This window comes from Salvelinus alpinus, chromosome 8 (assembly GCF_045679555.1).
Source record: "Salvelinus alpinus chromosome 8, SLU_Salpinus.1, whole genome shotgun sequence".
Lineage (NCBI taxonomy): Eukaryota > Metazoa > Chordata > Actinopteri > Salmoniformes > Salmonidae > Salvelinus > Salvelinus alpinus.
Window position 1 is genome coordinate 45,625,457 of NC_092093.1, and position 140,000 is coordinate 45,765,456.

The 140,000-nt window shown below is 43.8% G+C and overlaps 4 protein-coding genes across 6 annotated transcripts in view; 1 reads left to right on the forward strand and 3 right to left on the reverse strand.

The window, feature by feature from the left end:
• The window catches only part of LOC139582301 (solute carrier family 22 member 14-like), a 107,736-nt gene extending 98,025 nt beyond the window's left edge, over positions 1-9,711 (reverse strand). Inside the window, exon 1 of the mRNA XM_071412297.1 lies at positions 8,996-9,711. Within this exon, the coding sequence (XP_071268398.1) occupies positions 8,996-9,376 (381 nt within the window). The 5' untranslated portion in view covers positions 9,377-9,711. The remainder of the gene's footprint in view (positions 1-8,995) is intronic.
• Positions 9,712-21,274: 11,563 nt separating this feature from the next.
• Positions 21,275-86,056, reverse strand: cry-dash (cryptochrome DASH). 2 transcript variants are annotated; one of them, XM_071414050.1, is made up of 13 exons: positions 85,854-86,056; positions 79,155-79,327; positions 55,316-55,409; positions 53,095-53,225; positions 50,278-50,521; positions 47,614-47,687; positions 33,984-34,073; positions 31,919-31,998; positions 31,774-31,833; positions 31,417-31,574; positions 29,958-30,077; positions 23,376-23,552; positions 21,275-22,066 (listed from the first exon to the last, which is right to left on the reverse strand). In XM_071414050.1, exons 1-13 carry the CDS (start codon positions 85,914-85,916, stop codon positions 21,959-21,961), a joined length of 1,572 nt encoding a protein of 523 aa, XP_071270151.1. In that variant the 5' UTR covers positions 85,917-86,056; the 3' UTR covers positions 21,275-21,958. The 2 variants fall into 2 exon arrangements, with proteins under 2 accessions (XP_071270151.1, XP_071270152.1); XM_071414051.1 differs by lacking the exon at positions 23,376-23,552 and having other exon boundaries at positions 85,854-86,023.
• A 10,824-nt stretch (positions 86,057-96,880) lies between these two features.
• On the forward strand, positions 96,881-118,043 carry acaa1 (acetyl-CoA acyltransferase 1). 2 transcript variants are annotated; one of them, XM_071414052.1, is made up of 12 exons: positions 96,881-97,275; positions 105,234-105,327; positions 105,429-105,486; positions 105,573-105,652; positions 105,802-105,844; positions 106,307-106,405; positions 107,553-107,633; positions 109,436-109,626; positions 109,753-109,932; positions 111,214-111,269; positions 116,619-116,764; positions 116,896-118,043. In XM_071414052.1, exons 1-12 carry the CDS (start codon positions 97,099-97,101, stop codon positions 116,969-116,971), a joined length of 1,281 nt encoding a protein of 426 aa, XP_071270153.1. In that variant the 5' UTR covers positions 96,881-97,098; the 3' UTR covers positions 116,972-118,043. The 2 variants fall into 2 exon arrangements, 1 of the variants encoding a protein (XP_071270153.1); XR_011676510.1 differs by lacking the exon at positions 111,214-111,269 and having other exon boundaries at positions 96,936-97,275; positions 116,896-117,035.
• A 1,936-nt stretch (positions 118,044-119,979) lies between these two features.
• The window catches only part of dlec1 (DLEC1 cilia and flagella associated protein), a 93,833-nt gene continuing 73,812 nt past the window's right edge, over positions 119,980-140,000 (reverse strand). The window contains exons 31-38 of the mRNA XM_071414053.1: positions 136,091-136,213; positions 135,915-136,009; positions 133,778-133,865; positions 133,274-133,483; positions 129,497-129,658; positions 129,198-129,351; positions 120,706-120,826; positions 119,980-120,406 (exon numbers count right to left, since the gene is read on the reverse strand). Of these exons, the coding sequence (XP_071270154.1) occupies positions 120,280-120,406; positions 120,706-120,826; positions 129,198-129,351; positions 129,497-129,658; positions 133,274-133,483; positions 133,778-133,865; positions 135,915-136,009; positions 136,091-136,213 (1,080 nt within the window). The 3' untranslated portion in view covers positions 119,980-120,279. The remainder of the gene's footprint in view (positions 120,407-120,705; positions 120,827-129,197; positions 129,352-129,496; positions 129,659-133,273; positions 133,484-133,777; positions 133,866-135,914; positions 136,010-136,090; positions 136,214-140,000) is intronic.

Sequence of the window (140,000 nt, forward strand, 5' to 3'; positions counted from 1 at the left end):
TGGAAACAGCTGCCAAGTCTAACATCATTATTTGAACAGCTGCCAAGTCTAACATCATTATGGAAACAGCTGCCAAGTCTAATATCATTATGGAAACACCTGCCAAGTCTTACATCATTATGGAAACAGCTGCCAAGTCTTACATCATTATGGAAACAGCTGCCAAGTCTAATATCATTATGGAAACAGCTGCCAAAGTCTAATATCATTATGGAAACAGCTGCCAAGTCTAATATCATTATGGAAACAGCTGCCAAGTCTAATATCATTATGGAAACAGCTGCCAAGTCTAACATCATTATGGAAACAGCTGCCAAGTCTAACATAATTATTTGAACAGCTGCCAAGACTTACATCATTAAGGAAACAGCTGCCAAGTCTAATATCATTATGAAAACAGCTGCCAAGTCTAATATCATTATGGAAACAGCTGCCGAAGTCTTACATCACTATGGAAACAGCTGCCAAGTCTAATATCATTATGGAAACAGCTGCCAAGTCTATCATTATGGAAACAGCTGCCAAGTCTAACATCATTATGGAAACAGCTGCCAAGTCTTACATCATTATGGAAACAGCTGCCAAGTCTAATATCATTATGGAAACAGCTGCCAAGTCTAATATCATTATGGAAACAGCTGCCAAGTCTAATATCATTATGGAAACAGCTGCCAAGTCTAATATCATTATGGAAACAGCTGCCAAGTCTTACATCACTATAGAAACAGCTGCCAAGTCTAATATCATTATGGAAACAGCTGCCAAGTCTTACATCATTATGGAAACAGCTGCCAAGTCTAACATCATTAAGGAAACAGCTGCCAAGTCTAATATCATTATGGAAACAGCTGCCAAGTCTAATATCATTATGGAAACAGCTGCCAAGTCTAATATCATTATGGAAACAGCTGCCAAGTCTTACATCATTATGGAAACAGCTGCCAAGTCTAACATCATTAAGGAAACAGCTGCCAAGTCTAATATCATTATGGAAACAGCTGCCAAGTCTAATATCATTATGGAAACAGCTGCCAAGTCTAATATCATTATGGAAACAGCTGCCAAGTCTAACATCATTATGGAAACAGCTGCCAAGTCTAATATAATTATGGAAACAGCTGCCAAGTCTAACATCATTATTTGAACAGCTGCCAAGTATAACATCATTATGGAAACAGCTGCCAAGTCTAATATCATTATGGAAACACCTGCCAAGTCTTACATCATTATGGAAACAGCTGCCAAGTCTTACATCATTATGGAAACAACTGCCAAGTCTAATATCATTATGGAAACAGCTGCCAAGTCTAATATCATTATGGAAACAGCTGCCAAGTCTAATATCATTATGGAAACAGCTGCCAAGTCTAACATCATTATGGAAACAGATGCCAAGTCTAACATCATTATGGAAACAGCTGCCAAGTCTAATATCATTATGGAAACAGCTGCCAAGTCTTACATCGTTATGGAAACAGCTGCCAAGTCTAACATCATTAAGGAAACAGCTGCCAAGTCTAATATCATTATGGAAACAGCTGCCAAGTCTAATATCATTAAGGAAACAGCTGCCAAGTCTAATATCATTATGGAAACAGCTGCCAAGTCTAACATCATTATGGAAACAGCTGCCAAGTCTAATATAATTATGGAAACAGCTGCCAAGTCTTACATCATTATGGAAACAGCTGCCAAGTCTTACATCATTATGGAAACAACTGCCAAGTCTAATATCATTATGGAAACAGCTGCCAAGTCTAATATCATTATGGAAACAGCTGCCAAGTCTAATATCATTATGGAAACAGCTGCCAAGTCTAACATCATTATGGAAACAGATGCCAAGTCTAACATCATTATGGAAACAGCTGCCAAGTCTAATATCATTATGGAAACAGCTGCCAAGTCTTACATCGTTATGGAAACAGCTGCCAAGTCTAACATCATTAAGGAAACAGCTGCCAAGTCTAATATCATTATGGAAACAGCTGCCAAGTCTAATATCATTATGGAAACAGCTGCCAAGTCTAACATCATTATGGAAACAGCTGCCAAGTCTAATATAATTATGGAAACAGCTGCCAAGTCTAACATCATTATTTGAACAGCTGCCAAGTCTAACATCATTATGGAAACAGCTGCCAAGTCTATCATTATGGAAACACCTGCCAAGTCTTACATCATTATGGAAACAGCTGCCAAGTCTTACATCATTATGGAAACAGCTGCCAAGTCTAATATCATTATGGAAACAGCTGCCAAGTCTAATATCATTATGGAAACAGCTGCCAAGTCTAATATCATTATGGAAACAGCTGCCAAGTCTACTATCATTATGGAAACAGATGCCAAGTCTAACATCATTATGGAAACAGCTGCCAAGTCTAATATCATTATGGAAACAGCTGCCAAGTCTAATATCATTATGGAAACAGCTGCCAAGTCTAATATCATTATGGAAACAGCTGCCAAGTCTAATATCATTATGGAAACAGCTGCCAAGTCTAATATCATTATGGAAACAGCTGCCAAGTCTAATATCATTATGGAAACAGCTGCCAAGTCTAATATCATTATGGAAACAGCTGCCAAGTCTAACATCATTATGGAAACAGCTGCCAAGTCTAATATCATTATGGAAACAGCTGCCAAGTCTAACATCATTATGGAAACAGCTGCCAAGTCTAACATCATTATGGAAACAGCTGCCAAGTCTAATATCATTATGGAAACAGCTGCCAATTCTAATATCATTATGGAAACAGCTGCCAAGTCTAATATCATTATGAAAACAGCTGCCAAGTCTAATATCATTATGAAAACAGCTGCCAAGTCTAATATCATTATGGAAACAGCTGCCAAGTCTAATATCATTATGGAAACAGCTGCCAAGTCTAATATCATTATGGAAACAGCTGCCAAGTCTAACATCATTATGGAAACAGCTGCCAAGTCTAATATAATTATGGAAACAGCTGCAAAGTCTAACATCATTATTTGAACAGCTGCCAAGTCTAACATCATTATGGAAACAGCTGCCAAGTCTAATATCATTATGGAAACACCTGCCAAGTCTTACATCATTATGGAAACAGCTGCCAAGTCTAATATCATTATGGAAACAGCTGCCAAGTCTAATATCATTATGGAAACAGCTGCCAAGTCTAACATCATTATGGAAACAGCTGCCAAGTCTTACATCATTATGGAAACAGCTGCCAAGTCTAATATCATTATGGAAACAGCTGCCAAGTCTAATATCATTATGGAAACAGCTGCCAAGTCTAACATCATTAAGGAAACAGCTGCCAAGTCTAATATCATTATGGAAACAGCTGCCAAGTCTAATATCATTATGGAAACAGCTGCCAAGTCTAATATCATTATGGAAACAGCTGCCAAGTCTAATATCATTATGGAAACAGCTGCCAATTCTAATATCATTATGGAAACAGCTGCCAAGTCTAATATCATTATGGAAACAGCTGCCAAGTCTTACATCACTATAGAAACAGCTGCCAAGTCTAATATCATTATGGAAACAGCTGCCAAGTCTTACATCATTATGGAAACAGCTGCCAAGTCTAACATCATTAAGGAAACAGCTGCCAAGTCTAATATCATTATGGAAACAGCTGCCAAGTCTAATATCATTATGGAAACAGCTGCCAAGTCTAATATCATTATGGAAACAGCTGCCAAGTCTAACATCATTATGGAAACAGCTGCCAAGTCTAATATAATTATGGAAACAGCTGCCAAGTCTAACATCATTATTTGAACAGCTGCCAAGTCTAATATCATTATGGAAACACCTGCCAAGTCTTACATCATTATGGAAACAGCTGCCAAGTCTTACATCATTATGGAAACAACTGCCAAGTCTAATATCATTATGGAAACAGCTGCCAAGTCTAATATCATTATGGAAACAGCTGCCAAGTCTAATATCATTATGGAAACAGCTGCCAAGTCTACTATCATTATGGAAACAGATGCCAAGTCTAACATCATTATGGAAACAGCTGCCAAGTCTAATATCATTATGGAAACAGCTGCCAAGTCTTACATCATTATGGAAACAGCTGCCAAGTCTAACATCATTATGGAAACAGCTGCCAAGTCTAATATCATTATGGAAACAGCTGCCAAGTCTAATATCATTATGGAAACAGCTGCCAAGTCTAATATCATTATGGAAACAGCTGCCAAGTCTAATATCATTATGGAAACAGCTGCCAAGTCTAATATCATTATGGAAACAGCTGCCAAGTCTAATATCATTATGGAAACAGCTGCCAAGTCTTACATCATTATGGAAACAGCTGCCAAGTCTAATATCATTATGGAAACAGCTGCCAAGTCTAATATCATTATGGAAACAGCTGCCAAGTCTAACATCATTATGGAAACAGCTGCCAAGTCTAATATAATTATGGAAACAGCTGCCAAGTCTAACATCATTATTTGAACAGCTGCCAAGTCTAACATCATTATGGAAACAGCTGCCAAGTCTATCATTATGGAAACACCTGCCAAGTCTTACATCATTATGGAAACAGCTGCCAAGTCTTACATCATTATGGAAACAGCTGCCAAGTCTAATATCATTATGGAAACAGCTGCCAAGTCTAATATCATTATGGAAACAGCTGCCAAGTCTAATATCATTATGGAAACAGCTGCCAAGTCTACTATCATTATGGAAACAGATGCCAAGTCTAACATCATTATGGAAACAGCTGCCAAGTCTAATATCATTATGGAAACAGCTGCCAAGTCTAATATCATTATGGAAACAGCTGCCAAGTCTAATATCATTATGGAAACAGCTGCCAAGTCTAATATCATTATGGAAACAGCTGCCAAGTCTAATATCATTATGGAAACAGCTGCCAAGTCTAATATCATTATGGAAACAGCTGCCAAGTCTAACATCATTATGGAAACAGCTGCCAAGTCTAACATCATTATGGAAACAGCTGCCAAGTCTAATATCATTATGGAAACAGCTGCCAAGTCTAATATCATTATGGAAACAGCTGCCAAGTCTAATATCATTATGGAAACAGCTGCCAAGTCTAATATCATTATGGAAACAGCTGCCAAGTCTAATAGCTTTATGGAAACAGATGCCAAGTCTAATATCATTATTTAAACAGCTGCCAAGTCTAATATCATTATGGAAACAGCTGCCAAGTCTTACATCATTATGAAAACAGCTGCCAAGTCTAACATCATTATGGAAACAGCTGCCAAGTCTAATATCATTATGGAAACAGCTGCCAAGTCTAATATCATTATGGAAACAGCTGCCAAGTCTAATATCATTATGAAAACAGCTGCCAAGTCTAATATCATTATGGAAACAGCTGCCAAGTCTTACATCATTATGGAAACAGCTGCCAAGTCTAATATCATTATGGAAACAGCTGCCAAGTCTTACATCATTATGGAAACAGCTGCCAAGTCTAATATCATTATGGAAACAGCTGCCAAGTCTACTATCATTATGGAAACAGATGCCAAGTCTAATATCATTATGGAAACAGCTGCCAAGTCTAATATCACTATGGAAACAGCTGCCAAGTCTAATATCATTATGGAAACAGCTGCCAAGTCTAATATCATTATGGAAACAGCTGCCAAGTCTAACATCATTATGGAAACAGCTGCCAAGTCTAATATCATTATGGAAACAGCTGCCAAGTCTAATATCATTATTTAAACAGCTGCCAAGTCTAATATCATTATGGAAACAGCTGCCAAGTCTAATATCATTATGGAAACAGCTGCCAAGTCTAATATCATTATGGAAACAGCTGCCAAGTCTAATATCATTATGGAAACAGCTGCCAAGTCTAATATCATTATGGAAACAGCTGCCAAGTCTTACATCATTATGGAAACAGCTGCCAAGTCTAATATCATTATGGAAACAGCTGCCAAGTCTAATATCATTATGGAAACAGCTGCCAAGTCTAATATCATTATGGAAACAGCTGCCAAGTCTAATATCATTATGGAAACAGCTGCCAAGTCTAATATCATTATGGAAACAGCTGCCAAGTCTAATATCATTATGGAAACAGCTGCCAAGTCTAATATCATTATGGAAACAGTGGCCAAGTCTAACATCGTTATGGAAACAGCCCATTGAGTCCAGTGCTGCCTGTCTGTCACTCTGTCTGTCACTCTGTCTGTCACTCTGTCTGTCTGTCTGTCACTCTGTCTGTCTGTCTGTCTGTCACTCTGTCTGTCTGTCACTCTGTCTGTCTGTCTGTCTGTCTGTCTGTCTGTCTGATTGAATAAGAGAGGTGGTGTAGCATCACCAGATCCCTGATAGTGGAATAAGAGAGGTGGTGTGGCATCACCAGATCGCTGATAGTGGAATAAGAGAGGTGGTATAACATCACCAGATCCCTGATAGTGGAATAAGAGAGGTGGTGTGGCATCACCAGATCCCTGATAGTGGAATAAGAGAGGTGGTGTGGCATCACCAGATCCCTGATAGTGGAATAAGAGAGGCGGTGTGGCATCACCAGATCCCTGATAGTGGAATAAAAGAGGTGGTGTGGCATCACCAGATCCCTGATAGTGGAATAAGAGAGGTGGTGTAGCATCACCAGATCCCTGATAGTGGAATAAGAGAGGTGGTGTGGCATCACCAGATCCCTGATAGTGGAATAAGAGAGGTGGTGTAGCATCAACAGATCCCTGATAGTGGAATAAGAGAGGTGGTGTGACATCACCAGATCCCTGATAGTGGAATAAGAGAGGTGGTGTGGCATCACCAGATCCCTGATAGTGGAATAAGAGAGGTGGTGTGGCATCACCAGATCCCTGATAGTGGAATAAGAGAGATGGTGTGGCATCACCAGATCCCTGATAGTGGAATAAGAGAGGAGGTGTGGCATCACCAGATCCCTAATAGTGGAATAAGAGAGGTGGTGTGGCATCACCAGATCCCTGATAGTGGAATAAGAGAGGTGGTGTGGCACCACCAGATCCCTGATAGTGGAATAAGAGAGGAGGTGTGGCATCACCAGATCCCTGATAGTGGAATAAGAGAGGTGGTATAACATCACCAGATCCCTGATAGTGGAATAAGAGAGGTGGTGTGGCATCACCAGATCCCTGATAGTGGAATAAGAGAGGTGGTGTGGCATCACCAGATCCCTGATAGTGGAATAAGAGAGGTGGTATAACATCACCAGATCCCTGATAGTGGAATAAGAGAGATGGTGTGGCATCACCAGATCCCTGATAGTGGAATAAGAGAGGTGGTGTGGCATCACCAGATCCCTGATAGTGGAATAAGAGAGGCGGTGTGGCATAACCAGATCCCTGATAGTGGAATAAAAGAGGTGGTGTGGCATCACCAGATCCCTGATAGTGGAATAAGAGAGGTGGTGTAGCATCACCAGATCCCTGATAGTGGAATAAGAGAGGTGGTGTGGCATCACCAGATCCCTGATAGTGGAATAAGAGAGGTGGTGTAGCATCAACAGATCCCTGATAGTGGAATAAGAGAGGTGGTGTGGCATCACCAGATCCCTGATAGTGGAATAAGAGAGGTGGTGTGGCATCACCAGATCCCTGATAGTGGAATAAGAGAGATGGTGTGGCATCACCAGATCCCTGATAGTGGAATAAGAGAGGAGGTGTGGCATCACCAGATCCCTAATAGTGGAATAAGAGAGGTGGTGTGGCATCACCAGATCCCTGATAGTGGAATAAGAGAGGTGGTGTGGCACCACCAGATCCCTGATAGTGGAATAAGAGAGGAGGTGTGGCATCACCAGATCCCTGATAGTGGAATAAGAGAGGTGGTGTAGCATCACCAGATCCCTGATAGTGGAATAAGAGAGGTGGTGTGGCATCACCAGATCCCTGATAGTGGAATAAGAGAGGTGGTGTGACATCACCAGATCCCTGATAGTGGAATAAGAGAGGTGGTGTAGCATCACCAGATCCCTGATAGTGGAATAAGAGAGGTGGTGTGGCACCACCAGATCCCTGATAGTGGAATAAGAGAGGAGGTGTGGCATCACCAGATCCCTGATAGTGGAATAAGAGAGGTGGTATAACATCACCAGATCCCTGATAGTGGAATAAGAGAGATGGTGTGGCATCACCAGATCCCTGATAGTGGAATAAGAGAGGTGGTGTGGCATCACCAGATCCCTGATAGTGGAATAAGAGAGGTGGTGTGACATCACCAGATCCCTGATAGTGGAATAAGAGAGGTGGTGTAGCATCACCAGATCCCTGATAGTGGAATAAGAGATGTGGTGTGGCACCACCAGATCCCTGATAGTGGAATAAGAGAGGAGGTGTGGCATCACCAGATCCCTGATAGTGGAATAAGAGAGGTGGTATAACATCACCAGATCCCTGATAGTGGAATAAGAGAGGTGGTGTGGCATCACCAGATCCCTGATAGTGGAATAAGAGAGGTGGTATAACATCACCAGATCCCTGATAGTGGAATAAGAGAGGTGGTATAACATCACCAGATCCCTGATAGTGGAATAAGAGAGGTGGTGTGGCATCACCAGATCCCTGATAGTGGAATAAGAGAGGTGGTGTGGCATCATTTGATTTACTCAAACTAGGGCATCAGGCTGCAGGCTCAACAGATATTTAGTATCTGCATTGACTCATTGTCTGCCCCAACTACCCTATGTTGCTACCCTATGTTCCTACCCTATGCGTCTACCCTATGGTCCTACCCTATGATCCTACCCTATGACCCTACCCTATGCTCCTACCCTATGACCCTACCCTATGCTCCTACCCTATGATCCTACCCTATGGTCCTACCCTATGATCCTACCCTATGCTCCTACCCTATGATCCTACCCTATGCTTCTATCCTATGCAGCTACCCTATGATCCTACCCTATGCTCCTACCCTATGATCCTACCCTATGCTCCTACATTATGATCCTACCCTATGCTCCTAACCTATGATCCTACCCTATGATCCTACCTCAGTCACCAGGCTGGTGGTCCCCTGGGGAGCCTCATACTTCCATCCATCTCTGCAGGAGATGGTACTGTTTATCCCATACTCTTCAATAGTCTCCAAGTCCAGATCCACCGGAGTGTACATCTTACAGGATTGGAACCCAGGGCCATCTTCCAGCGGTGGAAGGGTGAGGTTCAACAGCCTATCGTTGGTCAGGTTGGGTCCCTGCGTCCTGATCCAGTCGGTGTTACAGTGATGAGGGAAGTTCATTCCCGTAAACACCTGACAGAACATGTGGAACCCGTTGAAGATGTTCGGGAAGCATATCGCAGCCAACATTTGCTTCTGGAATGTTCCGAACTCCCCGACCGCTGTCAGTACCTGTCCGAACCCGGAGCTCATCTTCAGTCACAGGTGTTGGTGCAACACACAGGCTGGAAGTGTTCGATAGGAGATTGTTTGTCAAGTGTAGGTTTAACACCTTTCCATTGACAGGAGGGCATTTGTGAGCAGAAAAATTAATGTTTAATCTGTCACAACACACTCACAGGAGTGTTATCAGGTGTCACCTGGTCATCCGCGTACGTAAAATAACTCCTTACTCTACAAACCTTTAGAAAATTAATAACTTTCAAAGCCACAACAAAATACTTCATTAGTTAAAGTTAATTGATCATCTAGTGCCTTTACAGTCTATTTCATTCATTCAGCGCATTTTTAGATGTGTCCCTCGTGCTTGTTTTTGATTCCTTCAGCAGTCAGTGGGACTTTGTACCAAACGGAGACACGTGCCAAATGGAACTTTAGACCTACAGCAGATGTGTAGCCTGTTGCTCTGAGCTGGGAACCATGAGGACAAACATCTGGAACTGGGCTGTTCTAGGACTGGGCTGTTCTAGGACTGGGCGGGACAGGAACCATGAGGACAAACATCTAGGACTGGGCTGTTCTAGGACTGGGCTGTTCTAGGACTGGGCGGGACAGGAACCATGAGGACAAACATCTAGGACTGGGCTGTTGTAGGACTGGGCTGTTCTAGGACTGGGCGGGACAGGAAACATGAGGACAAACATCTAGAACTGGACAGTTCTAGGACTGGGCTGTTCTAGGCCTGCTCTTCTAGAACTGTGCAGTTCTAGGTCTGGGCTGTTCTAGGTCTGGGCTCTTCTAGGTCTGGGCTCTTCTAGGTCTGGGCTGTTCTAGGTCTGGTTTGTTCTAGGACTGGGCTGTTCTAGGACTGGGCTGTTCTAGGACTGGACTGTTCTAGGACCGGGCTGTTCTAGGACCGGGCTGTTCTAGGACGGGGCTGTTCTAGGACTGGGCTGTTCTAGGACGGGGCTGTTCTAGGACTGGGCTGTTCTAGGACTGGGCTGTTCTAGGACTGGACTGTTCTAGGACTGGGCTGTTCTAGGACCGGGCTGTTCTAGGACCGGGCTGTTCTAGGACGGGGCTGTTCTAGGACTGGGCTGTTCTAGGCCTGGGCAGAATGGGAACCATGAGAACAAACATATAGAACTGGGCTGTTCTAGGACTGGGCTGTTCTAGTCCTGGGCTGTTGTAGGACTGGGCTGTTCTAGTACTGGGCTGTTCTAGGACTGGGCTGTTCTAGGACTGGGCTGTTCTAGGACTGGGCAGAATGGTAACCATGAGGACAAACATATAGAACTGGGCTGTTCTAGGACTGGGCTGTTCTAGTCCTGGGCTGTTCTAGGACTGGGCTGTTCTAGGACTGGGCGGGACAGGACCCATGAGGACAAACATCTAGGAATGGGCTGTTCTAGGACTGGGCTGTTCTAGGACTGGGCAGTACAGGAACCACGAGGACAAACATCTAGGACTGGGCTGTTCTAGGACTGGGCGGAACAGGAACCATGAGGACATACATCTAGGACTGGGCTGTTCTAGGACTGGGCTGTTCTAGGACTGGGCGGGACAGGAACCATGAGGACAAACATCTAGGACTGGGCTGTTGTAGGACTGGGCTGTTCTAGGACTGGGCGGGACAGGAAACATGAGGGCAAACATCTAGAACTGGACAGTTCTAGGACTGGGCGGGACAGGAACCATGAGGACAAACATCTAGGACTGGGCTGTTGTAGGACTGGGCTGTTCTAGGACTGGGCGGGACAGGAAACATGAGGGCAAACATCTAGAACTGGACAGTTCTAGGACTGGGCTGTTCTAGGCCTGCTCTTCTAGAACTGTGCAGTTCTAGGTCTGGGCTGTTCTAGGTCTGGGCTCTTCTAGGTCTGGGCTCTTCTAGGTCTGGGCTGTTCTAGGTCTGGTTTGTTCTAGGACTGGGCTGTTCTAGGACTGGTTTGTTCTAGGACCGGGCTGTTCTAGGACTGGGCTGTTCTAGGACTGGGCTGTTCTAGGACTGGACTGTTCTAGGACCGGGCTGTTCTAGGACCGGGCTGTTCTAGGACGGGGCTGTTCTAGGACTGGGCTGTTCTAGGACGGGGCTGTTCTAGGACTGGGCTGTTCTAGGACTGGGCTGTTCTAGGACTGGACTGTTCTAGGACTGGGCTGTTCTAGGACCGGGCTGTTCTAGGACCGGGCTGTTCTAGGACTGGGCTGTTCTAGGCCTGGGCAGAATGGGAACCATGAGAACAAACATATAGAACTGGGCTGTTCTAGGACTGGGCTGTTCTAGTCCTGGGCTGTTGTAGGACTGGGCTGTTCTAGGACTGGGCTGTTCTAGGACTGGGCTGTTCTAGGACTGGACTGTTCTAGGACCGGGCTGTTCTAGGACCGGGCTGTTCTAGGACGGGGCTGTTCTAGGACTGGGCTGTTCTAGGACTGGGCTGTTCTAGGACTGGGCAGAATGGTAACCATGAGGACAAACATATAGAACTGGGCTGTTCTAGGACTGGGCTGTTCTAGTCCTGGGCTGTTCTAGGACTGGGCTGTTCTAGGACTGGGCGGGACAGGACCCATGAGGACAAACATCTAGGAATGGGCTGTTCTAGGACTGGGCTGTTCTAGGACTGGGCAGTACAGGAACCATGAGGACAAACATCTAGGACTGGGCTGTTCTAGGACTGGGCGGGACAGGAACCATGAGGACAAACATCTAGGACTGGGCTGTTGTAGGACTGGGCTGTTCTAGGACTGGGCGGGACAGGAAACATGAGGGCAAACATCTAGAACTGGACAGTTCTAGGACTGGGCGGGACAGGAACCATGAGGACAAACATCTAGGACTGGGCTGTTGTAGGACTGGGCTGTTCTAGGACTGGGCGGGACAGGAAACATGAGGGCAAACATCTAGAACTGGACAGTTCTAGGACTGGGCTGTTCTAGGCCTGCTCTTCTAGAACTGTGCAGTTCTAGGTCTGGGCTGTTCTAGGTCTGGGCTCTTCTAGGTCTGGGCTCTTCTAGGTCTGGGCTGTTCTAGGTCTGGTTTGTTCTAGGACTGGGCTGTTCTAGGACTGGTTTGTTCTAGGACCGGGCTGTTCTAGGACTGGGCTGTTCTAGGACTGGGCTGTTCTAGGACTGGACTGTTCTAGGACCGGGCTGTTCTAGGACCGGGCTGTTCTAGGACGGGGCTGTTCTAGGACTGGGCTGTTCTAGGACGGGGCTGTTCTAGGACTGGTCTGTTCTAGGATCAAATCAAATCAAATTTTATTTGTCACATACACATGGTTAGCAGATGTTAATGCGAGTGTAGCGAAATGCTTGTGCTTCTAGTTCCGACAATGCAGTAATAACCAACAAGTAATCTAACCTAACAATTCCACAACTACTACCTTATACACACAAGTGTAAAGGGATAAAGAATATGTACATAAAGATATATGAATGAGTGATGGTACAGAACGGCATAGGCAAGATGCAGTAGATGGTATAGAGTACAGTATATACATATGAGATGAGTAATTTAGGGTATGTAAACATAAAGTGGCATAGTTTAAAGTGGCTAGTGATACATGTATTACATAAAGATGGCAAGATGCAGTAGATGATATAGAGTACAGTATATACATATACATATGAGATGAGTAATGTAGGGTATGTAAACATTATATTAAGTGGCATTGTTTAAAGTGGCTAGTGGTACATTTTTACATAATTTCCATCAATTCCCATTATTAAAGTGGCTGGAGTTGAGTCAGTATGTTGGCAGCGGCCACTAAATGTTAGTGGTGGCTGTTTAACAGTCTGATGGCCTTGAGATAGAAGCTGTTTTTCAGTCTCTCGGTCCCTGCTTTGATGCACCTGTACTGACCTCGCCTTCTGGATGATAGCGGGGTGAACAGGCAGTGGCTTGGGTGGTTGTTGTCCTTGATGATCTTTATGGCCTTCCTGTGACATCGGGTGGTGTAGGTGTCCTGGAGGGCAGGTAGTTTGCCCCCGGTGATGCGTTGTGCAGACCTCACTACCCTCTGGAGAGCCTTACGGTTGTGGGCGGAGCAGTTGCCGTACCAGGCAGTGATACAGCCCGACAGGATGCTCTCGATTGTGCATCTGTAGAAGATTGTGAGTGCTTTTGGTGACAAGCCGAATTTCTTCAGCCTCCTGAGGTTGAAGAGGCGCTGCTGCGCCTTCTTCACAACGCTGTCTGTGTGGGTGGACCAATTCAGTTTGTCCGTGATGTGTACACCGAGGAACTTAAAACTTTCCACCTTCTCCACTACTGTCCCGTCGATGTGGATAGGGGAGTGCTCCCTCTGCTGTTTCCTGAAGTCCACAATCATCTCCTTTGTTTTGTTGACGTTGAGTGTGAGGTTATTTTCCTGACACCACACTCCGAGGGCCCTCACCTCCTCCCTGTAGGCCGTCTCGTCGTTGTTGGTAATCAAGCCTACCACTGTAGTGTCGTCCGCAAACTTGATGATTGAGTTGGAGGCGTGCATGGCCACGCAGTCGTGGGTGAACAGGGAGTACAGGAGAGGGCTCAGAACGCACCCTTGTGGGGCCCCAGTGTTGAGGATCAGCGGGGTGGAGATGTTGTTACCTACCCTCACCACCTGGGGGCGGCCCGTCAGGAAGTCCAGGACCCAGTTGCACAGGGCGGGGTCGAGACCCAGGGGCTCGAGCTTGGTGACGAGTTTGGAGGGTACTATGGTGTTAAATGCTGAGCTGTAGTCGATGAACAGCATTCTCACATAGGTATTCCTCTTGTCCAGATGGGTTAGGGCAGTGTGCAGTGTGGTTGCGATTGCGTCGTCTGTGGACCTATTGGGTCGGTAAGCAAATTGGAGTGGGTCTAGGGTGTCAGGTAGGGTGGAGGTGATATGGTCCTTGACTAGTCTCTCAAAGCACTTCATGATGACGGAAGTGAGTGCTACGGGGCGGTAGTCGTTTAGCTCAGATACCTTAGCTTTCTTGGGAACAGGAACAATGGTGGCCCTCTTGAAGCATGTGGGAACAGCAGACTGGGATAAGGATTGATTGAATATGTCGGTAAACACACCAGCCAGCTGGTCTGCGCATGCTCTGAGGACGCGACTGGGAATGCCGTCTGGGCCTGCAGCCTTGCGAGGGTTAACACGTTTAAATGTTTTACTCACCTCGGCTGCAGTGAAGGAGAGCCCGCAGGTTTTGGTAGCGGGCCGTGGCACTGTATTGTCCTCAAAGCGAGCAAAAAAGTTATTTAGCCTGTCTGGGAGCAAGACATCCTGGTCCGCGACGGGGCTGGTTTTCTTTTTGTAATCCGTGATTGACTGTAGACCCTGCCACATACCTCTTGTGTCTGAGCTGTTGAATTGCGACTCTATTTTGTCTCTGTACTAGGACTTAGCTTGTTTGATTGCCTTGCGGAGAGAATAGCTACACTGTTTGTATTCGGTCATGTTTCCGGTCACCTTGCCCTGGTTAAAAGCAGTGGTTCGCGCTTTCAGTTTCACGCGAATGCTGCCATCAATCCACGGTTTCTGGTTTGGGAATGTTTTAATCGTTGCTGTGGGTACGACATCGTCAATGCACTTTCTAATGAACTCGCTCACCGAATCAGCGTATTCGTCAATGTTGTTGTTGGACGCAATGCGGAACATATCCCAATCCACGTGATCGAAGCAGTCTTGAAGCGTGGAATCAGATTGGTCGGACCAGCGTTGAACAGACCTGAGCGAGGGAGCTTGTTGTTTTAGTGTCTGTTTGTAGGCTGGAAGCAACAAAATGGAGTCGTGGTCAGCTTTTCCGAAAGGAGGGCGGGGGAGGGCCTTATATGCGTCGCGGAAGTTAGTATAACAATGATCCAAGGTTTTACCAGCCCTGGTAGCACAATCGATATGCTGATAGAATTTAGGGAGTTTTGTTTTCAGATTAGCCTTGTTAAAATCCCCAGCTACGATGAATGCAGCCTCAGGGTGTGGTTTCCAGTTAACAAAGAGTCAGATAAAGTTCGTTGAGGGCCATCGATGTGTCTGCTTGGGGGGGAATATATACGGCTGTGATTATAATCGAAGAGAATTCCCTTGGTAGATAATGCGGTCGACATTTGATTGTGAGGAATTCTAGATCAGGTGAACAGAATGACTTGAGTTCCTGTATGTTGTCATGATCACACCACGTCTCGTTAATCATAAGGCATACACCCCCGCCCCTCTTCTTACCAGAAAGATGTTTGTTTCTGTCGGCGCGATGCGTGAAGAAACCAGCTGGCTGCACCGACTCCGTTAGCGTCTCTCGAGTGAGCCATGTTTCCGTGAAGCAAAGAACGTTACAATCTCTGATGTCTCTCTGGAATGTTACCCTTGCTCGGATTTCATCAACCTTATTGTCAAGAGACTGGACATTGGCGAGTAGTATGCTAGGGAGTGGAGCGCGATGTGCCCGTCTCCGAAGCATGACCAGGAGACCGCTTCGTTTGCCCCTTTTACGGCGTCGCTTAGGGTCGCCGGCTGGGATCAGATCCATTGTATTGGGTGGAAGGCAAAACACTGGATCCGCTTCGGGAAAGTCATATACCTGGTTGTAACGATGGTGAGTTGACGTTGCTCTTATATTCAGTAGTTCCTCCCGACTGTATGTAATGAAACCTAAGATTACCTGGGGTACCAATGTAAGAAATAATACGTAAAAAAACAAAATACTGCATATCTTCCTAGGAACGCGAAGCGAGGCGGCCATCTCGGTCGGAGCCGGAAGTTGTAGAGTGGACTGGGCTGTTCTAGGACTGGGCGGGACAGGAACCACGAGGACATACATCTAGGACTGGGCTGTTCTAGGACTGGGCTGTTCTAGGACTGGGCGGAACAGGAACCATGAGGACATACATCTAGGACTGGGCTGTTCTAGGACTGGGCTGTTCTAGGACTGGGCGGAACAGGAACCATGAGGACATAAATCTAGGTTTGGGCTGTTCTAGGACTGGGCTGTTCTAGGACTGTTCTAGGACTAGACTGTTCTAGGTCTGGGCTGTTCTAGGACTGGGAGGAGGGGGAATATGAGCACTGTTATAGGCTGAATCTTTTACCCTAAATTCATGATGTGTAGATAATTCTCCATACATAATGATGTGTAGATAATTCTCCACATAACGATGTGTAGATAAATCTCCATACATAGTGATGTGTAGATAATTCTCCATACATAGTGATGTGTAGATGATTCCCCATACATAGTGATGTGTAGATGATTCCCCATACATAGTGATGTGTAGATAATTCCCCATACATAGTGATGTGTAGATAATTCTCCATACATAATGATATGTAGGTAATTCTCCATACATAATGATATGTAGATAATATATAACTTTTGTTTTGTAAGGTATTTTTAGTGAGCATTTTGTAAGGTTTGTAAGTGAGTAATTTGTAAGGTTTGTTAGTGAGTAGTCTGTAAGGTTTGTAAGTGAGTAATTTGTAGGGTTTGTTAGTGAGTAATTTGTAAGGTTTCTTAGTGAGTAATTTGTAAGGTTTGTTAGTGAGTAATTTGTAAGGTTTGTTAGTGAGTAATTTGTAAGGTATTTTTTGTGAGTAATTTGTAAGGTTTTTAGTGAGTAATTTGGAAGGAGTTTTGAGTCTAAGCTGTAGTGTAGGCAAGGCTTATCTATGAAATAGCTTGGATAAAGTTCAAGGTTAACCACCATGGCATGGATGAGTTATATATCATTAACCCTTTATTTACCAGGTAGGCCTAGATTACACAGCCTCTTTTACTACAAAAAACTGTGGGAGAGTTGCAGGGGAGAGGAGACAGAATGAATGAGCCAATTGGAAGCCGGGGAAGGTGATCATAACCTAATGAACCAGGCATAAAAGAAACCCCTGACACTAATGCAGAGTTCATAACCAAGTGGGGAAGTGGTAATTACCAGTTGTTAAGTCATAAATACCAGTAGGGATACATTCACGTTTTGAACACATTGAGAAACACAGATTGGCTAATGGCCGACAAGCTGCATCAACCATAAACTAAAAGTACAGCTTGTAAACAAATAGTTTTTTTTACGTAATGTTTTGTTTTGCATATAACTTCCGAAAATGCTGCTTACGGTAATTTCAATAGTAAGTGGTATCAAAGTAGAGGCCTTGGACCCATTCCGAAATGGACCTGGGGCTTTCCCACCCGGACCTGATATGCCTAAATAAAATAAACCGAGGACAAGTAGACCCGTTCCATATAGACCTGGTCGGATTGTTCAATCCGAGTGAGGTAAGCAGCAGAAAGTCATTTTTTAAGCTACTTTATTATCCAGAGCTGATAAAGAGTAGGGAGAGAGAGGTGCCGCTCTAGCAGGAGGGGGAGGGAGCGAGTGACACAGGAGAGCAGGGAGGATCTTAGAATTCTCTCAACCAGCTTCATGAGGTAGTCACCTGCAATGCATTTAAATTAACAGGTGTGCCTTAATTTGTGGAAGGGGTGGTACACAGACAGCCCTATTTGGTAAAATACCAAGTCCATATTTTGGCAAGAACAGCTCAAATAAGCAAAGAGAAACGTCAGTCCATCGTTACTTTAAGACATGAAGGTCAGTCAATATGGAACATTTTAAGAAATTTGAACGTTTCTTCAAGTGCAGTCCCAAAAACCATCAAGTGCTATGATGAACCTGGCTCTCATGAGGAACACCACAGGAAAGGAAGACCCAGTTACCTCTGCTGCAGAGGATAAGTTCATTAGAGTTAACTGCACCTCAGACTGCAGCCCAAATAAATGCTTCAGAGTTCAAGTAACAGACACATCTCAACATCAACTGTTCAGAGGAGACTGCATGATTCAGGCCTTCATGGTTGAATTGCTGCAAAGAAACCAATAAGGACACCAATAAGAAGAAGAGACTTGCTTGGGCCAAGAAACACGAGCAATGGACATTGGACCAATGGAAATCTATCCTTTGGTCTGAGGAGTCCAAATTTGAGATGTTCGGTTCCAACCGCCGTGTCTTTGTGAGACACAGAGTAGGTGAACGGGTGATCTCTGCATGTGTGGTTCCAAACGTGAAGCACGGAGGAGCTGTGATGGTGCTTTTCTGGTGACACTGTCTGTGATTTATTTCAAATTCAAGGCACACTTAATCAGCATGGCTACTACAGCATTCTGCAGCGATATGCCATCCCATCTGGTTTGCGCTTAGAGGGACTGTCATTCGTTTTTTAACAGGACAATGACCCAAAACACACCTCCAGGCTGTGTAAGGGCTATTTGACCAAGAAGGAGAGTGATGGAGTGCTGCATCAGATTACCTGGCCTCCACAATCACCCAACCTCAACCATATTGAGATGGTTTGGGATGAGTTGGACCGTAGAGTGAAGTAAAAGCAGCAAACAAGTGATCAGCATATGTGGGAACTCTTACAAGACTGTTCGTCATTCCAGGTGAAGCTGGTTGAGAGAATGCCAAGCGTGTGCAAAGCTGTCATCAAGGTAAAGGGTGGCTACTTTGAAGAAGTATAAAATATATTTTGATTTGTTTAACACTTTTTTGGTTACTACATGATTCCATATGTGTCATTTCATAGTTTTGATGGCTTCAGTATTATTCTAAAATGTAGAAAATAGTAAAAATAAAGAACTCTTGAATTAGTAGGTGTGTCCAGAATTTTGACTGTTACTGCTTATCTAACGAGTCTCCAGCTTAACCAAAACATGGCCGCTTCTAGTCACCTTGTGTCACGATCGTGTGGAGGAGAGACGGACCAAAACGCAGCATGTGGAAAATAAGCCATCTTCCTTTTATTATAGAAGAAGGCAAAACGAAACAAAACACTTACAAACTAACAAAACAAATAAACGACCGTGAAGCTAATAAACGTAGTGCACACACACATGCTACAAACGTTCAGACATAGACAATTCCCCACAACAAACTAAAGCCTATGGCTACCCTAAATATGGCTCCCAATCAGAGACAACAGAAACCAGCTGTCTCTAATTGGGAACCCATTCAGGCAACCATAGACTTTCCTAGACAACTACACACAACATAGACACTGCTAGACAACTATACTAAACATAAACCCAACTACTCTAAATAAACCCCCTAAACCTTACAATCACCCTGGACACTACAAAACCCACATAAATACCCATGTCACACCCTGACCTAACTAAAATAATAAAGAAAACAAAGAATACTAAGGCCAGGGCGTGACACCTTGATTGAATCCACCTTTCTCACTGCTTTCTTCAGTCCTCGATATTACAAATGGATTTCCCAAATATATCATTATTGGACCGGTCCTCATCTTCTACTACAACTTTCACTCCTTTTGTTCCTTTCTTCATTATCACAATCTTCACTTGCCACACTTACAGATTCAAGAACAGTCGCTATTTCCCCCAGCTCAAGTTATCCTGCCTCTCTCCCGTCCTTAAAGGGTTCTCTGAATCCTGTGAAGCGTGAGATTTCCTCGACCTTCTCACCAGCTGTGATTTTCGGCAGCTCCATGGTAAGAAATGTGACTATTCCTGGTGCAAAAACAATGTATTATCCCGGAGCTCAAGTAAATGAAATTACTAAGCTGCTCCCGAATGAGTCCCATGAAGAGTAGCTGCTGCCTTGGCAGGAACTAATGGGGATCCATAATAAACCCCAGGAAGAGTAGCTGCTGCCTTGGCAGGAACTAATGGGGATCCATAATAAACCCCAGGAAGAGTAGCTGCTGCCTTGGCAGGAACTAATGGGGATCCATAATAAACCCCAGGAAGAGTAGCTGCTGCCTTGGCAGGAACGAATGGGGATCCATAATAAACCCCAGGAAGAGTAGCTGTGGCCTTGGCAGGAACTAATGGGGATCCATAATAAACCCCAGGAAGAGATGCTGCTGCCTTGGCAGGAACTAATGGGGATCCATAATAAACCCCAGGAAGAGTAGCTGCTGCCTTGGCAGGAACTAATGGGGATCCATAATAAACCCCAGGAAGAGTAGCTGCTGCCTTGACAGGAACTAATGGGGATCCATAATAAACCCCAGGAAGAGTAGCTGCTGCCTTGACAGGAACTAATGGGGATCCATAATAAACCCCAGGAAGAGTAGCTGCTGCCTTGGCAGGAACTAATGGGGATCCATAATAAACCACAGGAAGAGTAGCTGCTGCATTGGCAGGAACTAATGGGGATCCATAATAAACCACAGGAAGAGTAGCTGCTGCCTTGGCAGGAACTAATGGGGATCCATAATAAACCACAGGAAGAGTAGCTGCTGCATTGGCAGGAACTAATGGGGATCCATAATTATTTTATTTTTTTACCGTTATTTTACCAGGTAAGTTGACTGAGAACACGTTCTCATTTGCAGCAACGACCTGGGGAATAGTTACAGGGGAGAGGAGGGGGATGAATGAGCCAATTGTAAACTGGGGATTATTAGGTGACCGTGATGGTTGAGGGCCAGATTGGGAATTTAGCCAGGACACCGGGGTTAACACCCCTACTCTTACGATAAGTGCCATGGGATCTTTAATGACCTCAGAGAGTCAGGACACCCGTTTAACGTCCCATCCGAAAGACGGCACCCTACACAGAGCAGTGTCCCCAATCACTGCCCTGGGGCATTGGGATCTTTGTTTAGACCAGAGGAAAGAGTGCCTCCTACTGGCCCTCCAACACCACTTCCAGCAGCACCTGGTCTCCCATCCAGGGACTGACCAGGACCAACCCTGCTTAGCTTCAGAAGCAAGCCAGCAGTGGTATGCAGGGTGGTATGCTGCTGGCCATAATAATAAATAAACCCCAGGAAGAGTAGCTGCTGCCTTGGCAGGAACTAATGGGGATCCATAATAAACCCCAGGAAGAGTAGCTGCTGCCTTGGCAGGAACTAATGGGGATCCATAATAAACCCCAGGAAGAGTAGCTGCTGCCTTGGCAGGAACTAATGGGGATCCATAATAAATACAAATAGGAAACATTACGACCAGCATCAACATGTTTATTATGAACCATGATAAAGATATGGCTGCTTTTGTAGAGAGTAAAAAACAACCAATACAGGTACTACCTTAAATGGTTCTGTAACAAGTCGATAGAAATCGATAAAACATTATATGAAACATAAAACAGTGGCATTATAAAACAGAAACAAAAAAGTTGTTTGTATCACCCCACCCACTCAGCAGTACCTTCTCAAAACCATGTGCTCCACACCCATCCACCCATATAAAGCGGGGATGGGTCAAACCATCCACCCATATAAAGCGGGGCTGGGTCAAACCATCCACCCATATAAAGCGGGGATGGGTCAAACCATCCACCCATATAAAGCGGGGATGGGTCAAACCATCCACCCATATAAAGCGGGGATGGGTCAAACCATCCACCCATATAAAGCGGGGATGGGTCAAACCATCCACCCATATAAAGCGGGGATGGGTCAAACCATCCACCCATATAAAGCGGGGATGGGTCAAACCATCCACCCATATAAAGCGGGGATGGGTCAAACCATCCACCCATATAAAGCGGGGATGGGTCAAACCATCCACCCATATAAAGCGGGGATGGGTCAAACCATCCACTAATATAAAGCAGGAATGGGTCAAACCATTTCCTTGCGGAAGCCCAACAGTTATTTCAGTCTTTTCAGTCAGTCTGCTCCATCAGAAGTTCTTGCTCTTGGAGAAGTAGAAGTCTATTCCTCTGTCCTTGTGTTGTTTAGGGGTGTGGGACGGACCCGTCTTTCCTCTGGCCGAGGGCCCAGCACCAGTCTGCAGGAGAGATCACTTTACATTAAGAACCAACACTTTGAAATTGATGTGTCAAGATAATAGCCTTGAAGTACCTTTTATTGTAAGACAGGTTCACATAACAAAACAAATGTCTCAAGCGACAACGACTGTGAAGTGACGTATTTCTGGGACAGGTTGTTAGCACAAAAATTAATTAATCAAGTCAATTCTTAAATTATCCTTATGACCATTTGGGTCCTTTGAATGTTATATACAGGGCATTCGGAAAGTATTCAGACCCCTTGACTTTTTCCACATTTTGTTATGTTACAGCCTTATTCTCAAATGTATTAAATTAATTGTTTTCCTCATCAAGCTACACACAATACCCCATGATGACAAAGCAAAAACAGGTTTTTAGACATTTTGCCAATTTACTAAAAACTAAAAACTGGGGAAAAAGAAACTATATATATATATATATATAAAATAAATAAGGTTCTCCCATCTCCACAGAGGAACTCTGGAGCTCTTTCAGAGTGACCATCGGGTTCTTGGTCACCTCCCTGACCAAGGCCTTTCTCACCCGATTGTACATTAATAATAACCGGTAGAGCCATTCTAGAAACGTAGATCTACATACACCACTAAACATCTGATCATAACCGGTAGAGCCATTCTAGAAACGTAGATCTACATACACCACTAAACATCTGATCATAACCGGTAGAGCCATTCTAGAAACATAGCTCTACATACACCACTAAACATCTGATCATAACCGGTAGAGCCATTCTAGAAACGTAGCTCTACATACACCACTAAACATCTGATCATAACCGGTAGAGCCATTCTAGAAACATAGCTCTACATACACCACTAAACATCTGATCATAACCGGTAGAGCCATTCTAGAAACGTAGATCTACATACACCACTAAACATCTGATCATAACCAGTAGAGCCATTCTAGAAACATAGCTCTACATACATCACTAAACATCTGATCATAACCGGTAGAGCCATTCTAGAAACGTAGATCTACATACACCACTAAACATCTGATCATAACCGGTAGAGCCATTCTAGAAACGTAGATCTACATACACCACTAAACATCTGATCATAACTGGTAGAGCCATTCTAGAAACGTAGATCTACATACACAACTAAACATCTGATCATAACTGGTAGAGCCATTCTAGAAACGTAGATCTACATACACCACTAAACATCTGATCATAACCGGTAGAGCCATTCTAGAAACGTAGATCTACATACACCACTAAACAGTGTTGTTTCCTACACCACTTCCTCTTTCTATGAAATTCACATCTTTAACACCCACCGGCTTCTTGTTGGTGTGGCGACTCCATTCTGGCGCCATGACAACGGGGGAGGGGTATGTGTCGTTGAGGGACACCAGTGCGTGAGACAGGGAGGCGGAGCTAAGGGTCCAGGGGGTGTGGACCTCCCCCCCTCTGATCCCCTTGAGCTCTGGGACCCAGTGTCTAACATAGTCCCCCTGAAGAGGAGAGACAATCACTAGTTATTACAAACCTAGTGTCTAACATAGTCCCCCTTGAAGATGAGCGTGTGACGACATTTTCTGTTAAACCTTACTAATGCTTGTGTAGTAAAATATCCTTCTTTAAGCCTGGCATTGGTCTTGAGTTTGTTAAAGAAACTAACTCATATAAAGATAGAAAAGTGTGTGTGTATTAATAAGAGGTCTGTTCTAACTGCTCTGTGTGTGTATTAATAAGAGGTCTGTTCTAACTGCTCTGTGTGTGTATTAATAAGAGGTCTGTTCTAACTGCTCTGTGTGTGTATTAATAAGAGGTCTGTTCTAACTGCTCTGTGTGTGTATTAATAAGAGATCTGTTCTAACTGTTCTGTGTGTGTATTAATAAGAGGTCTGTTCTAACTGCTCTGTGTGTGTATTAATAAGAGGTCTGTTCTAACTGCTCTGTGTGTGTATTAATAAGAGGTCTGTTCTAACTGCTCTGTGTGTATTAATAAGAGGCCTGTTCTAACTGCTCTGTGTGTGTATTAATAAGAGGCCTGTTCTAACTGCTCTGTGTGTGTACAGTTGAAGTCGGAAGTTTACATACACCTTAGCCAAATATATTTAAATTCAGTTTTTCACAATTCCTGACATTTAATCCTAGTAAAAATTCCCTGTCTTAGGTCATTTAGGATCACCACTTTGTTTTAAGAAAGTGAAATGTCAGAATAATAGTAGAGAGAATGATTTATTTCAGTTTTTAATTCTTTCATCACATTCCCAGTGGGTCAGAAGTTTACATACACTCAATTATTATTTGGTAGCATTGCCTTAAAATTGTTTAACTTGGGTTAAACGTTTCGGGTAGCCTTCCACAAGCTTCCCACAATAAGTTGGGTGAATTTTGGCCCATTCCTCCTGACAGAGCTGGTGTAACTGAGTCAGGTTGGTAGGCCTCCTTGCACACACACGCTTTTTCAGATCTGCCCACAAATGTTCTGTAGGATTGAGGTCAGGGCTTTGTGATGGCCACTCCAATACCTTGACTTTGTTGTCCTTAAGCCATTTTGCCACAACTTTGGAAGTATGCTTGGGGTCATTGTCCATTTGGAAGACCCATTTGCGATCAAGCTTTAACTTCCTGACTGATGTCTAAAATATATCCACATAATTTTCCTCCCTCATGATGCAATCTATTTTGTGAAGTGCACCAGTCCCTCCTGCAGCAAAGCACCCCCACAACATGATGCTGCCACCCCCATGCTTCACAGTTGGGATGGTGTTTTTCGGCTTGCAAGCCTCCCCCTTTTTCCTCCAAACATAACGATGGTCATTATGGCCAAACAGTTCTATTTTTGTTTCATCAGACCAAAGGACATTTCTCCAAAAAGTACGATCTTTGTCCCCTTGTGCAGTTGCAAACCGTAGTCTGGCTTTTTTTAATGGCGGTTTTGGAGCAGTGGCTTCTTCCTTGCTGAGAGGCATTTCAGGTTATGTCGATATAGGACTAATTTTACTGTGGATATAATACTTTTGTACCTGTTTCCTCCAGCATCTTCACAAGGTCCTTTGCTGTTGTTCTGGGATTGATTTGCAATTTTCGCACCAAAGTACGTTCATCTCTAGGAGACAGAACGTGTCTCCTTCCTGAGCGGTATAATGGCTGCGTGGTCCCATGGTGTTTATACTTGCGTACTGTCATGACGTCGCCTGCTTGGGTATTGCAAACCTCACCACCCCCTCTCCCTGCCTCTTCAACCCATGCTGTGGTCACAGAGAGGTCGTAAATTCCTGAGAATCTCCTCATGGCCCAACAGTATTAGACAGAGGGTAAACTTTCAGGACAAAGGAATTTTCTCCCACCTCACAGAACTTGAGGTACGAACATATTTCATGTTCCTGCAAAAGTATAAAGGATCGGTGGAGAGTCCAGCTATGAACCGGTCCATTTGTCACCACGTGGGAAACTCATGTGAGACTGTGGGACTACATTACCATATCGCTGTTTATATAATAACCTCAGATATGAGGTTTACATCTGTTTGTTGTATAAAATGAATGAGTGAGTATGATACTGTTTGTATAATTGTGTAATATGATTTTGAACTGTTTAATGAAGAAAAATACAAATCCCTGTTGTATTTGAACTAAATCCAGGGACCGCCCTGAGCCAGTTGGGTCAGAGACCATGGGACAGCCCCTCTCTGCTATCCGAATAAAAGCCAACTCTAAGAAATTACCATTAGACCATGTTTATCCTCCATGAGGAGAACGAAGGTTAAGTACCATTGCTGAATCTTTAACCATACCACGTGGTTAAACTCTTAAGACGAATAAGAACAAGTCGTTGATATTGACTACTAGTCTGCAGCTAGGAATTCGGTATCATTGAACGCGAAGAAAGACAACCGCCGAAACATCCATTCTATAACGAATGTCACTCTGAGCTCTCCACAATAACTACGACAGAAGGAACTCCAACAAAAACGAACTTCTCTCCAACGATCAAGACGACACACACCGAGCGTAAATATATATATATATTGATTGCAATTGTTCCCGAATGAGTGAGCGTTCATGTGTAAAGGATTAGCATGTCAATTGTTATAATTATGGACTCTGTAGTGAATTCTTAGTCAAACGCAACTTTCCCTTTGTCTAACAAGCCGCAATGCCGGTTCAGCCCACTAGGGCATATTTCTCCCATCATTTCATGTAACTGTTTTAAGTTTGTTTGTTTGTTTATGCATTTCTGTGAATTAATTAGTTAGTAATAAATAAATGATTTAAGACAATTGATGTATGGATGACTCATAGTGAAGACTGGGTTCGTGCAGATAATCAACAATTTACGACGTTTGGAATGAGAATAACGTGAGGTAAAGTAAATAAATCATTAATTAGAGGACTATTGATCAGATATGAAAATATCTGAAAGGTTATATTGGGAAATTATAACTTTGTAATCTAATAACTTTCCCTGGTGCCCTCGAATTCATAGTTAATTAGTTACGTTATTACTCAAGTGATCGCGTAATCCCTAATTACAGGAATCTTTGATAAAAAGTCTTCAATTTAACGATAGCAAAGACACGACAGTACTATTGTTTGTACAGATGAACGTGGTACTTTCAGGCGTTTGGAAATTGCTCCCAAGGATGAACCAGACTTGTGGAGGTCTACAATTTTCTTTGAGGTCTTGGCTGATATCTTTTCATTTTCCCATGATGTCAAGCAAAGAGGCACTGAGTATGAAGGTAGGCCTTGAAATACATCCACAGGTACACCTCCAATTGACTCAAATTATGTCAATTAGCCTATCAGAAGCTTCTAAAGCAATGACATTTTCTGGAATTTTCCAAGATGTTTAAAGGCAGTCAACTTAGTGTGTGTAAACTTCTAACCCACTGGAATTGTGATAGTGAATTATAAGTGAAATAATCTGTCTGTAAACAATTGTTGGAAAAATTACTGGTGTCATGCACAAAGTAGATGTCCTAACCGACTTGCCAAAACTATAGTTTGTTAACAAGAAATTTGTGGAGTGGTTGAAAAACTAGTTTTAATGACTCCAACCTGAGTGTATGTAAACTTCAGACTTCAACTGTACAGTCATGGCCAAAAGTTTCGATAATGACACAAATATTAATTTCCACAAAGTTTGCTGCTTCAGTGTCTTTAGTTATTTTTGTCAGATGTTACTATGGAATACTTAAGTATAATTGCAAGCATTTCAAAGGTTTTTATTGACAATTGTTGTGTTGACCCTTCTTTTTCAAGACCTCTGCAATCCACCCTGGCACGCTGTCAATTAACTTCTGGGCTACATCCTGACTGATGGCAGCCCATTCTTGCATAATCAATGCATGGAGTTTGTCAGAATTTGTGGGTTTTTGTTTGTCCACCCGCCTCTTGAGGATTGACCACAAGTTCTCAATGGGATTAAGGTCTGGGGAGTTTCCTGGCCATGGACCCAAAATATCGATGTTTTGTTCCCCGAGCCACTTAGTTATCACTTTTGCCTTATGGCAAGGTGCTCCATCATGCTGGAAAAGGCATTGTTCGTCACCAAACTGTTCCTGGATGGTTGGGAGAAGTTGCTCTCGGAGGATGTGTTGGTACCATTCTTTATTCATAGCTGTGTTCTTAGGCAGAATTGTGAGTGAGCCCACTCCCTTGGCTAAGAGGCAACCGCACACACGAATGATCTCAGGATGCTTTACTGTTGGCATGACACAGGACTGATGGTAGCGCTCACCTTGTCTTCTCCGGACAAGTTCCGGATGCCCCAAACAATCGGAAAGGGGATTCATCAGAGGAAATGACTTTACCCAGTCCTCAGCAGTCCAATCCCTGTACCTTTTGCAGAATATCAATCTGTCCCTGATGTTTCTCCTGGAGAGAAGTGGCTTCTTTGCTGCCCTTCTTGACACCAGGCCATCCTCCAAAAGTCTTCACCTCACTGTGCATGCAGATGCACTCACACCTGCCTGCTGCCATGCCTGAGCAAGCTCTGTACTGGTGGTGCCCCGATCCCGCAGCTGAATCAACTTTAGGAGACGGTCCTGGCGCTTGCTGGACTTTCTTGGGCGCCCTGAAGCCTTCTTCACAACAATTGAACTGCTCTCCTTGAAGTTCTTGATGATCCGATAAATGGTTGATTTAGGTGCAATCTTACTGGCAGCAATATCCTTGCCTGTAAAGCCCTTTTTGTGTAAAGCAATGATGACGGAACGTGTTTCCTTGCAGGTAACCATGGTTGAAAGAGGAAGAACAATGATTCCAAGCACCACCCTCCTTTTGAAGCTTCCAGTCTGTTATTCGAACTCAATCAGCGAGACAGAGTGCTCTCCAGCCTTGTCCTCGTCAACACTCACACCTGTGTTAACGAGAGAATCACTGACATGATGTCAGCTGGTCCTTTTGTGGCAGGGCTGAAATGCAGTGGAAATGTTTTTTTGGGATCAGTTCATTTACATGGCAAATAGGGACTTTGCAATTAATTGCAATTCATCTGATCACTCTTCATAACATTCTGGAGTATATGCAAATTGCCATCATACAAACTGAGGCAGCAGACTTTGTGAAAATTAATATTTGTGTCATTCTCAAAACTTTTGGCCACGACTGTACATCATTTGGGCCGACAGTGAAAGGTGCTTGCTTGCCCAACTTGGGGGAACCGTTGAGCTACTGTTAGAGGAAGTATGTCTGGAGTGACTTCCTGTCACTTTGGCACCTATTGTCCTCACTCCGTTGCGACAGACTGAGACAACCTTTTCATTATAGTCTGTACCCCGTAACCCAGTTTTGTCTCTCCTTCTGTACACACACACACATACATAAGATCATGTGTTTGCATTAGATAGCTAGACTATATAAAGGCTTACGTACTGTTTGCACAGGAGGCTCTCACTCCATTTCACCTGCGTGGGTGGTGCGCCCTCCTCCTTATTATAATACGTTTCTAATAAAAGTAATACCTTGATTGATTATTGACTATGCCTCTTCTCATTATTAGTTAAAGGTAGAATTTCCACCACAACAGACAATCACTTATTACAAAACCAGTGTCTGACATCGTCTCCTATCCTCTTCAAGGGGACAATCACTAGTTATTACAAACACAGTATCTCAAAGTTGTCACAGCAGAAACGTTCTGGGTAATTTTATGGTATATTGCCATAGCGTTCTCCTCCCTTTACGTGTTAACCCCAAGGAAGCAGACATCATAACATCAGATAAGTAGTTATGAAGCAACTAGCTTTGGAGACTGGATGATCTAATCTGACATGCCAACGTTGCAGGTCTTTCACCTTCAGGTAAAGCTGTGGTAGTTCTACAGTGTTTATTGTCTTTCACCTTCAGGTAAAGCTGTGGTAGTTCTACAGTGTTTATTGTCTTTCACCTTCAGGTAAAGCTGTGGTAGTTCTACAGTGTTTATTGTCTTTCACCTTCAGGTAAAGCTGTGGTAGTTCTACAGTGTTTATTGTCTTTCACCTTCAGGTAAAGCTGTGGTAGTTCTACAGTGTTTATTGTCTTTCACCTTCAGGTAAAGCTGTGGTAGTTCTACAGTGTTTATTGTCTTTCACCTTCAGGTAAAGCTGTGGTAGTTCTACAGTGTTTATTGTCTTTCACCTTCAGGTAAAGCTGTGGTAGTTCTACAGTGTTTATTGTCTTTCACCTTCAGGTAAAGCTGTGGTAGTTCTACAGTGTTTATTGTCTTTCACCTTCAGGTAAAGCTGTGGTAGTTCTACAGTGTTTATTGTCTTTCACCTTCAGGTAAAGCTGTGGTAGTTCTACAGTGTTTATTGTCTTTCACCTTCAGGTAAAGCTGTGGTAGTTCTACAGTGTTTATTGTCTTTCACCTTCAGGTAAAGCTGTGGTAGTTCTACAGTGTTTATTGGTCAGACTGAAACATACGTTGTTGTCGTAGTCGAGTCCTTGTTTGATCATGTTGAACTTCCTGTTCTCCCTCGGGTCATTTCCTATCCCCGCGCTGTATAGCCAGTTACCATAGTTACTGCTCACGTCATGGTCCACCTGGAAGTAGAGAGATGGAACTGATTGGTCAGACCTCCGGTTACTGTCCACTACTGGTCTCCTAACCAGCCTGGTGTGACCTGAAACCATTCAATAGGTATACCCACAGTCACATATTTATCTAAATAAAGCCTTAAGATTTTAGTTCCATGTTGCCCTATCATAGGCTGGGTCGAGATCCCACCACCTTGGATACATCTGTCCTATCACAGGCTGGGTCGAGTTCCCACCACCTTGGATACATCCGTCCTATCACAGGCTGGGTCGAGTTCCCACCACCTTGGATCCATCTGTCCTATCACAGGCTGGGTCGAGTTCCCACCACCTTGGATCCATCTGTCCTATCACAGGCTGGGTCGAGATCCCACCACCTTGGATACATCTGTCCTATCATAGGTTGGGTCGAGTTCCCACCACCTTGGATACATCTGTCCTATCATAGGCTGGGTCGAGATCCCTCCACCTTGGATACATCTGTCCTATCATAGGCTGGGTCGAGATCCCACCACCTTGGATACATCTGTCCTATCATAGGCTGGGTCGAGATCCCACCACCTTGGATACATCTGTCCTATCCTTTCAGATCTAAGTGCAGAGGGAGACTAGGGGTCAAAGGTAGGGGCTAGGGGTTGATTTGGGCTTGGGAACCAGCCTCACCAGTAAGTAGTGGAACCACTCAGCCCCCATCCTCCAGTCTAGTCCTAGGTCCTAACCCCGACTTAGGTCCTAACCCTGGCCAGGAGCCTCACCAATAGCTAGTGTAACCACTCAGCCCCCATCCTCCAGTCTAGTCCCAGGTCCTAACCCCGACCTAGGTCCTAACCCTGGCCAGGAGCCTCACCAATAGGTAGTGGAACCACTCAGCCCCCATCCTCCAGTCTAGTCCCAGGTCCTAACCCTGGCCCAGGTCCTAACCCCGGCCAGGAGCCTCACCAATAGGTAGTGGAACCACTCGGCCCCCATCCTCCAGTCTAGTCCCAGGTCCTAACCCTGGCCAGGAGCCTCACCAATAGGTAGTGGAACCACTCAGCCCCCATCCTCCAGTCTAGTCCCAGGTCCTAACCCTGGCCCAGGTCCTAACCCCGGCCAGGAGCCTCACCAATAGGTAGTGGAACCACTCAGCCCCCATCCTCTAGTCTAGTCCCAGGTCCTAACCCTGGCCAGGAGCCTCACCAATAGGTAGTGGAACCACTCAGCCCCCATCCTCCAGTCTAGTCCCAGGTCCTAACCCTGGCCCAGGTCCTAACCCCGGCCAGGAGCCTCACCAATAGGTAGTGGAACCACTCAGCCCCCATCCTCTAGTCTAGTCCCAGGTCCTAACCCTGGCCAGGAGCCTCACCAATAGGTAGTGGAACCACTCGGCCCCCATCCTCCAGTCTAGTCCCAGGTCCTTGGTGAGGAAGCTGGCTACGTTTTGGCGACCCCTGTTAGACATGAACCCTGTCAGTGCCAGCTCTCGCATGTTGGCATCAACGAATGGCACCCCGGTACGACCCTCTAGGATAACGAGACAGAGGAGTTACATCAACTCAGTAGAATGAGAGATATCAGTTTCAACATTGTTACGGTATATTTACCACACTGCATCCCACAGACTTTCCCTTCCCTATACTTGCCTTATACAGCTCTGTGTAGTCACCTCGTAGATCAGAGTGGTATTGTAAAGAATACAGATTTGTAATGATTTCTCCCTAACCTTTCCATGCATTGAACAGATTCATGTCCTTCTTCCAAGGGATGGATTTGTCCTGAAGGCCTGATGAGAACACATAACAACCATGAGACAATGTGCAATAAGCTTCAGATGAAGACAACATATACAACTGGCTTTCCAACTTTACCTTTGATGTCAAACAGTCTGTCTCCGTATTTGGCTCCTACAAACTTGAAATAGTCTCTCCAGAGCAGCTCAAATACCACCCTGTTGGAAGACATGTACAGTCAGCCTTGCTTAATAAAACCCCACCTCTTCTTCTAGTCAGTTACCTGAACTAAGTACACTAAAAAGGTGCATCTCTACCCAGCCACCCTGCTAGCCTGGCTCATCACAGCTACAGTACCAGTTAAAAGTTTGGACACACCTACTCATTCCAGGGTTTTTCTTTATTGTTACTATTTTCTACATTGTAGAATAAGAGTGAAGACATCAAAACTATGAAAACACACATATGGAATCATATAGTGAGAAGAAAAAGTTTAATAAAAATATATTTTACATTTTAGATTCTTCAAAGTAGCCATCCTTTGCCTTGATGACAGCTTTGCACACTCTTGGCATTCTCTCAACCAGCTTCATGAGGTAGTCACCTGGAATACATTTCAATTAACAGGTGTGCCTTGTTAAAAGTTAATTTGGGGAATTTCGTTCCTTCTTAATGCGTTTGAGCCAATCAGTTCTGTTGTGACAAATTAGGGGTATTATACAGAAGATTGCCCTATATGGTGAAAGACCAAGTCCATATTATGGCAAGAACAGCTCAAATAAGCAAAGAGAAATGACAGTCCATCATTACTTTAAGACATGAAAGTCAGTCAGAGGAAAATTTCAAGAACTTTGAACGTTTCTTCAAGTGCAGTCGCAAAGACCATCAAGTGTTATGATGAAACTGTCTCTCATGAGGACCGCCACAGGAAAGGAAGACCCAGGTAGCCTAGTGGTTAGAGCAAGGTAAAGATCTGTCGTTCTGACCATGAACAAGGCAGTTAACCCAGTCTTCCCTAGGCGCTGAAGACGTGGATGTCAATTAAGGCAGCTCCCCAATTATTCTGATTCAGAGGGGTTGGGTTAAATGTAGAAAACACATTTCAGTTGAAGGCATTCAGTTGTACAACTGACTAGGTATCCCCCTTTCCCTTTCCCATTAGAGTTAACAGCCTCAGAAATTGCAGCCCAAATAAATGCTTCACAAAGTTCAATTACCAGACATCTCAACATCAACTATTCAGAGGAGACTGCGTGAATCAGGCCTTCATGGTCGAATCATGGTCAAATTGCTGCAAAGAAACCACTACTATAGGACACCAGTAAGAAGAAGAGACTTGCTTGGACCAAGAAACATGAGCAATGGACATTGGACCTGTGGAAATCTGTCCTTTGGTCTGATGAGTCCAAATTTGATATTTTTGGTTCCAACCGCCGTTTCTTTGTGAGACGCAGAGTAGGTGAACGGATGATCTCCGCATGTGTGGTTCCCATCGTGAAGCATGGAGGAGGAGGTGTGATGGTGTGGGGGAGCTTAGCTGGTGACACTGCGATTTATTTAGAATTCAAGGCACACTTAACCAGCATGGCTACCACAGCATTCTGCAGCGATATGCTGGTTTGCACTTAGTGGGACTGTCATTTGTTTTTCAACAGGACAATGACCCAAAACACACCTACAGGCTGTGTAAGGGCTATTTGACCAAGGAGAGTGATGAGTGCTGCATCAGATGACCTGGCCTCCACAATCACCTAACCTCAACCTAATAGAGATGGTTTGGGATGGAGTTGGACCGCAGAGTGAAGGAAAAGCAGCCAACAAGTGCTCAAAATATATGTGGGAACTCCTTCAAGACTGTTGGAAAAGCATTCCAGGTGAAGCTGGTTGAGAGAATGCCAAGAGTGTGCAAAGCTGTCATCAAGGCAAAGGGTGGCTACTTTGAAGAATCTCAAATATAAAATATATTTTGATTTGTTTAACACTTTTTTCCTTACTACTGATAACATGTGTGTTATTTCATAGTTTTGATGTCTTCACTATTATTCTACAATGTAGAAAATAGTACAAATAAAAACCCTGGAATGAGTAGGTGTTCTGGAACTTTTGACTGGTATTGTACATAACAGGAGATAAACATGGATTTAATGACTGATGTCATGTTCCTGAAAACAACAGGGATATGAGATAACAGGAAGGAACTCACCAGTATGTGCTCTGATTGGCTGTTCGTTCACTCTCATACTTCTTGATCTGTTGGTAGATATACCTGGGGGAGATACAGCCTATAGCCAACCTGTAGAATATAGATACAGCATATAGCCAACCTGTAGAATATAGATACAGCATATAGCCAACCTGTAGAATATAGATACAGCATATAGCCAACCTGTAGAATATAGATACAGCATATAGCCAACCTGTAGAATATAGATACAGCATATAGCCAACCTGTAGAATACAGATACAGCATATAGCCAACCTGTAGAATACAGATACAGCATATAGCCAACCTGTAGAATACAGATACAGCATATAGCCAACCTGTAGAATACAGATACAGCATATAGCCAACCTGTAGAATACAGATACAGCATATAGCCAACCTGTAGAATACAGATACAGCATATAGCCAACCTGTAGAATACAGATACAGCATATAGCCAACCTGTAGAATACAGATACAGCATATAGCCAACCTGTAGAATACAGATACAGCATATAGCCAACCTGTAGAATACAGATACAGCATATAGCCAACCTGTAGAATATAGATACAGCATATAGCCAACCTGTAGAATACAGATACAGCATATAGCCAACCTGTAGAATACAGATACAGCATATAGCCAACCTGTAGAATACAGATACAGCATATAGCCAACCTGTAGAATACAGATACAGCATATAGCCAACCTGTAGAATACAGATACAGCATATAGCCAACCTGTAGAATATAGATACAGCCTATAGCCAACCTGTAGAATATAGATACAGCCTATAGCCAACCTGTAGAATACAGATACAGCATATAGCCAACCTGTAGAATACAGATACAGCATATAGCCAACCTGTAGAATACAGATACAGCATATAGCCAACCTGTAGAATACAGATACAGCATATAGCCAACCTGTAGAATACAGATACAGCATATAGCCAACCTGTAGAATACAGATACAGCATATAGCCAACCTGTAGAATACAGATACAGCATATAGCCAACCTGTAGAATACAGATACAGCATATAGCCAACCTGTAGAATACAGATACAGCATATAGCCAACCTGTAGAATACAGATACAGCATATAGCCAACCTGTAGAATACAGATACAGCATATAGCCAACCTGTAGAATATAGATACAGCATATAGCCAACCTGTAGAATACAGATACAGCATATAGCCAACCTGTAGAATACAGATACAGCATATAGCCAACCTGTAGAATACAGATACAGCCTATAGCCAACCTGTAGAATATAGATACAGCCTATAGCCAACCTGTAGAATATAGATACAGCATATAGCCAACCTGTAGAATATAGATACAGCATATAGCCAACCTGTAGAATATAGATACAGCATATAGCCAACCTGTAGAATACAGATACAGCATATAGCCAACCTGTAGAATACAGATACAGCATATAGCCAACCTGTAGAATACAGATACAGCATATAGCCAACCTGTAGAATACAGATACAGCATATAGCCAACCTGTAGAATATAGATACAGCATATAGCCAACCTGTAGAATATAGATACAGCATATAGCCAACCTGTAGAATACAGATACAGCATATAGCCAACCTGTAGAATACAGATACAGCATATAGCCAACCTGTAGAATATAGATACAGCATATAGCCAACCTGTAGAATACAGATACAGCATATAGCCAACCTGTAGAATACAGATACAGCATATAGCCAACCTGTAGAATACAGATACAGCATATAGCCAACCTGTAGAATATAGATACAGCATATAGCCAACCTGTAGAATATAGATACAGCATATAGCCAACCTGTAGAATATAGATACAGCATATAGCCAACCTGTAGAATACAGATACAGCATATAGCCAACCTGTAGAATACAGATACAGCATATAGCCAACCTGTAGAATACAGATACAGCATATAGCCAACCTGTAGAATACAGATACAGCATATAGCCAACCTGTAGAATATAGATACAGCATATAGCCAACCTGTAGAATATAGATACAGCATATAGCCAACCTGTAGAATATAGATACAGCATATAGCCAACCTGTAGAATATAGATACAGCATATAGCCAACCTGTAGAATATAGATACAGCCTATAGCCAACCTGTAGAATACAGATACAGCCTATAGCCAACCTGTAGAATACAGATACAGCATATAGCCAACCTGTAGAATATAGATACAGCATATAGCCAACCTGTAGAATATAGATACAGCATATAGCCAACCTGTAGAATATAGATACAGCATATAGCCAACCTGTAGAATATAGATACAGCATATAGCCAACCTGTAGAATATAGATACAGCATATAGCCAACCTGTAGAATATAGATACAGCATATAGCCAACCTGTAGAATACAGATACAGCATATAGCCAACCTGTAGAATACAGATACAGCATATAGCCAACCTGTAGAATACAGATACAGTATATAGCCAACCTGTAGAATACAGTTATAGATAATAGAATACATAGCTACTTGTAGTAGATAGATACAGCATATAGCCAACCTGTAGAATATAGATACAGCATATAGCCAACCTGTAGAATATAGATACAGCATATAGCCAACCTGTAGAATATAGATACAGCATATAGCCAACCTGGAGACAAAGATACAGCCTATAGCCAACCTGTAGAATACAGATACAGCATATAGCCAACCTGTAGAATACAGATACAGCATATAGCCAACCTGTAGAATACAGATACAGCATATAGCCAACCTGTAGAATACAGATACAGCATATAGCCAACCTGTAGAATACAGATACAGCATATAGCCAACCTGTAGAATACAGATACAGCATATAGCCAACCTGTAGAATACAGATACAGCATATAGCCAACCTGTAGAATATAGATACAGCATATAGCCAACCTGTAGAATACAGATACAGCATATAGCCAACCTGTAGAATACAGATACAGCATATAGCCAACCTGTAGAATACAGATACAGCATATAGCCAACCTGTAGAATATAGATACAGCATATAGCCAACCTGTAGAATACAGATACAGCATATAGCCAACCTGTAGAATACAGATACAGCATATAGCCAACCTGTAGAATACAGATACAGCATATAGCCAACCTGTAGAATATAGATACAGCATATAGCCAACCTGTAGAATATAGATACAGCATATAGCCAACCTGTAGAATATAGATACAGCATATAGCCAACCTGTAGAATATAGATACAGCATATAGCCAACCTGTAGAATACAGATACAGCATATAGCCAACCTGTAGAATACAGATACAGCATATAGCCAACCTGTAGAATACAGATACAGCATATAGCCAACCTGTAGAATACAGATACAGCATATAGCCAACCTGTAGAATATAGATACAGCATATAGCCAACCTGTAGAATATAGATACAGCATATAGCCAACCTGTAGAATATAGATACAGCATATAGCCAACCTGTAGAATATAGATACAGCATATAGCCAACCTGTAGAATATAGATACAGCCTATAGCCAACCTGTAGAATACAGATACAGCCTATAGCCAACCTGTAGAATACAGATACAGCATATAGCCAACCTGTAGAATATAGATACAGCATATAGCCAACCTGTAGAATATAGATACAGCATATAGCCAACCTGTAGAATATAGATACAGCATATAGCCAACCTGTAGAATACAGATACAGCATATAGCCAACCTGTAGAATACAGATACAGCATATAGCCAACCTGTAGAATATAGATACAGCATATAGCCAACCTGTAGAATACAGATACAGCATATAGCATATAGCCAACCTGTAGAATACAGATACAGTATATAGCCAACCTGTAGAATACAGTTATAGATACAGCATATAGCCAACCTGTAGAATATAGTTATAGATACAGCATATAGCCAACCTGTAGAATATAGATACAGCATATAGCCAACCTGTAGAATATAGATACAGCATATAGCCAACCTGTAGAATATAGATACAGCATATAGCCAACCTGTAGAATATAGATACAGCATATAGCCAACCTGTAGAATATAGATACAGCATATAGCCAACCTGTAGAATATAGATACAGCATATAGCCAACCTGTAGAATATAGATACAGCATATAGCCAACCTGTAGAATATAGATACAGCATATAGCCAACCTGTAGAATACAGATACAGCATATAGCCAACCTGTAGAATACAGATACAGCATATAGCCAACCTGTAGAATACAGATACAGCATATAGCCAACCTGTAGAATACAGATACAGCATATAGCCAACCTGTAGAATACAGATACAGCATATAGCCAACCTGTAGAATACAGATACAGCATATAGCCAACCTGTAGAATACAGATACAGCATATAGCCAACCTGTAGAATACAGATACAGCATATAGCCAACCTGTAGAATACAGATACAGCATATAGCCAACCTGTAGAATATAGATACAGCATATAGCCAACCTGTAGAATACAGATACAGCATATAGCCAACCTGTAGAATACAGATACAGCATATAGCCAACCTGTAGAATATAGATACAGCATATAGCCAACCTGTAGAATACAGATACAGCATATAGCCAACCTGTAGAATACAGATACAGCATATAGCCAACCTGTAGAATACAGGTACAGCATATAGCCAACCTGTAGAATATAGATACAGCCTATAGCCAACCTGTAGAATATAGATACAGCCTATAGCCAACCTGTAGAATATAGATACAGCCTATAGCCAACATGTAGAATATAGATACAGCATATAGCCAACCTGTAGAATATAGATACAGCATATAGCCAACCTGTAGAATATAGATACAGCATATAGCCAACCTGTAGAATATAGATACAGCATATAGCCAACCTGTAGAATACAGATACAGCATATAGCCAACCTGTAGAATACAGATACAGCATATAGCCAACCTGTAGAATACAGATACAGCATATAGCCAACCTGTAGAATACAGATACAGCATATAGCCAACCTGTAGAATACAGATACAGCATATAGCCAACCTGTAGAATACAGATACAGCATATAGCCAACCTGTAGAATACAGATACAGCATATAGCCAACCTGTAGAATACAGATACAGCATATAGCCAACCTGTAGAATACAGATACAGCATATAGCCAACCTGTAGAATACAGATACAGCATATAGCCAACCTGTAGAATACAGATACAGCATATAGCCAACCTGTAGAATACAGATACAGCATATAGCCAACCTGTAGAATACAGATACAGCATATAGCCAACCTGTAGAATACAGATACAGCATATAGCCAACCTGTAGAATATAGATACAGCATATAGCCAACCTGTAGAATATAGATACAGCATATAGCCAACCTGTAGAATATAGATACAGCATATAGCCAACCTGTAGAATACAGATACAGCATATAGCCAACCTGTAGAATATAGATACAGCATATAGCCAACCTGTAGAATACAGATACAGCATATAGCCAACCTGTAGAATACAGATACAGCATATAGCCAACCTGTAGAATACAGATACAGCATATAGCCAACCTGTAGAATATAGATACAGCATATAGCCAACCTGTAGAATATAGATACAGCATATAGCCAACCTGTAGAATATAGATACAGCATATAGCCAACCTGTAGAATATAGATACAGCATATAGCCAACCTGTAGAATACAGATACAGCATATAGCCAACCTGTAGAATACAGATACAGCATATAGCCAACCTGTAGAATACAGATACAGCATATAGCCAACCTGTAGAATACAGATACAGCATATAGCCAACCTGTAGAATATAGATACAGCATATAGCCAACCTGTAGAATATAGATACAGCATATAGCAAACCTGTAGAATATAGATACAGCATATAGCCAACCTGTAGAATATAGATACAGCCTATAGCCAACCTGTAGAATATAGATACAGCCTATAGCCAACCTGTAGAATACAGATACAGCCTATAGCCAACCTGTAGAATACAGATACAGCATATAGCCAACCTGTAGAATATAGATACAGCATATAGCCAACCTGTAGAATATAGATACAGCATATAGCCAACCTGTAGAATATAGATACAGCATATAGCCAACCTGTAGAATATAGATACAGCATATAGCCAACCTGTAGAATATAGATACAGCATATAGCCAACCTGTAGAATATAGATACAGCATATAGCCAACCTGTAGAATACAGATACAGCATATAGCCAACCTGTAGAATACAGATACAGCATATAGCCAACCTGTAGAATACAGATACAGCATATAGCCAACCTGTAGAATACAGATACAGTATATAGCCAACCTGTAGAATACAGTTATAGATACAGCATATAGCCAACCTGTAGAATATAGTTATAGATACAGCATATAGCCAACCTGTAGAATATAGATACAGCATATAGCCAACCTGTAGAATACAGATACAGCATATAGCATATAGCCAACCTGTAGAATATAGATACAGCATATAGCCAACCTGTAGAATACAGATACAGCATATAGCCAACCTGTAGAATATAGATACAGCCTATAGCCAACCTGTAGAATACAGATACAGCCTATAGCCAACCTGTAGAATACAGATACAGCCTATAGCCAACCTGTAGAATACAGATACAGCCTATAGCCAACCTGTAGAATATAGATACAGCATATAGCCAACCTGTAGAATACAGATACAGCATATAGCCAACCTGTAGAATACAGATACAGCATATAGCCAACCTGTAGAATACAGATACAGCATATAGCCAACCTGTAGAATATAGATACAGCATATAGCCAACCTGTAGAATATAGATACAGCCTATAGCCAACCTGTAGAATATAGATACAGCCTATAGCCAACCTGTAGAATATAGATACAGCCTATAGCCAACCTGTAGAATACAGATACAGCCTATAGCCAACCTGTAGAATATAGATACAGCATATAGCCAACCTGTAGAATATAGATACAGCCTATAGCCAACCTGTAGAATATAGAAACAGCATATAGCCAACCTGTAGAATATAGATACAGCATATAGCCAACCTGTAGAATATAGATACAGCATATAGCCAACCTGTAGAATATAGATACAGCATATAGCCAACCTGTAGAATATAGATACAGCATATAACCAACCTGTAGAATATAGATACAGCATATAGCCAACCTGTAGAATATAGATACAGCATATAGCCAACCTGTAGAATACAGATACAGCATATAGCCAACCTGTAGAATACAGATACAGCATATAGCCAACCTGTAGAATATAGATACAGCATATAGCCAACCTGTAGAATATAGATACAGCATATAGCCAACCTGTAGAATACAGATACAGCATATAGCCAACCTGTAGAATATAGATACAGCATATAGCCAACCTGTAGAATACAGATACAGCATATAGCCAACCTGTAGAATACAGATACAGCATATAGCCAACCTGTAGAATACAGATACAGCATATAGCCAACCTGTAGAATACAGATACAGCATATAGCCAACCTGTAGAATACAGATACAGCATATAGCCAACCTGTAGAATACAGATACAGCATATAGCCAACCTGTAGAATACAGATACAGCATATAGCCAACCTGTAGAATACAGATACAGCATATAGCCAACCTGTAGAATACAGATACAGCATATAGCCAACCTGTAGAATATAGATACAGCCTATAGCCAACCTGTAGAATATAGATACAGCATATAGCCAACCTGTAGAATATAGATACAGCATATAGCCAACCTGTAGAATACAGATACAGCATATAGCCAACCTGTAGAATACAGATACAGCATATAGCCAACCTGTAGAATACAGATACAGCATATAGCCAACCTGTAGAATACAGATACAGCATATAGCCAACCTGTAGAATACAGATACAGCATATAGCCAACCTGTAGAATATAGATACAGCATATAGCCAACCTGTAGAATATAGATACAGCATATAGCCAACCTGTAGAATACAGATACAGCATATAGCCAACCTGTAGAATACAGATACAGCATATAGCCAACCTGTAGAATATAGATACAGCATATAGCCAACCTGTAGAATACAGATACAGCATATAGCCAACCTGTAGAATATAGATACAGCATATAGCCAACCTGTAGAATACAGATACAGCATATAGCCAACCTGTAGAATACAGATACAGCATATAGCCAACCTGTAGAATACAGATACAGCATATAGCCAACCTGTAGAATACAGATACAGCATATAGCCAACCTGTAGAATATAGATACAGCATATAGCCAACCTGTAGAATATAGATACAGCATATAGCCAACCTGTAGAATATAGATACAGCATATAGCCAACCTGTAGAATATAGATACAGCATATAGCCAACCTGTAGAATATAGATACAGCCTATAGCCAACCTGTAGAATACAGATACAGCCTATAGCCAACCTGTAGAATACAGATACAGCATATAGCCAACCTGTAGAATATAGATACAGCATATAGCCAACCTGTAGAATATAGATACAGCATATAGCCAACCTGTAGAATATAGATACAGCATATAGCCAACCTGTAGAATATAGATACAGCATATAGCCAACCTGTAGAATATAGATACAGCATATAGCCAACCTGTAGAATATAGATACAGCATATAGCCAACCTGTAGAATACAGATACAGCATATAGCCAACCTGTAGAATACAGATACAGCATATAGCCAACCTGTAGAATACAGATACAGCATATAGCCAACCTGTAGAATACAGATACAGTATATAGCCAACCTGTAGAATACAGTTATAGATACAGCATATAGCCAACCTGTAGAATATAGTTATAGATACAGCATATAGCCAACCTGTAGAATATAGATACAGCATATAGCCAACCTGTAGAATATAGATACAGCATATAGCCAACCTGTAGAATATAGATACAGCATATAGCCAACCTGTAGAATATAGATACAGCATATAGCCAACCTGTAGAATATAGATACAGCATATAGCCAACCTGTAGAATATAGATACAGCATATAGCCAACCTGTAGAATATAGATACAGCATATAGCCAACCTGTAGAATATAGATACAGCATATAGCCAACCTGTAGAATATAGATACAGCATATAGCCAACCTGTAGAATACAGATACAGCATATAGCCAACCTGTAGAATACAGATACAGCATATAGCCAACCTGTAGAATACAGATACAGCATATAGCCAACCTGTAGAATACAGATACAGCATATAGCCAACCTGTAGAATACAGATACAGCATATAGCCAACCTGTAGAATACAGATACAGCATATAGCCAACCTGTAGAATACAGATACAGCATATAGCCAACCTGTAGAATATAGATACAGCATATAGCCAACCTGTAGAATACAGATACAGCATATAGCCAACCTGTAGAATACAGATACAGCATATAGCCAACCTGTAGAATATAGATACAGCATATAGCCAACCTGTAGAATACAGATACAGCATATAGCCAACCTGTAGAATACAGATACAGCATATAGCCAACCTGTAGAATACAGGTACAGCATATAGCCAACCTGTAGAATATAGATACAGCCTATAGCCAACCTGTAGAATATAGATACAGCCTATAGCCAACATGTAGAATATAGATACAGCATATAGCCAACCTGTAGAATATAGATACAGCATATAGCCAACCTGTAGAATATAGATACAGCATATAGCCAACCTGTAGAATATAGATACAGCATATAGCCAACCTGTAGAATATAGATACAGCATATAGCCAACCTGTAGAATACAGATACAGCATATAGCCAACCTGTAGAATACAGATACAGCATATAGCCAACCTGTAGAATACAGATACAGCATATAGCCAACCTGTAGAATACAGATACAGCATATAGCCAACCTGTAGAATACAGATACAGCATATAGCCAACCTGTAGAATACAGATACAGCATATAGCCAACCTGTAGAATACAGATACAGCATATAGCCAACCTGTAGAATACAGATACAGCATATAGCCAACCTGTAGAATACAGATACAGCATATAGCCAACCTGTAGAATACAGATACAGCATATAGCCAACCTGTAGAATACAGATACAGCATATAGCCAACCTGTAGAATACAGATACAGCATATAGCCAACCTGTAGAATACAGATACAGCATATAGCCAACCTGTAGAATATAGATACAGCATATAGCCAACCTGTAGAATATAGATACAGCATATAGCCAACCTGTAGAATATAGATACAGCATATAGCCAACCTGTAGAATACAGATACAGCATATAGCCAACCTGTAGAATATAGATACAGCATATAGCCAACCTGTAGAATACAGATACAGCATATAGCCAACCTGTAGAATACAGATACAGCATATAGCCAACCTGTAGAATACAGATACAGCATATAGCCAACCTGTAGAATATAGATACAGCATATAGCCAACCTGTAGAATATAGATACAGCATATAGCCAACCTGTAGAATATAGATACAGCATATAGCCAACCTGTAGAATATAGATACAGCATATAGCCAACCTGTAGAATACAGATACAGCATATAGCCAACCTGTAGAATACAGATACAGCATATAGCCAACCTGTAGAATACAGATACAGCATATAGCCAACCTGTAGAATACAGATACAGCATATAGCCAACCTGTAGAATATAGATACAGCATATAGCCAACCTGTAGAATATAGATACAGCATATAGCAAACCTGTAGAATATAGATACAGCATATAGCCAACCTGTAGAATATAGATACAGCATATAGCCAACCTGTAGAATATAGATACAGCCTATAGCCAACCTGTAGAATACAGATACAGCCTATAGCCAACCTGTAGAATACAGATACAGCATATAGCCAACCTGTAGAATATAGATACAGCATATAGCCAACCTGTAGAATATAGATACAGCATATAGCCAACCTGTAGAATATAGATACAGCATATAGCCAACCTGTAGAATATAGATACAGCATATAGCCAACCTGTAGAATATAGATACAGCATATAGCCAACCTGTAGAATATAGATACAGCATATAGCCAACCTGTAGAATACAGATACAGCATATAGCCAACCTGTAGAATACAGATACAGCATATAGCCAACCTGTAGAATACAGATACAGCATATAGCCAACCTGTAGAATACAGATACAGTATATAGCCAACCTGTAGAATACAGTTATAGATACAGCATATAGCCAACCTGTAGAATATAGTTATAGATACAGCATATAGCCAACCTGTAGAATATAGATACAGCATATAGCCAACCTGTAGAATACAGATACAGCATATAGCATATAGCCAACCTGTAGAATATAGATACAGCATATAGCCAACCTGTAGAATACAGATACAGCATATAGCCAACCTGTAGAATATAGATACAGCCTATAGCCAACCTGTAGAATACAGATACAGCATATAGCCAACCTGTAGAATACAGATACAGCCTATAGCCAACCTGTAGAATACAGATACAGCCTATAGCCAACCTGTAGAATATAGATACAGCATATAGCCAACCTGTAGAATACAGATACAGCATATAGCCAACCTGTAGAATACAGATACAGCATATAGCCAACCTGTAGAATACAGATACAGCATATAGCCAACCTGTAGAATATAGATACAGCATATAGCCAACCTGTAGAATATAGATACAGCCTATAGCCAACCTGTAGAATATAGATACAGCCTATAGCCAACCTGTAGAATATAGATACAGCCTATAGCCAACCTGTAGAATATAGATACAGCATATAGCCAACCTGTAGAATATAGATACAGCCTATAGCCAACCTGTAGAATATAGAAACAGCATATAGCCAACCTGTAGAATATAGATACAGCATATAGCCAACCTGTAGAATATAGATACAGCATATAGCCAACCTGTAGAATATAGATACAGCATATAGCCAACCTGTAGAATATAGATACAGCATATAGCCAACCTGTAGAATATAGATACAGCATATAACCAACCTGTAGAATATAGATACAGCATATAGCCAACCTGTAGAATACAGATACAGCATATAGCCAACCTGTAGAATATAGATACAGCATATAGCCAACCTGTAGAATATAGATACAGCATATAGCCAACCTGTAGAATACAGATACAGCATATAGCCAACCTGTAGAATATAGATACAGCATATAGCCAACCTGTAGAATATAGATACAGCATATAGCCAACCTGTAGAATACAGATACAGCATATAGCCAACCTGTAGAATACAGATACAGCATATAGCCAACCTGTAGAATACAGATACAGCATATAGCCAACCTGTAGAATACAGATACAGCATATAGCCAACCTGTAGAATATAGATACAGCATATAGCCAACCTGTAGAATATAGATACAGCATATAGCCAACCTGTAGAATATAGATACAGCATATAGCCAACCTGTAGAATATAGATACAGCCTATAGCCAACCTGTAGAATATAGATACAGCCTATAGCCAACCTGTAGAATACAGATACAGCCTATAGCCAACCTGTAGAATATAGATACAGCATATAGCCAACCTGTAGAATATAGATACAGCCTATAGCCAACCTGTATAATATAGATACAGCATATAGCCAACCTGTAGAATATAGATACAGCATATAGCCAACCTGTAGAATATAGATACAGCATATAGCCAACCTGTAGAATATAGATACAGCATATAGCCAACCTGTAGAATATAGATACAGCATATAGCCAACCTGTAGAATATAGATACAGCATATAGCCAACCTGTAGAATATAGATACAGCATATAGCCAACCTGTAGAGATACAGCATATAGCCAACCTGTAGAATACAGATACAGCATATAGCCAACCTGTAGAATACAGATACAGCATATAGCCAACCTGTAGAATATAGATACAGCATATAGCCAACCTGTAGAATATAGATACAGCATATAGCCAACCTGTAGAATACAGATACAGCATATAGCCAACCTGTAGAATATAGATACAGCATATAGCCAACCTGTAGAATATAGATACAGCATATAGCCAACCTGTAGAATACAGATACAGCATATAGCCAACCTGTAGAATATAGATACAGCATATAGCCAACCTGTAGAATACAGATACAGCATATAGCCAACCTGTAGAATACAGATACAGCATATAGCCAACCTGTAGAATACAGATACAGCATATAGCCAACCTGTAGAATACAGATACAGCATATAGCCAACCTGTAGAATACAGATACAGCATATAGCCAACCTGTAGAATACAGATACAGCATATAGCCAACCTGTAGAATACAGATACAGCATATAGCCAACCTGTAGAATACAGTAATGTACATTTACATTATGTGGTTTGTAATGATGGTAAATAAATACTCAAAAAAAATTGTTGTTGTTTTCCATGTTATTGGATCAAGAAAAATATTTAATTTGATGTGGATGTTTTGTGTCTTTGCCCATAACTATGGACCTTTTGATGTAACTGTTTGAGGACAGGGTTTTGTTTTTTCTGGATTCCGCGGCTTCCCGTGGCTATGCTGGTACTTACCATGGGGAAAATTTGGTGGAATAGTCCAGTCCTATCAGGCCGTTACGAGTCTCCTTGTAGGTAGCCACAGCATCCTGCATGAGAGACATACCAGCTGTATCACAATATCCTACACAACAAACACATACAGTACCAGTCAAAAGTTTGGACACCAACTCATTCAAGGGTTTCTTTATTTTTTGTATTTTCTACGTTGTAGAATAATAGTGAAGACATCAACACTATGAAATAACACATATGGAATCATGTAGTAACCAAAAAAGTGTTACATCAAAATATATTTTATATTCTTCAAAGTGGCCACCCTTTGCCTTGATGACAGCTTTGCACATTCTTAACTCTCAAAAAACAAACGAGTTATGTTCATAGTGAACTGTCCTCAAACACTTGTCCCTGTGAGGTATGTCCACAGTGAACTGTCCTCAAACACTTGTCCCTGTAGTGGTGCTCTGTGAGGTATGTCCATAGTGAACTGTCCTCAAACACTTGTCCCTGTAGTGGTACCCTGTGAGGTATGGGTACATAATTGTACCCTTGCAGTTCGTACCCATACCCATTCTTTCCAGCACCAGCCCAACATCGACATATGTCAAAATGGTTCTCGTTTCTATGTTTGGTAGTAAACAGAGAGAGGAAGATATGTTTCCAATGACATAATCAACCAATTAGTAGGAAATTAGCAGGCAAGCCTCGTCATAATTGGGTAAAATCACATGATGCACACCGATGTCATTGGAAACACATATCTTCCTCTATATTATTTTTACCACCAGACCTAGAAATGTGCAATTAGCACATGCTGTGTGTTGATGTTGGGGTGGTGCTGGATGTTGACATGTTCCTTTAAAAAAGAGACAAAAAGGTACCTTGTGCCTTTTTAGAATAGCACCACAGTGACAATGAGTTTTGTTCCTTTTAAGTTGCAAAACTGTAGCCCCGACCAGCAACTGTCAAGGTCTCCCACTCGGGTCCAGGTCTCCCACTCGGGTCCAGGTCTCCCACTCGGGTCCAGGTCTCCCACTCGGGTCAAGGTCTCCCACTCGGGTCAAGGTCTCCCACTCGGGTCAAGGTCTCCCACTCGGGTCAAGGTCTCCCACTCGGGTCAAGGTCTCCCACTCGGGTCAAGGTCTCCCACTCGGGTCAAGGTCTCCCACTCGGGTCAAGGTCTCCCGGTCAGGTCAAGGTCTCCCACCCCAATGATTGTACCTTTATATTCAAATATATGTACTAGTTTATCCACACATGTACCTTAAGGCAGTGAACAGTACCAGGAGAGATTATTATACCGGACCCTAACCTACATTATAACAGAACAATACCGGACACTAATCTACATTATAACAGAACAATACCGGACCCTAACCTACATTATAACAGAACAATACCGGCCCCTAACCTACATTATAACAGAACAATAATGGACACTAATCTACATTATAACAGAACAATACCGGACCCTAACCTACATTATAACAGAACAATACCGGACCCTAACCTACATTATAACAGAACAATACCGGGCCCTAATCTACATTATAACAGAACAATACCGGGCCCTAATCTACATTATAACAGAACAATACCGGGCCCTAATCTACATTATAACAGAACAATACCGGGCCCTAATCTACATTATAACAGAACAATACCGGACCCTAACCTACATTATAACAGAACAATACCGGGCCCTAATCTACATTATAACAGAACAATACCGGGCCCTAATCTACATTATAACAGAACAATACCGGACCCTAACCTACATTATAACAGAACAATACCGGACCCTAACCTACATTATAACAGAACAATACCGGGCCCTAATCTACATTATAACAGAACAATACCGGGCCCTAATCTACATTATAACAGAACAATACCGGGCCCTAATCTACATTATAACAGAACAATACCGGGCCCTAATCTACATTATAACAGAACAATACCGGACCCTAACCTACATTATAACAGAACAATACCGGGCCCTAATCTACATTATAACAGAACAATACCGGGCCCTAATCTACATTATAACAGAACAATACCGGGCCCTAATCTACATTATAACAGAACAATACCGGACCCTAACCTACATTATAACAGAACAATACCGGGCCCTAATCTACATTATAACAGAACAATACTGGACCCTAACCTACATTATAACAGAACAATACCGGGCCCTAATCTACATTATAACAGAACAATACCGGGCCCTAATCTACATTATAACAGAACAATACTGGACCCTAACCTACATTATAACAGAACAATACCGGGCCCTAATCTACATTATAACAGAACAATACCGGACCCTAACCTACATTATAACAGAACAATACCGGACCCTAACCTACATTATAACAGAACAATACTGGACCCTAACCTACATTATAACAGAACAATACTGGACCCTAACCTACATTATGACAGAACAATACCGGACCCTAACCCACATTATAACAGAACAATACCGGGCCCTAACCTACATTATAACAGAACAATACCGGCCCTAACTGTACCCTTTTTTGTAGAATGTAGCTGCTTTATTGAGGAAAATGTTCTACTTGCTATGACGGAGAGAAGTGGTCGTCTCACCTAGCTATCTTAAGATGAATGCGCTAACTGTAAGTTGTTCTGGATACATGACTAAAATGTACTCACCGTGTCCCAGAAGTAGTGCTGTAGTCTGGCCAGGGCCTGAGTCTCTCCCCCGCTGCAGGGGAAGGCAGAGCGAGGGTCCCTAACAGTGTCTGTCTGCTCCAGGTCTTCTGGGGAGGGGATGGGGCCTTCATCCAGACCTGACCCAGGGGGGAGCGGCTTCAGCTGGTCTACGGTGGGCAAGACAGGCCTCACCCTGCCCTGGGTCTCCACTGCCTTCCTGAACTGGGTGTATACGTCAGGCAGCCTATCACAGGAGAGGATAGAGCAGGGTTACATGTCAGGCAGCCTATCACAGGAGAGGATAGAGCAGGGTAACATGTCAGGCAGCCTATCACAGGAGAGGATAGAGCAGGGTAACATGTCAGGTAACCTATCACAGGAGAGGATAGAGCAGGGTTACATGTCAGGCAGCCTATCACAGGAGAGGATAGAGCAGGGTTACATGTCAGGCAGCCTATCACAGGACAGGATAGAGCAGGGTCACATGTCAGGCAGCCTATCACAGGAGAGGATAGAGCAGGGTCTCATGTCAGGCAGCCTATCACAGGAGAGGATAGAGCAGGGTCTCATGTCAGGCAGCCTATCACAGGAGAGGATAGAACAGGGTTACATGTCAGGCAGCCTATCACAGGAGAGGATAGAGCAGGGTTACATGTCAGGCAGCCTATCACAGGAGAGGATAGAGCAGGGTAACATGTCAGGGAGCCTATCACAGGAGAGGATAGAGCAGGGTTACATGTCAGGCAGCCTATCACAGGAGAGGATAGAGCAGGGTAACATGTCAGGTAACCTATCACAGGAGAGGATAGAGCAGGGTTACATGTCAGGCAGCCTATCACAGGAGAGGATAGAGCAGGGTTACATGTCAGGCAGCCTATCACAGGACAGGATAGAGCAGGGTCACATGTCAGGCAGCCTATCACAGGAGAGGATAGAGCAGGGTCTCATGTCAGGCAGCCTATCACAGGAGAGGATAGAGCAGGGTCTCATGTCAGGTAACCTATCACAGGAGAGGATAGAGCAGGGTAACATGTCAGGCAGCCTATCACAGGAGAGGATAGAGCAGGGTTACATGTCAGGCAGCCTATCACAGGAGAGGATAGAGCAGGGTTACATGTCAGGCAGCCTATCACAGGAGAGGATAGAGCAGGGTCTCATGTCAGGCAGCCTATCACAGGAGAGGAAAGAGCAGGGTAACATGTCAGGTAACCTATCACAGGAGAGGATAGAGCAGGGTTACATGTCAGGTAACCTATCACAGGAGAGGATAGAGCAGGGTAACATGTCAGGTAACCTATCACAGGAGAGGATAGAGCAGGGTAACATGTCAGGTAACCTATCACAGAAGAGGATAGAGCAGGGTAACATGTCAGGCAACCTATCACAGGAGAGGATAGAGCAGGGTTACATGTCAGGCAGCCTATCACAGGAGAGGATAGAGCAGGGTTAAATGTCAGGTAACCTATCACAGGAGAGGATAGAGCAGGGTAACATGTCAGGTAACCTATCACAGGAGAGGATAGAGCAGGGTTACATGTCAGGCAGCCTATCACAGGAGAGGATAGAGCAGGGTAACATGTCAGGTAACCTATCACAGGAGAGCCTGACTTCACATTGTAGTGATTATCCAGACAGTGAGAGCCTGACTTCATATTGTAGTGATTATCCAGGCAGTGAGAGCCTGACTTCATAGTGTAGTGATTATCCAGGCAGTGAGAACCTGACTTCATATTGTAGTGATTATCCAGGCAGTGAGAGCCTGACTTCATAGTGTAGTGATTATCCAGGCAGTGAGAACCTGACTTCATATTGTAGTGATTATCCAGACAGTGAGAGCCAGACTTCATATTGTAGTGATTATCCAGACAGTGAGAGCCTGACTTCCTATTGTAGTGATTATCCAGACAGTGAGAGCCTGACTTCATATTGTAGTGATTATCCAGGCAGCGAGAACCTGACTTCATATTGTAGTGATTATCCAGGCAGCGAGAACCTGACTTCATATTGTAGTGATTATCCAGGCAGCGAGAGCCTGACTTCATATTGTAGTGATTATCCAGGCAGCGAGAGCCTGACTTCATAGTGTAGTGATTATCCAGGCAGCGAGAGCCTGACTTCATATTGTAGTGATTATCCAGGCAGTGAGAGCCTGACTTCATATTGTAGTGATTATCCAGACAGTGAGAGCCTGACTTCATATTGTAGTGATTATCCAGGCAGTGAGAGCGTGACTTCATAGTGTAGTGATTATCCAGGCAGTGAGAGGCTGACTTCATAGTGTAGTGATTATCCAGGCAGTGAGAGCCTGACTTCATAGTGTAGTGATTATCCAGACAGTGAGAGCCCTACTTCATATTGTAGTGATTATCCAGGCAGCGAGAGCCCTACTTCATATTGTAGTGATTATCCAGGCAGTGAGAGCCTGACTTCATAGTGTAGTGATTATCCAGACAGTGAGAGCCTTACTTCATATTGTAGTGATTATCCAGACAGTGAGAGCCTGACTTCATAGTGTAGTGATTATCCAGACAGTGAGAGCCTGACTTCATATTGTAGTGATTATCCAGACAGCGAGAGCCTGACTTCATAGTGTAGTGGTTATCCAGACAGTGAGAGCCTTACTTCATATTGTAGTGATTATCCAGACAGCGAGAGCCTGACTTCATAGTGTAGTGATTATCCAGACAGTGAGAGCCTGACTTCATAGTGTAGTGATTATCCAGACAGTGAGAGCAGCCCAATCTCAGAGGACTACTTTCTCTGTCACATGAATAAAATCAAATGAACTTGATCTTGACCCCTGTGTTCTTCTCTCACCTGGATAAGTGGTTGAAAGGGAGGTCGTCTCGGTGGTACAGTGTCGACCCCCAGCAGGTGTGAACTTTAACCTTCATCTGAGAACAAATATCCCTCACTCCTCTCTCCACCTGCTGGTCCTCTGGCACCACCTACAGGAGTGGATAACAAAACACAATGATGAGGGTGCATCGATGTGGACAGAAGGAGTGAGTTATGATTCTGAATGGTCGCTAGCAACAATGACATGAAACTGCCAGGTGAGGAATCGTAAGTGACGTAAGCTAATATAAGGACAGGACATGAGACGGGAGTAGAAATTAACGTGGGCATTGTTTAATGCGTTTCACAGGAAGAACATTCCAAGCATTTCAACGGGGGGTTACAGGTGCCCTAAAGGGACAAAACTAGAATATCAATACATCTTGTTCTTGATACCATGACTTGTTTTGAGGTGTTTTGACTAAGATCTATGCTAATATGGCAACAATTGTCTAGCTAGCAAACCAACAACCTTAATGATGAATGAGAGACAATAAGTACTCATTGTGCAAATGTGTTGGAGACTAAATTGAGTTCACATCTTGTCAACAATCTAAGCCAACCTTGTCTGTTTTGCCCCACAGTTGCGCACTCGTCAGATTTGTTGGTAAACTATCAACCCATGTATATACACTATCTGATTTAATTTAACCAGTTTAGTCTCATCGAGACAAAAATACACATTTTAAGGAGAGACCTGGACTACTAAGGTGGAGAGATATATAAATATATATAGGCTGATAGAGTGACGGGAGATATGGATAAAGCATGATAGAGATATAGAATGATGGGAGATATAGATAAAGGATGATAGAGATATAAACCAAAATTGTACACCTGCTCATTCAAGGGTTTTCCTTTATTTTTACTATTTTCTACATTGCAGAATAATAGTGAAGACATCACAACTATGAAATAACAAATCAAAATATATTTTATATTTGCGATTCTTCAAGTAGCCACCCTTTGCCTTGATGACAGCTTTGCAAACTCTTGGCATTCTCTCAACCAGCTTCATGCGATAGTTACTTGGAATGCATTTCAATTAACAGGTGTGCTTTCTTAAAGTTGATTTGTGGAATTTATTTTCTTAATGTGTTTGAGCCAATCAGTTGTGTTGTGACAAGGTAGGGTTGGTATATAGAAGATAAGTCCATATTATGGCAAGAACAGCTCAAATAAGTAAAGAGTAACGACAGTCCATCATTACTTTAAGACATGAGGGTCAGTCAATACGCAATATTTCGAGTGCAGAGCAATGGACATTAGACTGGTGGAAATCTGTCCTTTGGTCTGATGAGTCAGAATTTCAGATTTTTGGTTTCAACCTCCGTGTCTTTGTGAAACGCAGAGTAGGTGAACAGATGATCTCCACATGTGTGGTTCCCACCATGAAGCATGGAGGAGGAGGTGTGATGTTGTGGGGGAGCTTTGCTGGTGACACTGTCTGATTTATTTAGAATTCAAGGCACACTTAACCAGCATGGCTACCACAGCATTCTGCAGCGATATGCCATCCCATCTGGTTTGGGCTTAGTGGGACTATCGTTCGTTTTTCAACAGGACAATGACCCAAAACACCTCAAGGCTGTGTAAGGGCTATTTGACCAAGAAGGAGAGTGATGGAGTGCTGCATCAGATGACCTGGCCTCCACAATCACCTGACCTCTACCCAATTGAGATGGTTTGGGATGAGTTGGACTGCAGAGTGAAGTAGAAGCAGCCAACAAGTGCTCAGCATGTGGGAACTGCTTCAAGACTGTTGGAAAAGCATTCCAGGTGACTACCTCATGAAGCTGGTTGACAGAATGCCAAGACTGTGCAAAGCTGTCAAAGGGTGGCAACTTTGAAGAATCTCAAATATGTTTACCACATGATTCCATATGTGTTATTTCATAGTTTTGATAGTATAGCCCCCCCAGGTAGTATAGCCCCTGTCCTCTACACTAAAATGTAGAAAATAGTAAAAATAAAGAAAAACCCTTGAATGAGTAGGTGTGTCCAAACATTTGATTGGTACTGTATACAATGAACAAAAATATAAACGCAACAATTTCATTTCATATTAGGAAATCAGTCAATTTAAATAAATGTATTAGATACTGTATCTATAGTGGTGAGTAAGATACATATATTGATAGATATGATGTTGCTATAGCGTGATAAATAAGAGAGTTAAGTTGTGTACTAAGTTACTAACCTCTTCATGGAAGGCCACAGCGCTAACAGAACCTAGCTGCTTAATGAGGTCACCAACCACCTCCTCTGGCCTGCCCCGTCTCACCACCAGGGTGCTGGAAGAGGAAACAACAAAAAACACACAGTGGCCCCACTTTCAGAGCAAGCTGCATCCTGGGTAGTGGATTAGTCAACCCCCTCTCTCTCGTAGAAACAGAATGGGATGACGGCTCTGTTAATGTAAACAATAGTAACTTCATTTGTATAGCGCTTTTCAAAACAAGTAACAAAGTGCTTCACATCATAAAATAAATGCTAATTTGAAACCATACATTAAAATAATCTTTATAAAAAAAAATGTGTCTTCAACAGGGATATAAAAAGAAGCACTGAATCGGCGAGCCTGATCTCTGGCAGACCACTCCAAGGAAACCTGTAGAAACCCAAGTGTGTCCTGAACCAGCCATTGTTATTATCACTATATATAATAAAGAGCTGGAGAGCTTAGGACAGGGGCCATACTACCTGCTATAGGACAGGGGCTATACTACCTGCTATAGGACAGGGGCTATACTACCTGCTATAGGACAGGGGCTATACTACCTGCTATAGGACAGGGGCTATACTACCCGCTATAGGACAGGGGCTATACTACCCGCTATAGGACAGGGGCTATACAACCCGCTATAGGACAGGGGCTATACTACCTGCTATAGGTTAGGACAGGGGCTATACTACCTGCTATAGGACAGGGGCCATACTACCTGCTATAGGTTAGGACAGGGGCCATACTACCTGCTATAGGTTAGGACAGGGGCCATACTACCTGCTATAGGTTAGGACAGGGACTATACTACCTGCTATAGGTTAGGCCAGGGGATATACTACCTGCTATAGGTTAGGACAGGGGATATACTACCTGCTATAGGACAGGGGCCATACTACCTGCTATAGGACAGAGGCCATACTACCTGTTATAGGACAGGGGCTATACTACCTGCTATAGGACAGGGGCTATACTACCTGCTATAGGACAGGGGCTATACTACCTGCTATAGGACAGGGGCCATACTACCTGCTATAGGACAGGGGCCATACTACCTGCTATAGGTTAGGACAGGGCCTATACTACCTGCTATAGGACAGGGGCTATACTACCCGCTATAGGTTAGAACAGGGGCTATACTACCTGCTATAGGACAGGGGCTATACTACCTGCTATAGGACAGGGGATATACTACCTGCTATAGGACAGGGGCTATACTACCCGCTCTAGGTAGGAACAGGGGCTATACTACCCGCTATAGGACAGGGGCTATACTACCCGCTATAGGACAGGGGCTATACTACCCGCTATAGGACAGGGGCCATACTACCTGCTATAGGACAGGGGCCATACTACCTGCTATAGGTTAGGCCAGAGCTATACTACCTGCTATAGGTTAGGCCAGGGGCTATACTACCTGCTATAGGTTAGGCCAGGGGCTATACTACCTGCTATAGGTTAGGCCAGGGGCTATACTACCTGCTATAGGTTAGGCCAGGGGCTATACTACCTGCTATAGGTTAGGCCAGGGGCTATACTACCTGCTATAGGTTAGGCCAGGGGCTATACTACCTGCTATTGGTTAGGCCAGGGGCTATACTACCTGCTATAGGTTAGGCCAGGGGCTATACTACCTGCTATAGGTTAGGCCAGGGGCTATACTACCTGCTATAGGTTAGGCCAGGGGCTATACTACCTGCTATAGGTTAGGCCAGGGGCTATACTACCTGCTATAGGTTAGGCCAGGGGCTATACTACCTGCTATAGGTTAGGCCAGGGGCTATACTACCTGCTATAGGTTAGGCCAGGGGCTATACTACCTGCTATAGGTTAGAACAGGGGCTATACTACCTGCTATAGGTTAGGCCAGGGGATATACTACCTGCTATAGGTTAGGCCAGGAGCTATACTACCTGCTATAGACCAGGGGATATACTACCTGCTATAGGACAGGGGATATACTACCTGCTATAGGAAAGGGGCTATACTACCCGCTATAGGTTAGGACGGGGACTATACTACCCGCTATAGGTTAGGACGGGGTCTATACTACCTGCTATAGGACAGGGGCTATACTACCCGCTATAGGTTAGGACAGGGTCTATACTACCTGCTATAGGACAGGGGCTATACTACCTGCTATAGGACAGGGGATATACTACCTGCTATAGGACAGGGGATATACTACCTGCTATAGGACAGGGGCTATACTACCTGCTATAGGACAGGGGATATACTACCCGCTATAGGTTAGGACAGGGGCTATACTACCCGCTATAGGTTAGGACAGGGGCTATACTACCCGCTATAGGTTAGGACAGGGGCTATACTACCTGCTATAGGACAGGGGCTATACTACCTGCTATAGGACAGGGGCTATACTACCTGCTATAGGACAGGGGCTATACTACCTGCTATAGGACAGGGGCTATACTATCTGCTATAGGACAAGGGCTATACTACCCGCTATAGGTTAGGACAGGGGCTATACTACCCGCTATAGGTTAGGACAGGGGCTATACTACCTGCTATAGGACAGGGGCTATACTACCTGCTATAGGACAGGGGCTATACTACCTGCTATAGGCCAGGGGCTATACTACCTGCTATAGGTTAGAACAGGGGCTATACTACCTGCTATAGGCCAGGGGCTATACTACCTGCTATAGGTTAGGCCAGGGGCTATACTACCTGCTATAGGTTAGGCCAGGGGCTATACTACCTGCTATAGGTTAGGCCAGGGGCTATACTACCTGCTATAGGTTAGGCCAGGGGCTATACTACCTGCTATAGGTTAGGCCAGGGGCTATACTACCTGCTATAGGTTAGGCCAGGGGCTATACTACCTGCTATAGGTTAGGCCAGGGGCTATACTACCTGCTATAGGTTAGGCCAGGGGCTATACTACCTGCTATAGGTTAGGCCAGAGGCTATACTACCTGCTATAGGTTAGGCCAGGGGCTATACTACCTGCTATAGGTTAGGCCAGGGGCTATACTACCTGCTATAGGTTAGGCCAGGGGCTATACTACCTGCTATAGGTTAGGCCAGGGGCTATACTACCTGCTATAGGTTAGGCCAGGGGCTATACTACCTGCTATAGGTTAGGCCAGGGGCCATACTACCTGCTATAGGTTAGGCCAGGGGCTATACTACCTGCTATAGGTTAGGCCAGGAGCTATACTACATGCTATAGGACAGGGGCTATACTACCTGCTATAGGACAGGGGCTATACTACCCGCTATAGGACAGGGGCTATACTACCCGCTATAGGAAAGGGGCTATACTACCCGCTATAGGTTAGGACAGGGACTATACTACCCGCTATAGGTTAGGACGGGGACTATACTACCTGCTATAGGACAGGGGCTATACTACCCGCTATAGGTTAGGACAGGGTCTATACTACCTGCTATAGGCCAGGGGCTATACTACCTGCTATAGGTTAGGCCAGGGGCTATACTACCTGCTATAGGTTAGGCCAGGGGCTATACTACCTGCTATAGGTTAGGCCAGGGGCTATACTACCTGCTATAGGTTAGGCCAGGGGCTATACTACCTGCTATAGGTTAGAACAGGGGCTATACTACCTGCTATAGGTTAGGCCAGGGGATATACTACCTGCTATAGGTTAGGCCAGGAGCTATACTACCTGCTATAGACCAGGGGATATACTACCTGCTATAGGACAGGGGATATACTACCTGCTATAGGAAAGGGGCTATACTACCCGCTATAGGTTAGGACGGGGACTATACTACCCGCTATAGGTTAGGACGGGGTCTATACTACCTGCTATAGGACAGGGGCTATACTACCCGCTATAGGTTAGGACAGGGTCTATACTACCCGCTATAGGACAGGGGCTATACTACCTGCTATAGGACAGGGGATATACTACCTGCTATAGGACAGGGGATATACTACCTGCTATAGGACAGGGGCTATACTACCTGCTATAGGACAGGGGATATACTACCCGCTATAGGTTAGGACAGGGGCTATACTACCCGCTATAGGTTAGGACAGGGGCTATACTACCCGCTATAGGTTAGGACAGGGGCTATACTACCTGCTATAGGACAGGGGCTATACTACCTGCTATAGGACAGGGGCTATACTACCTGCTATAGGACAGGGGCTATACTACCTGCTATAGGACAGGGGCTATACTACCTGCTATAGGACAAGGGCTATACTACCCGCTATAGGTTAGGACAGGGGCTATACTACCCGCTATAGGTTAGGACAGGGGCTATACTACCTGCTATAGGACAGGGGCTATACTACCTGCTATAGGACAGGGGCTATACTACCTGCTATAGGCCAGGGGCTATACTACCTGCTATAGGTTAGAACAGGGGCTATACTACCTGCTATAGGCCAGGGGCTATACTACCTGCTATAGGTTAGGCCAGGGGCTATACTACCTGCTATAGGTTAGGCCAGGGGCTATACTACCTGCTATAGGTTAGGCCAGGGGCTATACTACCTGCTATAGGTTAGGCCAGGGGCTATACTACCTGCTATAGGTTAGGCCAGGGGCTATACTACCTGCTATAGGTTAGGCCAGGGGCTATACTACCTGCTATAGGTTAGGCCAGGGGCTATACTACCTGCTATAGGTTAGGCCAGGGGCTATACTACCTGCTATAGGTTAGGCCAGAGGCTATACTACCTGCTATAGGTTAGGCCAGGGGCTATACTACCTGCTATAGGTTAGGCCAGGGGCTATACTACCTGCTATAGGTTAGGCCAGGGGCTATACTACCTGCTATAGGTTAGGCCAGGGGCTATACTACCTGCTATAGGTTAGGCCAGGGGCTATACTACCTGCTATAGGTTAGGCCAGGGGCCATACTACCTGCTATAGGTTAGGCCAGGGGCTATACTACCTGCTATAGGTTAGGCCAGGAGCTATACTACATGCTATAGGACAGGGGCTATACTACCTGCTATAGGACAGGGGCTATACTACCTGCTATAGGACAGGGGCTATACTACCTGCTATAGGACAGGGGCTATACTACCCGCTATAGGTTAGGACAGGGTCTATACTACCCGCTATAGGTTAGAACAGGGTCTATACTACCTGCTATAGGTTAGAACAGGGGCTATACTACCTGCTATAGGTTAGGCCAGGGGCTATACTACCTGCTATAGGTTAGGCCAGGGGCTATACTACCTGCTATAGGACAGGGGCTATACTACCTGCTATAGGTTAGAACAGGGTCTATACTACCTGCTATAGGACAGAACAGGGTCTATACTACCTGCTATAGGAAAGGGGCAATACTACCCGCTATAGGTTAGGACGGGGACTATACTACCCGCTATAGGTTAGGACGGGGACTATACTACCCGCTATAGGTTAGGACGGGGTCTATACCACCCGCTATAGGTTAGGACGGGGTCTATACTACCCGCTATAGGTTAGGACGGGGTCTATACTACCCGCTATAGGTTAGGACGGGGTCTATACTACCCGCTATAGGTTAGGACGGGGTCTATACTACCCGCTATAGGTTAGAACGGGGTCTATACTACCCGCTATAGGTTAGAACGGGGTCTATACTACCCGCTATAGGTTAGAACAGGAGCTATACTACCCACTATAGGTTAGGCCAGGAGATATACTACCCGCTATAGGACAGGGTCTATACTACCCGCTATAGGACAGGGTCTATACTACCCGCTATAGGACAGGGTCTATACTACCCGCTATAGGACAGGGTCTATACTACCCGCTATAGGACAGGGTCTATACTACCCGCTATAGGACAGGGTCTATACTACCCGCTATAGGACAGGGTCTATACTACCCGCTATAGGACAGGGTCTATACTACCCGCTATAGGACAGGGTCTATACTACCCGCTATAGGACAGGGTCTATACTACCCGCTATAGGACAGGGTCTATACTACCCGCTATAGGACAGGGTCTATACTACCCGCTATAGGACAGGGTCTATACTACCCGCTATAGGACAGGGTCTATACTACCCGCTATAGGACAGGGTCTATACTACCCGCTATAGGACAGGGTCTATACTACCCGCTATAGGACAGGGGATATACTACCCGCTATAGGACAGGGTCTATATTACCCGCTATAGGACAGGGTCTATACTACCCGCTATAGGACAGGGTCTATACTACCCGCTATAGGTTAGGACAGGGTCTATATTACCCGCTATAGGACAGGGTCTATACTACCCGCTATAGGACAGGGTCTATACTACCCGCTATAGGTTAGGACAGGGAATATACTACCCGCTATAGGACAGGGTCTATACTACCCGCTATTGGTTAGGACAGGGTCTATACTACCCGCTATTGGTTAGGACAGGGTCTATACTACCCGCTATTGGTTAGGACAGTGGCTATACTACCCGCTATAGGACAGGGGCTATACTACCCAATATAGGACAGGGGCTATACTACCCGCTATAGGACAGGGGCTATACTACCTGCTATAGGACGGGGGCTATACTACCCGCTATAGGTTAGGACAGGGGCTATACTACCCGCTATAGGTTAGGACAGGGGCTATACTACCTGCTATAGGACAGGGGCTATACTACCTGGTATAGGACAGGGGCTATACTACCTGCTATAGGTTAGAACAGGGGCTATACTACCTGCTATAGGCCAGGGGCTATACTACCTGCTATAGGTTAGGCCAGGGACTATACTACCTGCTATAGGTTAGGCCAGGGGCTATACTACCTGCTATAGGTTAGGCCAGGGGCTATACTACCTGCTATAGGTTAGGCCAGGGGCTATACTACCTGCTATAGGTTAGGCCAGGGGATATACTACCTGCTATAGGTTAGGCCAGGGGCCATACTACCTGCTATAGGTTAGGCCAGGGGCTATACTACCTGCTATAGGTTAGGCCAGGGGCTATACTACCTGCTATAGGTTAGGCCAGGGGCTATACTACCTGCTATAGGTTAGGCCAGGGGCTATACTACCTGCTATAGGTTAGGCCAGGGGCTATACTACCTGCTATAGGTTAGGCCAGGGGCTATACTACCTGCTATAGGTTAGGCCAGGAGCTATACTACATGCTATAGGACAGGGGCTATACTACCTGCTATAGGTTAGAACAGGGTCTATACTACCTGCTATAGGACAGGGTCTATACTACCTGCTATAGGACAGGGTCTATACTACCTGCTATAGGACAGGGGCTATACTACCTGCTATAGGACAGGGGCTATACTACCTGCTATAGGAAAGGGGCTATACTACCCGCTATAGGTTAGGACAGGGACTATACTACCCGCTATAGGTTAGGACGGGGACTATACTACCTGCTATAGGACAGGGGCTATACTACCCGCTATAGGTTAGGACAGGGGCTATACTACCCGCTATAGGTTAGGACGGGGTCTATACTACCCGCTATAGGTTAGGACGGGGTCTATACTACCCGCTATAGGTTAGGACGGGGTCTATACTACCCGCTATAGGTTAGAACGGGGTCTATACTACCCGCTATAGGTTAGAACAGGAGCTATACTACCCGCTATAGGTTAGGCCAGGAGCTATACTACCCGCTATAGGACAGGGTCTATACTACCCGCTATAGGACAGGGTCTATACTACCCGCTATAGGACAGGGTCTATACTACCCGCTATAGGACAGGGTCTATACTACCCGCTATAGGACAGGGTCTATACTACCCGCTATAGGACAGGGTCTATACTACCCGCTATAGGACAGGGTCTATACTACCCGCTATAGGACAGGGTCTATACTACCCGCTATAGGACAGGGTCTATACTACCCGCTATAGGACAGGGTCTATACTACCCGCTATAGGACAGGGTCTATACTACCCGCTATAGGACAGGGTCTATACTACCCGCTATAGGACAGGGTCTATACTACCCGCTATAGGACAGGGTCTATACTACCCGCTATTGGACAGGGTATATACTACCCGCTATAGGACAGGGTCTATATTACCCGCTATAGGACAGGGTCTATACTACCCGCTATAGGTTAGGACAGGGGATATACTACCCGCTATAGGTTAGGACAGGGGATATACTACCCGCTATAGGACAGGGTCTATACTACCCGCTATAGGACAGGGTCTATACTACCCGCTATAGGTTAGGACAGGGGATATACTACCCGCTATAGGACAGGGTCTATACTACCCGCTATTGGTTAGGACAGGGTCTATACTACCCGCTATTGGTTAGGACAGGGTCTATACTACCCGCTATTGGTTAGGACAGGGGCTATACTACCCGCTATAGGACAGGGGCTATACTACCCGCTATAGGACAGGGGATATACTACCCGCTATAGGACAGGGGCTATACTACCCGCTATAGGACAGGGTCTATACTACCCGCTATTGGTTAGGACAGGGTCTATACTACCCGCTATTGGTTAGGACAGGGTCTATACTACCCGCTATTGGTTAGGACAGGGTCTATACTACCCGCTATTGTTTAGGACAGGGGCTATACTACCCACTCTAGGACAGGGGCTATACTACCCGCTCTAGGACAGGGGCTATACTACCCGCTCTAGGACAGGGGCTATACTACCCGCTCTAGGACAGGGGCTATACTACCCGCTCTAGGACAGGGGCTATACTACCCGCTCTAGGACAGGGGCTATACTACCCGCTCTAGGACAGGGGCTATACTACCCGCTCTAGGACAGGGGCTATACTACCCGCTCTAGGACAGGGGCTATACTACCCGCTCTAGGACAGGGGCTATACTACCCGCTCTAGGACAAGGGCTATACTACCCGCTCTAGGACAGGGGCTATACTACCCGCTCTAGGACAGGGTCTATACTACCCGCTCTAGGACAGGGGCTATACTACCCGCTCTAGGACAGGGGCTATACTACCCGCTCTAGGACAGGGGCTATACTACCCGCTATAGGACAGGGGCTATACTACCAGCTATAGGACAGGGGCTATACTACCCGCTATAGGACAGGGGCCATACTACCCGCTATAGGACAGGGGCCATACTACCCGCTATAGGTTAGGACAGGGGCCATACTACCCGCTATAGGTTAGAACAGGGGCTATACTACCCGCTATAGGTTAGGCCAGGGGCTATACTACCCGCTATAGGTTAGGCCAGGGGCTATACTACCCGCTATAGGTTAGGCCAGGGGCTATACTACCCGCTATAGGTTAGGCCAGGGGCTATACTACCCGCTATAGGTTAGGCCAGGGGCTATACTACCTGCTATAGGTTAGGCCAGGGGCTATACTACCTGCTAATGGACAGGGGCTATACTACCTGCTATAGGTTAGGACAGGGTCTATACTACCTGCTATAGGTTAGGACAGGGTCTATACTACCTGCTATAGGTTAGGACAGGGGCTATACTACCTGCTATAGGTTAGGACAGGGGCTATACTACCTGCTATAGGTTAGGACAGGGGCTATACTACCTGCTATAGGTTAGAACAGGGGCTATACTACCTGCTATAGGTTAGAACAGGAGCTATACTACCTGCTATACGTTAGAACAGGGGATATACATTATGGTTATGGTACAGTATGGTGCATTATGGTTATGGTGTGGTACATTATGGTTGTGGTGTGGTACAGTATGGTTATGGTGTGGTACATTATGGTTATGGTGCGGTATGGTTGTGGTGTGGTACATTATGGTTGTGGTGTGGTACATTATGGTTGTGGTGTGGTACAGTATGGTGATGGTGTGGTACAGTATGGTGATGGTGTGGTACAGTATGTGATGGTGTGGTACAGTATGGTGATGGTGTGGTACAGTATGGTGATGGTGTGGTACAGTATGGTGATGGTGTGGTACAGTATGGTTGTGGTGTGGTACAGTATGTTATGGTGTGGTACGGTTATGGTTATGGTACGGTATGGTTATGGTTATGGTACGGTATGGTTATGGTGTGGTACATTATGGTTGTGGTGTGGTACAGTATGGTTGTGGTATGGTACAGTATGGTTGTGGTATGGTACAGTATGGTTGTGGTGTGGTACAGTATGGTTGTGGTGTGGTACAGTATGGTTGTGGTGTGGTACAGTATGGTTATGGTACATTATGGTTATGGTGTGGTACAGTATGGTTGTGGTGTGGTACAGTATGGTTATGGTACATTATGGTTATGGTGTGGTACAGTATGGTTGTGGTGTGGTACAGTATGGTTGTGGTGTGGTATGGTACAGTATGGTTATGGTACATTATGGTTATGGTGTGGTACAGTATGGTTGTGGTGTGGTACATTATGGTGTGGTACAGTATGGTTGTGGTGTGGTACATTATGGTTATGGTGTGGTACAGTATGGTTATGGTACAGTATGGTTATGGTGTGGTACATTATGGTTGTGGTGTGGTACATTATGGTTATGGTGTGGTACATTATGGTTATGGTGTGGTACATTATGGTGTGGTACAGTATGGTTGTGGTGTGGTACAGTATGGTTATGGTGTGGTACATTATGGTTGTGGTGTGGTACATTATGGTTATGGTGTGGTACAGGGTCTATACTACCCGCTATTGGACAGGGTATATACTACCCGCTATAGGACAGGGTCTATATTACCCGCTATAGGACAGGGTCTATACTACCCGCTATAGGTTAGGACAGGGGATATACTACCCGCTATAGGTTAGGACAGGGGATATACTACCCGCTATAGGACAGGGTCTATACTACCCGCTATAGGACAGGGTCTATACTACCCGCTATAGGTTAGGACAGGGGATATACTACCCGCTATAGGACAGGGTCTATACTACCCGCTATTGGTTAGGACAGGGTCTATACTACCCGCTATTGGTTAGGACAGGGTCTATACTACCCGCTATTGGTTAGGACAGGGTCTATACTACCCGCTATTGGTTAGGACAGGGGCTATACTACCCGCTATAGGACAGGGGCTATACTACCCGCTATAGGACAGGGTCTATACTACCCGCTATAGGACAGGGTCTATACTACCCGCTATTGGTTAGGACAGGGTCTATACTACCCGCTATTGGTTAGGACAGGGTCTATACTACCCGCTATTGGTTAGGACAGGGTCTATACTACCCGCTATTGGTTAGGACAGGGGCTATACTACCCACTCTAGGACAGGGGCTATACTACCCGCTCTAGGACAGGGGCTATACTACCCGCTCTAGGACAGGGGCTATACTACCCGCTCTAGGACAGGGGCTATACTACCCGCTCTAGGACAGGGGCTATACTACCCGCTCTAGGACAGGGGCTATACTACCCGCTCTAGGACAGGGGCTATACTACCCGCTCTAGGACAGGGGCTATACTACCCGCTCTAGGACAGGGGCTATACTACCCGCTCTAGGACAGGGGCTATACTACCCGCTCTAGGACAGGGGCTATACTACCCGCTCTAGGACAAGGGCTATACTACCCGCTCTAGGACAGGGGCTATACTACCCGCTCTAGGACAGGGTCTATACTACCCGCTCTAGGACAGGGGCTATACTACCCGCTCTAGGACAGGGGACATACTACCCGCTATAGGTTAGGACAGGGGCCATACTACCCGCTATAGGTTAGGCCAGGGGCTATACTACCCGCTATAGGTTAGGCCAGGGGCTATACTACCCGCTATAGGTTAGGCCAGGGGCTATACTACCCGCTATAGGTTAGGCCAGGGGCTATACTACCCGCTATAGGTTAGGCCAGGGGCTATACTACCCGCTATAGGTTAGGCCAGGGGCTATACTACCTGCTATAGGTTAGGCCAGGGGCTATACTACCTGCTAATGGACAGGGGCTATACTACCTGCTATAGGACAGGGTCTATACTACCTGCTATAGGTTAGGACAGGGTCTATACTACCTGCTATAGGTTAGGACAGGGGCTATACTACCTGCTATAGGTTAGGACAGGGGCTATACTACCTGCTATAGGTTAGGACAGGGGCTATACTACCTGCTATAGGTTAGAACAGGGGCTATACTACCTGCTATAGGTTAGAACAGGAGCTATACTACCTGCTATACGTTAGAACAGGGGATATACATTATGGTTATGGTACAGTATGGTGCATTATGGTTATGGTGTGGTACATTATGGTTGTGGTGTGGTACAGTATGGTTATGGTGTGGTACATTATGGTTATGGTGCGGTATGGTTGTGGTGTGGTACATTATGGTTGTGGTGTGGTACATTATGGTTGTGGTGTGGTACAGTATGGTGATGGTGTGGTACAGTATGGTGATGGTGTGGTACAGTATGTGATGGTGTGGTACAGTATGGTGATGGTGTGGTACAGTATGGTGATGGTGTGGTACAGTATGGTGATGGTGTGGTACAGTATGGTTGTGGTGTGGTACAGTATGTTATGGTGTGGTACGGTTATGGTTATGGTACGGTATGGTTATGGTTATGGTACGGTATGGTTATGGTGTGGTACATTATGGTTGTGGTGTGGTACAGTATGGTTGTGGTATGGTACAGTATGGTTGTGGTATGGTACAGTATGGTTGTGGTGTGGTACAGTATGGTTGTGGTGTGGTACAGTATGGTTGTGGTGTGGTACAGTATGGTTATGGTACATTATGGTTATGGTGTGGTACAGTATGGTTGTGGTGTGGTACAGTATGGTTATGGTACATTATGGTTATGGTGTGGTACAGTATGGTTGTGGTGTGGTATGGTACAGTATGGTTATGGTACATTATGGTTATGGTGTGGTACAGTATGGTTGTGGTGTGGTACATTATGGTGTGGTACAGTATGGTTGTGGTGTGGTACATTATGGTTATGGTGTGGTACAGTATGGTTATGGTACAGTATGGTTATGGTGTGGTACATTATGGTTGTGGTGTGGTACATTATGGTTATGGTGTGGTACATTATGGTTATGGTGTGGTACATTATGGTGTGGTACAGTATGGTTGTGGTGTGGTACAGTATGGTTATGGTGTGGTACATTATGGTTGTGGTGTGGTACATTATGGTTATGGTGTGGTACATTATGGTTGTGGTGTGGTTGTGGTTGCTATGCAGACGACACACAATTAATCTCCTCCTTTCCCCCTTCTGATAACCAGGTGGCGAATCGCATCTCTGCATGTCTGGCAGACATATCAGTGTGGATGACGGATCACCACCTCAAGCTGAACCTCGGCAAGACGGAGCTGCTCTTCCTCCCGGGGAAGGACTGCCCGTTCCATGATCTTGCCATCACGCTTGACAACTCCATTGTGTCCTCCTCCCAGAGCCCTAAGAACCTTGGCGTGATCCTGGACAACACCCTGTCGTTCTCAACCAACATCAAGGCGGTGACCCGTTCCTGTAGGTTCATGCTCTACAACATTCGCAGAGTACGACCCTGCCTCACACAGGAAGCGGCGCAGGTCCTAATCCAGGCACTTGTCATCTCCCGTCTGGATTACTGCAACTCGCTGTTGGCTGGGCTCCCTGCCTGTGCGATTAAACCCCTACAACTCATCCAGAACGCCGCAGCCCGTCTGGTGTTCAACCTTCCCAAGTTCTCTCACTCTCACGCTCTCTCCACTGGCTTCCAGTTGAAGCTCGCATCCGCTACAAGACCATGGTGCTTGCCTACGGAGCTGTGAGGGGAACGGCACCTCCGTACCTTCAGGCTCTGATCAGGCCCTACACCCAAACAAGGGCACTGCGTTCATCCACCTCTGGCCTGCTCGCCTCCCTACCTCTGAGGAAGTACAGTTCCCGCTCAGCCCAGTCAAAACTGTTCGCTGCTCTGGCACCCCAATGGTGGAACAAACTCCCCCACGACGCCAGGTCAGCGGAATCAATCACCACCTTCCGGAGACACCTGAAACCCCACCTCTTTAAGGAATACCTAGGATAGGATAAAGTAATCCTTCTAACCCCCCCCCCTTAGAGTTAGATGCACTATTGTAAAGTGGTTGTTCCACTGGACATCATAAGGTGAATGCACCAACTTGTAAGTCGCTCTGGATAAGAGCGTCTGCTAAATGACTTAAATGTAATGTAAATGTGTGGTACATTATGGTGTGGTACAGTATGGTTGTGGTGTGGTACATTATGGTTATGGTGTGGTACATTATGGTTGTGGTACATTATGGTTATGGTGTGGTACATTATGGTTGTGGTGCGGTACAGTATGGTTGTGGTACGGTACAGTATGGTTATGGTACGTTATGGTTGTGGTGATGTGGTACGTTATGGTTGTGGTGATGTGGTACGTTATGGTTGTGGTGTGGTACAGTATGGTTGTGGTGTGGTACAGTATGGTTGTGGTGTGGTACAGTATGGTTGTGGTGTGGTACAGTATGGTTGTGGTGTGGTGTGGTACAGTATGGTTGTGGTGTGGTACAGTATGGTTGTGGTGTGGTACAGTATGGTTGTGGTGTGGTACAGTATGGTTGTGGTGTGGTGTGGTACAGTATGGTTGTGGTGTGGTACAGTATGGTTGTGGTGTGGTACAGTATGGTTGTGGTGTGGTACAGTATGGTTGTGGTGTGGTACAGTATGGTTGTGGTGTGGTACATTATGGTTGTGATGTGGTACAGTATGGTTATGGTGTGGTACAGTTATGGTTGTGGCGTGGTACATTATGGTTGTGGCGTGGTACATTATGGTTGTGGCGTGGTACATTATGGTTGTGGTGTGGTACAGTATGGTTGTGGTACATTATGGTTGTGGTGTGGTACATTATGGTGTGGTACAGTATGGTTGTGGTGTGGTACAGTATGGTTGTGGCGTGGTACAGTATGGTTGTGGCGTGGTACAGTATGGTTGTGGCGTGGTACAGTATGGTTGTGGTGTGGTACATTATGGTTGTGGTGTGGTACATTATGGTTGTGGTGTGGTACAGTATGGTTGTGGTACATTATGGTTATGGTACAGTATGGTTATGGTACGGTATGGTGCATTATGGTTATGGTGTGGTACATTATGGTTGTGGTGTGGTACATTATGGTTATGGTGTGGTACATTATGGTTGTGGTGCGGTACATTATGGTTGTGGTGTGGTACAGTATGGTTGTAGTACAGTATGGTTATGGTACAGTATGGTTATGGTACGGTATGGTGCATTATGGTTGTGGTGTGGTACATTATGGTTGTGGTGTGGTACATTATGGTTGTGGTGTGGTACATTATGGTTGTGGTGTGGTACATTATGGTTGTGGTACATTATGGTTATGGTACATTATGGTTATGGTACGGTATGGTGCATTATGGTTATGGTGTGGTACATTATGGTTGTGGTGTGGTACATTATGGTTATGGTGTGGTACATTATGGTTGTGGTGCGGTACAGTATGGTTGTGGTGCGGTACAGTATGGTTGTGGTGTGGTACAGTATGGTTGTAGTACAGTATGGTTATGGTACAGTATGGTTATGGTACGGTATGGTGCATTATGGTTGTGGTGTGGTACATTATGGTTGTGGTGTGGTATGGTTGTGGTGTGGTACATTATGGTTGTGGTGTGGTACATTATGGTTGTGGTGTGGTACATTATGGTTGTGGTGTGGTGTGGTACATTATGGTTGTGGCGTGGTACATTATGGTTATGGCGTGGTACAGTATGTTGTGGTGTGGTACATTATGGTTGTGGTGTGGTACGGCATGGTTGTGGTGTGGTACGGCATGGTTGTGGTGGTGTGGTACAGTATGGTTGTGGTGTGGTACAGTATGGTTGTGGTGTGGTACAGTATGGTTGTGGTGTGGTACAGTATGGTTGTGGTGTGGTACAGTATGGTTGTGGTGTGGTACAGTATGGTTGTGGTGTGGTACAGTATGGTTGTGGTGTGGTACAGTATGGTTGTGGCGTGGTACATTATGGTTGTGATGTGGTACAGTATGGTTGTGGTGTGGTACAGTACGGTTGTGGTGTGGTACAGTATGGTTGTGGCACATTATGGTTATGGTACATTATGGTTATGGTGTGGTACAGTATGGTTATGGTACATTATGGTTATGGTGTGGTACAGTATGGTTATGGTACATTATGGTTATGGTGTGGTACATTATGGTTATGGTACAGTATGGTTGTGATGTGGTACGTTATGGTTATGGTGTGGTACATTATGGTTGTGGTGTGGTACAGTATGGTTATGGTGTGGTACAGTGTGGTTGTGGTGTGGTACAGTATGGTTATGGTGTGGTACAGTATGGTTATGGTGTGGTACAGTATGGTTGTGGTGTGGTACAGTATGGTTGTGGTACATTATGGTTATGGTACAGTATGGTTATGGTACGGTATGGTGCATTATGGTTATGGTGTGGTACATTATGGTTGTGGTGTGGTACATTATGGTTGTGGTGTGGTACATTATGGTTGTGGTGCGGTACATTATGGTTGTGGTGTGGTACAGTATGGTTGTAGTACAGTATGGTTATGGTACAGTATGGTTATGGTACGGTATGGTGCATTATGGTTGTGGTGTGGTACATTATGGTTGTGGTGTGGTACATTATGGTTGTGGTGTGGTACAGTATGGTTGTGGTACATTATGGTTATGGTACAGTATGGTTATGGTACGGTATGGTGCATTATGGTTATGGTGTGGTACATTATGGTTGTGGTGTGGTACATTATGGTTATGGTGTGGTACATTATGGTTGTGGTGCGGTACATTATGGTTGTGGTGCGGTACAGTATGGTTGTGGTGTGGTACAGTATGGTTGTAGTACAGTATGGTTATGGTACAGTATGGTTATGGTACGGTATGGTGCATTATGGTTGTGGTGTGGTACATTATGGTTGTGGTATGGTTGTGGTGTGGTACATTATGGTTGTGGTGTGGTACATTATGGTTGTGGTGTGGTACATTATGGTTGTGGTGTGGTACATTATGGTTGTGGCGTGGTACATTATGGTTATGGCGTGGTACATTATGGTTATGGCGTGGTACATTATGGTTATGGTGTGGTACAGTATGTTGTGGTGTGGTACATTATGGTTGTGGTGTGGTACGGCATGGTTGTGGTGTGGTACGGCATGGTTGTGGTGGTGTGGTACGGCATGGTTGTGGTGTGGTACAGTATGGTTGTGGTGTGGTACAGTATGGTTGTGGTGTGGTACAGTATGGTTGTGGTGTGGTACAGTATGGTTGTGGTGTGGTACAGTATGGTTGTGGTGTGGTACAGTATGGTTGTGGTGTGGTACAGTATGGTTGTGGTGTGGTACAGTATGGTTGTGGTGTGGTACATTATGGTTATGGTGTGGTACATTATGGTTGTGGTGCGGTACATTATGGTTGTGGTGTGGTACAGTATGGTTGTAGTACAGTATGGTTATGGTACAGTATGGTTATGGTACGGTATGGTACATTATGGTTGTGGTGTGGTACATTATGGTTGTGGTGTGGTACATTATGGTTGTGGTGTGGTACATTATGGTTGTGGTACATTATGGTTATGGTACATTATGGTTATGGTACGGTATGGTGCATTATGGTTATGGTGTGGTACATTATGGTTGTGGTGTGGTACATTATGGTTATGGTGTGGTACATTATGGTTGTGGTGCGGTACAGTATGGTTGTGGTGCGGTACAGTATGGTTGTGGTGTGGTACAGTATGGTTGTAGTACAGTATGGTTATGGTACAGTATGGTTATGGTACGGTATGGTGCATTATGGTTGTGGTGTGGTACATTATGGTTGTGGTGTGGTATGGTTGTGGTGTGGTACATTATGGTTGTGGTGTGGTACATTATGGTTGTGGTGTGGTACATTATGGTTGTGGTGTGGTGTGGTACATTATGGTTGTGGCGTGGTACATTATGGTTATGGCGTGGTACATTATGGTTATGGTGTGGTACAGTATGTTGTGGTGTGGTACATTATGGTTGTGGTGTGGTACGGCATGGTTGTGGTGTGGTACGGCATGGTTGTGGTGGTGTGGTACAGTATGGTTGTGGTGTGGTACAGTATGGTTGTGGTGTGGTACAGTATGGTTGTGGTGTGGTACAGTATGGTTGTGGTGTGGTACAGTATGGTTGTGGTGTGGTACAGTATGGTTGTGGTGTGGTACATTATGGTTGTGGTGTGGTACATTATGGTTATGGTGTGGTACATTATGGTTGTGGTGTGGTACAGTATGGTTGTGGTACATTATGGTTATGGTACAGTATGGTTATGGTACGGTATGGTGCATTATGGTTATGGTGTGGTACATTATGGTTGTGGTGTGGTACATTATGGTTATGGTGTGGTACATTATGGTTGTGGTGCGGTACATTATGGTTGTGGTGTGGTACAGTATGGTTGTAGTACAGTATGGTTATGGTACAGTATGGTTATGGTACGGTATGGTGCATTATGGTTGTGGTGTGGTACATTATGGTTGTGGTGTGGTACATTATGGTTGTGGTGTGGTACATTATGGTTGTGGTGTGGTACATTATGGTTGTGGTACATTATGGTTATGGTACATTATGGTTATGGTACGGTATGGTGCATTATGGTTATGGTGTGGTACATTATGGTTGTGGTGTGGTACATTATGGTTATGGTGCGGTACAGTATGGTTGTGGTGCGGTACAGTATGGTTGTGGTGCGGTACAGTATGGTTGTGGTGTGGTACAGTATGGTTGTAGTACAGTATGGTTATGGTACAGTATGGTTATGGTACGGTATGGTGCATTATGGTTGTGGTGTGGTACATTATGGTTGTGGTGTGGTATGGTTGTGGTGTGGTACATTATGGTTGTGGTGTGGTGTGGTACATTATGGTTGTGGCGTGGTACATTATGGTTATGGCGTGGTACATTATGGTTATGGTGTGGTACAGTATGTTGTGGTGTGGTACATTATGGTTGTGGTGTGGTACGGCATGGTTGTGGTGTGGTACGGCATGGTTGTGGTGGTGTGGTACAGTATGGTTGTGGTGTGGTACAGTATGGTTGTGGTGTGGTACAGTATGGTTGTGGTGTGGTACAGTATGGTTGTGGTGTGGTACAGTATGGTTGTGGTGTGGTACAGTATGGTTATGGTGTGGTACATTATGGTTGTGGTGTGGTACATTATGGTTATGGTGTGGTACATTATGGTTGTGGTGTGGTTGTGGTTGCTATGCAGACGACACACAATTAATCTCCTCCTTTCCCCCTTCTGATAACCAGGTGGCGAATCGCATCTCTGCATGTCTGGCAGACATATCAGTGTGGATGACGGATCACCACCTCAAGCTGAACCTCGGCAAGACGGAGCTGCTCTTCCTCCCGGGGAAGGACTGCCCGTTCCATGATCTTGCCATCACGCTTGACAACTCCATTGTGTCCTCCTCCCAGAGCCCTAAGAACCTTGGCGTGATCCTGGACAACACCCTGTCGTTCTCAACCAACATCAAGGCGGTGACCCGTTCCTGTAGGTTCATGCTCTACAACATTCGCAGAGTACGACCCTGCCTCACACAGGAAGCGGCGCAGGTCCTAATCCAGGCACTTGTCATCTCCCGTCTGGATTACTGCAACTCGCTGTTGGCTGGGCTCCCTGCCTGTGCGATTAAACCCCTACAACTCATCCAGAACGCCGCAGCCCGTCTGGTGTTCAACCTTCCCAAGTTCTCTCACTCTCACGCTCTCTCCACTGGCTTCCAGTTGAAGCTCGCATCCGCTACAAGACCATGGTGCTTGCCTACGGAGCTGTGAGGGGAACGGCACCTCCGTACCTTCAGGCTCTGATCAGGCCCTACACCCAAACAAGGGCACTGCGTTCATCCACCTCTGGCCTGCTCGCCTCCCTACCTCTGAGGAAGTACAGTTCCCGCTCAGCCCAGTCAAAACTGTTCGCTGCTCTGGCACCCCAATGGTGGAACAAACTCCCCCACGACGCCAGGTCAGCGGAATCAATCACCACCTTCCGGAGACACCTGAAACCCCACCTCTTTAAGGAATACCTAGGATAGGATAAAGTAATCCTTCTAACCCCCCCCCCTTAGAGTTAGATGCACTATTGTAAAGTGGTTGTTCCACTGGACATCATAAGGTGAATGCACCAACTTGTAAGTCGCTCTGGATAAGAGCGTCTGCTAAATGACTTAAATGTAATGTAAATGTGTGGTACATTATGGTGTGGTACAGTATGGTTGTGGTGTGGTACATTATGGTTATGGTGTGGTACATTATGGTTATGGTACATTATGGTTATGGTGTGGTACATTATGGTTGTGGTGCGGTACAGTATGGTTGTGGTACGGTACAGTATGGTTATGGTACGTTATGGTTGTGGTGATGTGGTACGTTATGGTTGTGGTGATGTGGTACGTTATGGTTGTGGTGTGGTACAGTATGGTTGTGGTGTGGTACAGTATGGTTGTGGTGTGGTACAGTATGGTTGTGGTGTGGTACAGTATGGTTGTGGTGTGGTGTGGTACAGTATGGGTGGTGTGGTGTGGGTGTGGTACAGTATGGTTGTGGTGTGGTACAGTATGGTTGTGGTGTGGTACAGTATGGTTGTGGTGTGGTACAGTATGGTTGTGGTGTGGTACAGTATGGTTGTGGTGTGGTACAGTATGGTTGTGGTGTGGTACAGTATGGTTGTGGTGTGGTACATTATGGTTGTAGTACAGTATGGTTATGGTGTGGTACGTTATGGTTGTGGCGTGGTACATTATGGTTGTGGCGTGGTACATTATGGTTGTGGCGTGGTACATTATGGTTGTGGTGTGGTACAGTATGGTTGTGGTACATTATGGTTGTGGTGTGGTACATTATGGTGTGGTACAGTATGGTTGTGGTGTGGTACAGTATGGTTGTGGCGTGGTACAGTATGGTTGTGGCGTGGTACAGTATGGTTGTGGCGTGGTACAGTATGGTTGTGGTGTGGTACATTATGGTTGTGGTGTGGTACATTATGGTTGTGGTGTGGTACAGTATGGTTGTGGTACATTATGGTTATGGTACAGTATGGTTATGGTACGGTATGGTGCATTATGGTTATGGTGTGGTACATTATGGTTGTGGTGTGGTACATTATGGTTATGGTGTGGTACATTATGGTTGTGGTGCGGTACATTATGGTTGTGGTGTGGTACAGTATGGTTGTAGTACAGTATGGTTATGGTACAGTATGGTTATGGTACGGTATGGTGCATTATGGTTGTGGTGTGGTACATTATGGTTGTGGTGTGGTACATTATGGTTGTGGTGTGGTACATTATGGTTGTGGTGTGGTACATTATGGTTGTGGTACATTATGGTTATGGTACATTATGGTTATGGTACGGTATGGTGCATTATGGTTATGGTGTGGTACATTATGGTTGTGGTGTGGTACATTATGGTTATGGTGTGGTACATTATGGTTGTGGTGCGGTACAGTATGGTTGTGGTGCGGTACAGTATGGTTGTGGTGTGGTACAGTATGGTTGTAGTACAGTATGGTTATGGTACAGTATGGTTATGGTACGGTATGGTGCATTATGGTTGTGGTGTGGTACATTATGGTTGTGGTGTGGTATGGTTGTGGTGTGGTACATTATGGTTGTGGTGTGGTACATTATGGTTGTGGTGTGGTACATTATGGTTGTGGTGTGGTGTGGTACATTATGGTTGTGGCGTGGTACATTATGGTTATGGCGTGGTACATTATGGTTATGGTGTGGTACAGTATGTTGTGGTGTGGTACATTATGGTTGTGGTGTGGTACGGCATGGTTGTGGTGTGGTACGGCATGGTTGTGGTGGTGTGGTACAGTATGGTTGTGGTGTGGTACAGTATGGTTGTGGTGTGGTACAGTATGGTTGTGGTGTGGTACAGTATGGTTGTGGTGTGGTACAGTATGGTTGTGGTGTGGTACAGTATGGTTGTGGTGTGGTACAGTATGGTTGTGGCGTGGTACATTATGGTTGTGATGTGGTACAGTATGGTTGTGGTGTGGTACAGTACGGTTGTGGTGTGGTACAGTATGGTTGTGGCACATTATGGTTATGGTACATTATGGTTATGGTGTGGTACAGTATGGTTATGGTACATTATGGTTATGGTGTGGTACAGTATGGTTATGGTACATTATGGTTATGGTGTGGTACATTATGGTTATGGTACAGTATGGTTGTGATGTGGTACGTTATGGTTATGGTGTGGTACATTATGGTTGTGGTGTGGTACAGTATGGTTATGGTGTGGTACAGTGTGGTTGTGGTGTGGTACAGTATGGTTATGGTGTGGTACAGTATGGTTATGGTGTGGTACAGTATGGTTGTGGTGTGGTACAGTATGGTTGTGGTACATTATGGTTATGGTACAGTATGGTTATGGTACGGTATGGTGCATTATGGTTATGGTGTGGTACATTATGGTTGTGGTGTGGTACATTATGGTTATGGTGTGGTACATTATGGTTGTGGTGCGGTACATTATGGTTGTGGTGTGGTACAGTATGGTTGTAGTACAGTATGGTTATGGTACAGTATGGTTATGGTACGGTATGGTGCATTATGGTTGTGGTGTGGTACATTATGGTTGTGGTGTGGTACATTATGGTTGTGGTGTGGTACAGTATGGTTGTGGTACATTATGGTTATGGTACAGTATGGTTATGGTACGGTATGGTGCATTATGGTTATGGTGTGGTACATTATGGTTGTGGTGTGGTACATTATGGTTATGGTGTGGTACATTATGGTTGTGGTGCGGTACATTATGGTTGTGGTGCGGTACAGTATGGTTGTGGTGTGGTACAGTATGGTTGTAGTACAGTATGGTTATGGTACAGTATGGTTATGGTACGGTATGGTGCATTATGGTTGTGGTGTGGTACATTATGGTTGTGGTGTGGTACATTATGGTTGTGGTGTGGTACATTATGGTTGTGGTGTGGTACATTATGGTTGTGGTGTGGTACATTATGGTTGTGGCGTGGTACATTATGGTTATGGCGTGGTACATTATGGTTATGGCGTGGTACATTATGGTTATGGTGTGGTACAGTATGTTGTGGTGTGGTACATTATGGTTGTGGTGTGGTACGGCATGGTTGTGGTGGTGTGGTACGGTATGGTTGTGGTGGTGTGGTACGGTATGGTTGTGGTGTGGTACAGTATGGTTGTGGTGTGGTACAGTATGGTTGTGGTGTGGTACAGTATGGTTGTGGTGTGGTACAGTATGGTTGTGGTGTGGTACAGTATGGTTGTGGTGTGGTACAGTATGGTTGTGGTGTGGTACAGTATGGTTGTGGCGTGGTACATTATGGTTGTGATGTGGTACAGTATGGTTATGGTACATTATGGTTATGGTGTGGTACAGTATGGTTATGGTACATTATGGTTATGGTGTGGTACATTATGGTTATGGTACAGTATGGTTGTGATGTGGTACGTTATGGTTATGGTGTGGTACATTATGGTTGTGGTGTGGTACAGTATGGTTATGGTGTGGTACAGTGTGGTTGTGGTGTGGTACAGTATGGTTATGGTGTGGTACAGTATGGTTATGGTGTGGTACAGTATGGTTGTGGTGTGGTACAGTATGGTTGTGGTGTGGTACAGTATGGTTATGGTGTGGTACGTTATGGTTATGGTGTGGTACGTTATGGTGTGGTACATTATGGTTGTGGTGTGGTACAGTATGGTTATGGTGTGGTACAGTATGGTTATGGTACATTATGGTTGTGGTGTGGTACAGTATGGTTGTGGTGTGGTACATTATGGTTGTGGTGTGGTACAGTATGGTTGTGGCGTGGTACAGTATGGTTATGGTGTGGTACATTATGGTTGTGGTGTGGTACAGTATGGTTATGGTACATTATGGTTATGGTGTGGTACAGTATGGTTATGGTACATTATGGTTGTGGTGTGGTACAGTGTGTATGACGAGAGCAGCTCAGCTCCTCTCACCTGCCTCTCTGTATCAAACTGGTCCTGAGGTCCTGGATGCTGTCCAGTAGGAAGCGCAGGCGGAAGGGGCCGGTACGGGGCAGGTTGTAGTTGGCTGTCCCCAGGTAATGACCAGGGTCGAAACAGTACAGGGGAACGATGTGTTCAGCATTCCTCTGGGCCCAGTGAAACACCTGCATAACAGGGGTTACAATAGAGGGCCCAGTGAAACACCTGCATAACAGGGGTTACAATAGAGGGCCCAGTGATACAGCTGGATAACACAGGGGTTACAATAGAGGGCCCAGTGAAACACCTGCATAACATTTAATATTTATTCCACAGATAGAGGGCGCTCTACGAGCTGCTCATTGAACATCATTCAGCCTGTAAATCACGATGAGTGAGTGGGCATGGTGGTTTGCCGGTGAGTGGCTTGCCACAGCCAACAACAGCGTATTTTAAAAAGTAAATAATCACAAGTACACTTCACCAAGCAAGCAGCCCTGTCCTCGTCACATGCTCACTTAATTATCTTGAGCTGGCTAGCTAACCAGCAATATAAACATCCCTTTTTCAGGAACCTGTCTTTGAAAGATAATTCGTAAAAATCCAAATAACTTCACAGATCTTCATTGTAAAGGGTTTAAACACTGTTTCCCATGCTTGTTCAATGACCCATAAACAATTAATGAACATACACCTGTGGAACTGTTGTTAAGACACTAACAGCTTACACACGGTAGGCAATTAAGGTCACAGTTACGAAAACGTAGGACACTAAAGAGGCCTTTCTACTGACTCTGAAAAATACCAAAAGAAAGATGCCTAGGGTCCCTGCTCATCTGCGTGAACGTGCCTTAGGCATGCTGCAAGGAGCCATGAGTTAGTAGAAATAAATTACTAATAATTTGGCCCTTGGATGGCCCTTGGATGTACACAGAGCTACCATTAAAGATATGCATGTCAATCTCTCCTGGCTCAAAGTGGAGGAGAGATTGACTTCATCACTACTTGTATTTGTAAGAGGTATTGACATGTTGAATTCACTGAGATGTCTGTTTGAACTACTGGCACACAGCTCAGACACCCATGCATACCCCACAAGACAAGCCACCAGAGGTCTCTTCACAGTCCCCAAGTCCAGAACAGACTATGGGAGGCAGACAGTACTAAATAGAGCCATGACTACATGGAACTCTATTCCACACCAGATAACTGATGCAAGCCGTGGAATCGGTTTTAAAAAACAGATAAAAATACAAATCAAATCAAATTTTATTAGTCACATACACATGGTTAGCAGATGTTAATGCGAGTGTAGCGAAATGCTTGTGCTTCTAGTTCCGACAATGCAGTAATAACCAACAAGTAATCTAACCTAACAATTCCACAACTACTACCTTATACACACACACAAGTGTAAAGGGATAAAGAGTATGTACATAAAGATATATGAATGAGTGGTGGTACAGAACGGCATGGCAAGATGCAGTAGATGGTATAGAGTACGGTATATACATATGAGATGAGTACTGTAGGGTATGTAAACATAAAGTGGCATAGTTTAAAGTGGCTAGTGGTACATGTATTACATTAAGATGGCAAGATGCAGTAGATGATATAGAGTACAGTATATACATATGAGATGGGTAATGTAGGGTATGTAAACATTATATTAAGTGGCATTGTTTAAAGTGGCTAGTGGTACATTTTTACATAATTTCCATCAATTCCCATTTTTAAAGTGGCTGGAGTTGAGTCAGTATGTTGGCAGCGGCCGCTAAATGTTAGTGGTGGCTGTTTAACAGTCTGATGGCCTTGAGATAGAAGCTGTTTTTCAGTCTCTCGGTCCCTGCTTTGATGCACCTGTACTGACCTCGCCTTCTGGATGATAGCGGGGTGAACAGGCAGTGGCTTGGGTGGTTGTTGTCCTTGATGATCTTTATGGCCTTCCTGTGACATCGGGTGGTGTAGGTGTCCTGGAGGGCAGGTAGTTTTCCCCCGGTGATGCGTTCTGCAGACCTCACTACCCTCTGGAGAGCCTTACGGTTGTGGGCGGAGCAGTTGCCGTACCAGGCGGTGATACAGCCCGACAGGATGCTCTCGATTGTGCATCTGTAGAAGTTTGTGAGTGCTTTTGGTGACAAGCCGAATTTCTTCAGCCTCCTGAGGTTGAAGAGGCGCTGCTGCGCCTTCTTCACAACGCTGTCTGTGTGGGTGGACCAATTCAGTTTGTCCGTGATGTGTACACCGAGGAACTTAAAACTTTCCACCTTCTCCACTACTGACCCGTCGATGTGGATAGGGGGGTGCTCCCTCTGCTGTTTCCTGAAGTCCACAATCATCTCCTTTGTTTTGTTGACGTTGAGTGTGAGGTTATTTTCCTGACACCACACTCCGAGGGCCCTCACCTCCTCCCTGTAGGCCGTCTCGTCGTTGTTGGTAATCAAGCCTACCACTGTAGTGTCATCCGCAAACTGATGATTGAGTTGGAGGCGTGCATGGCCACGCAGTCGTGGGTGAACAGGGAGTACAGGAGAGGGCTCAGAACGCACCCTGGTGGGGCCCCAGTGTTGAGGATCAGCGGGGTGGAGATGTTGTTACCTACCCTCACCACCTGGGGGCGGCCCGTCAGGAAGTCCAGGACCCAGTTGCACAGGGCGGGGTCGAGACCCAGGGTCTCGAGCTTGATGACGAGTTTGGAGGGTACTATGGTGTTAAATGCTGAGCTGTAATCGATGAACAGCATTCTCACATGGGTATTCCTCTTGTCCAGATGGGTTAGGGCAGTGTGCAGTGTGGTTGCGATTGCGTCGTCTGTGGACCTATTGGGTCGGTAAGCAAATTGGAGTGGGTCTAGGGTGTCCGGTAGGGTGGAGGTGATATGGTCCTTGACTAGTCTCTCAAAGCACTTCATGATGACGGAAGTGAGTGCTACGGGGCGGTAGTCGTTTAGCTCAGTTACCTTAGCTTTCTTGGGAACAGGAACAATGGTGGCCCTCTTGAAGCATGTGGGAACAGCAGACTGGGATAAGGATTGATTGAATATGTCCGTAAACACACCAGCCAGCTGGTCTGCGCATGCTCTGAGGACGCGGCTGGGAATGCCGTCTGGGCCTGCAGCCTTGCGAGGGTTAACACGTTTAAATGTTTTACTCACCTCGGCTGCAGTGAAGGAGAGCCCGCAGGTTTTGGTAGGGGGCCGTGTCAGTGGCACTGTATTGTCCTCAAAGCGGGCAAAAAAGTTGTTTAGCCTGTCTGGGAGCAAGACATCCTGGTCCGCGACGGGGCTGGTTTTCTTTTTGTAATCCGTGATTGACTGTAGACCCTGCCACATACCTCTTGTGTCTGAGCTGTTGAATTGCGACTCGATTTTGTCTCTGTACTGGGACTTAGCCTGTTTGATTGCCTTGCGGAGAGAATAGCTACACTGTTTGTATTCGGTCATGCTTCCGGTCACCTTGCCCTGGTTAAAAGCAGTGGTTCTCGCTTTCAGTTTCACGCGAATGCTGCCGTCAATCCACGGTTTCTGGTTTGGGAATGTTTTAATCGTTGCTGTGGGTACGACATCGTCAATGCACTTCCTAATGAACTCGCTCACCGAATCAGCATATTCGTCAATATTGTTGTTGGACGCAATGCGGAACATATTCCAATCCGCGTGATCGAAGCAGTCTTGAAGCGTGGATTCAGATTGGTCGGACCAGCGTTGAACAGACCTGAGCGCGGGAGCTTGTTTTAGTTTCTGTTTGTAGGCTGGAATCAACAAAATGGAGTCGTGGTCAGCTTTTCCGAAAGGGGGGCGGGGGAGGGCCTTATATGCGTCGCGGAAATTAGTATAACAATGATCTAGGGTTTTTCCAGCCCTGGTAGCACAATCGATATGCTGATAGAATTTAGGGAGTTTTGTTTTTAGATTATCCTTGTTAAAATCCCCAGCTACGATGAATGCAGCCTCAGGGTGTGTGGTTTCCAGTTTACAAAGAGTCAGATAAAGTTCGTTCAGGGCCATCGATGTGTCTGCTTGGGGGGGAATATATACGGCTGTGATTATGATTGAAGAGAATTCCCTTGGTAGATAATGCGGTCGACATTTGATTGTGAGGAGTTCTAGATCAGGTGAACAGAATGACTTGAGTTCCTGTGTGTTGTTATGATGATCACACCACGTCTCGTTAATCATAAGGCATACCCCCCCGCCCCTCTTCTTACCAGAAAGATGTTTGTTTCTGTCGGCGCGATGCATGAAGAAACCAGCTGGCTGCACCGACTCCGTTAGCGTCTCTTGAGTTAGCCATGTTTCCGTGAAGCAGAGCACGTTGCAATCCCTGATGTCTCTCTGGAATGCTACCCGTGCTCGGATTTCATCAACCTTATTGTCAAGAGACTGGACATTGGCGAGTAGTATGCTAGGGAGTGGAGCGCGATGTGCCCGTCTCCGAAGCCTGACCACGAGACCGCCTCGTTTGCCCCTTTTACGGCGTCGCACAGGGTCGCCGGCTGGGATCAGATCCATTGTATTGGGTGGAAGGCAAAACACTGGATCCGTTTCGGGAAAGTCATATTCCTGGTAGGAACGATGATGAGTTGACGTTAATCGTATATTCAGTAGTTCCTCCCGACTGTATGTAATGAAACCTAAGATTACCTGGGGTACCGATGTAAGAAATAACACATAAAAAAACAAAATACTGCATATTTTCCAAGGAACGCGAAGCGAGGCGGCCATCTCTTTTCGGCGCCGGAAGTTCAATACACCTTATGGATCAGCGGGGACTGTGAAGCAACACAAACATAGGCACAGACACATGCATACAAACACACGTACATATAGATTTTGTGTTGTCGATATGGGGTAGTACAGTAGTGGCCCGAGGGCACACACTTAAATGTGTTGTGATGATGTCATCGCTGCTTGTGCTGCTACCGGGTGCAGTTGGTTCTTATTATACCTCAGTGCTGCCGAGTCCCCAATAACCAGATGTTCCGGTTTTCAGGGGAAATGGTCCGTGCCATCCGGTATCCTTGGGACATCCCTACCCCATTGAAGTCTACATTTTAAATGGTAGAGATCCCAGATAGCACTGACCAATACGAAAGAGGGCCTGTGACAGGACATCCGCTTTCGGACTTTACACCTAAGATCGTATACTATGAAGATGGGATAAAACTGCTTCTCCAATAGAAATCCCCGATCACACTTGTAGGCGTTGTCTCATGGCGACGTTGGCTAGCGAAGCTCATGTACAGAAACACGTCATCGAACCGTGGTCTCGTGCCAAACTCCTTCGATATAAAGTTGTTTTTGATGAAAATGAAAACGTGTCAGTTTGTCACTTTCACGAGGTTGGACTTATAACATGTTCAACTACTTAAAATATTAGAATCTAGGTTGTGCCTTTAGATTAAGAAAATTTACTAAAAAAATAATTTCTCACTTCTCCATGTACTTCTCCAACCCTGGCCTGTTTGGCAAGCTTTCCCAGAAGACTCACGTTGTTAAGCCTCTGGGTTTAGAAGCTCTGTGGCAAAACTCCATCCGAACAACTCCTCCACGTTTACAGGTTGAAGAGCGCAGCAGAGAACCTCCCCTGACATTTCTTCTTCAAGACCAGTGTGTAGTGATCTACGTCCAAACACACACAGAAAAGACACACCTTATCCCCTTCAGCCCTCAAATTAAGTGGACACTTCTGATGACGTAACATAACGTCTGACGGGTGTACACTTGCAGTGCGAGGGAGGAAGGATTGTTTTTAAATGGACCGCCCCTGCCCGGAAATTCTTTACTCGTTCATCCCTCAATGATTGTGTTTTCAGCCACCCTGGGTGCTTTATATATGCTCTAGTCAATTATGATTGCATGTCTACTTACATTAAATATATAATGATTAATATACACCTACTGTATGATAGCTAGCAAATTAATTACATAAATAACAGCCTGCCTAGCTGGAACTTCTGAAGGAGGAAAATGTGTTACAAGACGTGTTTGGGCCGTCAAATGCAGTAGCAGCACAATTTCTAACTTATTTACATTCGTTTTTACTTAAACTTGTATGTTGACTTCTCCATTGACTTGTTTTTAACCTTTCGCGGACTCTGATGTACAATCATCGCGAATTGAATTTTGGGGAGTTTCAAGCCGGAGTGAACATAATTGTACACTCGCAAAGCCGAATGAAAACGAGGCCTGAGGGGCTTAAGTTACAAACTTCCCTTGTTTGGATAATCATTTGGACCGCCCCCCAAGATGGCGACGGGGATTCCCCCAAGGGTATACGGCGAGGGTAAGTGGACGAGGGTGTGTCTTTTAAATGTTTGGACCTCAGCCCTAGTTTCAGGCATTTATTTTACGGCTGCTACGTCAGGTTAGACCGGAGCAAGCCGTTTGGGTACCCAGGCAACTATTTCTAGCCCAAGTAAACACGATTTCACCCCGATCATGTCTATTCGTCTGGGATGGCAAAAACGTGGCGAAATCGTGTAGTGTATGACCGGCATAACGTTTGTTTGCCATTATACCACAAGAAGATTTTAGCATTTTTTCCCTGTTTATTGGTGTCAGATGAGAAGAAATAAAATGATCAGAGAATGCACGATAAAACCAAATATACTTTACATTAGTGAAGAGGCTAAGTCAACGGTACACATTTTGGAATCGTTTTGTTCCAAGACTATCAGACACGTTTCTGATCCAATTTAGAATCAACTTACCTCATTGTCGTGAAGACGCAAGTCATTTCTCAGCAAACATATGACTGTCCGTGAGGTAGACATATTCCACAGCTAAACACGTTTGCGATAGTAGATTTGTTGAGTGCACTACTCTCCCGACGTGGTTATGTAGCCGATGCTGCCTGCAAACACAGCTGGGCTTGACTTGTGTGAAGATAGCCACAATAAGGATTAGGCACAACAGCGGAACGTGTGGTTTGCCTTCAAAATAAAAGCCCCCCCCCCATTGAAACTGATCCAAAATAATACAAATAGTGGAATAATGCCATATTTGCGCTAGATAATGCTCATCAAAGTTGGAATGTTATTATACAACTTAAAAATAAATACTATAATTAATCAATTTGACAAACCAGTAAAAAAAAACACATTTAAAATCCCACTGGATGTATTAGACTGCATAATTGAATTGGGGACATACACACACTGTTTGTGTTGGATATTCATATTGGGCTGTACAGCCTTGCCTGTGGAGTGACACCCACAGATTACAATTCAAAAGAGTTTACATAAATATTAGTGTCATGGCTCTTATGTAAACTCTACACAGTTGTGTTCTGTGGGCGTCACTCAGTAGGCTGAGACCACCCATGAAACAGGGTAAGGCTGTAGAGCCCAATATGAATGTCCAATACACACAATAGACTGACTGGGAAGGCGATTTCCCCACAGTCAACGTCCTGCAATAAGAGCTACGACACTAATATTTGTGGAGACTCTTTGGAATTGTAATCTGTAGGTGTCACTGTGTACGTTTACATGCACAGTAATATTTAGATATTAAACTGAATGTAGCAGTAGGCAGATTGCGCTTGAGTCATTGCATAAACATCTTACTCTGTTTATCTTAATCGATGTAAGGTCAAAATCAAAGTAAGCATACGCCGATTAAAACACTTTTCTGAGCAATATTTCTAATTATAACGACATGTAAACACTTTAATCTGCGTATTTCATCTGTTGTAGCACCAGCCGAGAGCTTCCCGCGAGAGCCTCCCGCGAGAGCCTCCTGCTTTAGTGTGAAGTGAGTTCAGAACAACTACATGTAACGTAGTAGAAGTAGTTTCCACAAACTTTATAAGTCCCAGAATCAATACGCTTCCCAAAAATAACATTGTCACTGTGGCAAATCGTTTATTTTCATTGGCGATTTTCTGCATTTATCAAAAGTCCCATCAGGTAGACTTATTTCAGATGTGTCATGTAAACTTGATTATTAAGGAAATCGTTCTTCTTGCAAAACATATAAAAGGTTTTAAAACGAACTATTATATTAATCTGACTATCCACAATAATCACATTATTGTGTGCATGTAACCGTACTCACTGAGAAGCCCGATACTCCAATTCATGGGTGCACAATCCATTGGTAAGGCTGTACATACACAGAGTATATCAAACATTAGGAACACCTTCCTAATATTGAGTTGTAGTCGCGTTTAGCCTCAGAACAGCCTCAATTCGTCAGGGCATCGACTCTACAAGGTGTCAAAAGCGTTCCACAGGGATGCTGGCCCATGTCGACTCCAATGCTTCCCACAGTTCCCACAAGGCTTTCAACTCTGTCAATCACCGCATTCTTATCGGCAGACTCAATAGCCTTGGTTTCTCAAATGACTGCCTCGTCTGGTTCACCAACTACTTCTCAGATAGAGTCCAGTGTGTCAAATCGGAGGGCCTGTTGTCCGGACCTCTGCCAGTCTCTATGGGGGTGCCACAGGGTTCAATTCTCGGGCCGACTCTTTTCTCTGTACATATCAATGATGTCGCTCTTTCTGCGGGTGATTCCCTGATCCACCTCTACGCAGACGACACCATTCTGTGTACATCTGGCCCTTCTTTGGACACTGTGTTAACGTTAGCTTGCTCGGCCGATACGATAACACGTTAGCCATGTTTTTACTAACCATTATGGTTATTTCCATAGCGAAGGAATGGAAGTAGTATGTGTCGTAAGGAAAATGGATAGCTAGCTAACGTTACTAAGTTAATTCTCGAGCGCGTTACTTAGCGATCGGATAACTAGTTTAATCATAGGCAGCCGTTAGCTAGCTAACCTAGTAGCGCCCCTGCCCTTGTTTGGTAGTTAGCTAACGTTAGCCTGCTGGGCATGTCGTTTTTAGCTTGGTAGCTAGTTAGCTAATGGATGTCAACCTGAGTCCGGATGTCTACCATTTAACAAACCTCCAGACAGCTTCAATGTCATACAACACTCCTTCCGTGGCCTCCAACTGCTTTTAAACGCTAGTAAAACTAAATGCATGCTCTTCAACCCGATCGCTGTCCGCACCCTCCCGCCCGACTAGCATCACTACTCTGGACGGTTCTGACTTAGAATATGTGGACAACTACAAACTACAAATAATGTCTGGCTAGACTGTAAACTCTCCTTCCAGACTCGCATTAAGCATCTCCAATCCAAAATTCAATCTAGAATCGGCTTCTTATTTTGCAACAAAGCCTCCTCCACTCATGCTGGCAAACATACCCTGGTAAAACTGACGATTTTGGCGATGTCATTTACAAAATAGCCTCCAACACTCTACTCAACAAATTGGATGCAGTCTATCACAGTGCCATCCGTTTTGTCACCAAAGCCCCATATATCACCCACCACTGCGACCTGTATGCTCGTTGACTGGCCCTCGCTTCATATTCGTCGCCAAACCCCCTGGCTCCAGGTCATCTACAAGTCTTTGCTCGGTAAAGCCCCGCCTTATCTCAGCTCGCTGGTCACCATAGCAACACCCACCCGTAGCACGCGCTCCAGCAGGTATATTTCACTGGTCATCCCAAAAGCTAACACTTCCTTTGGTCGCCTTTCCTTCCAGTTCTCTGCTGCCAATGACTGGAACAGATTGCAAAAATCACTGAAGCTGGAGTCTTATATCTCCCTCTCTAACTTTAAGCATCAGCTGTCAAATCTGTAAATAGCCCACCCAACTACCTCATCCCCATATTATTACTTACCCTCATACACCACAGTTTCTGTACTTGCACATCATCTTCTGCACATCTGTGACTTCAGTATTAATGCCAAATTGTAATTATTTTCTCCTCTAGGGCCTATTTATTGCCTACCTCCCTACATTTGCACACAATGTACATAGATTTTTCTACTGTATGCTTGTTTATTCTATGTGTAACTCTGTGTTGTTGTCTGTGTCAAACTGCTTTGCTTTATCTTGGCCAGGTCGCAGTTGTAAATGAGAACTTGTTCTCAACTGGCCTACCTGGTTAAATAAAGGTGATATAAAAATAATAATACCAACAAAAAAAAAAATGTTGTGTGAAAGAGCAGGTGTCCTTAATGTTTCCACAGTGGGATTTAACTGTTGTCAAATGTATTAATTATTGTATTATATAACATTCCAACGTTGTTTATCATTATCTAGTCCAAATATGGCATCGTTCCACTCGTTGTATCCGTTTGGATCAGTTTCAATGTGAGACTTTTATTTTGAAGGTGAACCGCAAATTCTACGATTGTGGCTAATCCTTATTGTGGCTAGCGCCACACATCTCTGGGCTGACGCTGGCTGCTTCAGGTTTTATAACACACATGCTGAAGTTAAGCTGTTACAAAACTGTTGCTTTTGTAACACTGCAATTAACTAACACACTTTTAGGTAATTGTTTGCTAATAATGTAGGTCTAGTAGATTTTAATTAGATGTTTAAATGTATTTTCAAATTATTAAATAAAATATCAGTTTTAAAAAAGTGAGGTTTCTGTGGGAGCCAAAAAGAAAATGGCTTATTGTTATTACTAACAAACAACATGTAAGAAAGATAGACACATCGTAGTCTTAGACATTTGATTTATTAGGCCTAACGACATGATACATGTACAACAGATCAACAGGATACCTGTTTTGAGGCTTTGTCATCCTATAGGAGGATTCCATTCTGAACAAGCTCCAATCAAAAGCCCAGTCAGCCATTACCAACAGTACGTACATACTGCTCTTTGTCATGAGCCACTGTCTGGACCAGTACAATCTCTATAGCATGGGAATCTAACATGTATAATTAAATGTAATTTCATATAAAAGTGCAATATGATATGTACTGTGTATTGGGTAGTTGACCTGACTTTTCTTGTCCATGATGGCAAACATAAATATTATTTAACTTAAATTGGCTAAAATTGTGATATAATACTAAAAGCTTTGTTTTTAACGTGGATAATGAGTAGATTCATGCAGTGTATCATTTTGTATTCTTGCAATTTTGAACCAAACGTGACAATTGTTCAATGGTGTGACTGTCCCAGGTTAAGGTTGCGGACCTTTGAAATGAATGAAAAATGTCATTAAATTCCCTTCACCAACTTCATAGTAATTACACAGAAATATATTTCAATAAATATTAGTCCCCGAGTCTATTCATGATATTACCAAATAGTTATGAGTAATTACATGTTGTCCCTAAATTCATCGATCCAGCATGTGGGCACCATTCAAATCAAATCAAGTTTATTTTATATAGCCCTTCGTACATCAGCTAATATCTCGAAGTGCTGTACCATTGCGCTGGAGAGGGTTCTCTTGGAATGAGGAAGTACAGAAGACATGGCTGAATCACATGACCTGAATACACTGGAAGCTTTATTGAAATATTTATCAAAATATTGCACTTCACTGCCATAAGAGGTCAGTTTCTTAGTCCTTTGGTGTGATGCCTTTTGAATGTTTATACTGAGTGTATAAAACATTAAGGACACCTGCTCTTTCCATGACAGACTGACCAGGTGAATCCAGGTGAAAGCTATGATCCCTTATTGATGTCACTTCTTAAATCCACTTCTATCAGTGTAGATGAGGGGAGGAGACAGGTTATGGAATCATTTGTAAGCTTTGAGACAATTGAGACATGGATTGGGTATGTGTGCCATTCAGAGAGTGAATGGGCAAGACAAAATAGTTAAGTGCCTTTGAACGGGGTATGGTAGTAGGTGCCTGGCGCTGGTTGGTGACAAGAACTGCAACTCTGCTGGGTTTTTCACGCTCAACAGTTTCCCGTGTTTATCAAGAATGGTCTACCACCCAAAGGATATCCAGCCAACTTGACACAACTGTAGGAAGCATTGGAGTCATCATGGACCAGCATCCCTGTTGTACGAAAGACTATTGAGAGTAAATATGAGTTAATCATAGGAGAGCTGTAGCTCCACCCACCGGGGATGTCGAGCAGAGCACGCCGGGCGATCTCTAACTGAGGAGACGGAAGTAACTAGAGAAAGTACACAAGCAAAGTAATAAGTTCCAGCCATCTCCTGTGATGACCTTTTTTAGTTATCATTCTTTGTTTTAGCCAAGGCCAGTGTGCGCCCTTCAGAAATGTGAGTTCATATTTCTCACTCTTCATGTATTGTGGACACACTTGTCTTTGTTATGCTACATAGTGTTTTTACAGCGAGCTAGCATCTGTAAGCCTGTTGTTTCTGTCATCTCATTTCAGACATTTAGCATTTCAGTGTATTGTATAATGTCCACCAGTGTCTTATATGAGCTGTGGTTGTTTGGATGTTTACTGTATAGATTATGTGGGTTTTGTGTTAGCAATGAGCCTTGTGGATGTAGCTATATACATACAAGTTCATGCTGTTGTGTGAGGATGACGGTGCTGCTGGGTAGTCCTGGGTAGTCCTGTCCTCCTCTGATCATTCATTAGTGAAGTCACAGCCATGTTGTTAGGTTGTATTGTCCTGTGCAGCATTAAACTACCTCAACTGGAATCCTACCAGTCTGTCATCAGCCCAACATGTCCTCCACTACAGAAACTGAGAAGCATTGTAGTCAACATGGGCCTGTGAGGAGCATTGTAATCAACATGGACCTGTGAGAAGCATTGTAATCAACATGGACCTGTGAGAAGCATTGTAGTCAACATGGGCCTGTGAGGAGCATTGTAATCAACATGGACCTGTGAGAAGCATTGTAATCAACATGGACCTGTGAGAAGCATTGTAGTCAACATGGGCCTGTGAGGAGCATTGTAATCAACATGGACCTGTGAGAAGCATTGTAGTCAACATGGGCCTGTGAGAAGCATTGTAGTCAACATGGGCCTGTGAGAAGCATTGTAGTCAACATGGGCCTGTGAGAAGCATTGTAGTCAACATGGGCCTGTGAGAAGCATTGTAGTCAACATGGGCCTGTGAGAAGCATTGTAGTCAACATGGACCTGTGAGAAGCATTGTAGTCAACATGGGCCTGTGAGAAGCATTGTAGTCAACATGGACCTGTGAGGAGCATTGTAGTCAACATGGACCTGTGAGGAGCATTGTAGTCAACATGGACCTGTGAGGAGCATTGAGGTAGACCGTTCTCATTAGGGGTAGACCATTCTCATTAGGGGTAGACCATTCTCATTAGGGGTAGACCATTCTCAGTAAGGAGAGGGGATAGCCCTATAGGACAGCAGTTGATTGAGGATCCCACCACCAATGACAACACATGGTTAACTGGTCCATAGGTTGTGAAGAGAGAGCTGTGAGATCTAGGGTCAGTTTACCAAACTAAACACTGTCTGGGAGGTGGGATTTTCATCCTGACTCACTAAAACATTACATAAAATATGGATATTGCATAATGTCAACTGCTACTTTGTTGGACAGAATACCTGTATTTTAATTCAGCATGGATTCTCACCTTGTTATCTGGGTGTCTTCATTCTTCTGAAAAAACTTGATAATGATTAACGTTATGGAAGTTTTTGAATAAACCAGTTCAGAAATCCAGCCGAGAGAAGAGGACCCAAACCCTAAACAGTTACATCCGGAAGCTGCGCTCAGTTCATGTATTTGGCGAGCAAGTAAAACAAAAAGCTTCTATCACCCTGGTAAAACATTGCATATAAATGTCCTCTCTTCCATGTATATAAATAATCCACTGGTGACCGCTGAGCGTCCCTCAAAAGGCTGCTAAAGAACAGCTGTATTCGAGAGAGAAGTTTCAGTCTCGCTCCCTGCTTCGATCGGCTCCTCTTCCCCACAACATTCAGAGCAGCGAGTCTCCCCTCCGTCTCAACTGGTATTCTGCCAGCAGCACAAATGATAACGTCACGTTGTATGCTAATGAGGAAACCTATTGAGTAATTCCAATTAGATATGTTTTATTTATTTAAAACAGTAGTGTAAAGTACTTGTAAAATACTTTAAAGTACTACTTAAGTAATTTTGGGGGGTATCTGTACCTTACTATTGATATGTTTTATGTTTACTTCACTACATTCCTAAAGAAAATAATGTACTTTTTACTCCATACATTTTCCCTGACACACAAAAGTAATCATTACATTTTGAATGCTTAGCAGCACAGGAAAATGGTCCAATTCACACACCTATCAAGAGAACATCCCTGGTCATCCCTACTGCCTCTGATCTGGAGGACTCACTAAACACAAAGGCTTCGTCTGTAAATTATGTCTGAGTGTTGGAGAGTGCTCCTGGCTATCTTTAAATTTAAAAAAACAGAAAATTGTGCCACCTGGTTTGCTTAATATAAGGAATTTGAAATGATTTATACTTTTAATTTTGATACTTAAGTTAATTTATTTTTATTTAACCTTTATTTATTTAACCAAATACTTTTACTCAAGTAATATTTTACTGGGTGACTTTTTTCATTTTCTATTAAGGCATCTTTACTTTTACTCAAGTATGACAATGGGTGCTTTTTCCACCACTGTATTTAAACATTGCCTACACCATAGCCTTCAACATACCAGTATTTGTGTAAACTTTCAGAAGAAATAATGGAATTAATAATACAATATAAAAAAATAAATGACACATTTATTTTTTTCAAAGGTGGTAGGTAGCAAGTTTCAAGTTTTAATGTCATGTGGATAAGTACAGTGAAATGGCTTCCCTGAAGCTCTAAACCCAACAATGCAGTAATAAATATCAATGTAGCACTAAAGATAACAAGGTAGAACAAACACACGAGAAAGGAAGAAGCTACTGTATAGTTTCAATGTACAGGGATACTGGAGTGATGGAGGTAGATATGTATAGGGGGAAGGTGACTATATACAGGGTCAGTACCATATTAACAATGTACAGGGATACTGGAGTGATGGAGGTAGATATGTATAGGGGTAAGGTGAATATATACAGGGTCAGTACCATATTAACAATGTACAGGGATACTGGAGTGATGGAGGTAGATATGTATAGGGGTAAGGTGAATATATACAGGGTCAGTACCATATTAACAATGTACAGGGATACTGGAGTGATGGAGGTAGATATGTATAGGGGTAAGGTGAATATATACAGGGTCAGTACCATATTAACAATGTACAGGGATACTGGAGTGATGGAGGTAGATATGTATAGGGGTAAGGTGAATATATACAGGGTCAGTACCATATTAACAATGTACAGGGATACTGGAGTGATGGAGGTAGATATGTATAGGGGGAAGGTGACTATATACAGGGTCAGTACCATATTAACAATGTGCAGGGATACTGGAGTGATGGAGGTAGATATGTGTAGGGGGAAGGTGACTATATACAGGGTCAGTACCATATTAACAATGTACAGGGATACTGGAGTGATGGAGGTAGATATGTATTGGGGTAAGGTGACTATATACAGGGTCAGTACCATATTAACAATGTACAGGGATACTGGAGTGATGGAGGTAGATATGTATAGTGGTAAGGGGACTATATACAGGGTCAGTACCATATTAACAATGTACAGGGATACTGGAGTGATGGAGGTAGATATGTATAGGGGGAAGGTGACTATATACAGGGTCAGTACCATATTAACACTGTACAGGGATACTGGAGTGATGGAGGTAGATATGTATAGGGGTAGGGTGACTATATACAGGGTCAGTTCCATATTAACAATGTGCAGAGATACTGGAGTGATGGAGGTAGATATGTATAGGGGGAAGGTGACTATATACAGGGTCAGTACCATATTAACAATGTACAGGGATACTGGAGTGATGGAGGTAGATATGTATAGGGGTAAGGTGACTAGGCGTCAGGATATTTGATAAACAGAGTAGCAGCAGTGTATGTGATGATTATATATGAATGTGTGTAGAGTCAGTGTAAATGTGCAACAGGTATTCTAGTGGTTAGAGCGTTAGGCCAGTAACCAAAAGGTTGCTGGATCAAATCCCCGAGCAGACAAGGTTAACCTCTGTCGTTCTGAACAAGGCAGTTAACCCACTGTTCCCCAGTAGGCCGTCAATGTAAATGAGAATTTGTTCTTAACTGACTTGCCTAGTTTGATAAAGGTTCACTGTAAAAAGTGTGTAGAGACCTGTGAGTGTGTATAGAGACAGTGTAAATATGTAAATAAAACAAGGATCAACTCAGTCTGTGTTGCCATTCTGTTAGCTTAGCCTGATGCTCCTGAATGGTCTAAGGCACTGCATCTCAGTGCTAGAGGTGTCACTACAGGCCCTGGTTTGATTCCAGGCTGTATCACAACTGGCTGTGATTGGGCGGCGCACAATTGGCCAGTGTAGGTTGTCTTTGTAAATAAGAATTTGTTGACTCGCCTAGTAAGGATAAATGAAAAAGCTATTTATCAGTCTTATGTCTTGGGGACAGAAACTGTTCAGGAGCCTGTTTGTGTCAGACTTGATGCGCCGTGCAGAAGCAGAGAGAACAGTCTATGGCTGGAGTCTTTAACAATTTTCTGGGCCTTCACAACGTGAAAAACAGTTGTACTGCACGAGTGCTAAAACATCGATATTCCCCAAGTTTGGCATGCATGTCTTTGCAGGGCGGGGGACTCTTATTTTGATAATAAAAAAATCATCAATCATGCTGGCAGCATAATATCCTGCTGCTAGCAGAACGGTAATAGAGTCTCCTCAGAGCACTGGTTCTGATGTCTGCAAGAACGTGAGCATAAAAAAATGATGACAGTCAAAACTGTTCGCTGCTCTGGCACCCCAATGGTGGAACAAACTCCCTCACGACGCCAGGTCAGCGGAGTCAATCACCACCTTCCGGAGACACCTGAAACCCCACCTCTTTAAGGAATACCTAGGATAGGATAAAGTAATCCTTCTAACCCCCCCCCCCCCTTAAAAGAGTTAGATGCACTATTGTAAAGTGGTTGTTCCACTGGATATCATAAGGTGAATGCACCAATTTGTAAGTCGCTCTGGATAAGAGCGTCTGCTAAATGACTTAAATGTAAATGTAATGACACTTTGAGGACTGGCTCCACAAACTGCTATCTGCTGCCCCCCGGTGGATACATGGGACCCCAGTCCGAGTAGAGACACAAACGTTTGAATTAAAGTTTAGATGTTTGTTTTTACCTTTATTTAACTGGGCAAGTCAGTTAATAACAAATTCTTATTTACAATGACGGCCTACAGAACGACAGATGTTTTACCTTGTAAGGTCGGGGATTCGATCCAGCAACCTTTCTGTTAGAGGCCCAAGGCTCTAACCACTAGGCCACCTGCCGCCCCTTATTTATTTGATTAGCTAGACATTATTGGACATGCGCATTTACATTTGGGACTGACGCTGTTTATTACGTTTCCTGAGCACTCCAGTCCTTCCCCAGAAGTATAATGCAAACGGTACCAGACCCATCTATTTCGTCCCTCCATATTTGCCGTAGCTTATCGTAACAAGGAAATATGCCAAAGTTCAGGGTCGTCACTAGTTACCACAAACGCGAAGTCCTAAACCCCCCTATTTTTTAAATGCATCTTAAAGTTTAACTTTATACCTAAATTTAACCACCATGCTAACCTTATGCCTAATCCTAACCTCAATTTGAGACCAAAAAGCACATTTTTGTTTTCATGAATTTTTACGATAGCCAATTTGGACTTTGTGGCTGTAATAACTAGTGGAAACCAAAGTTCAATGGCTGGAGACATTGGCCGTGTTCGAGAGCATCAACACCGTGATGTATCATAGGAACGTTGTAAATGACTGACTGATCTACAAATAACATTGACAAGTTATTTATGATGCAAGGTGACTTGTAGATCACTCAGCTTCGACTTGCCTTTAAAGTCGGCTGAAATGTCGAACGCTCCCAGTGTTGCAAGAGGCGAACTCTAGCCACACGATACACTGTAACAAACTCACCATTCCTGCGTAGACGCTTGCGAATAGACAGTGTTTGTGCACTGCACGGGCTTGATTGTGTTTGAATATCTGTGGATAGTTTAGCTTCAAGTATCAGTTTACTTACTTATTTTAACACCACAATGCACAGAGTAAAGGTAGTTTTTGGTCATTTATCGCCACCGAACACGTTCAAATCCCACAGTGTTCCTTTTGTCTCCGGGGTAGAATGTAGTGCTTTATCCGCCAGTCCAGATGATATAGTGGTGGTCCACGGGCTGAGGACTGCTTTCGGCAAGGCTAAAAGAGGATCTTTCAAGGTAAGGAGGACTAACGTCGCGTTTCAAAACAACTGGGAAAAAGCTCAGACTGGGAAAAATCGATTTGAATGGTGCTTCTACACCTGCATTGCTTGCTGTTTTAGGCTGGGTTTCTGTACAGCACTTTGAGATATCAGCTGATGTAAGAAGGGCTTTATAAATACATTTGATTTGATCCAACTCGGAATTCCACATCCGGAACGCGTTTCTCTTTCTAGAGCTCCGACTTCCCGAGCTGAAGATCACTGACGTCATGATTTGACCTCGTATTTTCCCGAGTTCCCAGTTGTTTTGAACGCGACAATAGCCCTTGATCATGAATCCATTCCATTAGACATACAGTACCTTCAGAAAGTATTCATACTCCTGACTTATTCCACATTTTGTTGTGTTAAAGCCTGAATTCAAAATGGATTAAAAAAATAAAGAAATCTCATCCACCTACACACAATACCCTATAACAGCGGAAATACAGGAGTATTTCCAAAATCCTTTAAAAAACATAAACATTAATATATATATATATATATATATATAATTAATATGTACATATATATATTCGTATTCAGGACATAAAGCTAATTTCTTTGCCCCATTTTTTGCAGTATTACTTTAGTGCCTTGTTGCAAACAGGATGCATGTTTTGGAATATTTGTTATTCTGTCTTTTCACTCTATCAATTAGGTTAGTATTGTGGAGTAACTGCAATGTTGTTGATCCATTCTCAGTTTTCTTTGGCAATTTTTTGTGACTTTCCTCTGACACCGCCTGATAGCAATCTTGGATGTAAGGGAGCTTGGCCCCAGTGATATACTGGGCTGTCCGCACCACCCTCTAGCGCTTTGCCATACCAAACGGTGAATCTGCCAGTCAAGATGCTTTCTGGTGCACCTGTAAAACTTTGAGGGTCCGAGGTCACATGCCAAATCTTTTCAGCCTTCTGCGGTGGAAGAGGCACTGTCGTGCCCTCTTAACATGGTCCACACACCGGCACAGTCGCTAAGTCCTTAGTGTTGTGGATGCTAAGGAACTTGAAGCTCTCGACCCGCTCCACTACAGCCTTGTCGACGAGCTCCTTGGGCTTACTGCTAAGTCTCTGACTCATCAGCGTTGTTGATCAGGCCTACCACCGCTGTGTCGTCAGAAAACTTGATGACGGTATTGGTCATGCGTGGCCACGCAGTTGTAGGTGAACAGGGAGTACAGGAGGGGACTAAGCACACACCCCTGAGGGGCCCCTGTGTTGCGGGTCAGTGTGGCAGAGGTGTTTTTGGCTACCCTCACCCCCTGGGGTTGGCCCATTAGGAAGGATCCAGTTGTAGAGGGTGGTGTACAGACCCAGTGTCCTAAGCTTGGTGATGAGATTGGTGGGGACTATGTTGTTGAACGCTGAGCTGTAGAACATCATTCTCACATAGTTATTTCCCCTCTTGTCCAGGTGGGAGATGGCAGTGTGGAGTGCGATTGAGATTGCGTCATCTGTAGATCTGTTGGGGCGGTATTTGAATTGGAGTGGGTCTAGGGTGTCTGGAATGGTGGTGTCATGACCTGCGTTTCAAAGCACTTCATAATTACAGATGATGAAAACATTGACAAAGTTGAAATTCATGCATGGCTTAACAGAAAAGACATATGTTATGTACCAACAACAAGCTGCACCATTAAGACACCAACCACTGCAACTAGTCACCGACCACTTCACCGACCACTGCAACTAGTCACCGACCACTGCAACTAGTCACCGACCACTGTAACTAGTCACCGACCACTGCAACTAGAACTAGTCACCGACCACTGCAACTAGTCACCGACCACTTCACCGACCACTGCAACTAGTCACCGACCACTGCAACTAGTCACCGACCACTGTAACTAGTCACCGACCACTGAAACTAGTCACCGACCACTGCAACTAGTCACCGACCACTGCAACTAGTCACCGACCACTGCAACTAGTCACCGACCACTGCAACTAGTCACCGACCACTGCAACTAGAACTAGTCACCGACCACTGCAACTAGAACTAGTCACCAACCACTGCAACTAGTCACCGACCACTGCAACTAGTCACCGACCACTGCAACTAGTCACCGACCACTGCAACTAGTCACCGACCACTGCAACTAGAACTAGTCACCGACCACTGCAACTAGTCACCGACCACTGCAACTAGACACCGACCACTGCAACTAGTCACCGACCACTGCAACTAGTCACCGACCACTGCAACTAGTCACCAACCACTGCAACTAGTCACTGACCACTGCAACTAGAACTTGTCACCGACCACTGCAACTAGTCACCGACCACTGCAACTAGTCACCGACCACTGCAACTAGTCACCGACCACTGCAACTAGAACTAGTCACCGACCACTGCAACTAGTCACCGACCACTGCAACTAGTCACCGACCACTGCAACTAGTCACCGACCACTGCAACTAGTCACCGACCACTGCAACTAGTCACCGACCACTGCAACTAGAACTAGTCACCGACCACTGCAACTAGTCACCGACCACTGCAACTAGAACTAGTCACCGACCACTGCAACTAGAACTAGTCACCGACCACTGCAACTAGTCACCGACCACTGCAACTAGTCACCGACCACTGCAACTAGAACTAGTCACCGACCACTGCAACTAGAACTAGTCACCGACCACTGCAACTAGTCACCAATATAATTTGGAATGTAGCAACTAGTGATGTGCGTGTGAGCTGTTTGTTCACCCGCCTGCAATTTCTAATAACCCATCTTCAACCGCTGACTATATGTGATAAAGTGAAACTCAGAGGTCCAGACCGTAACCCGCTAATATAGAACATGTGCTGTACAGTCAGAGACGGTGGAACATCTTGACAGGCCTATGTTTCTGCTTCTGGTTTCTGACGTTTTAACTATTTGTTAATCAACTTGTCTATAATTAGATGCATGCAGCTTTTCTTCGGTCATTACTTGTTGACCTAGAAGACTAAATAAACCCGTATGTCATGAATGAATGCTTCAATCTAGTTGACATCTGTAAAGTTTTTCTCATCTCTGCTTCTCTTACACACCAAATACATTTAGAGACGCTACCACCTTCACATGCGTAGATCTATGGGCGTGCGCTAGGTGGAGTCAGATTTTCTTTTTGCTGGTCCAGACTCCCATATAGCAACATTCACAAGGGGGCGACAGGTTTTCTTGTTGTCTTCTCATTTGTAGTGGAAGCAAAAGAGGAGTTTCTCTTTCTTGCCTCGTCTTCCCTTGCTAGCAATTTGGATTAACACTGCAAGCTAGCTAGCCTTTTTGCTTCCCACATCTCCATGTGAAATAATCAGATTTATAATTAAATAATATGCCCTGGCAAATATTATTCTACTTGCCAGTGTAACCTACAACATTATCCTGATTTGATATGTTGATTCAATGTATTCGCTCCCATATCAGCAAAAAAAAAAGATTCATCATATTTTTGTCACATAGAAAAGAAGCACATGTCGATCTGTTTTCACGTTTCAAAATAGAATAATGTTATCACTTCTAAACCATCATTTTTTGGGGGATTCTAATAAGGCTACATAATGGTAATTGTTTGAACAGGCGCTGAGATTATATTTGGTTATCGATACAAAATAGGCTGCTTATTTAACGCCAAGCTAAACCAAGACGGCAATCTTGAAGTTGAAGTGACTTTAAAGTTAGCTTCCCACATCGGCATGTGACATAATCAGATTTATAATTAAATAATATGCAAATGTTCTTATACTTGCCAGTGTAATTTACAACGTCCCAGTTTGATATGTTGATTCAATGTATTCACTCCCATATCAGCTTTAAAATGTTTTGGTCACAGAGAAAAAGCACATCTCGCAACTGATTTTAACAACAACCTGGAATCACTAGTTATTACTTATAAACAAAAATACTAAATATAAACGCAACAGGTAAAGTGTTGGTCCCATGTTTCATGAGCTGAAATAAAAGATCCCAGAAATGTTCCAGACACACAAGAAGCTTTTTTCCCTCAAATTTTGTGCACAAATTTGTTTACATCCCTGTTAGTGAGCATTTCTCCTTTGCCAAGATAACATATCCACTTGGCAGGTGTGACATATGAAGAAGGCACTGAATAATCTCAGCGATTGTTCAAATAATAAACCAAACAACATTAAAGCCTTATTATACTGAACAAAAATATAAACGTAACATGCAACAATTTCAACCATTTTAAATTGAAGTACATTTATTTAGACACTAATCTATGGATTTCATATGACTGGGAATACAAAATAAAGTAGAGGTGTAACAGTATAACTTTAGTCCGTCCCCTCGCCCCGACACGGGCGCGAACCAGGGACCCTCTGCACACATCGACAACGGTCACCCACGAAGCGTCGTTACCCATCGCTCCACAAAAGCCGCGGCCCTTGCAGAGCAAGGGGAAACCCTACTTAAGTCTCAGAGCAAGTGACGTAACTGATTGAAATGCTAGTAGCGCGTACCCGCTAACTAGCTAGCCCACGAAGCATCGTTACCCATCGCTCCACAAAGGCCACGGCCCTTGCAGAGCAAGGGGAAACCCTACTTAAGTCTCAGAGCAAGTGACGTAACTGATTGAAATGCTAGTAGCGCGTACCCGCTAACTAGCTAGCCATTTCACATCCGTTACAGAGGCTTGGATCAGAAAACCAGTCAGTATCTGTTGTAACCACCGTTTGCCTCATGCAACGTGTCACATCACCTTTTCATGATCAGGCTGTTGATTGTGGCCTGTGGAATGTTGTCCCCCTCTTCAATGGCTGTGCAAAGTTGCGGGAACTGGAACACGCTGTCGTACACGTTGATCCAGAGCATCCCAAACATGCTCAATGGGTGGCATGCCTGGTGAGTATGCAGGCCATCGAAGAACTGGGACATCTTCAGATATTGTATACAGATCCTTGCGGCATGGGGCCGTGCATTATCATGCTGAAACATGAGGTGGTGGCGGCGGATGAATGTAACGGCAATGGGCCTCAGGATCTCGTCACTGTATCTCTGTGCATTCAAATTGCCATTGTTAAAATGCAATTGTGTTCGTTTATACCTACCCATACCATAACGCCGCCGCCACCATGAGGCACTCTGTTGACATCCGTAAACGGCTCGCCCACACAACGCCAGACACGTGGACTGCGGTTGTGAGGCCCGGTTGGGCGTACTGCCAAATTCTCGAAAAATACGTTGGATGCGGCTCATGGTAGAGAATTGAACATTACAATTCTCTGGCAACAGATCTGGTGGACATTCCTGCGGTCAGCATGCCAATTTCCCGCTCCCTCAAAACTTGACATCTGTGGCATTGTGTTGTGACAAAACGGCACATTTTAGTGTGACCTTTTATTGTCCCCAGCACAAGGCGATTGGACAAAAACCTAACCACTTCAATGACTAATTTATCTGAACGGGGGAAAAAACCACCACCAAATTCACTGAGAATACAAACAGTATGTTGAACAAACAATGCTCCACGTCCCAGCTTTATAGTGCATTTACATTTAAGTCATTTAGCAGACGCTCTTATCCAGAGCGACTTACAAATTGGTGCATTCACCTTATGACATCCAGTGGAACGGCCACTTTACAATAGTGCATCTAAATCTTTTAAGGGGGGGGGGGAGTGAGAAGGATTACTTTATCCTATCCTAGGTATTCCTTAAAGAGGTGGGGTTTCAGGTGTCTCCGGAAGGTGGTGATTGACTCCGCTGTCCTGGCGTCGTGAGGGAGTTTGTTCCACCATTGGGGGGCCAGAGCAGCGAACAGTTTTGACTGGGCTGAGCGGGAACTGTACTTCCTCAGTGGTAGGGAGGCGAGCAGGCCAGAGGTGGATGAACGCAGTGCCCTTGTTTGGGTGTAGGGCCTGATCAGAGCCTGGAGGTACTGAGGTGCCGTTCCCCTCACAGCTCCGTAGGCAAGCACCATGGTCTTGTAGCGGATGCGAGCTTCAACTGGAAGCCAGTGGAGAGAGCGGAGGAGCGGGGTGACGTGAGAGAACTTGGGAAGGTTGAACACCAGACGGGCTGCGGCGTTCTGGATGAGTTGTAGGGGTTTAATGGCACAGGCAGGGAGCCCAGCCAACAGCGAGTTGCAGTAATCCAGACGGGAGATGACAAGTGCCTGGATTAGGACCTGCGCCGCTTCCTGTGTGAGGCAGGGTCGTACTCTGCGGATGTTGTAGAGCATGAACCTACAGGAACGGGCCACCGCCTTGATGTTGGTTGAGAACGACAGGGTGTTGTCCAGGATCACGCCAAGGTTCTTAGCGCTCTGGGAGGAGGACACAATGGAGTTGTCAACCGTGATGGCGAGATCATGGAACGGGCAGTCCTTCCCCGGGAGGAAGAGCAGCTCCGTCTTGCCGAGGTTCAGCTTGAGGTGGTGATCCGTCATCCACACTGATATGTCTGCCAGACATGCAGAGATGCGATTCGCCACCTGGTCATCAGAAGGGGGAAAGGAGAAGATTAGTTGTGTGTCGTCTGCATAGCAATGATAGGAGAGACCATGTGAGGTTATGACAGAGCCAAGTGACTTGGTGTATAGCGAGAATAGGAGAGGGCCTAGAACAGAGCCCTGGGGGACACCAGTGGTGAGAGCACGTGGTGAGGAGACAGATTCTCGCCACGCCACCTGGTAGGAGCGACCTGTCAGGTAGGACGCAATCCAAGCGTGGGCCGCGCCGGAGATGCCCAACTCGGAGAGGGTGGAGAGGAGGATCTGATGGTTCACAGTATCGAAGGCAGCCGATAGGTCTAGAAGGATGAGAGCAGAGGAGAGAGAGTTAGCTTTAGCAGTGCGGAGCGCCTCCGTGATACAGAGAAGAGCAGTCTCAGTTGAATGACTAGTCTTGAAACCTGACTGATTTGGATCAAGAAGGTCATTCTGAGAGAGATAGCGGGAGAGCTGGCCAAGGACGGCACGTTCAAGAGTTTTGGAGAGAAAAGAAAGAAGGGATACTGGTCTGTAGTTGTTGACATCGGAGGGATCGAGTGTAGGTTTTTTCAGAAGGGGTGCAACTCTCGCTCTCTTGAAGACGGAAGGGACGTAGCCAGCGGTCAGGGATGAGTTGATGAGCGAGGTGAGGTAAGGGAGAAGGTCTCCGGAAATGGTCTGGAGAAGAGAGGAGGGGATAGGGTCAAGCGGGCAGGTTGTTGGGCGGCCGGCCGTCACAAGACGCGAGATTTCATCTGGAGAGAGAGGGGAGAAAGAGGTCAGAGCACAGGGTGGGGCAGTGTGAGCAGAACCAGCGGTGTCGTTTGACTTAGCAAACGAGGATCGGATGTCGTCGACCTTCTTTTCAAAATGGTTGACGAAGTCATCTGCAGAGAGGGAGGAGGGGGGGGGGGGGGGGAGGAGGATTCAGGAGGGAGGAGAAAGTGGCAAAGAGCTTCCTGGGGTTAGAGGCAGATGCTTGGAATTTAGAGTGGTAGAAAGTGGCTTTAGCAGCAGAGACAGAAGAGGAAAATGTAGAGAGGAGGGAGTGAAAGGATGCCAGGTCCGCAGGGAGGCGAGTTTTCCTCCATTTCCGCTCGGCTGCCCGGAGCCCTGTTCTCCGGGCAGTGCTGGTCAAACATGGAGAACTGACACTGTGTACTGGCTGTTGGGGTTAATGTGGGGTTTGGAGGGTCCATTGGTGCTTCTGACCATGTCTTAATCATTGTTAAGGGATTTGGTCCAAATCAGACTTTAGCTGCTATAGTTATTGAATATTATATGAATCCTATAAACAATTTGGGTGCAATCAATTAGCTTAATTTCTCAAAGTGTAATCTTTCAACAAAATAATGTTTCAGAAATGGTAATCGTATCTGTTTCTAACTACAGAAACTATTTGAGAACAATCTGAGATGGTTGGTGTCAAATCCTCTTCTGCTTTGTGAGGTGGAATGAACCATGTGTAACTCAATGGTCTGTCTGTCTGTCTGTCAGGACACCACTCCAGACGAGCTGTTGAGTTGTGTGATGACAGCGGTCCTGGTAGATGTGGGACTGTCACCTGAGAGACTAGGGGACATCTGTGTGGGTGAGTAATCAATGGCTACCTACCTCATAGAAGACATATGATAAGGGTTTGTACGTCATGTTTAATGTATACTTTAGCACTAATGTTTTTCTGCCCTCTAGGTAATGTTCTGCAGCCTGGGGCAGGTGCTCTCATGGCCAGAGTGGCTCACTTCCTCAGGTGAGTCTGCCTTACTGTTAGATACGACACACAGGCAAATAGAATGGCACTGAATGGTTTTAACCAGGAATGTATGGCTTTCCTAGTGAGTTCCCAGAGACTGTCCCTGTCTACACCGTCAACAGGATGTGTTCCTCTGGACTACAGGCTCTGTTCAACATCGCAGGTAATAATCCCACATATTACAGTGTGTAGGCCTATGTAACTAGATGAACTCTTCAGCCCTCATTTGTGGCTACAAACTCCATCTTTAGGAACTATCACACCACCATGATAGAGTTGATTTAGTTAACATGTGTTCTCTCTATGTTCCAGGAGCCATCAGGAGTGGGTCATATGATATGGGTCTGGCCTGTGGGTTAGTATAGTCTCCTGTTTTAACCTTGTATGCCTGAAGAATGGATCCTATTTCACTCTTAATATAAAGTACAGGTTCCTGAACAGTATAGAAGTTGAACCTATAACCTGCCGACACAGTCCAGGTTCCTGAACAGTATAGAAGTTGAACCTATAACCTGCCGAAACAGTCCAGGTTCCTAAACAGTATAGAAGTTGAACCTATAACCTGCCGAAACAGTCCAGGTTCCTAAACAGTATAGAAGTTGAACCTATAACTTGCCGACCCAGTCCAGGTTCCTGAACAGTATAGAAGTTGAACCTATAACATGCCGACACAGTCCAGGTTCCTGAACAGTATAGAAGTTGAACCTATAACCTGCCGACACAGTCCAGGTTCCTGAACAGTATAGAAGTTGAACCTATAACCTGCCGAAACAGTCCAGGTTCCTGAATGGCTACTGTTATTTTGTCTTGTCTCCAGAGTGGAGAGCATGTCTCTGCGGGACGCTGGGGAACCAGGCGATGTGAGCTCCAGACTTATGGACTACGAGAAGGCTAGAGACTGTGTCATACCTATGGGGTAAGGTTGTGCATAACCATTTATATGAATTATGGCTAGGCTATATGATGCTATGTGAATTATGGCTAGGCTATATGATGCTATGTGAATTATGGCTAGGCTATATGATGCTATGTGAATTATGGCTAGGCTATATGATGCTATGTGAATTATGGCTAGGCTATATGATGCTATGTGAATTATGGCTAGGCTATATGATGCTATGTGAATTATGGCTAGGCTATATGATGCTATGTGAATTATGGCTAGGCTATATGATGCTATGTGAATTATGGCTAGGCTATATGATGCTATGTGAATTATGGCTAGGTTATATGATGCTATGTGAATTATGACTAGGCTATATGATGCTATGTGAATTATGGCTAGGCTATATGATGCTATGTGAATTATGGCTAGGCTATATGATGCTATGTGAATTATGGCTAGGCTATATGATGCTATATGAATTATGGCTAGGCCAGATGATACTATATGAATTATGGCTAGGCTATATGATGCTATATGAATTATGGCTAGGCTATATGATGCTATGTGAATTATGGCTAGGCCAGATGATGCTATATGAATTATGGCTAGGCTATATGATGCCATATGATTTGCATCTACAAATCTAGCGGCAATGTCGTTGACAAAGGCTGATTTGAAAGTTTCACAGAGAACTTGAAATGGAGGTTGGGTATTGTAAGTTTGCAACAACGTGTCCAGTTAATGCTAGCTCAGTGTGTTATTCCCCTGTTCCTCTGAACACAGTACATTAGCATCAGTTAGAATACAGAAGGTTTCCCTGTTCCTCTGAACACAGTACATTAGCATCAGTTATAATACAGAATATTCCCCTGTTCCTCTGAACACATTACATTATCAGCAGTTAGAATACAGAAAGTTTTTCTGACCTTAGCCCCATGCAGCATTTATTCTGACTCAGATTAGTCTCACAGTGGAACACAGTGGTAACCATAGTAACAGGGGTTGTGCTTGTGATCGGTCACTGCTCTCTGTACCACATGGTACTACTACTACTGTGAATATCAATTGAGCACCTCTCTGTAGGACTGACTGCAGTGGTGTCATGTTGTCTGTGTTGATAATGTGCCCGGGCTGCGGTGTGTGTCACCATATAATAATCTGTGTGTTTCGGCGGCAGCATCACCTCCGAGAATGTGGCAGAGCGGTTCGGTGTCTCCAGAGAGAAGCAGGATGCATTCGCCTTCAGCTCTCAGCAGAAGTAAGAGAATTATAATATTACCATGGAGCTGTTATCCCCTCTGATATAATATTACCATGGAGCTGTTATCCCCTCTGATATAATATTACCATGGAGCTGTTATCCACTCTGATATAATATTACCATGGAGCTGTTATCCACTCTGATATAATATTACCATGGAGCTGTTATCCACTCTGATATAATATTACCATGGAGCTGTTATCCCCTCTGATATAATATTACCATGGAGCTGTTATCCCCTCTGATATAATATTACCATGGAGCTGTTATCCCCTCTGATATAATATTACCATGGAGCTGTTATCCCCTCTGATATAATATTACCATGGAGCTGTTATCCCCTCTGATATAATATTACCATGGATCTGTTATCCCCTCTGATATAATATTACCATGGAGCTGTTATCCCCTCTGTTATAATATTACCATGGAGCTGTTATCCCCTCTGATATAATATTACCATGGAGCTGTTATCCCCTCTGATATAATATTACCATGGAGCTGTTATCCCCTCTGATATAATATTACCATGGAGCTGTTATCCACTCTGATATAATATTACCATGGAGCTGTTATCCCCTCTGATATAATATTACCATGGAGCTGTTATCCCCTCTGTTATAATATTACCATGGAGCTGTTATCCCCTCTGTTATAATATTACCATGGAGCTGTTATCCACTCTGATATAATATTACCATGGAGCTGTTATCCACTCTGTTATAATATTACCATGGAGCTGTTATCCCCTCTGATATAATATTACCATGGAGCTGTTATCCCCTCTGATATAATATTACCATGGAGCTGTTATCCCCTCTGATATAATATTACCATGGAGCTGTTATCCCCTCTGATATAATATTACCATGGAGCTGTTATCCACTCTGATATAATATTACCATGGAGCTGTTATCCACTCTGATATAATATTACCATGGAGCTGTTATCCCCTCTGATATAATATTACCATGGAGCTGTTATCCCCTCTGATATAATATTACCATGGAGCTGTTATCCACTCTGATATAATATTACCATGGAGCTGTTATCCACTCTGATATAATATTACCATGGAGCTGTTATCCACTCTGATATAATATTACCATGGAGCTGTTATCCACTCTGATATAATATTACCATGGAGCTGTTATCCACTCTGATATAATATTACCATGGAGCTGTTATCCACTCTGATATAATATTACCATGGAGCTGTTATCCACTCTGATATAATATTACCATGGAGCTGTTATCCACTCTGATATAATATTACATGGAGCTGTTATCCACTGATATAATATTACCATGGAGCTGTTATCCACTCTCCAGCAGTAGTTATGGGGTGCGTCCCAAATGGCACCCTATAGTGCACTACTTTTGACCAGAGCCCTATAGTGCACTACTTTTGACCAGAGCCCTATAGTGCACTACTTTTGACCAGAGCCCTATAGTGCACTACTTTTGACCAGAGCCCTATAGTGCACTACTTTTGACCAGAGCCCTATAGTGCACTACTTTTGACCAGAGCCCTATAGTGCACTACTTTTGACCAGAGCCCTATAGTGCACTACTTTTGACCAGAGCCCTATAGTGCACTACTTTTGACCAGAGCCCTATAGTGCACTACTTTTGACCAGAGCCCTATAGGGCACTACTTTTGACCAGAGCCCTATAGTGCACTACTTTTGACCAGAGCCCTATAGTGCACTACTTTTGACCAGAGCCCTATAGTGCACTAGAGATGTATTCAGTGCCCTGTTCTTCCAGACAGCCTCTAACTCTCAGCCTCCTCCCAGGGCCAGCCAGGCTCAGAAGCAGGGGATATTTGACCAGGAGATCTGCCCAGTAACCACAAAGTTTGTTGACGAGGACGGCTCTGAACGTACGGTTACCGTAACCAAGGACGATGGGATCCGGCCCGGTACCACGCTGGCGGGGCTGACCAAACTCCGAGGGGCTTTCAAACCTGACGGCAGTACCACCGCAGGTGGGGAGATCACACACACACACACACACACACACACACACACACACACACACACACACACACACACACACACACACACTCCCCATCTCTCTGCCCCAGCTGATGTGGTCCTCTCCCCTGGTCCAGGTAACTCCAGCCAGGTGAGTGACGGTGCAGCAGCGGTGCTGGTGGGCAGGAGGTCCGTGGTGGAGTCCCTGTCTCTGCCAGTCCTGGGGGTGCTGAAGGCCAGTGCTGTGGTGGGGGTACCCCCTGACGTCATGGGTATCGGACCAGCCTATGCCATCCCTGCTGCTCTGAGGCAGGCCGGTGAGTACAGACCACTCCAGGTCTTTAGAGCTTGGATTATGTCCACATGGACGTCTTCTATATGTTAGTGCACATGACATTTAGTTCTGGGTGGTTCTGGGTGGTAGTGGTTCTGGGTGGTAGTGGTTCTGGGTGGTAGTGGTTCTGGGTGATAGCGGTTCTGGGTGGTAGTGGTTCTGGTAGTGGTTCTGGGTGGTAGTGGATCTGGGTGGTTCTGGGTGGTAGCGGTTCTGGGTGGTTCTGGGTGGTAGCGGTTCTGGGTGGTAGAGGTTCTGGGTCGTTCTGGGTGGTAGCGGTTCTGGGTGGTTCTGGGTGGTAGTGGTTCTGGGTGGTAGTGGTTCTGGGTGGTTCTGGGTGGTAGCGGTTCTGGGTGGTAGCGGTTCTGGGTGGTTCTGGGTGGTAGAGGTTCTGGGTGGTAGAGGTTCTGGGTGGTAGCGGTTCTGGGTGGTAGTGGTTCTGGTAGTGGTTCTGGGTGATACTGGATCTGGCTGGTTCTGGGTGGTAGCGGTTCTGGGTGGTTCTGGGTGGTAGCGGTTCTGGGTGGTAGTGGTTCTGGGTGGTAGTGGTTCTGGTAGTGGTTCTGGGTGGTAGTGGATCTGGGTGGTTCTGGGTGGTAGTGGTTCTGGGTGGTAGAGGTTCTGGGTCGTTCTGGGTGGTAGCGGTTCTGGGTGGTTCTGGGTGGTAGTGGTTCTGGGTGGTAGCGGTTCTGGGTGGTTCTGGGTGGTAGCGGTTCTGGGTGGTAGAGGTTCTGGGTGGTAGTGGTTCTGGTAGTGGTTCTGGGTGGTAGTGGATCTGGGTGGTTCTGGGTGGTAGCGGTTCTGGGTGGTAGAGGTTCTGGGTCGTTCTGGGTGGTAGCGGTTCTGGGTGGTAGCGGTTCTGGGTGGTTCTGGGTGGTAGTGGTTCTGGGTGGTAGCGGTTCTGGGTGGTAGCGGTTCTGGGTGGTTCTGGGTGGTAGAGGTTCTGGGTGGTAGCGGTTCTGGGTGGTAGCGGTTCTGGGTGGTAGTGGATCTGGGTGGTTCTGGGTGGTAGCGGTTCTGGGTGGTTCTGGGTGGTAGCGGTTCTGGGTGGTTCTGGGTGGTAGCGGTTCTGGGTGGTAGCGGTTCTGGGTGGTAGCGGTTCTGGGTGGTAGCGGTTCTGGGTGGTAGCGGTTCTGGGTCATAGCGGTTCTGGGTGGTTCTGGGTGGTAGTGGTTCTGGGTGGTAGCGGTTCTGGCATTCCGGACACCTTTTGATTTATCTGTTCTGCTAAAACGTTTTTTAACGAACTCCGTCATCTCCTCAGGTCTGACTGTAGCTGATATTGATGTGTTTGAAATCAACGAGGCGTTCGCCAGCCAGGTGAGTCTCTGTATAGAGTAGTAGTACTTTGGACACAGACTGACAGACACAGACTGACAGCCTTGTTCCTCTCTAAGTTTCAAGGGCCTTATTGCTTTTATAATAACGGTTTTCAACCTATTGAAAGGAAGACGAACTACATTTTTTTATAAAATGTCATTTTAATTTATAGTCTCGGGCAAAAGCCAGTTGTTGGTTCTGAAGTTGCTAACCAACAGGCTGGTCTCTAATTCTATTCTCATGTTTTGATCCAGTCGCTCATTCTATTCATTCCACATTGCTATGCTAAACACATCATTGGCATTTAGCTACCTAGCAGAGGTTCAATGATGATGAAAGGAAAGGGGTATACCTTACATTTACATTTAAGTCATTTAGCAGACGCTCTTATCCAGAGCGACTTACAAATTGGTGCATTCACCTTATGATATCCAGTGGAACAACCACTTTACAATAGTGCATCTAACTCTTTTAAGGGGGGGGGGGGGGGTTAGAAGGATTACTTTATCCTATCCTAGGTATTCCTTAAAGAGGTGGGGTTTCAGGTGTCTCCGGAAGGTGGTGATTGACTCCGCTGACCTGGCGTCGTGAGGGAGTTTGTTCCACCATTGGGGTGCCAGAGCAGCGAACAGTTTTGACTGGGCTGAGCGGGAACTGTACTTCCTCAGAGGTAGGGAGGCGAGCAGGCCAGAGGTGGATGAACGCAGTGCCCTTGTTTGGGTGTAGGGCCTGATCAGAGCCTGAAGGTACGGAGGTGCCGTTCCCCTCACAGCTCCGTAGGCAAGCACCATGGTCTTGTAACGGATGCGAGCTTCAACTGGAAGCCAGTGGAGAGAGCGGAGGAGCGGGGTGACGTGAGAGAACTTGGGAAAGTTGAACACCAGACGGGCTGCGGCATTCTGGATGAGTTGTAGGGGTTTAATGGCACAGGCAGGGAGCCCAGCCAACAGCGAGTTGCAGTAATCCAGACGGGAGATGACAAGTGCCTGGATTAGGACCTGCGCCGCTTCCTGCGTGAGGCAGGGTCGTACTCTGCGAATGTTGTAGAGCATGAACCTACAGGAACGGGTCACCGCCTTGATGTTAGTTGAGAACGACAGGGTGTTGTCCAGGATCACGCCAAGGTTCTTAGCACTCTGGGAGGAGGACACAATGGAGTTGTCAACCGTGATGGCGAGATCATGGAACGGGCAGTCCTTCCCCGGGAGGAAGAGCAGCTCCGTCTTGCCGAGGTTCAGCTTGAGGTGGTGATCCGTCATCCACACTGATATGTCTGCCAGACATGCAGAGATGCGATTCACCACCTGGTTATCAGAGGGGGGAAAGGAGAAGATTAATTGTGTGTCGTCTGCATAGCAATGATAGGAGAGACCATGTGAGGATATGACAGAGCCAAGTGACTTGGTGTATAGCGAGAATAGGAGAGGGCCTAGAACAGAGCCCTGGGGGACACCAGTGGTGAGAGCACGTGGTGCGGAGACAGATTCTCGCCACGCCACCTGGTAGGAGCGACCTGTCAGGTAGGACGCAATCCAAGCGTACCTGTTATAATTATCATTCTGTCGTTCTACCCCTGAACAAGGCAGTTAATCCACTGTTCCCATGTAGTCCGTCATTGTAAATAAGGATTTGTTCTTAACTGACTTGCCGAGTTAAATGACTATACCTTGATTTCAACAAGGAACACAGACTGAGACCAAGGTCTCTTTTACAGCTGGGCCCTGCGTATACATGTTTACACATACAGTTTAGGTACAATGATAAGAAATTACACAAGATGAAACAAAACGATCACAGATAACACAAAAAATCATCCCAACCGTGAAGGACGGGGGTGGCAGCATCATGTTGTGGGGGTGCTTTGCTGCAGGAGGGACTGGTGCACTTCACAAAATAGATGGCATCATGAGGATGGAAAATTAGGTGGATATATTGAAGCAACATCTCAAGACATCAGTCAGGAAGTTAAAGCTTGGTTGCAAATGGGTCTTCCAAATGGACAATGACCCCAAGCATACTTCCAAAGTTGTGGCAAAATGGCTAAAGGACAACAAAGTCAAGGTATTGGAGAGGCCATCACAAAGCCCTGACGTCAATCCTATAGAAACTTTGTGGGCAGAACTGAAAAAGCGTGTGTGCGCAAGGAGGCCTACCAACCTGACTCAGTTACACCAGCTCTGTCAGGAGGAATGGGCCAAAATTCACCCAACTTATTGTGGGAAGCTTGTGGAAGGCTATTAGCAACGTTTGACCCAAGTTAAACAATTTAAAGGCAATGCTACCAAATTATAATTGAGTGTATGTAAACTTCTGACCCACTGGGAATGTGATGAAAGAAATAAAGCTGAAATAAATCATTCACTCTACTATTAGTCTGACATTTCACATTCTTAAAATAAAGTGGTGATCCTAAATGACCTAAGACAGAGTTTTTACTAGGATTAAATGTCAGGAATTGTGAAAAACTGAGTTTAAATGTATTTGGCTAAGGTGTATGTAAACTTCCAACTTCAACTGTAGGTTATTCCCCTAATAGCACAAGAACTTGCATTACCCAAAGCCGTTACAAGCAATGCAAAAGTAGAAATCCTCCAATAAATGTTTCAAATGGGCGACAGGGGGACAAGAGTCTCAAGTTTAAGTTTGGTCAACAGGCTATTCCATAAGCAAGATGCATGTTGAGGAAAACAGGAACAGGAAAAGGCAGCCATACCCAACTCTGTGGAGATCGCAGGGACCTCAAGTGTAATCCATGTTGAGACCTGGTTTTAGGAATTATAATTATAATATTGATATTGATTAATATTGATGATAAATAAGAAGGTAGTTTATTCAGAAGTGCTTTATAGACAAACACGAGAGCATGTTGTTCTCGTCTCACGGACAACGAAGTCCAACCCACATTATGATATAAAACACAGTTGTAACGGGTGTTCTCCTCCTCTTCGCTTGAAGAGGAGGAGTAGGGATTGGACCAAAGAGCAGCGTTGTTATATGACATAATGAATTTATTAAAGTAAAGACGAAAACACACGAAAACACTTTAACAAACTACAAAACAACAAACGACACAGACCGACCTGAACATAAGAACTTACATATACACGAAGAACGCACGAACAGGTACAGACTACAAACAAACCGAAACAGTCCCGTGTGGCGCTACAAACACAGACACAGGAGACAACCACCCACAACAAACAATGTGAAACAACCTACCTTAATATGGTTCTCAATCAGAGGAAACGTAAAACACCTGCCTCTAATTGAGAACCATATCAGGTAACCCATTAACCAACATAGAAACACATAACATAGAATACCCACCCCAACTCACGCCCTGACCAACTAAACACATAAAAAAAACAAAGAAAACAGGTCAGGAACGTGACACACAGTGGTGACTTCTGTAGCTAGCATCCGTAATAAACGTAAGTGCGCAATGATAAGTAGCATCCAGCGATTTAAGTGTTGATGCCGTAGCATGTAGATAATATCCCCATCTATAATATCCCCATCTATAATATCCCCATCTATAGCATGCATGTAAATAATATCTCCATCTATAATATCCCCATCTATAATATCCCCATCTATAATATCCCCATCTATAGCATGCATGTAAATAATATCTCCATCTATAATATCTCCATCTATAATATCTCCATCTATAATATCCCCATCTATAATATCCCCATCTATAATATCCCCATCTATAGCATGCATGTAAATAATATCTCCATCTATAATATCTCCATCTATAATATCTCCATCTATAATATCCCCATCTATAATATCCCCATCTATAGCATGCATGTAAATAATATCTCAATCTATAATATCTCCATCTATAATATCTCCATCTATAATATCCCCATCTATAATATCCCCATCTATAATATCCCCATCTATAGCATGCATGTAAATAATATCTCCATCTATAATATCTCCATCTATAATATCTCCATCTATAATATCCCCATCTATAATATCCCCATCTATAGCATGCATGTAAATAATATCCCCATAATCTATAACAGACATAAAAGTTGCTTGCACAATTTGTCTTCTATCTGTAGAGGACAAACATGTCCTGTTTCTATAGAGAAAGCCTAGCTTGATTTTTACCGGTTACAAAGTTTGTCAACATGCATTTTAAAAGACAGTTTATCACCCAGCCATATCCCTAAGTATTTATACGCAGAGACCTGATTAATTCGAGAGCCATCTAAGCTCGTAAGTGCAAGTGTATTTTCAGCCAACTTTTTGGACCTATTAACAATCCTAAAATGTGTTTTCTTTGCATTTGAATCAATCAATGCAGTTCAATCAATCGATACCTAGTCAGTTGTACAACTGAATGCATTCAACTGAAATGTGTCTTCCGCATTTAACCCAACCTCTGAATCAGAGAAGTGAGGGGGGGCTGCCTTAATCGACATCCACGTCGTCGGCGCCCGGGGAACAGTGGGTTTACTGCCTTGCTCAGGTGCAGAATGACAGATGTTTACCTCGTCAGCTCGGGGATTTGATCCAGCAACCTTTCGGTTACTGGCCCAACGCTCCTACCCACCAGGCTACCTGCCTCCCCGAGAGACAAGAACTTCAATAAATAATGATTTATTAAATCATTTCTAAATGGGCAACAAACTTCAGCAAATAATGATTAAATAAAGAATTTATAAATAGGCAAAAGCCAGCTAGCTGATTGTCAAGTCAATAAGATAATTATGGAGGACAGCAGAGGTGTATTTGGAGGGCAAATTGTTCAGGATAATGTCTATGAGGGTGCCAATGTTTACGGATTTAGAGTTGTACCTGGTGGGTTCCTTGATAATTTATGTGAGATTGAGGGCATCTAGCTTAGATTGTAGGACGACCGGGGTGTTAAGCATGTCCCAATTTAGGTCACCTAACAGAATGAACTCTGAAGATAGGGGGCAATCAATTCACATATGGTGTCCAGGGCACAGCTGGGAGCTGAGGGGGGTCTATAACAGGCGGCAACAGTGAGAGACTTATTTCTGGAGAGATACATTTTTTTAATTAGAAGCTCGAACTGTTTGGGCACAGACCTGGATAGTATGATAAAACTCTGCAGGCTATCTCTGCAGTAGATTGCAACTCCTCCCCCTTTGGCAGTTCTATCTTGACGGAAAATGCTGTAGTTGGAAACCTCTGAATTTTTGGTGGCCTTTCTAAGCCAGGATTCAGACACGGCTAGGACATCAGGGTTGGCGGAGTGTGCTAAAGCAGTGAGTAAAATAAACTTAGAGAGGAGGTAAAGATAAACCCTTGAATGAGTAGGTCTGTCCAAACGTTTGACTGTTTTGACTATGTGTGTCCCAGGCTGTGTATTGCGTAGAGAAGCTGGGGATCCCCCTGGAGAAGGTGAACCCTAACGGAGGAGCCATCGCCCTGGGTCACCCTCTGGGCTGCACCGGGGCCCGCCAGGTTGTCACCCTGCTCAACGAACTCAAACGCAGGGGCAGGAGGTAAGGATATGTCTAGTCTCATCGAATCCTCAATCGTATTTCCTCTTGTCCTAGATCTACTATATAGTCTAGAAAGTAGTCTCATCCCCACCCCTAGCCTTGCTTACCATAACCCATGTTGTGTTCCCCAGGGCCTATGGCGTGGTGTCCATGTGTATCGGAACAGGGATGGGAGCTGCAGCAGTGTTTGAGTACCCTGGACCTTAGAAGGAGCTGATCAATAATAATATTGATGAAGGGCTTAAACTGTGATGCTTCTTACACCTTTGACAGAATCCGCCGTTGATTAACTGTTGAGGTGTTCCTGCCCTGACTATTGAGTACTGACAGTTTGTCAGCTGTGTGATTCATCACAGAGTGCATGTATTTACATTCCATATAAATGACGGCACGAGAACTGACTGGTTCATCATTCCGTAGATTACTGTATGTTAATTCCTTGCCAAAGTCTGATAAATCTTTTAAGTGCCTTGCATTTCAGGAAAGCAATGCATCATTGTGCTTTGATACACCGCTGTACAAATCAATCTGTAAATATGTGATTTAGTTTGACATTTTCAATGTTAGGGGCTGAAAGGGTGATATAGAATAACATGGGGTAGAATAGTTAGGAGATATGGAATAACATGAGGTAGAATAGTTAGGTGATATAGAATAACATGGGGTAGAATAGTTAGGTGATATGGAATAACATGGGGTAGAATAGTTAGGAGATGGTGATATGGAATAACATGGGGTAGAATAGTTAGGTGATGGTAATATGGAATAACATGGGGTAGATTAGTTAGATGGTGATATGGAATAACATGGGGTAGAATAGTTAGGTGATATGGAATAACATGGGGTAGAATAGTTAGGAGATGGTGATATGGAATAACATGGGGTAGAATAGTTAGGAGATGGTGATATGGAATAACATGAGGTAGAATAGTTAGGAGATATGGAATAACATGGGGTAGAATAGTTAGGAGATGGTAATATGGAATAACATGGGGTAGAATAGTTAGAAGGTGATATGGAATAACATGAGGTAGAATAGTTAGGAGATGGTAATATGGAATAACATGGGGTAGATTAGTTAGAAGGTGATATGGAATAACATGAGGTAGAATAGTTAAGCACTATTTGCACGGGACTAGTATTACTAGAGAACGTTGGTTATGTAATTATTACTCTAGAATGTTCATTATCCCAGAGGATGACTGGGATGGGATTAGTTTTTCCAAACTGACCCCTGTAATTCTTACTTTTTTCCAATAAATTCACAGTTATGACAGAAGCCTGGAGTTGTTTTTCTAGGCTTGAAGATATTTCAACATGTCCAGGCAGTAACAGGCTACACTGATAACTTGAGCTTCGTTCCCAAGTTTCAAAACCATCTTTGGTATAATGTTGCCATAATATTTGAATTGAGGAAGTGTGATCATAATCATTAGGATATTTTAGCGGTCCGCCGTAAAATACATCCTAAATGCCCCCAGCCTTCAGATGGGAGTAAACTGTACATCCTAAATGCCCCCGGCCTTCATATGGGAGTAAACAGTACATCCTAAATGCCCCCAGCCTTCAGATGGGAGTAAACAGTACATCCTAAATGCCCCCAGCCTTCAGATGGGAGTAAACAGAACATCCTAAATGCCCCCCAGCCTTCAGATGGGAGTAAACAGAACATCCTAAATGCCCCCTGCCTTCAGATGGGAGTAAACAGTACATCCTAAATGCCTCCAGCCTTCAGATGGGAGTAAACAGTACATCCTAAATGCCCCCAGCCTTCAGATGGGAGTAAACAGTACATCCTAAATGCCCCCCAGCCTTCAGATGGGAGTAAACAGTACATCCTAAATGCCCCCAGCCTTCAGATGGGAGTAAACAGTACATCCTAAATGCCTCCAGCCTTCAGATGGGAGTAAACAGTACATCCTAAATGCCCCCGGCCTTCAAATGGGAGTAAACAGTACATCCTAAATGCCCCCAGCCTTCAGATGGGAGTAAACAGTACATCCTAAATGCCCCCAGCCTTCAGATGGGAGTAAACAGTACATCCTAAATGCCCCCAGCCTTCAGATGGGAGTAAACAGTACATCCTAAATGCCCCCAGCCTTCAGATGGGAGTAAACAGTACATCCTAAATGCCCCCAGCCTTCAGATGGGAGTAAACAGTACATCCTAAATGCCTCCAGCCTTCAGATGGGAGTAAACAGTACATCCTAAATGCCCCCAGCCTTCAGATGGGAGTAAACAGTACATCCTAAATGCCCCCAGCCTTCAGATGGGAGTAAACAGTACATCCTAAATGCCCCCAGCCTTCAGATGGGAGTAAACAGTACATCCTAAATGCCCCCAGCCTTCAGATGGGAGTAAACAGTACATCCTAAATGCCCCCAGCCTTCAGATGGGAGTAAACAGTACATCCTAAATGCCCCCAGCCTTCAGATGGGAGTAAACAGTACTTGATCTGTGTTTTTATGCTCTGGATGAGAAAGGGAACTTGTTCCAAACGGTTAGGTCAGTTGTATGATGCTTTCCCTTCTATTAACAGAGTTGCATTAAATAGGCACAATATTTTTTAGTGATGCGTTTGACGATGCTCAATTCATTCACACAAAATGTATGCCAAACATACCCTCGTAAAACTGACCATCCTACCGATCCTCGACTTCGGCGATGTCTTTTATAAAATAGCCTCCAACACTCTACTCAGCAAATTGGATGCAGTCTATCACAGTGCCATCCGTTTTGTCACCAAAGCCCCATATACTACCCACCACTGCGACCTGTACACTCTCGTTGGCTGGTCCTCGCTTCATACTCGTCGCCAAACCCACTGGCTACAGGTCATCTACAAGTCTCTGCTAGGTAAAGCCCCGCCTTATCTCAGCTCACTGGTCACCATAGCAGCACGCGCTCCAGCAGGTATTTCTCACTGGTCATCCCCAAAGCCAGCACCTGATTGGCCGCCTTTCCTTCGACAATGTCCTTTTTGCCTGACTTCCAACGTTTTCTTCCTTTTTCCAAAGTATTTACATTCTTTGATAAATGTGGTATCAGATGCAGGTCTTTCTGTTCAGAATACCAGTATTATAAATCATCTTTGACCTTGGACCTCTGGACAGAACATGCTGGACAGACCAGTTGATAGTGAGTTGTGTTCTAACAGTCCATTGAAAGCTCTAGGTCAGCGTAATGCTCAATAAAAACACAGAAACACTTGTGAATAGTTGAATTGTTCATTTCCATAAACCAACAACGTACACAGTAACATCTGAGGGGAGGACAGCTCCAAGTAATGGCTGGAACAGAGCAAACGGAATGGCATCAATACCATGTGTTTGATGTATTTAATGCCATTCCACCCATTTTGCTCCAGTCATTACCACGAGCCCATTCTCCCTAATTAAGGTGCCACCAACCTCCTGTGCTATTCACAAAGTACAACACGTGATAAATACATGCAAAGAGTGCACAAAACTGTTGACAGTGTTCTCAGGTTAAAGTCCTGTCCTCTGAGACTCCTGCTAAATGTCGGCTAGTAGAGACACAAATCTCTCGTGGAAGGAGCCGCGTCCCTGGACGTGTAGAGATAAGGGGGGCTCCCCCAGGACCCCCTCCACTACGGCTGTGGCTTGGAACTCCCTCTCGTTGCTACAGGAGACAAATTAGACTTGGTAGAGAACCAGTAATGATAGAGTTATATTGTCAGAAATATGTAACCAAACCATATAGAGAAATATGTCTCTGGTATGTAATAAACAGTAATACAGTAGTAGATGTGGTTATTTCGGTGTTACCTGGCCGTTGAGCTGATCTGTAGGGGCTGTGTGTTAGTTAGGGGTAGTTACCTGGCTGTTGAGCTGGTCTGTAGGGGCTGTGTGTTAGTTAGGGGTAGTTACCTGGCTGTTTAGCTGGTCTGTAGGGGCTGTGTGTTAGTTAGGGGTAGTTACCTAGCAGTGAAACTGATCTGTAGGGGCTGTGTGCAAGAGGAGACAGGATACTCCAACGGCTTCAGGACCCCACAGTCAGGAGTCACTCTGAACTCTGACCCTTCCTCCTCCTCACCAGAGTCTGCAGACAAAGACAGAGTTAACATACCATCACCAATCACAGGTGCATTTTACACCCTTTCTGGTTTGTTTGAAATCAATCGCATGCTTTTTGAATTGTATAATTTCCCCAGTACATTTCAGCGTCAGATGGAACCAAAATAACGATATCACTGGTGCTCCCATCTTCAAAAAAGTTACGAGTACCACATTAAATGTATTTTTTATTGATTGAGATGCAGCCTATATTGGACCTTTTATTAATACATTTTAGAATAAGGCTGTATCATAACAAAATGTTGAAAAAGTCAAGGGGTCTGAATACTTTCCGAATGCCCTGTACAGTGAGGGAAAAAAGTATTTGATCCCCTGCTGATTTTGTACGTTTGCCCACTGACAAAGAAATGATCAGTCTATAATTTTAATGGTAGGTTTATTTGAACAGTGAGAGACAGAATAACAACAAAAAAATCCAGAAAAACGCATGTCAAAAACGTTATAAATTGATTTGCATTTTAATGAGGGAAATAAGTATTTGACCCCCTCTCAATCAGAAAGATTTCTGGCTCCCAGGTGTCTTTCATACAGGTAACGAGCTGAGATTAGGAGCACACTCTTAAAGGGAGTGCTCCTAATCTCAGTTTCTTACCTGTATAAAAGACACCTGTCCACAGAAGCAATCAATCAATCAGATTCCAAACTCTCCACCATGGCCAAGACCAAAGAGCTCTCCAAGGATGTCAGGGACAAGATTGTAGATCTACACAAGGCTGGAATGGGCTACAAGACCATTGCCAAGCAGCTTGGTGAGAAGGTGACAACAGTTGGTGCGATTATTCGCAAATGGAAGAAACACAAAAGAACTGTCAAACTCCCTTGGCCTAGGGCTCCATGCAAGATCTCACCTCGTGGAGTTGCAATGATAATGAGAATGGTGAGGAATCAGCCCAGAACTACACAGGAGGATCTTGTCAATGATCTCAAGGCAGCTGGGACCATAGTCACCAAGAAAACAATTGGTAACACACTACGCCGTGAAGGACTGAAATCCTGCAGCGCCCGCAAGGTCCCCCTGCTCAAGAAAGCACATATACATGCCCGTCTGAAGTTTGCCAATGAACATCTGAATGATTCAGAGGACAACTGGGTGAACGTGTTGTGGTCAGATGAGACCAAAATGGAGTTCTTTGGCATCAACTCAACTTGCCGTGTTTGGAGGAGGAGGAATGCTGCCTATGACCCCAAGAAACCATCCCCACCGTCAAACATGGCGGTGGAAACATTATGCTTTGGGGGTGTTTTTCTGCTAAGGGGACAGGACAACTTCACCGCATCAAAGGGACAATGGACGGGGCCATGTACCGTCAAATCTTGGGTGAAAACCTCCTTCCCTCAGCCAGGGTATTGAAAATGGGTCGTGGATGGGTATTCCAGCATGACAATGACCCAAAACACACGGCCAAGGCAACAAAGGAGTGGCTCAAGAAAAAGCACATTAAGGTCCTGGAGTGGCCTAGCCAGTCTCCAGACCTTAATCCCATAGAAAATCTGTGGAGGGAGCTGAAGGTTCGAGTTGCCAAACGTCAGTCTCGAAACCTTAATGACTTGAAGAAGATCTGCAAAGAGGAGTGGGACAAAATCTCTCCTGAGATGTGTGCAAACCTGGTGGCCAACTACAAGAAACATCTGCCCTCTGTGATTGCCAACAAGGGTTTTGCCACCAAGTACTAAGTCATGTTTTACAGAGGGGTCAAATACTTATTTCCCTCATTAAAATGCAAATCAATTTATAAAATTTTTGACATGCGTTTTTCTGGATTTTTTTGTTGATATTCTGTCTCTCACTGTTCAAATAAACCTACCATTAAAATTACAGACTGATAATTTCTTTGTCAGTGGGCAAACGTACAAAATCAGCAGGGGATCAAATACTTTTTTCCCTCACTGTATATGTACACTCAGCAGTTCACACACCATGTAAACCACTGGGAAGACAGGCAGCAGTTAAAGTAGATGGCCCTAGCTAGCAAAAAGACCGTACAAAATAATTATGCTTATCACTCCTGGAGCTATCAGGAGTCCTCTAGCTCTAGAATGAAGCAGACCACAACAAATATAAAATACTTAGGATACTTAATAAGTGACAAACAACAAATATATAAAGATACATTTATCCCATTACTCAACAATATGAAAGCAGATCAAATACAATAGAACAATCTTCCCATACATCTAACAGGTAGAATAAACCTCTTCAGAATGGCATGGCTTCCAAAATTGTCATATTTATTCTCGGTAATACCAATTACCCCACCGAAGACATTCTAAAAAAGTATTTGGGCAAATAAAACTCAGAATAAAAAGGAACGTTTTACCGTCAGAGGGTAGTTTTAACCTTACTATGGAAGAAAATTAAACATATTCTACAAGAACCATTATCCCTCTCTAAAAACACAACCTTACGGAACAGTTCTTGGATAGGTTTTCAGAATTCACTGATAAATTGGTCCACATGGAAAACTAAAGGCATAGAAACCGTAAATGACTTGGTAACAGGAAATACATGTATTTCCATGACTGAATTAAAAAAGCCATTTTGGATATTTTTTTAAATACATGCTACTTAAAAGTTTGATATCAAGACATTTTGATTTGAAACCTTTTGGACATCAGAACGATCTGTATTGGAGTCACAAAAGGATGTTGATATGATAGGCAAGCTATACAAAACCTTGCAGAGCCTATCTACAGTTGAAGTCGGAAGTTTACATACACCTTAGCCAAGTACATTTAAACTCAGTTTTTCACAATTCCTGACATTTAATCCCAGTTAAAATTCCCTGTCTTCGGTCAGTTAGGATCAACACTTTATTTTCAGAATGTGAAATGTCAGAATAATAGTAGAGAGAATGATTTATTTCAGCTTTTATTTCTTTCATCACATTCCCAGTGGGTCAGAAGTCTACATACACTCAATTAGTATTTGGTAGCATTGCCTTTAAAATGTTTAATTTGGGTCAAACGTTTCGGGTAGCCTTCGACCTGCTTCCCACAATAATTTGGGTGAATTTTGGCCCATTCCTCCTGACAGAGCTGGTGTAACTGAGTCAGGTTTGTAGGCCTCCTTGCTCGCACACACTTTTTCGGTTCTTCCCACAAATTTTCTATAGGATTGAGGTCAGGGCTTTGTGATGGCCACTCCAATACATTGACTTTGTTGTCCTTAAGCCATTTTGCCACAACTTTGGAAGTATGCTTGGGGTCATTGTCCATTTGGAAGACCCAATTGCGACAAAGCTTTAACTTCCTGACTGATGTCTTGAGATGTTGCTTCAATATATGCACAGAATTTTCCTCCCTCATGATGCCATCTATTTTGTGAAGTGCACCAGTCCCTCCTGCAGCAAAGCACCCCCACAACATGATGCTGCCACCTCCGTGCTTCATGGCTTGCAAGCCTCCCCCTTTTTCCTCCAAAAAAAACAATGGTCATTATGGCTACAACAACCACCTGAGCCACTGCCTGTTCACCCCGCTATCATCCAGAAGGCGAGGTCAGTACAGGTGAATCAAAGCTGGGACCGAGAGACTGAAAAACAGCTTCTAGCTCAAGGCCATCAGACTGTTTAACAGCCATCACTAACATTGAGTGGCTGCTGCCAACACACTGACTCAAATCTCTAGCCACTTTAATAATGATAAATTGGATGTAATAAATGTATCACTAGCCAATTTAAACAATGCCACTTAATATAATGTTTACATAACCTACATTACTCATCTCATATGTATATACTGTACTCTATACCGTCTACTGCATCTTGCCTATGCCATTCGGCCATCGCTCATCCATATATTTGTATGTACATATTCTTATTCATTCCTTTACACTTGTGTGTATAAGGTAGTAGTTGTGGAATTGTTAGGTTAATTACTTGTTAGATTTTACTGCACGGTCGGAACTAGAAGCACAAACATTTCGCTACACTCGCATTAACATCTACTAATCAAAAAAGTTTGATTTGATTTACAGGACCATGGTTACCTATGAGAGCTCTAGTAACTACAGGACCATGGTTACATATGAAAGCTCTAGTAACTACAGCACCATGGTTACATATGAAAGCTCTAGTAACTACAGGACCATGGTTACCTATGAGAGCTCTAGTAACTACAGGACCATGGTTACCTATGAGAGCTCTAGTAACTACAGGACCATGGTTACCTATGAGAGCTCTAGTAACTACAGGACCATGGTTACCTATGAAAGCTCTAGTAACTACAGCACCATGGTTACATATGAAAGCTCTAGTAACTACAGGACCATGGTTACCTATGAGAGCTCTAGTAACTACAGCACCATGGTTACCTATGAAAGCTCTAGTAACTACAGGACCATGGTTACATATGAAAGCTCTAGTAACTACAGGACCATGGTTACCTATGAGAGCTCTAGTAACTACAGGACCATGGTTACATATGAAAGCTCTAGTAACTACAGCACCATGGTTACCTATGAGAGCTCTAGTAACTACAGGACCATGGTTACATATGAAAGCTCTAGTAACTACAGGACCATGGTTACCTATGAAAGCTCTAGTAACTACAGTACCATGGTTACCTATGAGAGCTCTAGTAACTACAGTACCATGGTTACCTATGAGAGCTATCCAGTAGCTAGAGGACCATGGTTACCTATGAGAGCTCTCCAGTAACTACAGGACCATGGTTACATATGAAAGCTCTAGTAACTACAGCACCATGGTTACCTATGAGAGCTCTAGTAACTACAAGACCATGGTTACCCATGAGAGCTCTAGTAACTACAGGACCATGGTTACCTATGAGAGCTCTAGTAACTACAGTACCATGGTTACCTATGAAAGCTCTAGTAACTACAGCACCATGGTTACCTATGAGAGCTCTAGTAACTACAGGACCATGGCTACCTATGAGAGCTCTCCAGTAGCTACAGAACCATGGTTACCTATGAGAGCTCTAGTAACTACAGGACCATGGTTACATATGAAAGCTCTAGTAACTACAGTACCATGGTTACCTATGAAAGCTCTAGTAACTACAGTACCATGGTTACCCATGAAAGCTCTAGTAACTACAGTACCATGGTTACATATGAAAGCTCTAGTAATTACAGCACCATGGTTACATATGAAAGCTCTAGTAACTACAGCACCATGGTTACCTATGAGAGCTCTAGTAACTACAGGACCATGGTTACATATGAAAGCTCTAGTAACTACAGGGCCATGGTTACCTATGAAAGCTCTAGTAACTACAGTACCATGGTTACCCATGAAAGCTCTAGTAACTACAGTACCATGGTTACATATGAAAGCTCTAGTAATTACAGCACCATGGTTACATATGAAAGCTCTAGTAACTACAGCACCATGGTTACCTATGAGAGCTCTAGTAACTACAGGACCATGGCTACCTATGAGAGCTCTCCAGTAGCTACAGAACCATGGTTACCTATGAGAGCTCTAGTAACTACAGGACCATGGTTACATATGAAAGCTCTAGTAACTACAGTACCATGGTTACCTATGAAAGCTCTAGTAACTACAGTACCATGGTTACCCATGAAAGCTCTAGTAACTACAGTACCATGGTTACATATGAAAGCTCTAGTAATTACAGCACCATGGTTACATATGAAAGCTCTAGTAACTACAGCACCATGGTTACCTATGAGAGCTCTAGTAACTACAGGACCATGGTTACATATGAAAGCTCTAGTAACTACAGGACCATGGTTACCTATGAAAGCTCTAGTAACTACAGTACCATGGTTACCCATGAAAGCTCTAGTAACTACAGTACCATGGTTACATATGAAAGCTCTAGTAATTACAGCACCATGGTTACATATGAAAGCTCTAGTAACTACAGTACCATGGTTACCCATGAAAGCTCTAGTAACTACAGTACCATGGTTACATATGAAAGCTCTAGTAATTACAGCACCATGGTTACATATGAAAGCTCTAGTAACTACAGCACCATGGTTACCTATGAGAGCTCTAGTAACTACAGGACCATGGTTACCTATGAGAGCTCTCCAGTAGCTACAGAACCATGGTTACCTATGAGAGCTCTAGTAACTACAGGACCATGGTTACATATGAAGGCTCTAGTAACTACAGTACCATGGTTACCTATGAAAGCTCTAGTAACTACAGCACCATGGTTACCTATGAGAGCTCTAGTAACTACAGAACCATGGTTACCTATGAGAGCTCTAGTAACTACAGTACCGTGGTTACCTATGAAAGCTCTAGTAACTACAGGACCATGGTTACCTATGAAAGCTCTAGTAACTACAGTACCATGGTTACCTATGAGAGCTCTAGTAACTACAGTACCATGGTTACCAATGAGAGCTATCCAGTAGCTAGAGGACCATGGTTACCTATGAGAGCTCTCCAGTAACTACAGGACCATGGTTACATATGAAAGCTCTAGTAACTACAGCACCATGGTTACCTATGAGAGCTCTAGTAACTACAAGACCATGGTTACCTATGAGAGCTCTAGTAACTACAGGACCATGGTTACCTATGAGAGCTCTAGTAACTACAGTACCATGGTTACCTATGAAAGCTCTAGTAACTACAGCACCATGGTTACCTATGAGAGCTCTAGTAACTACAGGACCATGGCTACCTATGAGAGCTCTCCAGTAGCTACAGAACCATGGTTACCTATGAGAGCTCTAGTAACTACAGGACCATGGTTACATATGAAAGCTCTAGTAACTACAGTACCATGGTTACCTATGAAAGCTCTAGTAACTACAGTACCATGGTTACCCATGAAAGCTCTAGTAACTACAGTACCATGGTTACATATGAAAGCTCTAGTAATTACAGCACCATGGTTACATATGAAAGCTCTAGTAACTACAGCACCATGGTTACCTATGAGAGCTCTAGTAACTACAGGACCATGGTTACATATGAAAGCTCTAGTAACTACAGGACCATGGTTACCTATGAAAGCTCTAGTAACTACAGTACCATGGTTACCCATGAAAGCTCTAGTAACTACAGTACCATGGTTACATATGAAAGCTCTAGTAATTACAGCACCATGGTTACATATGAAAGCTCTAGTAACTACAGCACCATGGTTACCTATGAGAGCTCTAGTAACTACAGGACCATGGTTACATATGAAAGCTCTAGTAACTACAGTACCATGGTTACCTATGAAAGCTCTAGTAACTACAGTACCATGGTTACCCATGAAAGCTCTAGTAACTACAGTACCATGGTTACATATGAAAGCTCTAGTAATTACAGCACCATGGTTACATATGAAAGCTCTAGTAACTACAGCACCATGGTTACCTATGAGAGCTCTAGTAACTACAGGACCATGGTTACATATGAAAGCTCTAGTAACTACAGGACCATGGTTACCTATGAAAGCTCTAGTAACTACAGTACCATGGTTACCCATGAAAGCTCTAGTAACTACAGTACCATGGTTACATATGAAAGCTCTAGTAATTACAGCACCATGGTTACATATGAAAGCTCTAGTAACTACAGCACCATGGTTACCTATGAGAGCTCTAGTAACTACAGGACCATGGTTACCTATGAGAGCTCTCCAGTAGCTACAGAACCATGGTTACCTATGAGAGCTCTAGTAACTACAGGACCATGGTTACCTATGAAAGCTCTAGTAACTACAGCACCATGGTTACCTATGAGAGCTCTAGTAACTACAGAACCATGGTTACCTATGAGAGCTCTAGTAACTACAGTACCATGGTTACCTATGAAAGCTCTAGTAACTACAGGACCATGGTTACCTACGAGTGCTCTAGTAACTACAGGACCATGGTTACATATGAAAGCTCTAGTAACTATAGCACCATGGTTACCTATGAGAGCTCTAGTAACTACAGGACCATGGTTACATATGCAAGCTCTAGTAACTACAGTACCATGGTTACCTATGAGAGCTCTAGTAACTACAGGACCATGGTTACCTATGAGAGCTCTAGTAGCTACAGTACCATGGTTACCTATGAGAGCTCTCCAGTAGCTACAGTACCATGGTTACCTATGCGAGCTCTCCAGTAGCTACAGTACCATGGTTACCTATGAGGGCTCTAGTAACAACAGGACCATGGTTACCTATGAGAGCTCTCCAGTAGCTACAGGACCATGGTTACCTATGAGAGCTCTCCAGTAGCTACAGGACCATGGTTACCTATGAGGGCTCTAGTAGCTAGAGAACAATGGTTACCAAAGAAAGCTCTAGTAACTACAGGACCATGGTTACCTATGAGATCTCTCCAGTAGCTAGAGAACAATGGTTACCAAAGAAAGCTCTAGTAACTACACGACCATGGTTACCTATGAGTATTCTCCAGTAGCTAGAGGAGCCTCCTCGGTTGGAAAGATGGACCTCCTTGACCAGGGTCTGACCCACGTAGCAGGTACCGAAGTCCAGACTGTCACAGGACAGACTTACAGTGGGCAGGGACAGGTGGGCACAGAGTGGCACGGTCTGCGGACAGGAGAGGTTTAAAGACAGGACAGAACAGGGCAGGAGTACAGACAGTTAGCACACCATGTACTCTGAACCAAAGCATGCACTGTTAAATCAGAATGACTATAAATATCCCTTACAATCACTATGAATGATCTGTTACCTGCAGACTGTTGTTGTTGTAATGCACTGACAAGGTCTGCAGGAACCTCAGCTTCCTCTCTCCACTCTCATTGGTAACCAGAGACACGATGGGCGGGACTTCCTCTGCAGGCTGCCTCAGATAGGCCAGCATGGATAGAGAGCTGTGGAACGCCACCTTCACCTGCCAACCACAGGAGGAAAGGATATTGGAAGTCCATTGTAGAATCCCTATATGTACATGCAATATGTCCAATGAGTTATGCTGATACAGTTTACACTGATATAGTTTACGCTGATATAGTTTACACTGATATAGTTTACACTGATATAGTTTACACTGATATAGTTTACACTGATATGGTTTACACTGATATAGTTTACACTGATATAGTTTACACTGATATAGTTTACACTGGTATAGTTTACACTGGTATAGTTTACACTGGTATAGTTTACACTGATATAGTTTACATTGATATAGTTTATATTGATATAGTTTATATTGATATAGTTTACACTGATATAGTTTACACTGATATAGTTTACACTGATATAGTTTATATTGATATAGTTTACACTGATATTGTTTACACTGATATAGTTTATATTGATATAGTTTACATTGATATAGTTTACATTGATATAGTTTACACTGATATAGTTTACACTGATATAGTTTACACTGATATAGTTTACACTGATATAGTTTACAATGATATAGTTTACATTGATATAGTTTACACTGATATAGTTTATACTGATATAGTTTATACTGATACAGTTTACACTGATATAGTTTACACTGATATAGTTTACACTGATATAGTTTACAATGATATAGTTTACATTGATATAGTTTATACTGATCCAGTTTACACTGATATAGTTTATACTGATATAGTTTATGTTGATATAGTTTATATTGATATCGTTTACACTGATATAGTTTACACTGATACAGTTTACACTGATATAGTTTATACTGATCCAGTTTATACTGATATAGTTTATACTGATATAGTTTACACTGATATAGTTTACACTGATATAGTTTACACTGATATAGTTTACACTGATATAGTTTACATTGATATAGTTTATATTGATATCGTTTACACTGATATAGTTTATACTGATATAGTTTATACTGATCCAGTTTACACTGATATAGTTTATATTGATATCGTTTACACTGATATAGTTTACAATGATACAGTTTATATTGATATAGTTTATATTGATATCGTTTACACTGATATAGTTTACAATGATACAGTTTATACTGCACAGCACCTATTGTTAGGTATCTACTGATGTGTTCTGGTGTACTGTTAGGTATCTACTGGTGTGTTCTGGTGTATTGTTAGGTATCTACTGATGTGTTCTGGTGTATTGTTAGGTATCTACTGATGTGTTCTGGTGTATTGTTAGGTATCTACTGATGTGTTCTGGTGTATTGTTAGGTATCTACTGATGTGTTCTGGTGTATTGTTAGGTATCTACTGATGTGTTCTGGTGTATTGTTAGGTATCTACTGATGTGTTCTGGTGTATTGTTAGGTATCTACTGATGTGTTCTGGTGTATTGTTAGGTATCTATCTACTGATGTGTTCTGGTGTATTGATAGGTATCTACTGATGTGTTCTGGTGTATTGATAGGTATCTACTGATGTGTTCTGGTGTATTGTTAGGTATCTACTGATGTGTTCTGGTGTATTGTTAGGTATCTACTGATGTGTTCTGGTGTACTGTTAGGTATCTATCTACTGATGTGTTCTGGTGTATTGTTAGGTATCTACTGATGTGTTCTGGTGTATTGTTAGGTATCTACTGATGTGTTCTGGTGTATTGTTAGGTATCTACTGATGTGTTCTGGTGTATTGTTAGGTATCTATTGATGTGTTCTGGTGTACTGTTAGGTATCTATCTACTGATGTGTTCTGGTGTATTGATAGGTATCTACTGATGTGTTCTGGTGTATTGATATGTATCTACTGATGTGTTCTGGTGTATTGTTAGGTATCTACTGATGTGTTCTGGTGTATTGTTAGGTATCTACTGATGTGTTCTGGTGTACTGTTAGGTATCTATCTACTGATGTGTTCTGGTGTATTGTTAGGTATCTACTGATGTGTTCTGGTGTATTGTTAGGTATCTACTGATGTGTTCTGGTGTATTGTTAGGTATCTACTGATGTGTTCTGGTGTATTGTTAGGTATCTATTGATGTGTTCTGGTGTACTGTTAGGTATCTATCTACTGATGTGTTCTGGTGTATTGTTAGGTATCTATCTACTGGTGTGTTCTGGTGTATTGTTAGGTATCTACTGATGTGTTCTGGTGTATTGTTAGGTATCTATCTACTGATGTGTTCTGGTGTATTGTTAGGTAATCTATCTACTGATGTGTTCTGGTGTATTGTTAGGTATCTATCTACTGATGTGTTCTGGTGTATTGTTAGGTATCTACTGATGTGTTCTGGTGTATTGATAGGTATCTACTGATGTGTTCTGGTGTATTGTTAGGTATCTACTGATGTGTTCTGGTGTATTGTTAGGTATCTACTGATGTGTTCTGGTGTACTGTTAGGTATCTATCTACTGATGTGTTCTGGTGTATTGTTAGGTATCTACTGATGTGTTCTGGTGTATTGTTAGGTATCTATCTACTGATGTGTTCTGGTGTATTGTTAGGTATCTACTGATGTGTTCTGGTGTACTGTTAGGTATCTATCTACTGATGTGTTCTGGTGTATTGTTAGGTATCTATCTACTGATGTGTTCTGGTGTATTGTTAGGTATCTACTGATGTGTTCTGGTGTATTGTTAGGTATCTATCTACTGATGTGTTCTGGTGTATTGTTAGGTAATCTATCTACTGATGTGTTCTGGTGTATTGTTAGGTATCTATCTACTGATGTGTTCTGGTGTATTGTTAGGTATCTATCTACTGATGTGTTCTGGTGTATTGTTAGGTATCTACTGATGTGTTCTGGTGTATTGTTAGGTATCTACTGATGTGTTCTGGTGTATTGTTAGGTATCTATTGATGTGTTCTGGTGTACTGTTAGGTATCTATCTACTGATGTGTTCTGGTGTATTGTTAGGTATCTATCTACTGATGTGTTCTGGTGTATTGTTAGGTATCTACTGATGTGTTCTGGTGTATTGTTAGGTATCTATCTACTGATGTGTTCTGGTGTATTGTTAGGTAATCTATCTACTGATGTGTTCTGGTGTATTGTTAGGTAATCTATCTACTGATGTGTTCTGGTGTATTGTTAGGTATCTACTGATGTGTTCTGGTGTATTGTTAGGTATCTATCTACTGATGTGTTCTGGTGTATTGTTAGGTAATCTATCTACTGATGTGTTCTGGTGTATTGTTAGGTATCTATCTACTGATGTGTTCTGGTGTATTGTTAGGTATCTACTGATGTGTTCTGGTGTATTGTTAGGTATCTACTGATGTGTTCTGGTGTACTGTTAGGTATCTACTGATGTGTTCTGGTGTATTGTTAGGTATCTACTGATGTGTTCTGGTGTATTGTTAGGTATCTACTGATGTGTTCTGGTGTATTGTTAGGTATCTACTGATGTGTTCTGGTGTATTGTTAGGTATCTACTGATGTGTTCTGGTGTATTGTTAGGTATCTACTGATGAGTTCTTGTGTATTGTTAGGTATCTACTGATGTGTTCTGGTGTATTGTTAGGTATATACTGACGTATTCTAATATACTGTTAGGTATCTACTGATGTGTTCTTGTGTATTGTTAGGTACCTATGTACTAACCTACCTGCGTGTTGTGTCGTGGCTGCAGCAGCAGTAGCTGGTTCTCCCCAGATGGGAGGCTGTGGGAGGAGCAGCCGGCTGTCCCAACACCACCTCTAGGCTGTGGCTGCAGTACAGAAAAGGGAGGCTGGGTACTCAGCCTGAAACTCAGAGGCATCTCTGTACTGTTCTTCAACTGGAACGTCCGTGTGATGGAACACTTCCTCTGTACCATCTGAGAAATCACAACATGGTAGAGAAGTTACCCAATGACAAAATATGAGCCTGTAAATGGAAGAAATACAACATTGCAGACAGAAAAATGTCACTGTTGAAAAGCAACATCAAGTATGAACACAGTAAAGTACAGAAAACACTATTTTACACAAAATGTATTTTTCTGTACCCTTTAGTGTGTGTCCTTTACTGTATTTATACTTGGGATATCACTTTCCAACAGTAAAAGTTCAAAAACCCCTGGAGCACATATTTAAATATGTAGGTGGTTTGTCAGGTGTCTCAGACCCACCTCATTGTGTGGCTCGCCCTGTATTAAATCACTAGCCACAGCACAGAACTCCAGGCACTCCTCTTCCTCCTCCATCTGCACTGACAGGCTAAAGAGTAGAACACAGCAAGTCACTGACAGGCTAAAGAGTAGAACACAGCAAGTCACTGACAGGCTAAAGAGTAGAACACAGTCAATCACTAACAGGCTATGAGGGAGTCAGGAGAGGAACACAGCAAGTCACTGACAGGCTATGAGGGAGTCAGAGGAACACACAGCAAGTTGCTGACAGGCTAAAGAGATGAACACAAACAGTAAGTCACTGACAGGCTAAATAAATGAACACAGACAGTACGTCACTGACAGACTAAATAAATGAACACAGACAGACCACCTGCTCTACAATTTCATACATTCAGTTGATTTACAGAACAGCTAGGTTTACAGAAGCTATCTGTTCTGCTACACATTGGGGCAGTTTTCACAGACGCCGATTAAGCCAAGTCCTGGACTAAAAGGAAGCTCAATGGAGAATCTCCATTGAAAGTTCAGTGGCTTGTGAAAGTATTCACCCCCCTTGGCATTTTACCTATTTTGTTGCCTTACAATCTGGAATTAAAATTAATTTTTTGGGGGGGTTGTATCATTTGATTTACACAACATGCCTACCACTTTGAAGATGCAAAATATTTTTTATTGTGAAACAAACTGAAAACTTGAGCGTGCATAACTATTCACCCCCCAAAGTCAATACTTTCTAGAGCCACCTTTTGAAGCATTTACAGCTGCAAGTCTCTTGGGGTATGTCTCTATAAGCTTGGCACATTTCATGGCAAAACTGCTCCAGCTCCTTCAAGTTGGATAGGCTCCGCTGGTGTACAGCAATATTTAAGTCATACCACAGATTCTCAATTGGATTGAGGTCTGGGCTTTGACTAGGCCATTCCAAGACATTTAAATGTTTCCCCTTAAACCACTCAAGTGTTGCTTTAGCAGTATGCTTAGGGACATTGTCCTGCTGGAAGGTGAACCTACGTCCCAGTCTCAAATCTCTGGAAGACTGAAACAGGTTTCCTCAAGAATTTCCCTGTATTTAGTTCCATCCATCATTCCTTCAATTCTAACCAGTTTCCCAGTCCCTGCCGATGAAAAACATCCCCACAGCATGATACTGCCACCACCATGCACCCCCCGATGAGAGGTGTTGGGTTTTCTCCAGACATAGCGTTTTCCTTGATGGCCAAAAAGCTCAATTTTAGTCTCATCTGACCAGAGTACCTTCTTCTATATGTATGGGGAGTCTCCCACATGCCTTTGGGTGAACACCAAACATGTTTGCTTATTTTTTTCTTGAAGCAATGGCTTTTTATGGCCACTCTTCCATAAAGCCCAGCTCTGTGGAGTGTACGGCTTAAAGTGGTCCTATGGACAGATACTCCAATCTCTGCTGTGGAGCTTTGCAGCTTCTTCAGGGTTATCTTTGGTCTCTTTGTTGCCTCTCTGATTAATGCCCTCCTTGCCTGGTCTGTGAGTTTGGTGGGTGGCTCTCTCTTGGCAGGTTTGTTGTGGTGGCATATTCTTTCCATTTTGTAATAACGGATTTAATGGTGCTCCGTGGGATTGTCAAAGTTTAGGGTATTTATTTATGACCCAACCCTGGTCTGTACTTCTCCACAACTTTGTCCTTGACCTGTTTGGAGAGCTCCTTGGTCTTCATGGTGTCGCTTGCTTGGTGGTGCCCCTTGCTTAGTGGTGTTGCAGACTGGGGCCTTTCAGAACTGGTGTATATATACTGAGATCATGTGACACTTAGATTGCACACAGGTGGACTTTATTTAACAAATTATGTGACTTCTGAAGGTATTTGGTTGCACCAGATCTTATTCAGGGGCTTCATAGCATAGGGGGTGAATACATATGCACCCACCAATTTTCCGTTTTGAATTTTTTGGAACAAGTAATTTTTTAAATTTCACTTCACCAATTTTGACTTTTTTGTGTATGTCCATTACATGAAATCCCCCCAAAATATATTTAAATTACAGGTTGTAATGCAACAAAATAGTAAAAACGCCAAGGGGGATGAATACTTTTGCAAGGCACTGTACGTTTTAGTCTTGGAAACAATTAAGCATAATGGTCCATAGTGGTTTCTTACACGGCAGGTCTGACAGAGGCCTGGAGGTCCAATCTGAGAGGTTCCAGATCCTGACCCTGAGCCCTTTGAACCTTACCCGGGATACAGGAGGACACCTGCAAAGACACACATGTGAGTACCAAACATAACATGGTGACAGAATCATGGCACAGCAAATTCGGAAGGAACCATAATACCTTGGAGTCAAGGCTCATGAAGCCCAGAGCGAAGGATACACAGGCAGCGTTAGAGGTCAGTTCTGACAGGGTCAGGGGAGTGAAGGAGACGTGGATGGTGCTGCTGCCCCCTGCTGGAACATCCTGGAATAACAACAAGGTTAAAAGACTGGTCAACATACCTGCTTACCCTTCTACTGTATACAGCACAGTTAACGTGATGGCCTCTTAAAGATGGACATACTATCTGTTATGGGTAGTCTGTTGTAGAGTGATGCAGTATGGGTAGTCTGCTGTGTGTACTATCTGTTGTAGAGTGATGCAGTATGGGTAGTCTGTTGTAGAGTGATGCAGTATGGGTAGTCTGCTGTAGAGTGATGCAGTATGGGTAGTCTGCTGTAGAGTGATGCAGTATGGGTAGTCTGCTGTGTGTACTATCTGTTGTAGAGTGATGCAGTATGGGTAGTCTGTTGTAGAGTGATGCAGTATGGGTAGTCTGCTGTGTGTACTATCCAGAGATGGAAGAGGAAGAGAGACATATAGAGTCAATGAACTAAGCAGACCAGACCCAGCTGCTACCTGTTTGGTGCTTATGGGAGAGCCACTCCTTAACCCTTTACACTGTGGACAGGGCAACATTGAAATGTTTGTTTCAGAAGAAATATGAAACGCATATGCATACGCATGGTAGCAATTAAAAGGGAACAGTTTGGAGTTTATGGGAAAGTTATTAGACCAAATGTGAGGCCACAACAGTTCTCCTGACACAAGACTGAATCCAAACATTACACTGTTGATTTGATGTGCATTTTGATAACAACATTTGAAAATATTCTGGATACATTCAGTAACATGCAAAGAATATTCCTGGTAGATGTGGGGTCGGTGCAGAGTGAGAGGACTGACTGGTGTCTCCAAGTGGCCACACCTCTCCAAGGTGTGGGTTAGGTGCAGAGTGAGAGGACTGACTGGTATCTCCAAGTGGCCTCACCTCTCCAAAGTGTGGGTTTGAGTGAGAGGACTAACTGGTGTCTCCAAGTGGCCTCACCTCTCCAAAGTGTGGGTTTGAGTGAGAGGACTAACTGGTGTCTCCAAGTGGCCTCACCTCTCCAAAGTGTGGGTTTGAGTGAGAGGACTAACTGGTGTCTCCAAGTGGCCTCACCTCTCCAAGGTGTGGGTTTGAGTGAGAGGACTAACTGGTGTCTCCAAGTGGCCACACCTGTCCAAAGTGTGGGTTTGAGTGAGAGGACTAACTGGTGTCTCCAAGTGGCCACACCTCTCCAAGGTGTGGGTTTGAGTGAGAGGACTAACTGGTGTCTCCAAGTGGCCACACCTCTCCAAGGTGTGGGTTTGAGTGAGAGGACTAACTGGTGTCTCCAAGTGGCCACACCTCTCCAAGGTGTGGGTTAGGTGCAGAGTGAGAGGACTGACTGGTATCTCCAAGTGGCCTCACCTCTCCAAAGTGTGGGTTTGAGTGAGAGGACTAACTGGTGTCTCCAAGTGGCCTCACCTCTCCAAAGTGTGGGTTTGAGTGAGAGGACTAACTGGTGTCTCCAAGTGGCCTCACCTCTCCAAAGTGTGGGTTTGAGTGAGAGGACTAACTGGTGTCTCCAAGTGGCCTCACCTCTCCAAGGTGTGGGTTTGAGTGAGAGGACTAACTGGTGTCTCCAAGTGGCCACACCTGTCCAAAGTGTGGGTTTGAGTGAGAGGACTAACTGGTGTCTCCAAGTGGCCACACCTCTCCAAGGTGTGGGTTTGAGTGAGAGGACTAACTGGTGTCTCCAAGTGGCCTCACCTCTCCAAAGTGTGGGTTTGAGTGAGAGGACTGACTGGTATCTCCAAGTGGCCTCACCTCTCCAAAGTGTGGGTTTGAGTGAGAGGACTGACTGGTATCTCCAAGTGGCCTCACCTCTCCAAAGTGTGGGTTTGAGTGAGAGGACTGACTGGTATCTCCAAGTGGCCTCACCTCTCCAAAGTGTGGGTTTGAGTGAGAGGACTAACTGGTGTCTCCAAGTGGCCTCACCTCTCCAAAGTGTTGGTTTGAGTGAGAGGACTAACTGGTGTCTCCAAGTGGCCTCACCTCTCCAAGGTGTGGGTTTGAGTGAGAGGACTAACTGGTGTCTCCAAGTGGCCTCACCTCTCCAAAGTGTGGGTTTGAGTGAGAGGACTAACTGGTGTCTCCAAGTGGCCTCACCTCTCCAAAGTGTGGGTTTGAGTGAGAGGACTAACTGGTGTCTCCAAGTGGCCTCACCTCTCCAAAGTGTGGGTTTGAGTGAGAGGACTAACTGGTATCTCCAAGTGGCCTCACCTCTCCAAAGTGTGGGTTTGAGTGAGAGGACTGACTGGTATCTCCAAGTGGCCTCACCTCTCCAAAGTGTGGGTTTGAGTGAGAGGACTGACTGGTGTCTCCAAGTGGCCTCACCTCTCCAAGGTGTGGGTTTGAGTGAGAGGACTGACTGGTATCTCCAAGTGGCCTCACCTCTCCAAAGTGTGGGTTTGAGTGAGAGGACTAACTGGTGTCTCCAAGTGGCCTCACCTCTCCAAAGTGTGGGTTTGAGTGAGAGGACTAACTGGTGTCTCCAAGTGGCCTCACCTCTCCAAAGTGTGGGTTTGAGTGAGAGGACTGACTGGTATCTCCAAGTGGCCTCACCTCTCCAAGGTGTGGGTTTGAGTGAGAGGACTGACTGGTATCTCCAAGTGGCCTCACCTCTCCAAGGTGTGCAGTTCCTAAGTCATTTCAATGCTATTTTCTGACTCAAAGAAGGCACTAGAAGGTGCTTTTTAGAGCTCTCCAAGCTGTGCCAATGAGGAAATAGATCAAGCACACTTGTAGTGGTTTTGAACACAGCCCTGCATCCCCGCAATCAGACAATTACTGTTGTTGTTTACGCAATCCAAAAACTGTCCATTCTTTCCCCGCTGAATCCGCCAAGCACTTTCCCCTGGCCGTGGTTTCACTACATAGTAGGTAGGGACAGTGGGAATCTCGTTCATCCATTCTCATTGACGGGGTGTAGTGGAGCGGGTCCACAGTTTCAAGTTCCTCTGTGTCCACATCACCAACACACTATCACGGTCCAAACACACCAAGACAGTCATGAAGAGGGCACGACACCTTTTCCCCCTCAGGAGACTGAAAAGATTTGGCATGTGTCCCCAGATACTCAAAAAGTTCTCCAGCTGCACCATCGAGAGCATCCTGACCAGTTGCATCACCGCCTGGAATGGCAACTGCTCGGCATCTGACCGTAAGGTGCTATAGCGGGTAGTGCGTCACTGGGGCCAAGCTTCCTGCCATCCAGGACCTCTATATTAGGCGGTGTCAGAGGAAGGCCCAAAAAATAGTCAAAGTCTCCAGTCACCCAAGTCATAGACTTTTTTCCTCTACTACCACACGGCAAGCAGTACCGGAGCGCCATGTCTGGGTCCAAAAGGCTCCTTAACAGTTTCTACCCCCAAGCCATAAGACTGCTGAACAATTAATCAAATGGCCACCCGGACTATTTACACAGATCAGTTAGTCGGCAATCGCCTGCACTGTTGGCTGCAATGTCAAACAAGCCCTCCCTCTGCTGTGAGTGATGCAGTATGGGTAGTATGCTATACGTACTATCTGCTGTGGAGTGATGCAGTATGGGTAGTATGCTATACGTACTATCTGCTGTGGAGTGATGCAGTATGGGTAGTATGCTATACGTACTATCTGCTGTGGAGTGATGCAGTATGGGTAGTATGCTATACGTACTATCTGCTGTGGAGTGATGCAGTATGGGTAGTATGCTATACGTACTATCTGCTGTGGAGTGATGCAGTATGGGTAGTATGCTATACGTACTATCTGCTGTGGAGTGATGCAGTATGGGTAGTATGCTATACGTACTATCTGCTGTGGAGTGATGCATTATGGGTAGTATGCTATACGTACTATCTG

What these genes read in the sequence shown, in the direction of transcription:
- acaa1 (XM_071414052.1), top strand. Translation starts at nt 97,099, where the DNA reads ATGCACAGAGTAAAGGTAGTTTTTGGTCATTTATCGCCACCGAACACG. An exon ending in GCCTTCAGCTCTCAGCAGAA is followed by an intron (nt 107,634 to 109,435) that starts GTAAGAGAATTA and finishes GCCTCCTCCCAG; the next exon opens with GGCCAGCCAGGCTCAGAAGC. An exon ending in ACGAGGCGTTCGCCAGCCAG is followed by an intron (nt 111,270 to 116,618) that starts GTGAGTCTCTGT and finishes TGTGTGTCCCAG; the next exon opens with GCTGTGTATTGCGTAGAGAA.
- cry-dash (XM_071414050.1), bottom strand. Translation starts at nt 85,916, where the DNA reads ATGTCTACCTCACGGACAGTCATATGTTTGCTGAGAAATGACTTGCGT. An exon ending in CCTTTCAACCACTTATCCAG is followed by an intron (nt 50,522 to 53,094) that starts GTGAGAGAAGAA and finishes CTCCTGTGATAG; the next exon opens with GCTGCCTGACGTATACACCC. An exon ending in AGTGGTTCCACTACCTATTG is followed by an intron (nt 30,078 to 31,416) that starts GTGAGGCTCCTG and finishes CTCTACTTCCAG; the next exon opens with GTGGACCATGACGTGAGCAG.